The sequence below is a fragment of the Lemur catta genome, chromosome 5 (assembly GCF_020740605.2).
Source record: "Lemur catta isolate mLemCat1 chromosome 5, mLemCat1.pri, whole genome shotgun sequence".
NCBI lineage: Eukaryota > Metazoa > Chordata > Mammalia > Primates > Lemuridae > Lemur > Lemur catta.
Genome location: NC_059132.1, coordinates 1,139,425 through 1,278,788, shown reverse-complemented (window position 1 = coordinate 1,278,788; position 139,364 = coordinate 1,139,425). Strand labels below are relative to the sequence as shown.

The 139,364-nt window shown below is 49.3% G+C and overlaps 6 protein-coding genes across 15 annotated transcripts in view; 3 read left to right on the top strand and 3 right to left on the bottom strand.

The window, feature by feature from the left end:
- Window positions 1-4,933, top strand: part of SHROOM1 (shroom family member 1) — a 10,822-nt gene extending 5,889 nt beyond the window's left edge. For 3 of the 4 annotated variants that reach the window (XM_045550770.1, XM_045550767.1, XM_045550768.1), the window contains exons 2-8: window positions 1,265-2,281; window positions 2,380-2,435; window positions 2,627-2,836; window positions 3,038-3,583; window positions 3,664-3,805; window positions 3,893-4,165; window positions 4,287-4,933. In XM_045550770.1, the coding sequence (XP_045406726.1) occupies window positions 1,307-2,281; window positions 2,380-2,435; window positions 2,627-2,836; window positions 3,038-3,583; window positions 3,664-3,805; window positions 3,893-4,165; window positions 4,287-4,619 (2,535 nt within the window). In that variant the 5' untranslated portion in view covers window positions 1,265-1,306 and the 3' untranslated portion in view covers window positions 4,620-4,933. Of the gene's footprint in view, window positions 1-668; window positions 958-1,264; window positions 2,282-2,379; window positions 2,436-2,626; window positions 2,837-3,037; window positions 3,584-3,663; window positions 3,806-3,892; window positions 4,166-4,286 lie in introns of those variants that run through there. The other variant, XM_045550769.1, reaches the window with a different exon arrangement.
- A 4,335-nt stretch (window positions 4,934-9,268) lies between these two features.
- Window positions 9,269-12,437, bottom strand: SOWAHA (sosondowah ankyrin repeat domain family member A). The gene has a single exon (XM_045550765.1). The coding sequence runs from the start codon at window positions 12,435-12,437 to the stop codon at window positions 10,770-10,772; it is 1,668 nt and encodes a 555-aa protein (XP_045406721.1). The 3' UTR covers window positions 9,269-10,769.
- A 28,004-nt stretch (window positions 12,438-40,441) lies between these two features.
- On the top strand, window positions 40,442-66,727 carry SEPTIN8 (septin 8). Of its 3 annotated transcripts, none has more exons than XM_045550760.1 (10): window positions 40,442-40,707; window positions 52,003-52,123; window positions 53,122-53,317; window positions 53,644-53,830; window positions 54,760-54,921; window positions 55,471-55,567; window positions 55,744-55,912; window positions 56,101-56,233; window positions 56,331-56,521; window positions 65,397-66,727. In XM_045550760.1, the coding sequence occupies exons 1-10, from the start codon at window positions 40,678-40,680 to the stop codon at window positions 65,560-65,562; spliced, it is 1,452 nt and encodes a 483-aa protein (XP_045406716.1). In that variant the 5' UTR covers window positions 40,442-40,677; the 3' UTR covers window positions 65,563-66,727. The 3 variants fall into 3 exon arrangements, with proteins under 3 accessions (XP_045406716.1, XP_045406717.1, XP_045406718.1); XM_045550761.1 differs by having other exon boundaries at window positions 40,455-40,707; window positions 53,650-53,830; XM_045550762.1 differs by lacking the exon at window positions 65,397-66,727 and adding an exon at window positions 58,870-61,634 and having other exon boundaries at window positions 40,620-40,707.
- Window positions 66,728-72,764: 6,037 nt separating this feature from the next.
- KIF3A (kinesin family member 3A) lies at window positions 72,765-121,650 on the top strand. Of its 4 annotated transcripts, none has more exons than XM_045550759.1 (18): window positions 72,765-72,993; window positions 75,553-75,826; window positions 80,857-81,001; window positions 81,149-81,233; window positions 85,432-85,537; window positions 88,816-88,955; window positions 89,405-89,602; window positions 89,914-90,088; window positions 94,011-94,109; window positions 97,974-97,982; window positions 101,074-101,230; window positions 101,641-101,821; window positions 102,041-102,151; window positions 102,822-102,947; window positions 104,188-104,241; window positions 104,621-104,689; window positions 105,265-105,389; window positions 121,377-121,650. In XM_045550759.1, the coding sequence occupies exons 1-18, from the start codon at window positions 72,988-72,990 to the stop codon at window positions 121,381-121,383; spliced, it is 2,067 nt and encodes a 688-aa protein (XP_045406715.1). In that variant the 5' UTR covers window positions 72,765-72,987; the 3' UTR covers window positions 121,384-121,650. The 4 variants fall into 4 exon arrangements, with proteins under 4 accessions (XP_045406715.1, XP_045406714.1, XP_045406712.1 ...); XM_045550758.1 differs by lacking the exon at window positions 121,377-121,650 and adding an exon at window positions 110,407-111,038; XM_045550756.1 differs by lacking the exon at window positions 121,377-121,650 and adding an exon at window positions 107,730-107,822.
- On the bottom strand, window positions 118,312-124,788 carry IL4 (interleukin 4). 2 transcript variants are annotated; one of them, XM_045550763.1, is made up of 4 exons: window positions 124,654-124,788; window positions 124,341-124,388; window positions 120,828-121,004; window positions 118,312-118,413 (listed from the first exon to the last, which is right to left on the bottom strand). In XM_045550763.1, the coding sequence occupies exons 1-4, from the start codon at window positions 124,786-124,788 to the stop codon at window positions 118,312-118,314; spliced, it is 462 nt and encodes a 153-aa protein (XP_045406719.1). The 2 variants fall into 2 exon arrangements, with proteins under 2 accessions (XP_045406719.1, XP_045406720.1); XM_045550764.1 differs by lacking the exon at window positions 124,341-124,388.
- Window positions 124,789-135,592: 10,804 nt separating this feature from the next.
- IL13 (interleukin 13) lies at window positions 135,593-137,803 on the bottom strand. Its single transcript, XM_045552533.1, has 5 exons — window positions 137,762-137,803; window positions 137,364-137,594; window positions 136,339-136,392; window positions 136,012-136,116; window positions 135,593-135,700 (listed from the first exon to the last, which is right to left on the bottom strand). Exons 1-5 carry the CDS (start codon window positions 137,801-137,803, stop codon window positions 135,593-135,595), a joined length of 540 nt encoding a protein of 179 aa, XP_045408489.1.
- Window positions 137,804-139,364: the final 1,561 nt, after the last annotated feature.

Here is a 139,364-nt window from a genome sequence, read left to right as displayed (position 1 = left end):
AGGAGAGAAGGGTGTGCAGAAGCTAAAGAGCCCTCTTCCCTCTCTACCAAGGCGGCCCCTACATCTACTCCCTGCAAGTCTGTTCTTTCCCTTTGCCATTTGACAAATATTTACTTAAGGTTGACTACGTGCCAGGCACTGTGCCAGACTGAGGGCACAGTGATGAGTAAGAGAAGAGCCTGTCCTCAGGAAGCTCAGGGGTGGGACTGGGAGGACAGAATCCCAGGCAAGCCAACCATGACAGTGCAGGGTGATGGGTGTTGTGATGGGGGAAGCTCAGGACCCGCCAGGGATCCCAAAAGGTCAGGAAACCGCTCAGCTGGGCCCTATGGGAGAAACAGGAGTAGCAGGTCAAAGAGGGGGTCAGCAGGTCATTCCTAGACAAAAGGCAAAGTCTCAGAAGCAGGGACCATATTATTCTGGAATGTCAATACAGTGTGGGCAGCTGGGAGCAGCTGTTTCCCACAGTGGCATTTGCGTTTTGTTGGAGGATTCAGGCAGCCGGGGGCGGGGGGCATGGCACACTGGCTTTCAGCAGGGTTTGCTCCTAGGAAATTGATTCTGGCTGCAGTGAGCTTGGAGGCAGGCCCAGATTCCAGGCAGGGCTCCGCCATGTACCAACTGTGTGTCCCTGGGCAAATCATTTTCCCCTCAGAACCAGTGTCCTCATCTGTAAAATGGCAGATAGCAGTTGTGAGGATCAAGATAAACATTTATATAAAGCACCTGGAACATAACAGGCACAGAGAAAGGGAGGAAGGCTGCCAAGCTGCCCCTGCCCTGGGTCTCCCCACTCCTTTCTTGGCTCCGCTGTGATCTCAGATCATTTTTGACCGTTGTTTATCGGGGAAAGGTCACGCAGAGAGGCCAACAGAGCTGCCAGGAAGCAGCCTGGGAGGACCAAGGCTGGGGAGGAAGGAGCATGGGCACGTTCTCGGCTCTGCTGGAGGGACCAGGGTACAAGCTGCTGCTGTGGACTAGGGGCGCCCCAGCAGGGAATCGGGGCCAGTCGCCAGCCAATTCCTTTCTCCTGAGCTGAGGCCCTCAACCTCCAGAGTTGCTCCTTGGGACTGGTCCTACTGGTCCCCATCCCTGACCCCAGGGTGACTCCACCAAAATCTGGGAAAGGGGATGCCAGTGCTAGGGACAGTGTGACCGCAGAGGGGACCTATATGCGCCTAGCTCTCCGCGCTGGAGGGGCCAGCAGGCTGTTCTAACCCTTACCTGGAGTTCCTCACCCACCACTCCGTCTACGTTTTTCCAGGACCCACGGAGCCAGCCAGTCTCAGCACGCATCTGCGCAGCCATGGAGGCCCTGGGTGCTGGGGGCGAACGCGCCTCCCCAGCCTCGCCCACTCGCAGCCTGGACCTGCGGCGGCTGTCCACGCGCGCAGACTCGGCCTACAGCTCTTTCTCCGCGGCCTCTGGCGGTCCTGAGCAGCGCACGCCGTCGCCTGGGACCAACCTCCTTCCTTACCTAGACTGGGACTACGTGCGCGTGGTTTGGGGCGGCCTGGCCCCCGCCAGGCCCGACGCCGTCCCTCGCACGTCCCCGCTGCCCGGGCCCGCGGTCACTACGGGCAGTGGGCCGCAGCCGCCGGGGGTTCAGGGGATCCCGGGGCCGCTAAACAGACAGGCCACCCCGCTGCTTTACGCGCTGGCGGCGGAGGCCGAAGCCGCGGCGCGAGCCGCCGAGCCGCCCAGCCCGCCGGCCTTGAGGGCCGCCTACCGCCAGCGACTGCAGGGCGCGCAGCGGCGCGTGCTCCGGGAGACGTCCTTCCAGCGCAAGGAGCTCCGCATGAGCCTGCCCGCCCGCCTGCGGCCCGCAGCCCCCGCGAGGCCCCCCGCGGTGCACCCGCGCTCGGCCTCGCTGAGCCACCCGGGCGGGGAGGCGGAGCCGGCGTGCTCCCGGACTCCCGCGCCGGGAACCGCCGGCCGGGGTCTCCTGGCCAACCAGCAGCGGAAGTGGTGCTTCTCCGAGCCAGGAAAGCTGGATCGCGTGGGTCGGGGCGGGGGGCTGGCGGGGGAATGCACGGGTGAGGCCTCCTCCAGCTCTGGCCTCACCCGGCCCCAGCCCCAGGAGGTGCAGCATCCGGTGCTGGCCGAGTTAGAATGTCACGAGATCAGATGGCTGCCCAAGACCCAGCCCCGGAGGACAGCCTACCTGCACTCTGGGTCCTCGAAGCTCGCAGATACCTACAGGCCTGGTCGGAGTCGGAGCGCTTCAGGCGAAGTCCTGGGTTCCTGGGGAGGCTCAGGAGGGGCCATGCCCAGTGTCCAGGTATGGAAGACGGGGGATTCAGGCTGGTGGGGAAGTGGGGGAGCATGTGGGAAACTGAAAACTCGAGCCACATTTCAGTTGACTGTTCACCTTTCCAGGCTGTTCCCCAAGGAGCAGAAACCCCCAGATCATTGTTTCAGACCCAACTTTCCAGGTGAGACTCTGTGGAGAGGGCTGGGGGCGGGGACAGGCAGCTTTCATACTCTTGCCCAAGAAAGACGGCCACCTACCTACCCTCAGTCGGACCTTCTGTCTTTTGCACATTGAACACCTTCTGTCTCCTTGGTGCAACACCAAGAGCTTCCGTCCTGGTCACTGTGGTCAGTGTGGGGTCCCTGCCTCCAGGTTCTTGACTCAGAAGGAGACTACAGTGGTGTGTCCTGCAGACGTCCCCCAGAGCGGCTCTGCCGACTGTGAGTCGAGGGTCTCAGAGACCGGCATTGTGTCTGCCCAGCTCCCCTCTGTTTCTGTTGATGAAGTGTTCCTGGAAGAAGCCCCGCCGGTCAGAATGAGATCGCCACCTGACTCCCAGGCCCCCGAAGGGCTCCCAACCAGGTGCATTCCCTCTTGCTGCCAAGCATCATGAGACACCCCCCCCCCCAAATACACATCTACAAAATGCTAGAGGGGCAGGGAACGCTCTCCTAACTGGACCCTGGGAGCCCAGATGGCGGGGGTGGGGGCAGGCAGCCCTTCAAGGCTACCCCTTTTCTATGGCTGGAGCTTTTTTTGTTTCATTATCTCTTCTGCTTCCAGAGTCCATGCCTCTGACCAGCAGTGTGGAACTGATTTGGGCCAAAGGGCTGGCCAGGCTAACATCTCCCCAGAGCACCCCCTCCACGAGTACCCAGGGACTGCAGAGGCAGACGACTGCTGGCAGAGAGTGAATGGTTCTGCAGATGTTTCCAGGCCCACAAGCTGTAGCCCCCCTGGGACTGCAAATGGTGACACCCCAACTATTGACCCCACTGGACAGCTGACCACTGATCCCCTGGCAGCTACAGAGAGTGACCTCCTCAAACTTCTCCCAGTTGCCCCAGGGCCCCCTCACCATACTGCCCTGGCCTGGGCCACTGGCCAGCCTGGTTCCAGGCCAACATGGCCCAGCCAGCGCCTGGAGGAGCTGGTTCAGGAGCTGGCCAGACTGGACCCCTCTCTGTGTGATACTCTTGCTTTCCAGCCCAGCCCAGAGCTACCCCTAGGCCTGCTGGATGGGCTGATTCCTTTGGTGGAGGTCTCAGCTGCGGTGAGCACAGCCTGTGGGGAGGCTGCAGAGGAGGCTGCTGGTGCTTCTGAGCCGGGGTGAGTGAGGGGCACCAGGGACTTCTAAGCACCTGAAGTCTGGGGCAGGACAACCCAAGGAGCTCTGGCTTTGTCCTCAGGTCCTATCAAGTTAGCTTCACCCAGCTCCTGCCAACTTCTCAGGAGGAAACAAGGCTTGAAAACTCTGCCACCCACCCGGTGCCTGATCAGCCATCTACCGAGAGGTTCCCGGCACCAAACAACAGCATCCAGGCCAAGAAAGTAAGTGTGGAGGGGTTGGTGGAGGCTGGGTGGGGCAAGAGCCCAAAATCTGGGCTCAGAAGTCAGGTACCCAGGCCCTCTCTGCAGGTGGAGCTGGCCAGCCTCCTCCAAAAGATGCTGTGGGACCTTCATGCGGAGCAGGAGAGGCTGCGAGGGGCGGCACAAGCGTGGGCCAGAAACCAAGCGGCCCTGGAGGCTGCAGTGAGCCAGGCCTGTACACCCCCGCAGCTGGAGAGGTTCCGCCGGTTCATGGCAGACCTAGAGCGCGTGCTTGGCCTCCTGCTGCTTCTGGCCAGTCGCCTGGCCCGCGTGCGCCGCGCCCTGGCCTGGGCGGGCTCAGAAGGCGACCCTGAGGAGCAGGTAAAAGGGGTTTAGGCTGGGGGCACGCAGGGCGGGGAGGGGCCCGCCGTCTCCGGCTGGAACCTTCCGGGCAGCGCGGTGCCGCCGCCCTGCTCATGGCGCCCTCTCCCTGCGGCTCCAGGCTTCTCTGCGCCAGCGACTCGGGTTCCTGCAGCGGCAGCAGCAGGACGCCCAGCAGCTGAAGGAGCACGTGGCGCGGCGTGAGCGGGGTCTGCGCGAGGTGCTGGCCCGGGCACTGCCGCTGGAGGAGCTGCGCTCCTATGGTGCCCTGCTGGCCGGCAAGGCCGCCGTCCTGGCTCAGCAGCGCAGCCTGGACGAGCGCGTCCGGGTCCTTCAGGACCAGCTGGACGCCATCAGTAGCGACCTTGGACAACATTCCCTGTCTCCCAGGCCGGCCCAGGCCCCAGAGACCTGTCTTCCGGATGAACAGCCCTCACCTCCTCCCCTTACCTAGTTATGGGCGGTGGAGCGCCCCTGACTTTCACCCACATAACCGGGTGATGCTGGTTTATTCGGTGCTTTTCTCTTGAGGGGGACACAGGCCAGACCTTCCCAGGACATTCCTTCAAAGTGTTCTCATGTGGCCTCACCCAAATCTTGAGGGTTATTTGGTAATTAACTTATGGGTCTTAAAAATTGCAGTATTACCCCGTTATGTGATGAAGAGGGGCTGTCAGGGTTGGAGGGAGGAGAGACAAGTCTGAGGAACACTTCAACTGAAAGTGCAAAACAGCCTTTTTTGTTCCTTCAATAAAAATTAGTAAGAAAGTGTGTGTGTCACCTGTAGCATAGCTGGGGACAGGGGAGAGAAGGGTCTTGTTTACAAACTGCAGGCACTGGATTTGTTGGTGGAGTGTGGGTCAAGTCCCGCAATGCAGCAAAGACTGGAGAACCGGGCTTGAAAATGGGAGGGGCCAGGTAGATACTGGGCTGCCAGCTGACTGCTGCCAGTGGTCTGTTCCGGAGACTGCAACACTGCCACAAAAGCCTAGGTCTGATTGGCTGAGTCCAGGGTTCACCCAACCCCCCAACTTCACTAGTGAAAGTGAAGGTCCTCCCTCCCTTCAAGACTCAAGCTACAGGGAATTCCCCCAAATTGAAAATGGGCTCAGATGCTGGCTGCCTAAATATCCTGACAAATGTTCAGGATACGTGGACATTTGGGGACATTCATTCCAAGACCCAGAAAGAACTTTTTTCCTTTTCAATTATGTCATCAAAACTGAGTTTATCCTGCTCTCCTCCAGAGACAGCCAGGCCTGAGCAGAGCAGTCCAAGGTGGGAGCTGAAGGTGAAGAGTGGGGGACCTAGAGACCTTCCACATGGGGGCTGATGACCTGGAGTGGCAGCTGTGGTTGTGTGTCAGCCAGGCTGATCTGGGGGTGGGAGTGGGAAGTCAGGGGCTGGAGTGGTATGACACATACGATAAACTCCTCCATTTGTGCATCAGCCCTGTGTACACAGAAGCAAAGTTAGGTGCTCAGATAGACACGTGAAAATCTGCTACAGCATTTGTAGCTGCACGTCCCAGGGACAAGACTGTTCTGCAAATGTTCAGTGTATTTTTGGAAGCTGGGCACATTAAAAGGCATGTGTATGTGTATTTAAAGCCAACTGACCCCAAAGTGAGAACTCTCTGCTTCTGGGCTTGCTTTCTGATGTGTATTGTCACTAAGTGCAACTTGTTGGGAATTTTAAATGGTCGTATTCATACCAAAAGCATTAGTTATAACAGTTGCGCTATTGAGCATGGAACAATGCTCACATTGTGCTGGTTTATAAAAAACATATGGGACTCCTGCTGAGGTCCTAACGTTATGCTTTGCTTCGCTCCTTTGAACACCGTGGGCAGGGCCTCCGCTCCCAGGTCTTCAGCCAAGCAAGCTGGTCCAGAAGCTACTAATTGCTGCCTTTTTCCCTGCGCGGTCCCCATCGCATTCTCCCATTGTGATATTCTTAGAAACACATTTGACGTCGTCCATCGGGCCAGCGGGAATTGTGTTTCAGACAAAGCACTCCCAACCCTGGCTGGGCGTGGGGGGCGCGGGAGCGGGGATGGGGGGCGTCTGCCATCTTCCCATTAAACTTGGGCTTTGGTTCTGCGCTGAGTTTTTCCACGGGGAAATAAATGTGAGGGCGTCCCTGCCAGGAGAACCCCAAAAGGCCCCACCTCCTGCGCCGGTCCTCCCGTCCTGCCTCTGTCTCCTTCTTGCCTCAGTTCTTCTCCCTTCCATGTTGTTGTTTCTTCAGGGGTCTAGAACTAACGCGCTGCAGACGGTCCGGATGGGTCCGGATGGGCACCCCTGCCAGACGTCGGGCCCAGCAGCCCGGCGGAGCGACCCTCGGGGACGCCGCCAGCAGGGGGGCACCGTTCTCCTTGCCGCTTTGCCTCCCGCAGCCTCCCCGGCTCCCGGCCCTCCCGGGCAGCCGCAGGGACCGGCCTCGCCCGGCCGAGAGGAGCCCCTGTCGGGCCCGAAAGCTGGGGCTGGGCCTTTTGCTTAAAGACACGCGGGCCGGCGGGGGCAGGAGGCCGGCTGGCGTTCCTGGCCGGGGCCTTCGTGGGGAAGTGGCTGGCCGACGAGAAATGGCGGAGGGAAGCCGGGGATGCGGCTCGCGAGCGCGAGTGTCCAACAGGGCCTTGTGCGGCTCCCCAGGGCGGGAAAGGGGGCGACGCGGGTCCCCGTTGGCTTCCCGGCCCGCCTCCCCCAGCCGCCTTCCCGCGCGGCGCCCTCGGGCTGCGGGGGGGAGGGGCGGGCGCCGTTGCCGGGCAACAGGCAGCCGCGCGGCCGCCTCCCCGCTCGCCTCGGCCGCCCCCGCCGCGGCTCCTCGCGCGGGTTTAATCAGTGCGCTTAGCGGCTCGGCGGCGGGCGGGGGCCCTGCGCCGCGCCCCGCACACCCCGCGCCGCCCACCCCGCGCCGCACGCGGCCTGTCTGGAACATCCTGCCCCGCACGGAGCGCGCCTCCGCGGGCGGCCGCCTGGGCCTCGGGGAGCCTCGCAGAACTCGGTGCCGCGCTGCTCGTTCCCGGGGGCCTCCGACGCTCGTGAGGAAACTGAGGTCAACAGTGGCTGGGGGCCTCAGAAAGCGGGACAGGGGCACGTGGGGGCGGGGGAGGCGGTCCCCTCCGGGACCCCGTCGCGCTGCGGCCACGCCTCGGCGCTGCCCAGGTCACAGTGGACTGTTACCTGTCGTCTCTGGTATTTAAATCAGCACCCTCTTTCCAGTGGGAGGATTTTTCTTTCCCCTTTCGGGAAGAGGAGGGCACCTCCCTGTCCCTGTTTCCTCTTCCCTGCAGGCCACCTGGGGCCACCCTGTTTCCTAGGCTGAAGTCCCCGAGGTGTGGCAGCTCCCGACGGCGGGTGAGGCCAGTTGGAGGCCAAAGGCTATCTAGAGAGTAACAGAGAATCTAATTACGAAAACATCTTAAATGATCAAATAATTTCTTCCGGGAAAAGGCCTAAAAAGGGTGAGAATATGGGTCCCGGGGGGCCCAGCCTTCACTGTGTGTCGAGGGTGCTCTCAGCCCAGCTGGCTGGATGGCCGCAGCTTAGGTCTTGGTCGTGGCAGCAGGGACGCCAGGAGTGTGAGTTAGGAAAGGCATTGTTATTTCTGTTTTAACTAAAGTAATATCGTATACAGAACATGGGGTCATTTTCCTTGTGAGAATGCATTTTTCCCAGTAGAGCTGTTTATGTATACAAATGCTAACATGATAAAAGAATGATCCTGTAAAGCAAATCCACAAATCAGAGCTGGTTTGGAGTGCAGCCCTTTACCCCCATGGAACCAGCTTGGCACTCCTGGTAATATCTCAGGTTGGTACTGCAATTCACAAAGAGTCCTACCTACTTATTCCATGTGCTCTTCCTTCCCAACAGCCTGTAGGATAGGAATGGCCAGTCTTCTGTCCCACAGAGAAGGGAGATGGAGGTTGGAGAATTGGGTGACTTGCCCCAGGTCACTAAATGAGTAAAGGGTTGAGATGAGACACCCCGCTTCCTGTGACAGCCTCATGAAAAAGAACACCAGGATGCTATCCCGACTCTGCCACTTACTAGCTTTGGGGCCCAAACAGGTTACTTACAACTTCCCTAGGCTTCAGGTTCCTCACTTTAAAATCAACATACAAATAGTACATACCATGTAAGGTTGTACCTGTTAATACCTGCAGAGTTTAGAACTGTGCCTGGCACTTAAATACAGGGTCTACAGTATAAGCATTACCCTGGATCTCCATTAGGTAAGTGCAACATGCTCAAGAATTACCTACAACCTCCATTAAAGGAAATGTAAAACTTTATTTAAAAGCTTGCTATGCATATGACTCATACATATCTACCTCAACAATTAACTTCTCCCCCATTAAAAGGAATGATTCTCCTTGTGACAATTCTTACTAGCTAAATTGCCTTAACAGTAGAATGCGGTGGGGGGGAAGTGGGGGTAGCTTTGGTCTGCAAGGAAAAAGCAGTGGTTTCTAACACCTGAGCTTTAGAGGTATTGATTCTAAACTCTCACCAAATGTTTTACTTAACATGGAAGGCTGGCAGCACACCTTCTGAAGCACAAAGATTCTCCTGGCAGTTCAAATAACCCTCCTCTAAGTGTGCAGTAAACATTAGTTGTTGTTATTAACACTTTGTTGGTTTAAATTTTGTCTTTCTCAAGGTAGGTCATACCTGTGTCTGTGACCTTTGTTACCTTGTCTTAGTCGGGTCTATTACTATGGAAAATCTCTAATATTTTATTGTCTTCTAGACCTTCAGCTACTAGGATTACTGTAATTGTGCCTCCCACAATTTTTCTGCAGAGGCAGATTTAATTTGCATTTAAAAATAATCAATGCAAATTAGCTACAGTTCCAGGCAAGGAAGACGGGAAGAGTCAGATCAGGGCCTACATTTATCTACAGTTCTTGGCTACCATATCCACGTGTGGTTGACTCCTTTACTTTGCAGAGCAATCCAAACTCTTTCAGGAACAGAATGCTTCAAAGAGGCAGAAGAATAATGAGGGAAAAAGGAAAAAATTAAGTAGATAAGAAAAGGCAAATACAGTAGCAAAAGCTGTAGAATGTTTAAGGGAAGTACATCACCACACAAGCAGGAACAAATGGAGGACTGTTTATTTCATTTCTTAAATCAAAACATTCCATGAAGGACTTAAATAATTTCAAAGCCTTCACTATATATACCAGGGGAAAATGGCCCACTACCCTGTGCCACAAAAACTATTTGATATAACTAATGACATGCAAACACAATTTGAAAAAGTAGAGCATCTCACAATATGATAGAAAAAAGGCTGGTTGAGCAAAGGAATTCCACATCTTTAAAACAGAAAAAAAATGCATTATAATTACACCGTGTTCAACCTGGGAAATCTTGGCAATATCACAACCTCAACTTCCATTTAGGAAAAAAGGATCAGGGAAGTTGAGCCACTCATCCAAGTTCACTGAGCAAAGAGAATCTGCTTTTGCTATTTTGGAATAAGTTGTCTGCTTTCAAGTTTTTTTTAATGGATATCACATGCTTTTTGTTTGCACAGAACTTTCATATAAAGTGGTTGCTCCCTAATTGTATCCATTACTATTTAATCAGATATTTTTCTGGTGTAATGCTATGAAATTTTTTTCTTTGAATATTCACCTATTGCACTGAAAGGCTAAGCTGGATTTGAAAACCACAGACTCAGAAACATGGTACAAAAGTACAATTCACAGATCACAATTTAAAAAAATTATTTGTGCCAAATCAAATGGCCACCTACCAGTGCCAAACACACGTTTATATTTCACTATGAAGACAACCACAAATTTAAAATATTTGCCAAAATGTTTCTTTTCTCTTTGTCACCTTTACTCCAAAGATGCACTTGTTTCCAAATATTTAGCATTCACAGTACAACTTAATTACATTCATAATGGTCACAATAGTTATTCTGCATTCAAGACTCTCTAGAATCTTGATTACCTAAAATGAGGTAGATAAATTTTAAGTTTGTTGGTTGGGACTAATTTTCTTTAGATCTTGATAATCTATTTTTTAAATGGAATTCCAAAATATTTAGCAAAAAATTGAAAATGAGCATTTTGCCTAAGAGTGGAAAAATATAATTTCAAAAGGTTATTATGAAAGTTGCTTTACCTCATTTCAATTTAAAAACAGAATAAAAGCATCAAATTACAAGACCACCACATTATCTTAAAGCTGGCAAACAATCTAAAACCTTCCAACATTTAAAGAGACCCTTGCTCTAGTTCCGGCTTGGGGCCGTGTAGATACCAAGGCTTTCAGGGGCCAGACCAGCTGCTGCCCCTTAACCTTCAACCCTAAATTGCAAGTCTCCTCCAGAATTCAGGCCTGACTTCTGGAGTTCTTCATAAGAGAAGATGCCAGATCTCAGTGAGATGTGGAGTCTCTGGAGACAGGTCAAGCTTTAGGCAGACTCTGGAGGCACAGGCCCATTGGGGTAAAACAGGCCGCAGTGGACGAAGCTGAAAGCAGCATGGGGCTGGCGGTGTCGGGCCCCAGCCTTGGGTAGGCTTAAACTGTAGGGGGGAGGTCCGGTTAGATCAACCAGGCCACAGCCCCGGGGACCGTCAGGTTGTGGGAGGCAGACTGGGCACTAGACCAGCTGAAGGCCCCGGAGCAGGTCGACGGGAGACGTCGGAGAAGGCTGGCAGGCTACCGCGGATCTTTGTCTTTTTACGCGGAGCCATGGGCGAGGCGCTCAAGAACTTGCTGAAGGAGCTGGATTTCTTCAAGCCTCGGGCCAGGTCCTGCAGCATCATGTCGTCGGCCAGGACGCCCAGAAACGCACTCGTCGTGGAACTGAGGATGGTGGCGGCGACTTGCACGGGGCGCCGGGCCGCAAGACTGCCGCCTCCGCCGTCGGTCGCATCGGGCTCCGTGGTGCCCCGCACGCCCGGGTCGCCGAGCAGGCGGCGCAGCGCGTAGGAGGCGCCAGGCGGCAGGTACTGGTAAGCTCGCCGCCCGCTGTGGTCACGCACGTGCACCTGTGCGCCCAGGCGCACCACGAGCAGCACGGCGGCGTCCTCGTGGCCGTGCAGAGCCGCCAGGTGCAGCGGCGTGTAGCCGCCGTGCGAGCGCGCGTTCACGTCGACGGGCGCGCCCCCCCGCCGCGCGACCGCCACCAGCTGCAGCGCCATCTCGCGGTCGCCGCTCTTGGCGGCCCAATGCAGGGCTGTGAAGCCAGACATGAAGTCGCGCTTGGCCGCCAGGCCGCGGTCGCGCAGCAGCAGCCCGTGGAGCTGGTGGCTCCAGCGGCCGTTGGCCGCCCTCACCAGCCACTCGTGCTCGGACGGCTCCAGGGGCACCGCGGACGGCGGCGGCGCGGCGGGCGCCTCCTCGGTGTCCGGGCTCAGCAAACGCGGGCCGGCGCGCGACAGGCGCCTCAGGTGCGGGGAGCGGCCGGGGCCCAGGCTGAGCCCCGGGCCCGACTCCTCCACCGAGAGCCGCCTCAGCAGCAGCGGGGAGCCGCGCGGGCTCGGCTCTTCCGACAGCTGCCGCCGCAGCCCTTGCTCCTCCGCGCGGAGCCGCAGCGCGCTGGGCTTCGGCGGCGGCGCGCGCGGAGCGGGTGGCGGTGGCCCTTGCGCTGCCCCGGGCGCAGCGTCGGGGTCCGGCGGCTCTACCCGGAGTGAGACCGCCTCCGACGGTGCCCTGGACGGCGGGGCCGCGTCTGCCGGGAGCCCCTCCGCGGGCTGGGCGGGCGCCAAGGCGGGCGCCCGGGGGTCGGCGGGGCCCGCTGGCTGCGGGGCCGAGCCCAACAGCAGCTCCCCGGGGCGCTGGGTGGGCTCAGGGGCCGGAGCCGCGGGGGCGTCCTGTGGCTCTGGTGCCCGGGCCGGGTCCCCTGGTGGGTCCACCGCCCGCTGTGCCGAGGCCAAGTCTGGAGCTTGCGGGGCAGAGTTTTCCCCCGGCGAGACGGAGGGGGTGTTCGACAGCGAGCCCGGTACCCCGGGGGTGCCGGCGGGCAGGAGCTCGGGTCCCTCCCGGGGCCGTGGCTTCTTCCGCAGCACCACGAACTTGACGCCGTCGAGCTCCTGCACCACGGCCACGTCGTTGACGTACTGCTTGAAGCGGTCCCTGCGGGCGGCGCGTCCCCGCGGGTCGCCGGCATCCAGCAGCGGCCTGAAGCGGCTCAGCAGCTCGGCGCTGGGCACCCGGCCGCCCCGCTCCCGCAGGAAGCCCAGCACCGCGGCCTGGCTCACCCCGGCGGCAGCGGCGGCCGCGGCGGCAGCGAGCGCCATGGGCGGTCCCCGTCCCTCCCGCCGGCCCCGGTTCGCGCGGGCTGGGACAGGCGACCTTTGCGTCGCCCCTGGGGCCGCGCGGGAGCGGAGGTTCAGACAGTCACGTCAGCCTCGGCCGCGCTCACCTCGATCGCTCGCGCCGCGGCGGGACGGGCATGTGCCCGGGGCTGCGTCTCGGTCACGCCCGGTGTCTGCGGGCCAAGGGCGCCAGGGGCCGCGGCGAGAGCCCCCCGCCCGCGCCCCGCCGGGCCCTCCGCCTTCGCGGTGGGCTCCTGCCGCCGTGTCGCGTCCAGGGGGCGCCGGGCTCCATCCGCCACGGGCGCTGCTCGCCGTACAGGTGACAGCTGCCGCGCAACGCGGAGGGAACGGGAGCGGAAATCCCCCCGCCCGGCCCGGGAATTAAAGGCGCAGCGCTCGGCCCGTTGCTAGGTGGGCGTGTTCCCAGGGATGCGGCCACGACCGCGGAGGGACGGATTTTCATTGCTGAATACCGCTCTAGTTTCCCTTGCGTTTCATACCGGCGACAGAACAGACGCATGAAATTTACAGCAAAACAATCTGCTGTGCGTGGCAACGCTGGAGGCTTAGAGAGACGTTTTAAAAGCAGTTTTCTCATACAATAATACAGTTTTGCTTAGAATTTTGGGAATAAAATCGCTGGAGAACATAAAGAAGGAAAAAACCTGAAACCTGAAAATTACTATTAGCATTTTGAACTATTCCCCCCAAATGTATATATGTTCACGCTTTAAAATAAAGCAACGTCATAGTCATGCTATGTTTTTAAAACTTCATTTATTCCACACATATTTATTGAGCACCTAGTTTGTGCCAGGACCTTTTCAGGCTGCAGGGTATCAGTTAGCAATGCAGATTTAAAAGAAAGAAAGAAAGAAAGAAAAGCACAGCCTGACCTAGTGTAGCTAATATATCGGAGAACAGAAGTAATATAAGTAATATGGAGAATCTGAAAATTATAATGTGTTAGATAAATACTATGGAAAAATACAGCAGGGTAAAACAGATGGCGGCGAGGTTGCAATTGTGAACTGAGTGGTCAGGCCAGGATTCACTGTGAAGGCAACAATTAAACAAGGACTTGTAAGAGATTAGGAGGTTATTATGTAGATGGGGAAGAGTTTTAGCCCAGGGAACCGCTGGGGCAAAGGTGGAATTAGTTTCTTAATTTACAAACACAGTACTACAAATATATGACGGATGTATAACCGGAGGCAGCATCTTGTGGTCATGAAGGAAACGAGCCTCTGGGGTCAAGTGTCCACACTGGAATCCTGGCTCTTGCTTAGGCAGGTGCCTTGGCTTCTCTGTGCTTCAGTTTGCTTCTCTGTAAAGCCAGGATGAAATCGTACTTACCTCCTCAGGTTGTTGTGAGGATTAAGTAAGAAAATAAAGACAAAACGCTTAGCATAATGCTTGGCCTACAGTGATCATTCAAATTATTATTAGTAGTATGGCCACTACTATTAACCATACACTGAAAAGGAAAAGAACAGTCCTTATCCCCAATCCTTATCCCCAGAGGCAATTTCTGAGTCCACCCCCCCTTCTCCTGGATGCATACGATTTTAACTTTTCCCCTCACTTTATATTATATTGTGAGCATCTCCCCCCAGTGACAATAACTATTCTCCAAAGATATATACTTTTTAATGATAGCATCAATTAAATGTAGTATGATACTTTGTTTTCTTATTCTTATTTGTCTATATTGTTTCTAGTTTTTAATTCTTATGAATGGTGCTGCTGTTGTATAAAATTTTATGCACCTTTCTGATTAATTCCTTAGGATAGAATCCTACAAGTAGAATTACTAGGTCAAAGAAAATTATTTGTAAGACTCTTGAAACTTACTGCTAAATTGTTTCCCAGAAAAGTTACAACTCCATGAAAGTACCCTGTCTTTCCCTCACTGGCATTGAGTAGTATCTTTTAATTTGTTAATTCCAAACACAAAAAGTTGTATCTCACTCTAATTTGCATTTATTTTATTATAGCGAAGTCAAACTTTTTCCCTCTTCTGGATTTGTTCTTTTGTGAATTGCCTTTCCCCCATTACTGACTTACTTATAATTTTCTTGTTTATGTGTAGTTATTAACCCTTTATTATATAGGTTATATTTTCCCAGTTTGTCATTTGTCTTTTTATTTTCTGATGAAATTTTCATGTTTAGACAACTGTTTTTGTAGTTGTAAATAATGTATCCTTTTAGGAATGTAAGTGCAAAATAAGAAGGTATATCTCCCATTTAAAGGAGAACTTTTAGGATCAATATACCCTGTAGTGTTAAGCAATCTACATCAGAATGATTACATTGCCCTTGGAAGAAGTCCTTATGTTTTTAACATATGATGATACTGTAATCAGTTACCATTTCTGTCTAAATATTAGTCCTTCTTTAAACCTGCCTCAAGTCCTATCCCTGAAAAGCCTTCCGCACCTGCCCCAGGTGTATCATGCTCCGCACTTCTTCTATAATTTATATCAGCAAATATCTATTGAATATCTCTGGGTGCAAGGCAGTGAGCCAGGTACTCTGGGAGGAACACACAACTGGCATTTGAAGAGCTTACTGCTTAGTGGAGGAGAGAAAACATACAATTAGTTATATGCAGAGCCAAATGAAATGAATGCTCCAGGTGCTCACCAGAGGGTTGATTCTAGGGCTGCGGGGAAGCAGGGGGACCTGGGAAGTCTTCAAGACTCAGGCTAGGAGAACAGGATGGGGAGGCTTGGAAGTGGGACTGTGAAGGCTGAATTCAGGGTAAATAATGTCCAGTGTGTTTGCAGTTAGGGTGTGTGCCAGGGATATGGAAGAAGATAATGTTGGAAAAGTAATCTGGGGTCATGGGTGGAGGGCCTAAAATGCTAGTTTGGACTTTATCCTGTTTGCAGTAGAATGTTATTGAAAGCTTGCTTTCTTCTTTTTAAAAAGTAGCTGTAATTATTTTCTGATTATAAAATTAATAATGATGTTTTTCTAATTGTGTTTCCAAAATATAAAAAGAACGTATCACATGTTAGAGAGCCACTTTTAATACTTTTTGTTTTATGCTGTGAGCGGTTTTTCTCTACACATCCTTAGATACATCCACAGCCATCTGCACCATTCTATACAGATGGGATTAGACCACACATTGCTTCAGAGCCCGGGCTCCTTCACTGGCTGCTGCACCCAAGGCTGGCGTGCCAAGTGGGTAGAAGAGGGGGCCCTGGGAAGGTGATGGCAGGGTCCCTGTGGAAGACAGTGGAGATCATCAAGCTAGGACAGTGGGATGGGTGCCAACGATAGTTCAGAAGCAGAATTTGAATTGCTTTGTTTTCATTTTCAAAGTCCAGAAGCAGAATTTGAATTGCTTTGTTTTCATTTTCAAAGTCACATTCCCTTTGTTGTGATTTTCATTTCAACAGCTTCTCTCTCTCTCTCTCTCTATATATATATATATATATATATTTTTTTTTTTCACTTTTTCTGGGCCCATTGCTGGGTCCCTTGAAAAATCATTTCCATGATCTCAGGTAGTGGAGCCTCAGTTAACCTTGGACTTTTGTTACTGCCCCTCTCTCCAAGGAGAGGATAGGGAGGAAGCCCCTGTTAAAGATCATTATTGATTGATATGGTTCAACTCATTTTGACTATGATCAATAAGCATAGACAGGATTAAATACTGATTGAACAGGAATTGCTGGTACAAGCAAAGCTTATTGACAATGCTTAATAGGCCTCAGGCCCTGAGCTATACAAAGAAACTTGCCCAAGGTCACAGTTAATAATTGGCTGAGCCCAAACTCGAACCCCAGGCTACCTGCCTGTGCTCGGTTACCAAGCAAAGTTAGATCACCAATTATTTAAAATCAATGTTCTGAATGTTTAATGAAGTAGGAAAAAATTCTTCATGAAAATCTAACTTAAACCTTTATGCTTGTGCCTCTGAACATTCTCTGTTTTAATATTTTAAGTGACAAGTTTGTAGTCTGAGCAAACATTAGAGTAAGGATGCCAATGACATCCAGTTCCCCAGGCTGCTTTTAAATTGTGCTGCCCTACTGCCAGGGAGGGCATCGAATCAATTCTTCCAATGACCCAGCAGTTTGCCTGCAAACGTTAGGAAAATCAAAGAGGAAATCTATATTTATAGCAAGGGTAACATTCCATAGCATGTCTTGAACATGCAGAGTGTAATGGGAAGGCTGTTTGTTCTTGTCTCGGGGTCTTCAGTTTATTCGAAGGAGGTCAGGGCAGAAGCCCTCTGTAGTTTGTAAAGCCACATTATTAAATACATATAAAATTAAAAACTCTCCATAGTCATATCTTATATTACATTGCTTATTCCAACACCCACTACCCTCTGAACCCCATGCCCAGCTCCTACTGAGAGCCACAGTGGACACTTTATGTTTGTGGCTGTCTTGTCCCCTGTCATGGCAGTGCAGATCAGCCCCTTCTGTTGGGCTGAGTCCGTGGTGGCCTGCCACCTATGCCCCCTGGTGTCTCCCCAGTGTAGAGAAGAGGACTGTCTCAGGCCCCAGCAGGCAGGAGTTCAGGGACTTGAGGGGGATGGGCTCCCCAGCAGTGGCTATGAGGGGACTTTGCCCAGACATCAAGCTTCTGCGCTCATCGCTTCCGGAACCAATCACACTTTGTTCTTGCCCTCAGCCCGGGGGCAGCAATCGAAGCCTTTCCATTCTCATGCCTGCAGCGCGTTAAGCCCAGTCTTCTCTGAGGTCAAAGGGACTTCATTTCTAAATCTGAGTGACAAATGTCAGATCATATACTTCTGTTGTAAACTGAGTTTTTGTATCTGTGATTCACTTTTTAGGCTGCTTCTCTGATTCCTCAGACTGCTGTTTGGGTGCCAGGCAGGGGGCCAGCAGGCCGGGTCGTTGGAGACCCAGACAGCCGCGCCCTGGCGAGCGAGTCTCGAGCAGTCGCTGCCCCCGCTGCCCTTCCTAAGCCGACTCTGCTCAGCCTCTTTTATGCTCATATATGGGTTTTGATTTAAAAGATTCTACCTGCCTCCTCTCCTGCCCCGAGACATTTCTGGGCTGTTTTTCTCTCCCGTGGGTCAGTATCTGAATTAGGAACGGCCTAGTAGGAGAGGCCTGCGAAGTGCTGTTTAAACCATCTCCTTAGCTGTGGAAAGGCGTCCCTGCTCTGTCAGAGTGGTTGAATCAGCACGTCAGGGGCCAGACTTCCATTCCCCGTGGTCACTCAGATGGGCTTAGAGATTACGGCACCAAATATTTGGAAAACTGAAACCCACCAAGAGCATTCAACCTTGTCCTGGCTTTAAAGACGGACGGGTAGAAATAGCTCAGTTATTTCTTAAACTCTCCTTGTATCAGTAGACCATGTTTAACTTGCCTTCCATTTAGCGACTTGGTTAAAGCAGAAAGAATCCTTAGACTTCAGCTTATCCAGCTCTTAGCCAATGATTCAAGAGCTCATTAACAGCTCAAAATAAAATAATTTGAAGGAAGTTGCAGTAAAAGACTGAAAGGTAGGTGCTGATTGAGGCTCTCCTTTCTGGAGGGGACAGGTTTGGGGTAGGAGTCAAGCTGGGGTGTACGGTGGACGGGGCAGGACATGGGGGGGGTGGGGGTGGGCAGGATATGGGGGGGGAGCACAGCCAAAGGTCTAGTTTCAGGTCGTCAGGAGATCTGTTCACGTGGCTCTTTGAGACCATCAGCTAAGTAAATGTTGAACAATTTTATTAACAGTCCTCAGAGTAATAATTTGTAGCACTGAACAATGAGTAAGAACCAGGAAGATGAACTTGCCCTTTGAGGCTGTGTGTTCTGGGAAAGAAGTCATTAACAAGACAGGGTTTACTTTTCTAACTAAGCACTAATGAAATATTAACAGTGCTAAATGAAAGCAGGGATGAATACAGGTCTCTTTTCAGATACATATTTTCAAATGGCTCAAGCTCCCAAGAATAAGATGCTGTGTCCTCCTTGTCAGTTAGGGTATAGTTCTAAATATTCAATAAATATTGACAGTGATGAAATGGCAACAATTTGTCACATCATAATGACTTTGGGTTTTTTAGAATTGGGTCAGAGGATACTGTCTATATATCTTACATTCACTAACTCTTGATAATGATGAAACAGTAACAATCTGTCACAGGGCAGTGACTCCCATCACTTTGGAAGGCAGCCACACTCACCACCACACGACCAACACCACTCTCATCACTTGGATTTTTCCTCTTGAGAATGGAGTCAGAGGTTACTTTCTACATACCTGAGTTTCATCCTGGGGTGAGAGTCTGTAAACAACTTGGATGTGTTACAGTGGGTTAATGTGGTCTGAGTCCCATCATTTTAGGAGCTAGGAGTGGGGCCATGAAGAGGGATGCCTTTCTGGAACTGTTCTGAACATAAACTTCTGGTTCCCTTCCCAGATGTTGGTCGAATGGAAGTGAGCGTAGCAGAGTTGGCTGCACAAACATCCACACTAACCCTTGGGCAAGGGAGGATTCTCCCCTGGAGACTTCAGAGGGAGTGAGACCCTGCTGACACCTTGATTTTGGACCTGTGGTCTCCAGAACTGTAAGAGAATACATTTCTGGTGTTTTAAGCTACCCAGTTTGCACTAATTTATTATGGCAGCTGCAAGGTTTCAATTCCAGATAGAATGGCTGGAGCACAAGCAAGGAATGAAACAATACAGATGCTACTGGGGCCTCAGGGAGAGGACAGGGCTGCTCCCCCATCCTGCCTCTAAAGCACAAACTCTCGAGGGTCTCTCTCCTATGGAAAGAGGATGGAGGCTGTGTCCTGCTATTCATGGGTGGCACTGTGTTTTTTCCTCTCTTCTTCCTTCTCCAATCTTCCTCTTCATTAGCAATGATGATAGAATTTCCTGGGCAAAATAATCCTTTCTTTTTTCACTGGAAAATTTTGGCAAAATGTCACAATGTTCTAGTGTCCTAAGAGCTCAACTGGGCCTTAGAAACTTTCCAGGAGAGAGACAATAAGACCACAGTCTGCACAGAGCCTTCTGTGTGGCTGTGACAGCAGGGACAAAAACAATCGCGTTAATGTTGTTCATTAGCGTTGGGCTTTTCTGCTGCTGCTTCTTCGTGGCAGTTTTTCACTATTCAGCCTAAATTTTTAAAGAACGTTGTGTCTCCAGTAAGAGAGACTATTTATTATCTCAAAGTTACCAATCCTGTTTTCTGTTTGTTACTTTACATGCAGAAGGTGTAGTGCATTGAATGGTGCCCCCCCCCCCCCCCCCCCGCACCAAAGATATATCTATATTGCAGAACCTGTTAAAAGATGGGACCTTATTTGGAAAAAAGATCTCTGCAGATGTAATTAAATTAAGGATCTCAACATGAAAACATCCTGGATTATTCAGGTGGGCTCTAAATCCCACGACAAATGTCCCTATAAACGGCAGAAGAGAAGACACAGTGGGGAAAAAGGAGAAGGACTTTGATAGCACAGTAAGTGACGATAGTCAGCAATAAGTTATCATACACTTTAAAATGACTAGAAGAGTGGAGTTGGAATGTTCCTAACACAAAGAAATGGCAAATGCTTGAGGTGATGGACACCCCAACTACCCTGATTTGATTAATATACATTGTACACCTGCATCAAAACATCACATGCACTCTATAAATATATACAACTATTCTGTACCCAAAATAATTAAAAATTCAAAAATATAAAAAATAAATAAAATCTAAAAAAAAGGAAAAAAAGAGAAAAGGAGAAGGCCATATGAAGACAGAGGCCGAGACTGGAGTGACGTCTCCCGGGAAGCCCAGGAGGCCTGGAGCCAGCAGCAGCTGGAAGAGGCGAGGAAGGATTCTCCCCTGGAGCCTTCGGAGGGAGGTGACCCTGCTGACACCTTGATTTTGGACTTCTGTCTCCAGAACTGTAAGAGAATACCTTTCTATTATTGTAAGCTACCCTGTTTATGGCACTTTCTTAGGGCAGCTACAGGAAACTTACACAGAAGTTTAGAAGGAAATGGTGGGTTTCTTCAAATCTTGCTGGACGGGAGATTCCATCCTGAAATCTGAGCAGCATTCCCCAGGCCCCTAGAACTCAGACCACCCAAGGCTGTGAAGAGATCTGGCCCAGGTGTGTCTCGGCTAAAAGCCACGGCTTTGTCCACATGTTGAAGAGTCGTGATGTGTGGATCAAATTTTGAGAGCAAAAATTTTCCTCTACAGCGGAAAGGTATCCAGACCCCAAGGCAGGCCGGCAGTGGCATTTTACAGCCCTTGAGCCGGTGTTTCTTGTTAGTTCATTTGATAAACGCCTGGTCCCTGCCTCTCCCTCTACTCACGACACACTTTCACTTGCCCATCACCGCCCCCACCACCCCGTACTGCCTGCATCTTTCTGGAATCCTCTGCAATGTGGCGTTCCAGGAAGTCATCACCAAGCTGATAGAGTTGACAAGCAAGATGAACCATCTTCAGACTTCCAGTCTCAGAGCTAAACATACAAAGGGTAATGAGTGACGATTCCTGTCTTCTGTAAAACTGTCCCCTGGTACAGAAGACAGACGTATAAACAGAGATCTATGGGAGGATGTGCTGCAGGCCAGGCAAGGGTCTCTCGGCCAGCTGGGGCACCAGAGGAGGAGCACTGCTCCTTGGAGAGGCTGAGAAGACCAGACGTTTTAGATGAGGCCAGGAGCTCCACAGGCCTCATCTGAGAAGGGAGAAGCCTTCCTGGGGGAGGCGTCAGCATGAGCAAAGGCGTACGGTGTGTTTGTGCAACGGCAAGCAGTTCAGGGTGACAGAGGGCAGGGGCGAGGGTGGGTGTGAGTGAGAAACAGGTTGGGGAGGGTGTCGGGGTCAGACCATTAGAGGCCTCACGTGTCCTCAGTGACGCAAACTGAATGTGTCCAGCTGAACTGGTCGTCTTCTTCCCGAACCTTCCTGCCCCTCCCCCAGGGTTCTCCAGCTCATAAAAGGAACCGTCACCCACCCAGCTGGCAGAGACCTGGGCACCCAGCATGATTCTTCTTCACCCTCTTTATTATTTCCGGAATCCATCCTGCTCTCTCCATTCTCATGCCCGGACTTTGTCACCCCCAGCCTGACATCTGCCATGGTTGTCCTTCCCTCTTCCCTCTCCCATCCCGCCTGACCTTCTTGCTCCCAGTCTGACTTGCCTCCACTCTGTGCTCTACTTGCAGTCAGAGCTTTTTTTTTTTTTTTTTTTTTTTTTTGAGACAGGGTCTCACTGTATTGTCCAGGCTGGAGTGCAGTGGCATCATCATAGCTCACAGCAGCTTCCAACTCCTGGGCTCATGTGATCTTCCTGCCTCCGCCTTCCGAGCAGCTGGGACTACAGGTGCCACTACCATGTCCGGCTCCATTTAGAAAACAGATCTAATGATATCATTGGCTGTCTGTGTCAAACACCGTGAACTACTTTAAATGGCTCACAAGGCCTCTATGATGAAGCCTGTGATCCAAACAATGCCCGCACAGAGGGCTTAGAAGGGAAGGCGGCAGTGCCCTGACACAGGGCTCCGCATCCCCGGGCCTCCTCCCCACGGGACCTCTCTTGGCCGGGTCCGGGTTTTAGTACTTCGGTGGTTACCTCCATACCCCTGAATATTATGCTTATGCTGAAGTTTCCCAATTTATCAAACTTGGATATCCTGGTGCAATAAATAAGAGTTTAGTTGAATTCTATTAACTTTTGTCTCCCTTCCTCATCCCCAGACAATTTCTAGTTCCTGGTCTCTTCTCACATTTCAAAAATTATACTTAGGCCGGGCGTGGTGGCTCACGCCTGTAATCCTAGCCCTCTGGGAGGCCGAGGTGGGTGGATCGCTAGAGGTCAGGAGTTCAAGACCAGCCTGAGCGAGACCCTGTCTCTACTAAGAATAGAGATAAAAATTATCTGGCCAACTAAAAATATATATAGAAAAAATTAGCCGGGCATGGTGGCGCATGCCTGTAGTCCCAGCTACTTGGGAGGCTGAGGCAAGAGCAACACTTGAGCCCAGGAGATGAAGGCTGCAGTGAGCTATGATTGCACCTTTGCACTCCAGCCTGGGCAACAGAGTGAGACCCTGTCTCAAAAAAAAAATTGGTGTTCACTGTAGCCAACTCTGTGCTGTGTTTCAGTTTGCTTCATATTTGGGTCTGACTTTCTTGCTTTCTTGTCTATTTTTTTTGTTTTTCTGGGAGTGTAATTGCCTTTGTTCTTTCCTTTTTTTTTAAATTTTTTTGCATTCTATGAGCTTGCCAGGCAGTCAGTCATACTATCTACTCTATTGAATGTTCCAACCCTCCCCCGACCTCTCTCCAAGAGCCCTGGAGACAGTTGGGCCTGGTTGCCGTCCCAACTTGCTGCACAACTCTCAGCTGTCTTCCTGGACTTCCCCTAACTGCTCTCGTGTTTCTGAATGCTGTATCTTTCCCTTTTTCCTTGGTAACTTCTGCAGCACGCTATCAAGTAACTTCCTAACAAAAGGAGCTTGGGGTAATTTTTTTTTTTTTTTACCTTTTTGTTATAGAAAACTTCAAACACATATAAAAGGAGAGAAAATAATACTGTAATGAACCCTCATATATCCATCAACCAGCTCCAATAATTATCAGCTCTTGGCCAACCTTATTTCACCCACACTCCTAGCCATTACTCACCACTCCCAGATTATTTTTTCCCCAGATTATTTTGCAGCAAATTCCAGATATCCTATCACCAGAAAATATTTAAATATATATATCTCAAAAAGATAAGGACTCTTTAAAAAATCACTATCCAACTAACACACCTAAAAAACTAACAATAATTTCCTGACATCATCAAATAACTGATCAGAGTTCAAATTTCCCTGATGTATATAAATGTTTGTTTGAATTGGATCTAATTGCAGTAGTTTGATATGTCTCTTGAGTCTCTCTCTCTTTTTTTTTTTTGAGACAGGGTCTCTTTCTGTCACCTGGGCTTCAGTGCAGCGGCATCATCATAGCTCACTATAAACTCCAACTCCTGGTCCAGCAATCCTTCTGCCTGAGCAGCTGGGACTACAGGCATGTGCTACCATGCCCGACTAAGTTTTCTATTTTTTGGTAGAGATGGGGTCTCGCTGTTGCTCTGGACTCAAGGGATCCTTCTCACCTCGGCCTCCCAGAGTGCTAGGATTACAGGTGTGAGCCACCGTACCTGCCCTTGAGTCTCTGTTAATCTATAATTACCTCACTTCTTTTTGTTTAGATTGAAAAATAATAATTATATATATTCATGATGTACATGGTGATGTTTTGATCCATATAATCCATAGTGATCAGATCAGCATAATTAGCATATCCATCATCTCAAACATTTGTCATTTCTTTGTGTAGGGAAGGTCCGATGTCCTCCTTTTACTTATTTGAAACTATATATTATTGCTAATTATAGTAATTCTACATCGGTATAGAACACTAGAATGTATTCCTCCTATCTAGCTGTAATTTTGTATCCTTTAACAAATCTCTCTCTATCCCTCCCTTCCTCCTACCCTTCCCAGCCTCTAGTATCCTCTGTTCTACTTTTTGCTTCTATGAGATCAACTTTTTTTAGCTTCTGCATATGAGTGAGAACATGCAGTGTTTAAATTTCTGTTCTTCATTTGCTTAACATAATCTCCTCCACTTGCAACTATGTTGCCATGAATGATAGGATTTCATGCTTTTTTATGGCTAAGTACTATTTCATTGTGTATATATACCATTCATCTGTTGTTGGACACCTAGGTTGATTCCATATCTTGGCCATTGTGAGTAGTGTTGCAATAAATATGAGGGTGCAGATGTCTCTTTGATATAATGATTTCCTTTCCTCTGGGTAAATTCCCAGTAGTGGGATTGCTGGGTCATATGGTAGTTCTATTTTTAGTTTTTTGAGGAACTTCCATACTGTTCTCCATAGTGGCTGTACTAGTTTACATTTCCACCAACAGTGTATAAGAGTTCCCTTTTCTTCGTATCCTCACCAGCATTTGTTTTTTGTCTTTTATATAATAGCCATCCTAACTGGGGTAAGATGTTACCTCATGGTTTTGATTTGAATTTACCTGATGGTTAGTCATGTTGGCATTTATATGGCAAAAGACCTTCTTTTGAGAAATATCTGTTCAGATCATTTGCCCATTTTTAATTCGGATTTTTTTTTTTTTTTTTGCTGTTGGGATGTTTGAGTTCTTTGTATATTTTGGATATTAATTCCCTGTTGGATGAGTAGTTTGCAAATATTTTCTCCCATGTTGTAGCTTGTCTTTTCACTCTGTTGATTGTTGATTATTTCCTTTGCTGTGCAGAAGCTTTTTAGTTTGATATAATCCCATTTCTTTATTTTTGCTTTTGTTGCCTGTGCTTTTGAGGTCTTATTTACGAAACTTTTTCCCTGACCAATGTCCTGAAGCATTTCCCCTGTTTTCTTCTAGTAGTTTTATTGTTTCAGGTCTTACACTTAGGTCTTTGATCCATTTTGAGTTGATTTTTGTATAGGGTGGAAGGTGGGGGTCTAGTTTCACTCTTCTGCATATGGATATCCAGTTTTCCCTGAACCATTTATTGAAAAGACTGTCCTTTCCCTAAGGAATGTTCTTGGCACCTTTGTCAAAAGTCAGTTAGCTGTAAATATGTGGATTTATTTCTGGGTTCTCTATTCTGTTCCATTTGTCTATGTGTTTGTTTTTATGCAAGTACCATGCTGTTTTGGCTCCTGCAGCTTTGTAGTATATTTTGAAGTCTGGCAGGGTGATACTTCCAGCTTTGTTCTTTTTGCTCAGGATTGCTTTGGGTGTTATTTTGTGGTTCCATATAAATTTTTAGATTTTTTTTCCTATTTCTGTGAAGAATGTCATTGGTATTTTGATAGGGATTGCATTGAATCTATAGATTGCTTTGGATAGTATTGTCATTTTAACAGTATTAATTCTTCCAATTTATGAGCATGGATGCCTTTCCATTGGTTTGTATCCTCTTCAATATCTTTAATCAGTATTTTGTAGTTTCCTTGTAGAGGTCATTCCTGTCCTTGGTTAAATTTGCTCCTAGGTATTTTAATTTTTTTGGAAGCCATTATAAATGGAATTGCCTTCTTGATTTCTTTTTCAGCTAGTTTGTTGTTTATGCTTTTGATTTTTGTATATTAATTTAGTATCCTGCAACTTTACTGAATTTATCAGTTCTAAGAGTGTTTTTGGTAGAGTCTTAAGATTTTACTATATATAAGAGCATATTGTGTACAAACACAGACAATTTTACTTCCTTCTTTCCAATTTGGATGCCCTTTATTTCTTTCTCTTGCCTAATTGCTCTGGCTAGGACTTCCAGTACTGTGTTGAATAAGAGTGGTGAGAGTAGGCATCTTTGTCTTGTTCCCATTCAGCTTTTCCCCATTCAGATGTTACCTGTGGTCCTCACCTATTTTTTCCCCCTTGCAATTTATTTATTGTAAAAATTTTGTTTTTGTTTTGTCTTGTAAAGTTTCCCAGAGTCTGGATTTTGCTGATTGCATTCCTTTTGTGACATTTGACATAGTCCTTTATCCTCTATAGTTCCTGTGAATTAGTAATTAAATCTAGAGTCTTGATCAGATCCAGGTTGGATTATTTTGGGGATACCCTCATAGGTGGTATCGTGTGCTTCCAAAAGGAGGCATGTCATGTCTACTTGTCTCTCTTTTATGATGTGAGTAGGCTCTGATGGTCCTTGTATAGATCGTTATTTTATTAGGGATTACAACATGGTTATATTCTAATTCTATTATCCCTCATTCATTAGCTAGATTTCTATGTTAGAGAGAAATTTCCTCTTCTCTACTATTTAGTTATCTTGTGGTTCCTCTGGGAAAGGTAGGATAAATTCTTGATTTTTTTCCCTGTGTTTACCATTTCTCAAAATAATGAATCCCTAGCATCTTCCAAAAGCAACCTTGAGTTGTAAAAATTTTTTTCTCATGAATTTAAACATAGTTGATGTGTTTCAATTCGTTGTTACAGTTATAATCCTTAGTGATTGCTCACATTATCCCTTCTTTTGCAAGTGGAAACGTCTTTCAGCTGCCTCTGAGCCTATTGCCTTGACTCTACCTTGATGTCTGAAATGGCAGGATGTTCCAGTTCTATCTTTTGTAGTTTCTACCCTAGGCCTGGAATAAACTATTTCTCATTGTTACTTAGTTGATCATTTTCCTAGGCTTTTTAGTGGATAGAGCTAGAAATGCATTTCTTTAAAGATTACCTTTAAAGACACATCATTAATTCATACTAAATCTTCTACATCAAATTGAAAGTTTTTTTACTTAACTTCATGGATCTTATGTCTCCTTTCTCCCACACCCCAAAGAAGTAAGCTTTATACCTTTTGAAATATCCAAACATGTATTTATTCTCCCTTGTCTTAATTGACAGCTTGGCTTGGCATAGAATTCTGGGTTGAAAGTAGTTTTCCCTGGGAACTCTAAAGACATTGCTCTATTTTCTTTTAAGCAACCAATATTGCTAATGAGAAGTCTAATGCCATTCTGAGTTTTGTTTTCCTTGTATGTGGCCTGCTTTTTTAAATTTATTTAAGGGAGATTTTAGGATCTTCTATTTATCCTTGAGGTTCTGAAGTCTCACCATGACATGTCTAGGTCTGGGTCTTCTAAAATTAACCCTTGACCCACACTCGGTTGGGGAGAGGGATGATTGGAAGCATTCGATACGCAAGTGGTCAGTTAGCTTCTGGCTTTAACTCCTCTTCTGATGCCGGGTGTCCCTGGCCTCTGTGATCTCTGAGTTCAGCCTGGAGTGGTCTGAGCAGGTAGATACGGCCCCTCTGTGAGGGTTCTGAGCCTCAACCGTTCTGCTTTGCCCTTGAATACTCATCCTCCCATTTTTTGTCTCCTAGAAATTTGTTGAAATCCTTTATCTGCAGCTGTCTTCTCCTCTTCTTTTCTGCATTGTTGCAAAGGAGATAGACTTTAAAATTTTTCCTTCCACTTATTATCATGAGATCGTAGAAAGAGAGGAGAGGACTGTGAGCTGGGAGGCTCTGGCCCTGTCTCTCACTCTTCCCAGACCCTGGGCTCCTCTCAGTCCCTGGCGTGGGTCTCACCTTCTCTTACTTGGGGGCTTCCTCAAATTCTGTTCCTTCACCTTGGGATATTTCTCCTTCCCCACCTCCCAGCCCACACAGACCCTGTGCCTGGCCGCCTCCTGCTCCCATCCGTGCCCGTTCCTCCTTAAGGTGATCTCTGCTCCTCCCCTGGGTCGGGTCCTCCTCGTGTGCTCCCGTTGCATTCTGTGCCTTCTGCGTCCCCACCTCCCCGGCTGTTGCAGTCCCTCGTTCAGCTCCTTGCTCAGACCATGAGCCCCTGGAAGGCAGGATCTCGCCGTGTTCGGGGTTATACTCCTGCTCCAGAGGAGCTCTGTGTGGTCAGCCAGGAGTCAACGGGCGGCCAGCTCACCGTCCAGGAAGCTCCCTGGTGTCATGGGGGGGTGAGCTGGAGAGCCCTGTGTCGGGGAGGTCAGTCAGGAAGTTACTGCTGGAGTCTGCAGGGGCTGAAAAAGCCCTGGACAAGGGTAGTGCCAGGAGGGCTTGGGAGAGAGGAGAGCCTGGCTGAGGAGGTGTTTCCAAGGGCACAGAGAGGATTTGGTGATCCTTCATATAGAGATGAGAGAAAGGGAATATTCAGAGATGATCCCACTGTTCCTATCTTGTGAGAAGACAGAAACAGTGTTGCTGTCTGCTGATTTAGGTGCAAGTTGACTTTGGACAAGTTGAGTTTTTAGGGTAAGAGGTGTTTGTGGGCACCTGGGAAGAAGCTGCAAATGCGGATCTGGAGCTCAGGAGACACATCTGGGCTGGAGACGAAGTCGTGAGCTTCCGGATGGAGACTCCGTCTGGGGAGAAGGTAGAGCAGGAGCAGGAAGGAACAGGTAGGACCCTGCGGAATCTCAGTCCCAAAGAGGCAGGTGAAGAGCACCCACGGAGGGGAAGAGGAGGGAATGGACAGAGAGGCAGGAGGAGGGTTAGGAAAGCCAAGTGAGGAAAGAGTTTCAAGAGGAGGCAGGCGGAGGGAGGGAGAGACCTAAGATGTAGAGAAAGGAAGGAATAACTGAGACTGTCAAAGTGATGCCCGGGGAAGAGTTGGGGCACTTCTTTCTTGGAGCCCAGAGGGAGGCTGTCTGGGCACCCCTGTGGGACGCACGTCCTAGGGGACTGGGGGGGACACGGGCTTGGAGGTTGCGTGTACCCAGTGCCTGGCGTCACAGCGTAGCTGGCTTGTCCTGTATCGTGTCCGGCTGCAGCTTTCCGACTTCCCACTACGCTGTGAGGGGGCATCCTGGTTTCTCCCCACGGCTCTAGCACACAGTAGGCCTTCAGTGGACGGTTCTTGGCCAAATGAATGGATTTTCTTTGTAAAAAAGGCGGGAAACATCAGGTCAGTGTGAAGGGGGATGGAGTGGGGGAGAGCGATGAATGTTGGGGGCTGCTGCCCTGGGGAGCGGGCGGGCGGTGATGGTGACAGTGACGAGGAGCAAGTGTAGGATTCCCCAGCAGCTCTGAGAGCCCCACAGAGCACGGAGCCATCAGGATGTGGTGCTGTCAGGCAGCAGGGTTTGTGACACTTGTTTTTCCCACGCAGCTCTGGGCGGCTCGGGAGCATGCGGAGAAAGCAGATGGGCTTTCTGTAGTCTGAGCTGACCTGCTGTCGTCCTCTGAGTGGTGGCCCGGAAAGCTGCTGTAGCTCCCCAGGGCCCTGGCTTCATTCCTGGACAGTGTTCTTGCCGTGGGTGGGCTCATCTTTTGTGTGGGAAGCTGCTGCTGACCGGAGCAAATTGGCGTTTAAGCCTCAGCCCAAGTGTCATCTCCAGGGGGGCCTTCTGCCACCCCTCCGTCCCCAGCCCCTCCACATCCCCAGCAGGGGCACCAGGCACCTCCTGATTTGTGCTTGTCCGGGTCCCCCCAGGCCGGCCTGGGCTGGGGGGGCGGCATCTGCCGGGCCGAACATCCCCTGGGAGCAAGAGGCAGGCTGAGCCGTCGCTCGCCCACCAGCAGCCCGGCAGCAGGACCCCCGGGCAGGGGGAGCAAGCACGATGGTGTCAGCCAGGACACCGAGTTCCTGTGTCCTGTCACACTGGGCAGCCCAGGTGAGCGACACAGACAGGGAGCAAGGTAGAGGTGGCAGCGAGACCCTGGAGCAGCTGCCAGCACAAGGTGACTCGGGATCGGGGCTTCCTCATGCTGAGGTTTTTGCTCTTTTACTTTCAACACATTTTGCTTTGCGGAGTGCATTCCTAAAGGGTGGCCAAGTTGGGCTGTATATTGTTATAATGAATAATTTTTATGTTTGCCCTCCCGTTGGACTCTGGACTCTGGCGGGCAGCAGCCGTGCCCCAGCCACCTTCGTGCCCACAGCACACGGTGAGTGCCGGGAACCCGTGCTGGGCGAAGGACATCAGTGGGTCTTCATAGCGGGGCTGGCAGGACCCTGAGAAGCCAGCAAGTCCCTGCCCCCGACCTCCAACAGGGGCTTCACTGATAAGAACAAATTCTAAGGGCCCCAGATTTATAATTTACCAGAAAAACAGACCTTTTTTTTTTTTTTTTTATCTAAAGTGAACTCAGTTACCTGACCTGGAGTCAGACCAGACTAAGTGAGCCCTGTGCCTTCAGGCGCCTACCTAACGGCCATTCTCCCTTCCTTCTTTCTGACAGGGCTCCAGTCTTGTTCAGATAGCGACGTGCCCAGCCCTAGGGGATGAATCATTATCATTTGTCACGAGGGAAATTACCTTGATGCAATGTAACTTCCAAGTACTCTGTCTGGAGGTCACTAACAGAAAAACTTGTAGACTGATTTAAGCTGCTTAAATCACCCAGTGTATTGATTCAGTTTAAAGCTCACAGTGAGAAAGCAGGGGAAAGAGGGGGTGGGTTAACTGGTTAGGGTAAGGTGCAAGCAGGTGGAGGGAGCACACGGCCTGACCGCAGCAGATGTCCCTGTGCTGTCCCTCTCTCCCTCTCCTACCCTGCCCCCTTCTCTCTCTCTCTCTCTCTCTCTCTCTCTCTCTCTCTCTCTCTCTCTCTCTCTCTCTCTGTTTCTCTCGTCATCCGTCCCCACTGACCGTGTGGTTATGAAAACAAGAGCTGAGGCTGAACAAAGGAGCTCAGCAAACAGAAGGTGCCTGGAGCTCACATGCTGTGTCACACGGACAGGGACAGGCACACCCTGCTCTGGCCACAGCGCACCCATTACCTGCCAAGCAGCGGGGGAAGAGTACATGAGGGACCAGAATGGGATCATAGTGGGGGTCTCTCAGGGGACCAACCTGAGGTTGACAGCTGTCAATCTGGAATTAGCATGGTCCCTACCTTATAACTTGAGGTTGTTTTTTTTTTGAGACAGAGTCTCGCTGTGTCACCTCAGCTAGGGTGCAGTGGTGTCATCATAGCTCACTGCAACCTCAAACTCCTGGGCTCAAGTGATCCCTCCAGCCTCAGCCTCCTGCACAGCTGGGACTACAGGCGTGCGCCACCAAACCTGGCTAATTTTTCTGTTTTTAGTAGAGATGGAGTCTTACTCCTGCTCAGCTGGTCTGGAACTCCTGGCCTCAAGCTATCCTCCCACCTCTGCCTCCCAGAGTGCTAGGATTACAGGCGTGAGCCACTGGGCCCAGCCTAACTTGAATTTTCAGTCCCTTTCTATCTCTAAGAAACACTCTTGTGTGTTCTGTCGTTTTTATCTATGCTTGACACCCATATGTTTCATTTAGTCTATGTCTAGCGTGTCTCTCAAGTTACCAACTTACTATCTATTCTTAACGCATCTTATGAATTTTGCCTACTGTTTTCTGTTTTTCTTGCCTTCTATAACTGACTCAAATATTCTCAATGATACAGCCAACCCACATTCCATTAGGCCCAGCCAACCTTTGGCAATCTTTTAACTTCTGTGCGGTCATATGACTCAGTTCTGGTCAATGAGACCCCAGCGGGAGTTTTTACAGGGGGGGGGCATCTGGGAAGGATTTTCTTCTTTGATGAAAGGCAAGAGCAATGCAAGGAAGAAGGCCTTTGTCCCCTTTCCTCTCTTCCTATGTCTTCAGCATCTGAAACAGTGGCTGGCATATAACAGACACTCAACAAACATTTTACTGAGTCAGTGAAGGGTGCTGGTGCCTCCTCTTAACATCTGTGACGTTGAACTTATCCTTTGTCTTCTGATCGAGCTTCATTTCTGCGTCCAGGGTTGGGAAGGTGAAAGCAAGGTGGTTAAAATAAATCTTGTGATGAAAACTTAATAACAATACTACTGATATTAACAGCAGTTAACATTTATTAAAAAGCTTACTCTGTGTCAGAAGTGGCTCTAAGTCTCACAATAACCATATAAAGTGGAAATTATTATTATCCTCGTTTCGCACGCAAGAACACTGAGGCACGGAATGCAAAGTGACTCGTGTGAGGTCGCTCTGCTGGCAGGTGGTGGCCCTGGAGTCAGGATTCAGATTGAGGTCAGAGGGTGCACAGCTAGACCCGCGGCCGTCTGTCTGTGCTGGGTCCCTATTGCTGCTGTAACAAGTTACCACAATGTTAAGGCTTAAAACCGCATAGACTTGTCTCATAGTTCTGGAGGGCAGTGGTCCAACAGGGCTAAAACCGAGGGAGATTCCATAGGGTGGAATCCATCTCCTGGCCTTTCTCAGTTCTAGAACTGCCTGGATTCCTTGACTTCTGGCTGCACCGCTGTTCTCTGCTGTGTCATCACATTCCCTGCTCTGACTCTTCTGTTTCCCTCCCGTAAGGACCCTTGTGATTTTATTGGGTGCACCCTGATAATCCGGGATAATCTGTCCATTTTAAGATCCTTAACTCAGTCACATTTGCAAAATCCACAGGTTCTTGGGATTAGGACATAGATGTCTTTGGGGGACCATTAATATGACCACCACATCATCCTGCCTGCAGGGCCCTATAACCCAGCGGTCCCCAACCTTTCTGACGCCAGGGACCGGTTTCGTGGGAGACAGTTTTTCCATGGCGGGGAGGCGGCGGAGGGCGCGAGGGGGGCTGGTGGGGATGTCGCCGGCTTGGCCCCATCTCAGATCGTCAGGGGTTGGACTCCCACTGGGAGCGCGCCACCCAGATCCCTCGCATGTGCGGTTTACAGTGGGGTCCGCGCTCCTGCGAGGGCCTGACGTCGCGGCTAGTCTAACAGGCTCCCCGGTGGGGAGCGGCCGTGCGCGCAGGTGGGGCCACGGCCGGACTGGTGCTGGTCCCGGCCCAGGAGTTGGGGACCGCAGCTGTGACCCACCCCACACAGCAAAAGAAGTTCTGCCGCACACCAGGGGCTGGAGGAGTGTTCCCTGGAACCTTCTCCCACTTCTCCAAGGCTTCTGCCTTGTTCCTCCTCCTTCACAACCCTCCTCCCCGGCCCAGCAGGTGAGGAGCGCTCGGTAACCCAGCGGGCCGGGCCCCTGTTCCGCGGTTCATGAGACTGGATCCTATGCGTTAATGAGGTCCTCAGCGTTCCCTATTCCATTCCCCAGTGGGATGGCCCCGGCCGTGTGTTATTGCTGATTTGCCATCATTTCTACTTGTCGTTCCAGGTAGAGTCATCTCTCGGCTCCCTTGAACTCTTTCTCGCGGTCTCCCGGCCGACCCCTTCCCACCTGGGGCGCGGGATTGGCCGGGAGACTCACGCAGACCCGGCGGCTTCCCTGGGTCCTCGGCAGCAGGTTTTTCCAGACCCGTTTTGTCTGTCTGAATGAATTTCTTCCAGAGATGTGGTTTTCAGACTTATTTTTAGCTGCAGAAGAACCTTTGTTGAAATGAAAGCCCAACATAAAAAGCAGATGCAGGGAGCTGTCTGGGGAGGGGAGAGCCCACAGCCGGGCTCTCTTCTCTGTCCCCGCCACCTCCTCTGGGCCCAGTTTGGAAACCTGGCTCTGCCGACCCCTCCGTGGTGAGTCCTGCCCGGCCAGCGCCGTCCCCAGTGAGCTGCCTGCTTTCCTGGTGGCTCACGACAGCGCCTCGGGCAGCATGAAGCATTTCTGCCTCTCCGTTTCCCTCGTGCCCTTGAAGGTCACAGTTTTCCACAGAAGCGAAATATTTTAGCGTCTTCATCTCTGCCTAGCAGCGGCACCACCCACGGGGCACCACACGTGGGCTTCCTCTCACCTGCTTGGATCCCACCTGTTCTTTGCCGGGGGATGGAGACCACAATGACGTGGGCTGAGTGGCCTCTCTGCCATGTGAGCACCTTGAAGTCCTCCACTTACGTGGGCTGTAGCTCTTTGGTTATCGGACAGTTGGCATTTTTTTCCAGAGCATTCTTTTTGGTCACAACTACCTTGAAAGAGCAGAATGCTTCCACCTCGGGAAGGCTCAGGTTTCCAGGGTGTCTGCGGGAAGGGGCAGGGCGGGCCATGGGCAGAATCTCTGGAGAAGTTTCATGAAGCCCCTTGTGAAGTGTCGACTCCCCGTCCTCACGCCCTCCAGGCTGGGCTCGGAGTGGGGCTTCCTCCCCAGTGGGCAGTCCTGGACCATGGGGCTGCTTCTCGGACCCCCACCGACTCAGGGACTAGGGACGTGTGGCTGCCTCTGCGGCCCATTTACGGAGGGCACGCTGGACCCCACGAAACCCACGAGGCCGACATGTCCATGCCTTCCACTGGCGTGGGTCCCTTCTAAGTCTTGTTCTTTTCTCATTACTTCCATATCTCACTTTGTCTTTATCACTGTGTATTCTTTTTCTTTTTAAAGAAAGTTTCCAAATTCCATAAGCTTCAGGCTCTACAAAACCTGGATTCATCTCTGGGAACCTTGAACTCAGGGCTCTCTCAGGGAACCCAGAGACCTATGTGCTAGGAGCCTCTTCTGTGAAAAAAGGCGGATTCTCATCTCTAGGGCTTTCCAAGGTGTCCCTGGTACTGTCTCGAGGGCATCCATGACAAGTGCTCTGACGGAAGACGGGGAGATCTCCTGTCCCCAGCTGCAGCCTGTGGGTCCACTGTAGAGCCCCACAGCACAGGACAGCCAGAAACACGTGAGGCAGGGAGGGGCTGCTTCCTGCTGGTTCTTCCTCCTGGGCCACATTGCTGCTGCAGCAGCCTCCGTGCAAACTCTTGCCCATCTTCCTGGCAGAAGGAGTCAGAACACGGTTCCTATCTAAGCCAGCACTCCTGGGCTAGGCCTCAGTACGGCCATGTGACTGTAATTCCTGACTTTTAAGAATCATGTTTTGCAAAATCAGGGGAGTTTGCCTGCCTGGCTGGGACATCTTGGGACTTTTGAACTCTGCTAGGACCCAGCAGGCGCCTCAGGTCTGCTCTTGCTTTGCATTCATTGCTTCGGCCGTTGACACAAGTCAGACCTGCAAGCCAGAGATAACAAAGGCTGCTTTAAAAATGTGTAGTGACACTGCCAGATACAGACAGTTGATTACAGTTTCCCCACAGAACTTCTCTTTCTCAATTCCTAACAAAATAAAAGAAAGTAGATTAAAAACGGGGGTGGGGGAGAGTAAATTTACTATCAGCACCTCATGCAATGCACCTCACGTTTGGCACCGAAGATACAGAGGATTCTGGAGCGACAAGGACTGGTACAGCACATCCCTGCTCCCTACCCTGTCCTCAGCGCCCTCAAATTGACAAAATACTGAACATTCTTCCTACTGATCCTGAGTCTGAAAGGGAGCAGATGTAAGTCGTGTCCTCATGTTCTTCCTCTTCCGAGGGAGCAGTGTGAAACCGTGCTGGGGAAGTGGGAAAGCCGGAGCACGAGCCACTGAGCTGACTCGGCTGGTGGGAATAAAGAACAACACTCCAAGCGAGGAGATTGACCCCGAGTTACCCCCTTCCTTGGAGGAGGTATGTAGTGTCCTCCTTTCCAGCCCCAATCAGGTGACATGAGCCTCCTACAGGACATTAAATAGGACCTTGGGTTAGGAGCATGCCCAGGTATTCCAACAAAGACCGCCGTGTGCCTCAGCTGAGCTCTCCCCGCCTCCCTCCTCCCCTTCACTACCGGTTTAGAGAACCCAAATACCCAGCTTTGCTTTAGCTCAGAGGGAAAAACAGACTGGTCTCAAACAGTGGGGAGACAGTAAGCCCCTCCCCCTGCCAGGTTACAGCAGCACAGGGAAGGTCTGGACAGAGCCACCAAACCAAGATGAACAGGGACGCAAACACATGCAGCAAAAGGTTAATGATAAATAAGGGGGGAAACAGAGGGCAAAAGACAAGGGCTCTTCTTTACCCCTAAAAAAAAAATCTTAAGAGAAGGAACTCCTTACAACTACTTCACATTATAAAATGACATTATATAATGACTTAAAAGGGCTCAAAGATGGGATAATAAAACAAGAGAAAGAAACAAACTGAAAACAAAAACGACATTATTAGAGAACAAATAAATTAGAACTAACATGAAAGAGAATGGGCCCCTTTGAAACTCCAATTACTGAATTGGGGCAGCTAAACTAGGCAGAGATTAAAGCAATTAGAATTAGCAGAAACAGAAGACAGACAAAGATGATCCAATGTAAATTAATTAATATTCCTGAAGAGAAACCAAAAACAGAACCAAAAGAGAATTCCTTTAATGCAGGAAAATAAAAACCTTCAAAACTCATACTGCAGATTGAAAGAACACACTATGTTCTAAAAAACCTTGATTAGAAATGTTTAATACTGAGACAGGTCTTAGTTAAGTTATTGAACTAAAAAAAAAAAAAATGATGAAGAGTGACCTCTTTAGGCATCCAGCAGATAAAATGTCACCCATGAGGAGAAAAATTGAGGCTGGCCTCAGACTTCTTCCCAGAAGAAAAAGGAGTAAAACCTACCACATTACGTGGCAAAGACAGTGAGACCCAAGAATATTACACCCAGTCCAGACAGGGTTCCAGTGCAGAGGCAACAGACATTCTTAACCATCCACAACCCTTCTTGGAAAAACAGCTTAACAATGAAATTCAGTTCATTATGAGATGAATTGAAATAAAGAACTTGCAAATGGAAAAACCTTGGTAAGAGGACCAGTGATGAGCATTGAATTCATTTAAGTTTAGACTGTGTATACTCAGTAACTATGGGATTACAGATACAAAATAGAATATGAGTTTTATAAACCTAGACAAAGTAACGATAATAAGTAACAAAGTTAGGAGATATGGTTGGGGAGATGAAAAGAATCATGAGAGCTAATTTTTCAAAGCAATGCACACACACACTTATATATAATTGAAGTGTGTAGTTTAAGAAAATGACTCTAACCTCTTAATTTTTTCACAATTTTTGTTTAACCTCAGAGGTATCTTTTAGGAAGTAATATCGCCTGTGGTCAAGAAACATTTTTTGAAGGTCAGCTCTTCCTTCAGTTTCACTTCAACTTCTTTTTCTTCTTTTAAATTCAAGTAAAATTAAATTTAATACCTTTTATTTAAATTGCATCAGTATTATGGACTAAATTTTTATATAATATCTCTATGATCTTTCCTCCTGTCGGCAAATATGCATAGAAGGCTTTCTGGAATGATGTAATGGAATGTTCATGATGGTCATTCCTGGGTGGTGGGATTGGGATAATTTAAACTTTTTTGTAGTATTTGAATTATTTAAAGTGTATATATACCATTTTTTCTAAAATTATGTGATTTTTCTTTTTCTTTTTCTTTTTTTTGAGGCAGAGTCTCACTCTATTGCCTGGGCTAGAGTGCCGTGGCGTCAGCCTAGCTCACAGCAACCTCAAACTCCTGGGCTTAAGCAATCCTTCTGCTTCAGCCTCCCGAGTAGCTGGGACTACAGGCATGTGCCACCATGCCCGGCTAATTTTTTCTATATATTTTTAGTTGTCCAGCTAATTTCTTTCTATTTTTTTTTTAGTAGAGATGGGGTCTCGCTCTTGCTCAGGCTGGTCTCGAACTCCTGAGCTCAAACGATCCGCCCGCCCCGGCCTCCCAAGTGCTAGGATTACAGACGTGACCCACCGCGCCCAGCTTATGCGATTTTTCTAAAAAGCAGGTGGATAGGCTAGGAAATTATCTGTGGTTGATTCTGAATGGTGGTGAATGCTGATTATTTTCTTGCTTGTCATTTTTTACATTTTAATTTTCCAATAAATAAACAAAAAATTTAAATTATTGAAAAAAACTTTCTAGACATCTCACTGGAATAGAATAGTCTGGAAACAGACTTGGCAGAGCTGGTTTTTCTCTCCCAACATCTCCTCTAACAGTTTATGGAATTTTCAGCTGCGCACATTATGGCCAGAATAAAGACCCCAGTTCGCAGCTCTGGCCAATAGTATATAAGCGGAACTGCCATACGGCAGCTTCTGGAATCATTTGAGAGTTTGCTCATTTGCCCTGTATTAGCATCATCCATTCTTGCTCTCTGGGATGCAGCTGTCACCACATTGACCATGAAGACGGGACCATTCAAGGACAAGGAACAAGACGGAGGTGTGTGTAGAGATTCGCATAAGTCCTAGACTACCTACCTGGACAACATAAGAAAAGAAGAAACTTCTATCTTGTTGAAGCAACTGACCCTAATCCTAACTGATACACAACTTACACACACGTATAGAAAGTTAATCTATGATACAATTTGCATGATACATCAGTGGAGAAAGATGAAACAACTGGTTTGGCATACACACACACAAACCACCTAAATGTGACAAAAATTCTTTTAAAGTTTTATAAGAAAATACAAAGAGAATAGCTTTATGAACTTAGGGAAGAGTCTTTACTTATAGAAGCAAAGGTGAAAACATAAAATAACAAGTAAATTTGACAATATCAAAGATGTAAACTTCTATATGACGAAAGAAACTATAAACAAAAGTAAAGGAGGAACAAGAGAACTGGAGGCAGAACTCCAGTTTCTGGGCGTGGGGTCCGTCACATTCACACTCAGGGTGGTGCTGGGTGTGCATGGTGGGGGCAACGTTGGGCGACAGCTGCGTGTTCCACATTCTGCTCAAACAGGGACCATGCACACGGGCTGAGCAAAACCTCTGAGGGCTTCTGCAGAAAGCTTTTCCTGTATGGAGGTCCGTATTCCCACAGTTATTTGGCCGTGGGACCCATCTTTCCTTATTGTATTCTAACATCTATGAATGTCCCTGGGTGTGTACAGACCACTCCCAAGTGCTGCCATGAGAAATAACACTTTGCCATGTGCGAAATGATTGCTATGTTCACCTTTTAAGTCTTCACCGGTAATTCTCACTCCTTCATAAGTTCGGACCAGCAGCAGCATAAAAAGAGGAAGAAATCTGGGCCTTGGGAAATGGGAGTAAATTCTCCTAGTAGAGTGAACATACCCCAAGAGAAGGAAGTCAGCCGTAATCTGGGCTTTTCCTTCTCGTGACTACTGGCTGGGGCTGCCAGAAGTAGATGTTTTGAAATATGCCCAACTGGAGATAAAAGACCATTTTAAAGATAATTTAGGGCAAATTCCAGAGAGTTGTGATGCAGAAGATGGCAGTTAGGAGTGCTTTCTTGTCAGTTATTGGACAAGGAAACAGCAGTTACAGAAAAAGGAAACAGCCAATACAGTCTAGGATGATCAATTCAACATTGATTACACACTCTCTGGGCTCTGACATTGAGGTTCTTGTAGTCTAGAGAGGGAGACTTTATTTAACACTATATGTTAAGTACAGTTTAAAGTCCGTGTTTTATCTCATTTAATCCTGTGAGATATCTATGTACCACATATCTCATTCGGGGGATGAGGAAAGGGAGGCACAGTTGAGTAACTTGCCTAAGGTTAAAAAGCTGGCGGGATTCCAACCAGGAAGTTTCGCCATAGATCCCGTCCCCTGGCCAGAGGTCTGCCCTGTTTCTCCCAGATGCTGTAACTACGTGGGAAACCGCATGATGGAGAGAGGACCAAAGTGAAAACACTGTCAGGAAGGTCCAGCAGGGTGTCAGTTCACCTTGGTGAGGAGCTACGGTTTGCCTGGGAAAGGAAGGAGGGGAAAGCCACCGCAGGGTGAGAAGGCCAACAGTGTCATAAGGGCTCCTCTCAAGCCAGGTGTGCCAGGTTCAAACTTGGTCTTCAGGAGCCTGGAGCAGCACAGGTTTCTGAGCAGGCCAGGCCAGGTCGTTTCTCAGGGAGATACGGGGTGGGGTGTCGGGGGTGTGTGTGGAGGGTGGACCAACCCGGGATGAGGCCAGCAAGGGGCAGGGGGCAAACCTTGCCATGTCCCCAGAGAGCAGACAGAAAGGCAGAGGGGGCAGGGAAAGAAAAGGAGGGTTCTGGAGGATTTGGGGGCTGGCTTTTGTACGGGTAGTCAGTGAGAAGGATTCGGAACCCCGAGGCCTCCGGCTTGGGCACAGACGTTAACTTGCCGAGTTTTGTGCCCGTTTTGAGCAGTGAGCTTGGCAGAGGGATGTGCACGCGTTGGGGGCGGTCGTCGTCTGCACAGGAGAGGAAGCCACCCGGACGTTGTCCCAAGCCCTCGGAGCAGGCAGTGTGACGGTCACTCGTAGCGCGATGCCTGGACCGTCGAACCCCGCTTTTCTCTTGCACGAACCGCACCCGAGCTGCGCATCCTGCTCGTCGGTTGCGCAAGGCGCTGGCGGCTGGTCCCGCGCCCGGGAAGGCCGCCTGGCCGGACGCGCGGGTCCCGCCCGGTTCCCGCCCCGGCTCCGGCGGGAGCATCAGGTGGGGCCCGCGGCGCCGCGTGACCAGGCCGAGGCGGCCTCGCCCAGACCCGACGGGCCGCCCGCTGCTCACGCACACTCCGGCCGGGGGTCCCGGCGCGTTTGCGGGCCCCGCGGGCGAAGGCAGCCGGTGGGGACGTCCCCCGAGGCGCCCCCAGCGCCCGCGTCTCCCCACCGCGCCCCGGGACACCCCCGCCAGCTCGGCCCCCGGCTCCCGGGGACACGCGGCGGGTCCCCCGACACCGCCGCCCGCCCCCCGCTCGCGGACTACAAGTCCCGGCAGCCCGCGCAGCCGGCGTCCCCCGCGCCGCAGGGACCCCGCCGTCCGCGCGGCGGGCTCGGCTGCGCTCTGGGCCGGGCCGGGCGGGGGACCGGTCCCGCGGGCGGGGGCGGGGGCGGCTCCGCGGCTTCTCCCGCCGCCGCGGCCGAGGGGCGTTTCCAGGAAGTGGCCATTTTGGATCCATTCAGCCGCAGCCGCCGCGCGGAGCGCGCCCCGCAGCCGCCCGGCCGCTCCGGCCCCGCGCTCGCCCGGCCCGCGCGCCCGATGCGGAGCTCGCCATGGCGGCCGCGGACCTGGAACGCGTCTCGGTGAGGCCCGGGGCGCGGGGTGGGGGCCGCCCTGCCGTGGCCGGGGGCGCGCGGGCCTCGACGCCGCCCGGGGCCGGGACAGCGGGGACAGCGGGGACACCGGGGCCGGGACGGCGGGGCCGGGACAGCGGGGTCGGGACACTGGGGCCGGCCGTCGGCCGCGCTCGCGGCGGGGGGACCGCGGCGTCGCACGGGGCGCCTTGCGGGGCGGCCGGCCGGGGTCGCCCCCGCGGGCGCAGACAGGGCAGACCCCGTTCGCGGGAAGGAGCAAAGACCCGCTCGGCTCCGGGCAGGTGCGAAGACAGACGGGGCCCCGGGAGCCGCAGGGGAGGATCCGGATGCTCCCGACCCCACCGCCCGGGGCGTTTGTTTCCGCACCGCCGGGGAGATTCCTGGCCGCGCAGGTGTGTCGATGGGTGCCGCCGCGAGGATGAAGCCCTGGGGGTCCGAGGGAGCCCCCCCCAGCTCAGGGCAGCTGCAGACTTGAGTCCCGAAGACCCTGGCCCTGCTTTTCCTCGCTGCCCTGCTCCCCCCGCCCCGCTCCGCGCGATCCGGTGCGACCCCGGCCGGTCGGGCCTCAGCGGTCGCGGCTGCGGCAGCCATTCCCGGGAACCGGAGCGAGCCCAGACTCAGCCCTGTGGGCGTTTGTTGGGGGCCCGGTCCGGGTCCGCCTCCTGCAGGGGTGACGTCCCGGTGGTCCCTGCAGGGGTCTCTCTGGACCTGAGCCTGCCAACTTACTAAAGGTTTTCATAATTCACCCTGGGAGGGAGGCCTTTTGGGGTTGTGTCTGCACGTCCCCTGGTGTCTGAGGCTGGATCTGGGTGTGTCTGGAGGCTGTGACAGTGAGGGAAGCTGTGTCCTCTTGCCAGCATGTGAGGCCCTGGGCGGCTGGAAGGGGGAGGAGAGAGCAGGGGAGGAGGGGAGCAGGCCCAGGCTGTCGGGAGGAGGGGGGAATTCTGGATATGTGGACGATAACGACTTGGTTCTGGGGCTAAATAAGGCAGCGAGGTCTTACGTAATTAATGCTATAAATACTGTCATCTGAATTTATATATGTAAATTTTCCCTTTAATCTGGAAATACATTGTTGGTCTACTTTGGAAATATGCATAATTAAAGCAAGCGCTCTTGGTTTCGTAATTTCTAGACTCTAGGGTGTTGTATTCCCATTGGGAAGGGGGGGCTGTGCGTCAGTTAAGGAAGTTTACATACAGGAGGAGCAGATTCAGAGGTTGAGCCACTCAGAGATTCACGTCACCCCTGTGCTGTCAACTGGAATTTATGTCCCCAAGGTGGGCAGCACCTGAATCCTGACAGACCTGCTGGTTAGCTGGAGGCCAGGAGACCTGTGTGTGCTTGAGTGTCTCTGTGCGTTTTCCGTGCCCGGCTGACCGGAAAGTTATGTCTGGGTCTTGTCTGTGGCCAGAGGTTGCTCTAGCAGTTGATCTTGCAGGTGGGAGTGGTATGTAGACTAACCAGAATCAGACAGCCTGATGGAAAGCCTAGATGCTGCTTGCTGGCCACGTGACCTTGGCAAGTTGTTTAACCCTTCATGTTCTCATCTGTATAATGGGATAAAAATAGCTACCTCCTTCACAGCGTTATTTTGAGGATTCAATGAGAGAATCCAGGTGAGGTACTGAGAGCTGTGTCTGGCATGTGGTAAGGACACAGTAAATAATCCATGATACCTAGTGTCCACACGGACATGAAGACGAGCCCTCTGTGTGGGAAGGCAGCGGAGAGCGTGTTTGCCTGTTACACGGCACTCTCTGTAGGGACTGGCGTCACTGTACCTCCAGGGGTTGGTGGAGAGACCTGCCCTGCCCGGCTGTGGGCTGGACGTCTCCCTGTACCTCCTCAAGTTTGCTCTTGGACCGGTTCTGGGAGGAGTTGGGGTGTTACCCCCATGGTGGGCCGAGGCACAGAGAAGGGACTGACTCAGGGAGGGTGTAGAGCCTGAGCTCAGGGACTTGGTTGCTGTACCGGGTTGAGCCAGAGTCTCCACACCCTCCACGCTTCGGGCTGTCAGCCTCTTGGGAGGACTTAGGGTTTTGCATTTGGGTGGAGACCTTGGGTGAAGCTTGGCCTGAATTTAGGAGTCTGGACTCAATTCTCCCCTCTTGGCTTGTTGTCTTGGGAAAATCGTTTCTTCCTTTATCTTGCTGTAAAACGGGCCCAGCCATACCGATTGAAGAATTCATGGATGGTCAATTGCAGTCCGTGGCATGTTGGAAACGTGCTAAGGCATCTTGCCAGCTCCGGGATCGGCGGCCGTGACATCCCGACTGGGTCCTGCTCAACCCTGTTTCAGCCACGGGGTCAAGATCAGTGTCTCCTGTCTGTGCACGTGTGAGACAGAACCTCTGGGGAGTCTGTTGCCTTTTGCCCCCCTTGGGCAGCCAGACTTCCCGTCCACTCTCGCTTTGCCTCTCTTTCCTGGGGCTCTGACCCTGGAGCTCGTCCCTTCCTGCCCCGAGGGCGAGCTCCTGTGTTTCCCTTGTCACAGTCCCTGGGGGGCAGGTCAGGCTCCATGGTGAGGATCCTCCAGGGCCCGGGAAAGCGAAGCTGGAGGAGGCGAGGGAAGAAACGTGCGGCTCACGCTGGCCGTCTTCCCAGCCAGTCTCACCCCCGTCTGCTTCATCCCCAGCACCACCTGCCACTTCCGTTGTCACCCTTGTAATCTTGACACTTCCCCAGAGCAGGCGACCCAGGGAGTGCCTCTTCCCCCCTGAAGCAAGACCTGGTGGGAAGGGACGTGGGAGGCGGCCCTGCCACCTAAGTGGGGCTGGTGGCCTCTGTCACAGAGTGGTGTGGTGTCTCCCTGTCCTGTGAAAATGGCCAGCAGCCTCCTTGCCGAGCCCGTCTGCCGGAGGAACAAGAGCGGAGCAAGGGACGCCTGTGCCGCTCTCACTGCCTGGTGGTGTTGAGGGTCCCACGTGAGCACCCCTGCAAGGACGCAGCTCTGCCCCCTTGTCCCGGGAGGTGGGTCTGCCTTGCCCTCCCTCCCTCATGGGCCTCGTGTCCTGTCCTGGTGGCTGAGCAGGAAGGTCGGCTCAGGATTGTGACTGGAATGGGTCAGAGCTGTGGGGCTGGAGGGAAGGCACTGGTGACCCCGGGAAGCACACGATAAGGGACCGACCAGGATGGGAACAGAGAAGGTGGCAAGAAGGAGGCTGGTCACAGTGCCAAGGCAGAGGGAGAACGGATGGTGGCTGGGAACCCAGGGTGACTCTTGTCAAAAGCTTTGGGCGGCAGGGAGGTCACCGGCTGTTTTGTGCCATTATCTTGATGGCAGCAGGCTGAGGTCGGGTGAGAATGCAGACTTTGGTCATTGGCCAGTAAAGGGTGGGCCCGAGACCCCAACCCCGGCACCCGAGTACCCCTGGAGATGATGGAGGGGTGAAGTCCTCTGAGATCGGAGCCCGAGGGTAGGCTGGGTGGAGGTGTCATTTGGGGCTGTAACCGCCATGACTGTCTCTCTGTGGCTCGAGTCCAGCCACCAGAAGCCAGCGGCTGCAGGATGAGAGAGCAGAGGGCCTGTGGGCCAACCAGGCCGAGTCCCTTGCAGCCTCCGCAGCCTCCGGGCTCTGTGCTGCCAGCCGGGGTCTCGGGACCCGCAGGCACGGCCCCCAAGGCACAGGCCGTGCCAGGCAACCAGACGTGGAGCTGCGCAGGCAGGCGGGAGACACATCTGCCTGGGAAAGGGCCACCCCCAAGGTTGGCGTGCCCGCGTGGCAGAGCTGGGCCCTCTCTGCTGGCTCCCTGTGGCTCTCTCTGTGTCGTCAGAGCCCGCGTAGGGAACTGTGGCAGGGAGCGGGCAGGGGAGGACAGGGCAAGGGGCATCTTGGCTCCCGCAGTTGCCCTTGGTGTTCTTGGGGCAAGTGAGATGTTCTCTCAGAACACGTGGCCTCACGTGGTTCTCGCCCCCCATCCTAGTGGCCACGTGAGAGGGGCAGAACCTGGGTGGAGGGAATAAGGCCCCGTTTCAGATCCCAGTGGCTGGCTGTTCTCTGAGGGGCCTGCTGGGCCGGGGCTGGGGTTGGACCCAGGTCCCCTCGCCAGACCTGGCTGTGGGGCCGGGGTGTGAGCCTGACAGCCTGCCTGGTGCTGGCGTGGGAAGGCCAGCGGGGCCCTGTGGGCCTCTGCCAGGTGCCGTGCTTTCCTCCGCCCCTCCCGGCGCCCGCATCCATCCTGGCGGGGAGGGAGGCAGGGGCGCCTTTCTGCCCACGTCCGCCTTCCCAGGCTGGGGTCTCGCTGGCTGTGCAGCGGAGGCTGCCTCCTCCTTCCGGTGACGTCCAGACCACCCGTGGCTTCCCTGTAGCGGGGCAGTGGTGGCTGCTGTGGAGTCCCCGAGCCAAGTGAGGAAACAAGAGCACCGGGGGTTCCAGTACCTTCTGTGGCCCTGAGCGCCCACCCCGTCTGCTCTGTGGCGGGCTGGACCACTTCCTCTCAGGCAGTGCAGCAAAGCCACGAAGGTGTCTGCGTCCTGGGCCTGGGGGCGAGGGCGGTGAGTGTGGCCCACAACCAGCGACTGACTCTGAGCTGCCGGGAAATGGGATTTTGACAAGACAAGTGTGAAACAAACCGTCTCAAATTAATACGCTGCAGCCTGGCTGTCCGCGTGCAGGAGAGGAAGAGAGTGCCTCTTGGCGGGACAGGGGGGCAGAGAGAACGGGGTGCTGGGGTCAGGCGAAGGGTGGCCTCGGGCTCCTGGGGAGAGTTTTGCTGCCAAAGGTTCCGTCTCTTCCCAGGGCGGGATGGGGCAGGACTGGCCTTGTGAGGGTGACCGGCGGCCCCACTGCAGCCTCACTGGGACTGTCTTGCTGGCATCATGAGGGTCGATCCTGCTTGAGTCTTCTCCCAAGTTTTCTGTTGCCGCCGTAGGAGAGACGCTCGGTTCCCAGGTGTCCTCAGGTGCATCCTGCTGGTGTTCTTCCTCCCGGGACCAGGGTGGCAGCATCCCCACCCCCACCCTCCCACATGTGTCCCTGTGGTTGTTTCCCGTAACCTCTGACCTGGGCTTAGAGACTTGCTATGGAATCCTGGGACCAGAGCCTAAGCCTTTCCTGGGAAAATTCCTAGGATTCCTCCTGGGCTCAAGGACAGTTGTGCTTAGGACCATGGCTTCTGGCCCGCGGCCTCTGCTCCGGCTATTTCAGGCCACGCTGCTGGGAGTGTCTGGAGCTGGGGGTGGGGTGCTTTGTGCCAGGAACACGGGTGGAGAAGGCTCCCGGTGGCGCAGTGACTCCTGGGTTCATTGCTCGGTGACTTAGTAGGGCCAGCCCAGAGCTGGAGCTGTCTTGGGGAGTGGGGCTCCTGTGTGCCTGGCCGAGTGCTCCGGTGGGTGGGTGCTAGGCAGGGGACCCAGGCGGGGAAGCGTGTCCGAAGTCCAGGCCACCAGAGAACTCCATGGAAGACCTGAGGTCAGGAAGCTGCTCTCCCCCGTGGTGGGGCTGCCTCTGCTCCCACCCCAGCAGCCGGTCTGGTTTGAGAGGTTTGATCTCAGGGCTGTTGATTCACCCGCAGCTTTCCTGGCTCTGTCGGTTAGGACACTCAGCAGATCCCAGTTCCTTCTGGATAAAAAGCCTGTGTTCCGTGTGTGGGCAGCCGGCGAGACACGGTCTGCCCAGATCCCACCTTGCTTCTTGGTAAAAGGGGCCAGTGGCCAGGGCTGTTTCGAAGGCTCAGAGCGCGCGCTTCCCGATCGGGAAAAGGGCGTCCTAGTTATCCGCTGGGCCGCGTAACAAAGTGCTGTTCTCTGTTCTGTTCTGGACGGCCAGGCACGGAGGCACGCAGCGGCCGGAGCAGTTATTATTTTGGTTGTTGTCTTTGATGTGCCAGAGAAACGATGACACAGAAGCCTGGGGCCTGGCTCAGGAGCCGAGAGCTTGTTAGTGATTAGAGACGGGATAGTGGCCCCACGGAGTTTCTCACTGTGCGAGCAGAGCTTAGAGCTGCCAACCCTCTCTCTGTTCTGGGGCTTTAAGACATTTAGAGCCCCCTGGGTGAGCCCCCCGGGAGCTGGGTGTGTGGACAGGGCCGGAGGCTGTAGCATCCCCCTCCCACCAGCCTCCAAGTTGAGTTGTCGGCCTGAAGGCTCCTCACCGTGGCACAGTGTCCCGTGGGCCTCGGTGACCCAAGAATGGAGACCGGGCTCGTCCCTCCCGCCCACTCTTCTGCCAGGCCTGGCTGCACTGCCAGGCCTTTGGCCCAGACCAGCCCCCGACCTGCTGTGTCGGGCCCTCATGGCATTCTCAGTGTGTATGGATTGTCAACCTTTGAAAACTGGAGGATTTCGCATAAAAATCTGGATTTCTGGATTTTCTTGAAAAATTGAAAGATTTAGCAACGCTCGCCCTGCTTCATTCCCACAGCTGGGAGTTGCGGAGCTGCAGCCGCCGTGGACTGAGCGGAGCGCGGGCTCTGCCATCCCCGCCGTGCCCACCCTCCCGCCGTGCCCACCTCCCACCGTGCCCACCTCTCCCGCCGTGCCCACCTCCCGCCGTGCCCACCTCTCCCACCGTGCCCACCTCCTGCCATGCCCACCCTCCCGCCGTGCCCACCTCCTGCCGTGCCCACCTCTCCCGCCGTGCCCACCTCCCACCGTGCCCACCTCCTGCCATGCCCACCTCTCCTGCCGTGCCCACCTCTCCCGCCGTGCCCACTGCTCGGCTGCACCAGCGACTGCCTTGCGTCCAGCATGCAGCAGAGCCACATGGCCAGAAGTGTGGGTTTCGAGGTCCTGCCATCTCCACCCACATCCTGGCTTCGCTTTCCTGGGCAGCGTGGTCTTGGGCAGGTTATAGGACCTTTTGCTGCCTCGGTTGTGTCATCTGTACGGTGGAAATCCTATCACCGCCTACACCGCAGGGCCGGTGGGTGGACTGGATGAGATTGAATTAGAGTTGCACCCAGCGAGCACTTGATAAATGTTGTCATTGTTCTGTAGGCATCTGTGTTTGACCTGAGCCCCTGAGGTCGAGGCTGTGGTGCCCTCACCCCTTCGGCTGTCCCGATGCCTGGCACACAGCAGGGTGTCCAGGGTGCAGGTGGGGCGAGGGGGGGTCGGCCGCCTGCTGCGAATAGGGGGGTAATGCAGCAGAGTGGTTTGGGCTTGGCCGTCACATCCCTGCTCTGCCTGGCCTGGAGCCCCAGCTTCTGTGTGAAATGGGGGTAATCGTGACATCTGCCCCCCACGGTGGGAAAGAACTAAGAGACCGTGTGACCTCCTGGGCTTCATTTGCACACGGTGGTCCTCATCTGTGACGTGCGTTCCTCCCCTTGGTTGTCAGCCCTGAGACGTTTTACCGTCCACACCGTCCTGCCCTCGTCCTGCCCTCTGCTGGCTCTCCTGGCTTCCTCCCTGTTTCTCTGCAGCCAGACAGTGTCACTGTGAGGACTGTGGCAGTCAGGACGCTTCGAGTTGCAAGTGACAGATGCCTCCACTCGACTGGCTTAGGCAGTGAAGGGGGTATGGCCGGGGGCAAAGGGAAAGCCCAGGTGTTGGGCAGACACTGGCTTGCTCTCTCTGCTCTGTGACGTCCTTGGCTCTGTCGTCCTCTGTGAGGGACTTAAGCCTCAGGCTCGCTCCCCCAATGGTCACACCTGGGCCACTTGCCTGTTCCTACGCCCACGGTCGGGCGTCGGATCGTCGGAGCTGTGGCAAACTGCTGACGTTATTTCTGCATCGTGGTAGCTGGGTCGTGTGGGAGATGCTTGGAGACTGCCGGCTCCTCCCCGGCTGTGGGCCCACTCGGCCTAGTAGGCGGCGGGGGCAGGACCCGGGGCAGGCAGTGCAGCTTAGATCACATGTTGTTGATGCCAAGTGTATGCACTAATGAGCGTCACCCCTCAGTGGAGGTGGGAGGTCAGATCAGCCTCCTGAGACCAGGGAAAACAGCACCATCTCCCTCGGGGCCAGTAGCCGTTCTGCGTGTGTATGTGTGTGTCACGTGCCCCGTAAGCTGACACCCACTGGTCCCTGCTGCTCCTGAGCAGACATGGCCCGGGGTCTGCAGCCCCTGGAATGATGGCTGCACTCCAGGTACAGCTTGGGGGTGACGACCTCCCTGAACTCCCCGCACTTCCCCCGAGAGAGCTGAGCTGTGTGAGTTGCTGAGTGTGGATAGGTAGGCTTCTGTGAGACCCCCGGTGCTGTTCCTAGCCTCTGGTGGCTGGAACTATGAGAAAGTGGGGAAACTGAGGAACGGGATAGCCTCTGTTTCTCAGTAAGTACTCACGGCAGAGTGTGTGTGACTGTGTCTGAGTGTGTGTGACTGTGTGTGACTGTGTCTGAGTGTGTGTGACTGTGTGTGTGTGTGTGAGTGACTGTGAGTGTGTGCGTGTGTGTGTGTGACTGTGTCTGAGTGTGTGTGTGACTGTGTGAGTGTGTGTGTGCATGTGTGTGACTGTGTGACTGTGTGACTGTGTGAGTGTGTGTGTGTGACTGTGTGTGTCTGTGAGTGTGCGTGTGTGTGTGTGTGTGTGACTGTGTGTGTCTGTGAGTGTGTGCGTGTGTGTGACTGTGTGAGTGTGTGTGTGTGTGACTGTGTGTGTCTGAGTGTGTGCGTGTGTGTGTGTGACTGTGTCTGAGTGTGTGCGTGTGTGTGACTGTGTGACTGTGTGACTGTGTGAGTGTGTGTGTCTGTGTGTGTGTGACTGTGTGTGTCTGTGAGTGTGCGTGTGCGTGTGTGAGTGTGCGTGTGTGTGAGTGTGACTGTGCGTGTGTGTGGTTTCCAGACGCAGCTGACTCGGTGGGTTTTGGTGGCAGGCTGCAGGATGTTGGATTGCATCCTGATTGTGTCACCCTTGGAAGAAGAGCATGAATAAACACACAGCCTTCCTGCAAGCACAGCACGCCTTAAATTTTGGAGATTTTCAGTCTCGCCTGAAAAGAAAAAAGCTCAAGACTGACTGTTCTGTCCTCCATTCGATCCTCAGACGCTGTGAGCAGGTGGGAAGGAGACAGAACAGCGAAGCCCCGTGTACGGCGGCCCACGCGGGTGCCACGGCTTCAAGGACAATGTCCAGTGACTTGTACGTTCTGGTGGCGTCCAGCGCGCTGGGCATGGCCACGGAGCGGGGGGAGAACGGCAAACCTGACCTCCCCCAGTCAACTTCGAGAAGCTTATGGAATAGGTGGAGAAACAGGATGTATAAAAATAGGATAACCAATAGTACAAGGAAGTGGGATCCCTGCCAGGCGAGGGGTCTGGAATGTGCGTACCCAGTGGTCAGGTGAGAGCAGGTGTCAGGGAGGAGGGAGGTGAGCTCTAGAGCCCAGGCAAGGCCCAGAGTTTGAAAAGTGCATTCGGGCCGGGCGCGGTGGCTCACGCCTGTAATCCTAGCTCTGGGAGGCCGAGGCGGGTGGATCGCTCAAGGTCAGGAGTTCGAGACCAGCCTGAGCAAGAGCGAGACCCCGTCTCTACTAAAAATAGAAAGAAATTATCTGGCCAACTAAAAATATATATACAAAAAAAATTAGCCGGGCATGGTGGCTCATGCCTGTAGTCCCAGCTACTCGGGAGGCTGAGGCAGTAGGATCGCTTAAGCCCAGGAGTCTGAGGTTGCTGTGAGCTAGGCTGATGCCACGGCACTCACTCTAGCCCGGGCAACAAAGTGAGACTCTGTCTCAAAAAAAAAAAAAGAAAAGTGCATTCGGCGTCACCAGCTGGGCTGGGGCTGAGCCTGAAGAAGGCCTGGGGCCCCACGCCAAGGGCTTTGGACCGAGGCGTCCTAGGCTCTGTTTCCTGTTCCTGACGTGGGTGAGAGAGCTGCCTCTGGGGCCCCGTTGTCGGGTTATGTTTGCAGCCCTGAAGGGACCTGGGCCTGAGTGGAGAGACTGGGACGAGGTGCCCTGGGGACAGGTGACGGGGAGAAAAGGTTGGCTGTAGCACAGGGCTCCCCGAGGAGAACAGGGTTAGGGGTAACCCTGACGTGTTTGTGGGGCTGGTGCAGCCGCCCAGGAGGCTGCCTGCACGTGCACTTCAGAGTCACCGATCCCGGCCGCGGTGCCGGAGGGCTGAAGTGCCGGAGGGCTCCGGTCGGAGGGAGGAGTGGCTGGAGGGTCAGGCCGAGGCGGTGTGCTGCCTACGGCTGCAGACGTCAGGCGCTCGGCTCCGGGGCCGAGGAGGCCGTCTGCAGGGCAGGAGCCAGGGCCTCTGTCCCGTCCTGAGCCCCCGGCCTGTGTCTGCCCCTGCACAAGGGCCACCACGGCCCCGATGAGCAGCTCAGGCTGTCTCAGCTGCGCCTGCGTCCTCCCTTCTGGAGCCGTGGGCATGTGGCAGGTGACGCTCTGAACTCCTGCCTCTCCCGTCCTTCCTCTTCCTAGCTGACGGTCAGGGCAGGGGGAGGGGGGCCCAGGCCTGTTTCTGCCCAGCGTGGAGCTGTCCGGGGCCTGGGAACACTCTGCCCCATCCCCAGGGAAGCCGGGGAACCGTTCACACAGATTGGAGCCCGGCAGTGGCCGTCTGCTTTGGGTCCTCGTGTTTTCGTGCTGTGGTGCCGTGGGCCGACTCCAGTGGCCCCGGCTCACGTGGGGCCTGCTGCCATCTCTCTGCGAGGGCCAGGCCCCCACATCCTCACCCAGAACCCTCTGTCCAAACAGCCGGGGCTGGGGTGGGCTGGGAGTAGGAGCGGGGCAGGAGCAGGAACCCAGGGGTCTCCAGAGAATACCACTGAGGCAGGAGGGAGGAAGCCTCAGAGAGTCACATCACCGTCCCTTCAGAGACTGCCCCTGAGCCCCCGCGGTGGGCCGTCTGCGTGAGGGCCGGCTTCTGTATCCGTGACTTCCTCGCTTGGTTGCGTGAGGAGCGGGTGTGACCGTGGAGGGCCATGAGCCCAGCCTGGTCAGGAAGACCTCTCTGACGGAGGTGAGGGGTCGGGCCGGACCTGCGTCCGCTTGAATCCTGCTTCAGCAGGAGGGTCTGGGAGGCCCGGGGGGTGCAGCAGCATCACCCCATCCTCAGAGCTGGCTGCAGGAACAAGCTCTCTTCCTGGGCCCTGGGGCCACCTGAGCCAGGAGGGGTAGAGCCCCAGGCATCCCTGCCCATCCCAGGTAGCGCAGAGCCTTTTCCCAGGGCGAAAGGCCTTTTCCAAGGTGGGACTCTGGGGCCCTGAGGGTCACTGGGCTCTGGAGTCCGGGAGTCAGGGCTCTGGGGTGCTCAAGGCACGTCCTGAGATTTGCTGAGAATCCCGTCGGGGGGCAGGGCTGGCTTAACTCAGGCTCAGCCTCCCCCAGCTTGGCCTTTCACCCCGGAGGCTGAGCGCCTGGCCCGATTCCTGTCTCCGCAGAGCGCAGAGCCGGAGCCACGGAGCCTCTCGCTGGGCGGCCATGTGGGCTTCGACAGCCTCCCCGACCAGCTGGTCAGCAAGTCGGTCACTCAGGGCTTCAGCTTCAACATCCTCTGCGTGGGTGAGTGTCACGGCCTGGCCGCGGTGGCCTCGGGCGAGGCTGGATGGAACCACCTGGGAGACGGGATGTCCTTGCCCTGGGCTCCTAGAGAGCTGTAGGGTAGGGTTTCGGGGAGTCAGGACGGGGGTCTGGTTGGTGTCTGTGCCAGAGTGGAAGACAGATTGGGAGCTGGGACCTGACAGTTGTCATGCAGCGTAAATAGCGATTGGGCTCATGAAAGCGCTTTGTAAACTGTGGTTGTTTATCACAGAGATTTAGATTCATTTATCCATTTGTTTGCTTAAAAACCATTTGCTCATTCACTTGTCCCTACTGTGTGTCAAGGACACTATGGCAAACAGGCCTGTGCACCCCTCGCAGTGTCACCTAGTGGGTGCTCCAGCACCCGTCGGAACCAGCACAGCCCAGGCGGGGGCTCTGGGAGGCTCCTGCACCTCAAGGCCTGGGACTCCCGGGGGGCCCAAAGTGCTCTGCCAGACCCTCTGCTCGTGCCCCCTGGGGGGCAGCCTGTCCAGAGCCCCCCGCCCCCGCCAGCCAGTGAAAGTCACGTGGAGCTGGAGCTGCCCGGGGCACATGGACTGAGCCCCTGGTGGCCTCAGACGCTGGCCCTGCTGCCCCGTGGCCGTCCTGGGCTGGGTGGGGTGGGCAGAGCAGGCTGTGTGTTAGGGGGCCGGGTCCCACGGAGGCCAGTGGGGCCGACGTAGCTGCCCACTCCGCTTCTGCCCCAGTTCCCCAGGAAACGGGTCACACGTCCCACAGGGCTGTGCCTTGTGTCCAGGTCCACCTTTTAGGCTCTTTCTTCCACATGGTATTTCTGAGGCCACTGAGGAAGGGAGAGCTCCTGGGGATGAGGACAGCGAGGGACGGGTGTGGGGCCTGCCCCCCTCTCTCCCGTGGGGCTGTGGGTGCCTGGCCCCGCCTGGCCTCGCCACCAGCCAGGGGCAGCCTGGTTCCAGCCTTCGATGCCCACTCCTCCCACTCCTGTCCCCAATCCCCAGGGGAGACCGGCATCGGCAAATCCACTCTGATGAACACGCTCTTCAACACGACCTTCGAGGCCGAGGAAGCCAGTCACCACGAGGCCTGCGTGCGGCTGCGGCCCCAGACCTACGACCTCCAGGAGAGCAACGTGCAGCTCAAGCTGACCATCGTGGACGCTGTGGGCTTCGGGGACCAGATCAACAAGGATGAGAGGCAAGAGGCGGGAAGGGCGGCCCCAGCCGGCTCCCCCCATTTCAGCCGCCTTGACCACGGCTCTAAAACTCTGCCCGAGCCCCTCACTCCCCACCGCCCGCTACGAGTAGCCGAGCCCCTCACTCCAGGGGCCCAGGGAGGCCTCTGGGGCGACCGCTGAGGCCTGGTGGCAGCTAATTGACCAGTGACTCCTCGGAGGCTCAGGAGAGGCGGCCCCCGACATGTGCCCAGACGGGTCCCCTGGAGAAGCTGTTTGTCCCCGGGGAGGAGGCCCGTGGGTGGCCTGGCTCCGCCGCCTGCCTCCTGGGTGACGGAGCCGTCTGTAGTTACAGGCCCATAGTTGACTACATCGACGCGCAGTTTGAGAACTACCTGCAGGAGGAGCTGAAGATCCGCCGCTCGCTCTTCGACTACCACGACACGAGGATCCACGCCTGCCTCTACTTCATCACGCCCACGGGCCACTCCCTCAAGTCCCTGGATCTGGTGACTATGAAGAAACTGGACAGCAAGGTGTGTCCCCCCAGCCCCTCCTTGTTCCGTGTCTCCCACTGGGACGGACGAGGCTGCGGTGGGACGACCCTCCGTGGTCCCCGGGACTGGTGGGGGCTTACAGACAGCCCCCTGGCCTGGGCCTCGCAGTGTCTGTCTTGCGTCTGTCCCTGCTGCCCCAGGGACCCCCACTGCTCTGGGCTCCTCCTCCGGCGCCCCGTGCCCCGGGTCTGGCCCTGAGCCCCCTCCTTCCGGCTGAATCCGTCTTCATTCCCAGCCTGCTCTCTCCACCTCCCTGGGACCCCTTCCCCAGGCATCCCCTTCCCATCTCAGCCTCTGCTCACTTCTCTCCCTCCATTCCTAACTCTAGTTCCTGCCTTCACCTCCCTTTTCCTCCCCGACACGGGTTTTCCTTGGTTCCTTCTGAGCCCACCAGGGAGAGGGGGGCTAAGCCCCAGAACTGGGATGTGAATGAGGAGTGGGTAGGCGCTCATGGCCCTGCCCTCTGCAGCTCAGGTGTGAGTTTTTGTTGTGAAAAACGGGATCCCCTTGGCCGGGGAGACTCTGAGATCTTCCTGTGGCCACTGTGGCCGACAGGTCGTCCTGCCTGTGGGGCGCTCAGCCCCTCCCCCCGCCGTGCCAGGCCCAGGCCAGTTAGGAGCTTCAGAGCGTCTGGGTCAAAGCTGGGTATGCCGCTGGGGCCAGCTTGGGCCTGGATGGTGGCTTTGGGGAGCCAGGGCAGCAAGAAACACTGCAGCCAATTGCTGTAACCCGTTAGAATGGCCACAGGTGGCTGGGTCTGGGTCAGGCCTGCCCACGGGAGTAGCTTCCTCTCTCTGGCTTCCTGCCCCGCTGCCCAGGGACGTGGCCTGGGCGTGGCTGTCCACAGTCAGGGAGCCACTGCTCGAAACAGCCGGCCAACCCGCTGTCCCCACCCCTGACCTGGGCAGGTGAACATCATCCCCATCATTGCCAAGGCTGACACCATCTCCAAGAGCGAGCTCCACAAGTTCAAGATCAAGATCATGGGCGAGCTGGTCAGCAACGGCGTCCAGATCTACCAGTTTCCCACAGATGACGAGGCCGTGGCCGAGATTAACGCCGTGATGAACGTGAGCGTTGGGCTCCGGGGCCACACAGAGCTCAGACAGCCCCAGGGGACTCGCTCCCCAGAATGCCGGTCGTAGCTTCTCCAGGACAGGGCTGGGCGTTTGGAGCCGGCTGGGCCTGGGTCTTGTGGGCAGGGACAGGAGGAATCTGCCATTGGGTTTGTGCCAGGGGTCCCCCCAGGTTTGAGTGTCACAAGATCCAGACTCAGGGTAGGAACCTGAAACCTGCAGGCGTGGGCAGGCCTGAGGCCAGGGTTTGGGCACCTGGGAGGGAGCCAGGCCCGCAGGTCCGTCCAGCGAGCTCTGACAGCCGCTGGAGAGCCCGAGGGCTGAAGGAACAGCCCAGAGAGTCGGGAGCACCAGGGAGGGGCTTGAGGGTTCAGCCCCCTCCCGTTTGGAGTTCTAGAACATTTCTCCGGAAGAGAGCTGGGAAGTGAGCATCCGGCCCTGGGGCCTCTGTTCAGCCCGGCAGCTCCTCCCTGGGCCGGGGCGGTGAGGGCATCTCTGTCAGCCGCGCCAGCTCACGCTCGGCTCGCTTGGGCCCCTTTCCAGGCACACCTGCCCTTCGCCGTGGTGGGCAGCACCGAGGAGGTGAAGGTGGGCAACAAGCTGGTCCGAGCGCGGCAGTACCCCTGGGGAGTGGTGCAGGGTGAGTGTGGCCGGGAGGGCCCGTCCCCGTCCCGCCCTGCTGCTGTCGCACGTGTCCCCCGGGTCCCTGCCCTGGCTCTGCGGAGTCGGCCTGTAGCGGCCTGACTGCTGTCCCCTGCACTGTCCCCCCCTGCCCACCTGGGTGCTGCCGACCCCCCGCGTGGCCTCTGCCCTCAGTGGAGAACGAGAACCACTGCGACTTCGTGAAGCTGCGGGAGATGCTGATCCGGGTGAACATGGAGGACCTGCGCGAGCAGACGCACAGCCGGCACTACGAGCTCTACCGGCGCTGCAAGTTGGAGGAGATGGGCTTCCAGGACAGCGACGGTGACAGCCAGCCCTTCAGGTGACAGCCCAAGCAGGGAGCGAGCCCGTCGTCACCGTCACAGCCAGACTGGCATCTGTGCCCTGGGGTCTTGGGAGCCGGGCGGAGGCTGCTGGGCCCCCAGCGGCCTAGTGCCGCGTGGCTCTGCCCCCCTGGCTCTGCCCGCCCTCCCTCCGTAACCCCACCCCTGCTTTCCTGCCCCTCCGCAGCCTGCAGGAGACGTACGAGGCCAAGAGGAAGGAGTTCCTGAGTGAGCTGCAGAGGAAGGAGGAGGAGATGAGGCAGATGTTTGTCAACAAAGTGAAGGAGACGGAGCTGGAGCTGAAGGAGAAGGAGCGGGAGGTGGGTGCTGGGCCTGGGGCCGGGGTGAGCAGGAGGAAGGCGGGCAGGGCGGCCGGGTGCAGCCCCTGCTCGGGCTGACGCCCCGCTCTGCTCCCAGCTCCACGAGAAGTTTGAGCACCTGAAGCGGCTCCACCAGGAGGAGAAGCGCAAGGTGGAGGAGAAGCGGCGGGAGCTGGAGGAGGAGACCAACGCCTTCAACCGCAGGAAGGCCGCCGTGGAGGCCCTGCAGGCACAGGCCCTGCACGCCACCTCGCAGCAGCCCCTGAGGAAGGACAAGGACAAGAAGAAGTAGGTGGCGGGCACGGCTGCTGTCCCCTGCGCTCTCTCCTGCTGCGGGCCCCGTGCGCCTGCCCTCATTCCTGCTCCTCCTCCTCCCTGTCCCTTGCTCCCTTGCTCATTTCCCGCTTTGCTCTTTCTCACCTGCGCCGCTGTGCCACCTCCTTCTTGCTCACCTGTCTCTCTCTCTCACTAGTGACCTGACATCCCGCAGTCCGGATCACGCTCTGTCCTGCCTTCTCCCCCCTCCCCTCTGTCCCCCACCCCTGCCGTCACGGGTGCCGGGTTCTCACTGGCATTTGCTCTCCTGCAGCCCCCGCAGCCCCCCTGCTGCCACACAGGCTGGGGGTGGGGGGGAGCTGTAGGGTCTCGGGGAAGGTCCTCAGGGCAGGAGAGGGACACGGCCTGGGAATATCAGCATTTCCAGCCGGATTCCAGAAGCTCCTGCGGTTTCTGCCTGGACGTCCCTGGCACGTCCCTCCTGAGTCTCTGAAGTCGTGGGTGTGGCCCCGTGTCACTGGCAGGAGGGACTCAGGCCCAGCTGCACTGACCCCCCCAGACACTTGGATCAGTGCACAGTTGTCTTAAAGGGCACGTGGGACTGAAGGGGGACAGTGTCTCCCTGCAGGGGCTCTGCGGGGTCTGCGGGGGAGGCCAGGAGGCTTTTCCCAGCACCAGGAGTGCAGTCAGCCTAGTGGCCAGGTGGGGGCAGCTCTGAGTCGCGTTCTTCCGCCTGTTTCCACACCCGTAGCTGGGGTACAGGTGTCCTGGCTCCTGGGGACCCCCCTCTCCCTGCCATGCATGGTCCCCTGCCAGCTCACACCGTCGGGGTCTCGTCCATCTCTGCATCTCCCTGCCCTGGTATCAGGTGCCGACTTTCTCTTGCCAGCGCGGGAACTCGGCAGCTGTACCCATCCTGGCCCTCGTTCTCGGGGTCTGTTTCCTCCTGGAATGTTTGGGGATGTTTGTGCCCAGGCGCCTCCTTCCCTGGTGGCAGTGGAGCCTGGCGGCTGTGGCCCTGGGGTGCTGCTTCTGGCATTAGCACTGCCCCCCTTCCACCCCCAATGTTGCATTTCCTGACACGCACAAGCAGCACATGCACACACACACACACGTGCACACACGCTGCCTCAGTCTCCCCCATGCCCCAGCACACAGGCTCAGGCACACGTCTCCCAGCGCACAGAACTTGCACAGAGCACAGACGCCTGCTGAGGAAAAGACAATTAAAGGGCTTCTCCCTGGGGGAGCCTGGGGTGGCGAGGGACGCAGAGCTAGGCATGTAGGAGCTGGATGCCAACTCTCCTTCCTAAGGTCTGTCCTCTGCTTTGGGACAAACCCTCTTGCTCTGCGTAATCTCCCCCGTCACGATACCCGGGGCCCCTCCCTGGCTGCTGACAGTGCCGGGACGGATGAGCCCCTGCCTGGCCCCAGGGAGGACCCCAGCCCGTGCTCCCTCAGCCACGTGACTTTCCCCTCTGCCTGGCGTTTGCTTCTGGCCCTGGCCCCGTGTCCAGCTCTTGGCGTGGTGGGCGTGGAGGCTTCGTGGGTTGGAGCCTGTGTGGGTTTCAAGCCGGCAGCTCAGAAATCTGGTTTCTCCTGGGGCAGGGGGCGGAGGTGGGCGGAGGTCTGTGACCCAGGGGCTGGCACCCAAGGTGGCTTTGCCCTACTTCCCGGCAGCGTGGCCCAGGCCATCCTGTGAAAGAAAAGGCAGGCAGGGTCCTCTAGGAGAGAAGCTGCGGGGAAGCCACTCAGAAACGGAAGACAAGGACCTGTGGCCGGGTCAGGGTGTGAGGCCAGGGAGGTGGGGTGCAGGCAGGGGCTCGTCCCTAATGTCTGGTCTCCCTGCTTTCCCCATGTGGCCTGGGCTCCTTGGTTTGTCCCCAGGCCTGGGCCTGGAAGACAGGTCTTTTCTGTTTGCTGGACATGCCAGAAAGCTCCAGTCAGTTTGGCCTCTGGGAGCGAGAACTCTCCTCCTGTGCCGCCTTCCGGAGGCCCGGAGTGGGCCGGGCGGGGTGGCCAGGAGCACCCCTCCCTCCTGCCCCGGTCAAGGGGACAGGGCGAGTCGGGAGGGGTGGGGGGGGCGTGTTTTTTTGTGACCGTTTATTTAAATGGTTTTGATCGATTATGCTTAGTCTTCAGATTGTAATCCATTTTTGCAAAATTACCTCCCAATCAGATCTTGACCCTCAGCCGGGGACGCCACACACGGAAGCGAGTTCTCTGCTTTGCTCGAGGCAGTGCCAAACTGACTGCTCCTTCCCAGTGTCCGTCTTACTGTCTTTTGCTTCCGTTTGATTTGGTCTGCGTATCTTTTAATGTGTCTGTTTTGTTTTGTTTGTTTTATTTTTATTTTTCAGTTAATGCACGCACAGACTTACATGTCAAGAGCGGACTTTAGACTTTCATGTGTTAAGTTGCTTGAGTTACACCCTGTGACCCTTCTCCCGTAACACGGTGTGAGGACGGCCTGGGAGCCGGTACAGACTCCAGTGTTTACAGCCTCGCTTGGCCCGACCCGGGCCGCCCCTCTGTGCAAACACGCAAAAGCCATGAATGCTGGAATCCAAAACTGACAAGGTTTATTTTTTTCAGAGCCAGTGGCTGGTCTTCCATTTACAGTGTCACTATCCCTTGACGGAGCAGTCATGTGCGGCTCTAGCGAAGGCCCGGCCGGCCTTGCCCGGCCAACGCTGGGCCTGGCCGTTCGGCGTCGAGACGGCAGCTCCCCGGGCGCCCCGGGCGCAGCCCCGTGGTCTGGTACACCTGCCGCAAAATTCGCCCGACTCCCCTTTGTTTTAATTTTTCTAACCTAGAGCTTAATTTTAATAATAACTTTAAAACACTCCTAAATTTTTATTTTGGCACCAGCGTAAAGACAAATAATATCCTCTCCCATTATTTTCATAAATAACACAGATTCTCCGGTTTTTAAAAACTAAAAATATCTCTAAACCTTTCTTATGTATGAAAGCACCCCTATAATATACAGGGAGAGGTGGGCAATAAACTTCCTGTAATGACAGTGTTTGGAATTTCTTTACGGATGAAAGAGGAACACGAGTAAGACCACGTCCAGTGTGTCTACCGTGAATGTAAATGGAACAGCAGCCCAAGCCATTGTCTCTGTGCCAGCGGTGCTACCCGTGAGCGGGGACCGACTCCGTGTATGTGTGTGTGTGTGTGTGTGTGTGTGTGTGTGTGTGTGTGTGTGTGTGTGTGTGTGTGTGTTAAGTGTTTGACTCCGGTTCAACCCACCCCTGCCCCAATCCTGCGTGTTCTAAATGCAAAGAGTGCTCAGAGGGAAACGGTTGTTACCCCAAGGTCATTGTTTCTTCTTTCCTGGCTGAGTCACAGGGTGGAGAGATGACGGTGTCTGATGTGCACGGACAGTTTAGGGACGGACTGGCAGACAAGGAGCTTTTCCCTTCAGCTGTGCTCCGTAGGGCAGCATTTTAAGAAGGTGCTAGCAGCGTTGGTTCTCCTGTGCTCCTGCTGGTTTCCAAGCCACTGGGAGTGTCAAGGCTGAGGACAGGGCCCGGTACAAGGGGAAATGGAAATGAATAGGTGACAGGAGGGACATCCTTTGGTGCTGGGCGCGGGCGCTGCCGGGCGAGAAGCCTCAGGAGGCCGCGCCCGCTCACTGCTGAGTTGCTGGTTTGCGTTCCGTGCCTGCTGTCCCCCCCAGCCATCGCCGCTTCCCCCTTCCTGCCTGGCCCGCTTTATTGACTTCCGGGACCAAGTCCTGGCTTCCTCCGCCCTTCCGGAAAGATGTTCCACGGGGAGGGGGAGGGGCGCGTTGTCTGGGTCCACCGAGGCACGGCCAGGAAGAGGCAGTTCCCGTGGGGGCCGCTCCGCCTGCCCGGCGTGGAGCGGGCTCTGCAGATGCTCAGAGTGAACGTTCTCCACTCGCTGTGCCAGGACCAGGGGGGATCTGGATTTTGCGGGGCTGGAAGCTGGAGTACGTAGGAAGACTTCTGTAAGAAAAAGCACACGAAAATAAAATTAGGTGCAGGCCTTGGAGGGGCCCTGAAGATTAAGCTTCATGAGCTTCAGCAGATCCACCTCGGGTTGTGACTGAAAAGTGCTGCTTCCATCCACATGGGAACCGTCTGCAACGGGAGCCAGCGCGGGAGGGCAGAGGTGGCCTGCGAGGGGCCCATTTTTAGGGCCATGATGTCAGATGTGTGTTCAGTCGGGTCAAAGTACGACCTTTAAGATGGCTTCTCTCGGCTCATGTTTTTCTGAAGATGAGGCCTGGTGACCCAGCAGGGACAGTGGTTATATAGGAGGTGACAGCGTCTGGTTCGTGGGCCCGCCCTGGGCATACAGGAGGGGCATAACTGTGGCTGGGGGCTTGCCTGTGGGCCCAAGGCTTCCTGCATCTCCGGGGAGACCCGACAGACGTGGGTTTTCGGGGTCTGAGCTGCCTCCACGGGTCCCGTCAGCTCTTAGCAAGTCACTGCTCCTGTCCCCTGCTGTCGTGTTTGGAGTTTTGTCATCTTTAGCTGAGACCAAATCAATCCTTGGTGCACAAGGTGATCTTAAAACTTGCCATTATTTAACAAGCTACCCCTCGTGGCATGTGACCGTGTCTTCAGGATCTAATTTATCCCTTTTTTTTTTTTCTCGTTGTCATCTGTTTGCATTATTACGGTTGTCACGTAGGATCGTGTTGGCATTTACTATCTATCATGTCTTTCATAAACCCTGTTGGTTTGGGGTAGAAGAGAATAGTTTAGGGTCCAAACTGGGCCTTCTGAGAGAGAGAGGGGTTGTTATTAACAAGTACGCCAGGTCAGCAGACGTAAACCAGGACTGTCCCAGGCAACCTGGGCTATGTGGTCTCCCTGGTTATGGGAACCTGGCACGGGTGGTTTGTAGCTGTGCGGGCTGACTACATGTATGTTCGTGTATGTCTGCGTGTGGACTCCTTGTTAAGTGGGGCGCATGTTACAGGCTAAGGCCTGGGAAGTGCTGCTTGCTAGTCTGTTACGTTAACGTGCTTTTCTGAAACTGCTTCACTTGTTAATTCATTTACTCCTTCATTCATTGACTGTTTTTGTTCCTTTCCATTCACTTTGTACTCGTTTTTTTTCCCCATTAAATTTTGCATTTATTTTGAGTTTTTGTGGTGTCTTTTTTGGGCAGTAGCTTTTCTGATTTAACAAGTTTCCTGAGCCTATTAATCTGCTATAACTGGTAAAATACGGCTTGTGTTTTCTGTGAACTTTGGTGGAGGCTGCTCTACGTCTGCAGGAATTACGTTTTAACAGGGGATCCTCTATCCATCTGAGAAAGGCTCTCGGATGAGCGTGGGGTGGAGGACGCAGGCACAGTTAGGACAGGGAAGGTGTAGCCTGTGGTCCACGTGTCTGGGCGCTGGACACATGGCAGGAGAGCGGGCGCACGCTGCCCTCGAGGAGCCGACGACCTTGTCAGAGGCTTGACGTGGGACAGCTGACGTTCGAATGCTGAGGTGGCGGGATCTCTCTGAATTGCATCACGTGTTAACTCCTCTAATCCTCATCGTAATCCCGTGATTAGTGCCAAATCCCCCATTTCATAGGCGAGGCGTAGGGACCTTAAGTGATCACCCAGGGTCACACAGCAAGTAACTGGAGGAGCCGAGATCCGAACGCTGGTGCTCTGTGCCCTTAATTCCTGAGCGGGCGCCGCTCCTTGGCATCCCAGTGAAGTGATGGGAGAAGAGTGGGAACAGTGTTAGAGTGTCCAGTCAGCGGTGGGGGCTGGGGGACCTGAAGTGGCTTTGCAGAGGTGGGGTGCCCCGGGGCATAGGCAGAGGTCTGGCTGAGGAAGGACAGACTGGTGGTTAAAGGAAGTGATACTGAATACATGTGTTTATTTGTTGAGGAACTTTCTCTGTTGGGTCCCAGGTAGACTGGGAAAACCAAAATGAGCAGACGGGGGCAGAGGCTGGAGAGGCTGGCAGGGAGGCTGGCAGGGAGGCTGGCAGGGACGCTGGCACGCAGACATCCCTGACGAAGCTCTGCCCACGGGAGGGCAGGCGGCCGGGGGGCAGAGTCTTCACTGAGCTTTGAAGGACAGAGACTCCCAGAAGCCGGGGAGAAGGGCCTCCTTGGTCGAGGGAACCTGGCAGTGCAACCCCTCACCCATTTGGGGGAGGTGCTGTCGGACCAGTTTAAGAAAGGCCCATGAGCCCCTCGCCCCTGTGCCTCCCACAGCCCACCTGCCTTTCCCCCACCGCGGCCTCCGAGCTTCCCCATCTCCACGTTCTGCGGCCGCACCCGTCGCCACCCTGCTGCGTGCAGGGACCGTAGGAGACGGGGGTGTCATGTTCTCCCACAGCAGTGATTCCCGTCTCTGCGCTGAGGTGGCATGTGAGCCTCTAATGTCAGAGGAGGATTTCAGAGGGGAGGAGGATGAGGCCAGGGACCAAGCCAAGCCTGAACAGCACACAGGACTTTTTAGAGCTCACAAGTGGAACTTCGGCAATACGAAGTTAGCTTCTCTAAAGGAGAGTTAGGTCACTTATCAAAAGGCAAAGCAACACGGTTGTCTCATATCCCAGTGGGGCTCCCAGCTCTGCGTTCTCCAGGAGACGGAGCATTGGGCCAGCTCTGGGGACTCAGCTCATGTCCAGAGCCACCTAGGTGGAGACCCAGATGCCTCCCAGCCGTGCCCCAGACTCTGAGACAGCCTGAGCTGGTGTGGCCCTCGTGATGCGCTTCCGCCACCGCAGTGCCAGCCCACGCTGGAAGGAAGGAAGCGGAGGGTGGTCACGGCTTCCACTGGACGCTGTGACCATGAGCAGTGTGGCCTCAGCATCTCCATCTGAAAAATGGGTATAGGACTATAGAACAATTCTTGATAGGACCTAGGAAAGAGTGTTCCAAGATGCTAGCAAACTAAGCACAGTATCCCATAAATGCAAAATGAGATTCAGACAGGATTGGAAGCAATTAAAGTTTATTTTTTTACAAAAGCTCCAACAAGCAAATTTGTTTCAAGAAAAGGTAGAGATGTATACTCACTTTATGAGACATAATTATAGTGTATCTGGCCCTTGACCACTCTGCACCGAGTAGCAGATTGTCCCCACCCCCACCCCATGGCTTAGCATATTTACAAAAAAACCGTTTACGGTGGAAAGACTTCACAAACCACCTTTGAATGTGTGGCTCAGTCACTCACGTCCCCAACACTGTTTACACAGCTCCAGCTGGTATCTTTGTCAGCTGGACTCCCCTGCTTGGAGAACGGCTCTATAGTAGCACAGTGGCTCTATAGTAGCACAGCGTCACAGAGATGCTGGCTTCGCTGCAGAGCCGCGCTAGTACCCCCTCCTCTTCCCGGCAGTACAGTGGTTGGAGCAGGCTCGACCTCAGAACCTTCATCCCAGCAAAAGGCTCCTAGAGCGATGACCCCCCCCATCACAGGTATTAGCCTGTGATACCCATGCGTTAGTGTAAAATTCCTCTAAACTAATGACCTAAACTACTTAAAGAGTAACAAAGGAAAAGTATGCCTAAAGCCTGCTCGAGTTACTGTACATTCAACAAAGCACACTTTATAATCCAGTCCTTGTGAAGGGAAGACATACGTCATGGCCATGGCAGGGTCACCGTGTCTGGAGAGACTGCCCCGTGTTTGGGGTGGCAGACAGGGTAGCTGGGACTAGAAGCACTGCACATATGTCTGGGATAAGCCTGGGAAACTGGAAGGATCTGGCCAGCTCCGGCGGGTAGAGCAGCAAGGACTGTTCGGTCAGAACCAGCCCTGGTCCTTCAGCCCTGTGCAAGGACCGCCTCCCGGCCTCATATTCCAGCTCTCAGGGGCCGACGCTAAGGCTTGCTGGAGAAGGAAGGAAAAACATGGGGCGGTTTGAGTATTCATTTATTCTCCCTGATTCCAGGCCCAGGGGGGAGAGGGAAGGCAGGATCACGGTCTATCAGACCACCCTGACCTCTACCAACCTGCCGCCCCCCAACCCCCTTATTTTCTAAGGACTCAGGAACCTTTTTCTCAATTGTTCTTCCAGGCGCTTCTTCCATTCTTGTTACAGGATTCATAAAGCCAAAGAATTCACGGGAGTCTAAGCAAGGAGCCTTCCCAGGCCCAGGGGTAGGGGCAGAAGGGCTGGTTGGCAGGTGAAACACGCTGTTTTCTGTCCAGGAGGAGGACTGAAAACTTCTCAGCTGCTGCTCGACAAGTTCCTTGCAGCGGCTGCTCTGCTCCAGACTGACCTGTTTGATACAAAGTGGCCATCCTGGAGGCCATCCTGGAGGCAGAAGCATCTCACATTCTGAGGAGCAGGCAGTTGAGTGCCAAAATGTTGGCGTGAAGTGACTGCGGAAAGGTCCAACCACCCAACTAAAGAGCATTAATCCTACCATCTCAGGGACATTCCTCTCCAGCCTTAGTAAAGCTGTCATTAGTCTAACTACGCATTGCCATCCTAACCTATCTGTTCTGACACACCCGCTCCCAGTGCCGGCCTCATGGTACCCCAGTACCTGGCACCTCACACACAGAGGGCGAGGGGTCTGGAATCTCTGCTGCCCGGTATTAAGCTCAGGGTTGCTTCTTCCTGAGCCGGACACGTCCCTGCCCTGCACTTCTCTTGGCTGCAAGGATTGCCACTGAGAGAAAATTTCTCTGTCAGAGAAACCCACCACCTCTGGTCCAGTGGAGGGAACGTGTGTGCCGTACTCAGGTCCACAGAGCACAGCCAGGTGTGGAAACTTAGCCCTTAGGCAGCCTCTTCCCAGAGTTATGGCCGGAACATCCTCCGGAGCCCACAAGGGCCAAGGGTACCCTTCTGGGGGCAGTGTGCATCAGCTAAAGGGGCAAAACACAGAGCCTGGTCTGGGGCAAAGCTGATGTCTACCTGTGCTTTCTTTAGCAGATCAGATGTAGGAGTACAGCAGTCGGGCATGAGCCTCTCCAACTCTAAGGTGATGATGACCAAGGCCAGTGTGGAGCCCTTGAACTGCAGCAGCTGGTGGCCCGCCATCCAGTGCTGCAGCTGCCTGGTCAGGGATGCGACGTGGAGGGAAGGATTCCTCTGAGGCAGCAGCTCCAGCACACGGGGCCAGCTCAGGACCACCAGGGCATGGAACTGGAGACCATGGTTTTTAATGTTAGAACAGAAAACCCCATACTTTTCGTATATCGATGACCAAAAGTGCAAACAATTTAAATTTCCATCAGGGAGCATCAGATGTTGCTCAACCCTTTTCATTCCTATCCATGGCTCCACAAGGGGCTTGCGGCTTAATGCCAATTCTGTGTCCAAGCTGAGCTTCAACTCTGGAGAGAAAAGACAGTCAGCTTTGTGACATGGTCATTTTGAGCCTAAAGTACTTGGATGACAATGTTTCAATTCCAAAAAATAGAAACATACTCAAGATTAAGGTAGCAGAGAAGTTACTTGTATCCATCTGCTTGACATCAGAAACTCTGCAAGTTGGCAACAGTGGCAGTTTTCATAATGAAACAGCCCTTAGTGATTTAATCTTCATGCTTCGTAACAGACCAAAACCCCATGACATTTCCATATTGCATAATTTTGCCTTACTAACAGAATCATATCCTTAAGGATGACCATCATTCCCCAACTAAAACAAATACAAACTAATGTATGATATTTTTTTAAGTGCCAGATCAGTATGGTCTAAAGCCTCAATAAGGATTGTGTGTAGGTGATTAAAGACAGCTAAGTGAATGTGTGTAAAGTGTAGCAAAAGCAGACAGCTATTTATGTACAGTATTCATAGAATGGAAAGCTAAATATTTTTGCAGTGTGTATTTAAAAGAGAAACTCACCATAATAGTGCCATCTAAAAAGCTTTGTAAAGTTAATTTAATGTCCCTTGGAGGTGGGAGTCTGGTGGAACTGTGTTGGGCTGAAGATACGTTGTCACTCTTCCGTGTGTCGTGAGCCTTGTGGGTCACCTCACTGTGGTGCGTGTGCAAGGACGTGTGCACGCCCGTGCTTCGCTGTCCTGCGTGTGAACGGCTGTTCCAAAGGCACCAGTGAGTCCAGGGTGGACTCCGCAAACTCCTACTTACCATAGTCCAGAGATGCAGTGGCGTCCCGATACAGAGTCTGTCCAGAGTAGCCAGCTCCATCCGCAGCAGCTCGTTTGGGGTACAGCCAGAGCCACAGTGCTTTATGAAGTCTTTTACATGTGGAATTAACTGTAAAAAGAAAATAAAGAGGCACAAGCCCTACGTCATGTCACAGTAGCTTTTGTTTTCTTATCCACGGGGACTGGGCATCCGAGACCTTAGTGGAGTTGTTTCCTAGTGGCCTGTCACAGGAGATTCTTCAGAAAGAAAAACTAAACCAGATCTTCACTATCTGTCAAACCCTCAGGTAGTTGTGTAGTGAACATCGCACGGTCACCCTCTGCAGATAGGTCTTGATCCTCCCAACTGCGTCCCAGCTCATACCCAAAGGTGCTCTGGAGGCTGGGGCTGGGCCATTTCTCCTGTTCAGCTGCAATAACTTGCCCAGAGTTTTCCGGGAGCCATGGATCCTGCCCATGCCTGTTCCTGCCCCCTGCCACGGTGATTTGTCAAGCAGAGAAAAAGCTGTGCTTTTGAGCTTCCTGGTCTGCACCAGACAGGCCCATTGACAAAACCTCCTTTGGTTTTCTCAGTATCACAACTGCAAACACCTTTCCTTCACCCGCGACGGAAGGTGGTTTGGTTCTAGAAAAACTCTGACTTTCCTCCAGAGGGACCAAAGGCTTGTCTGTGAGTAAACATTCAAGTACCAAGTGCATTAAAGACCTCGTCGTACATTTTTAGATAAATGAAGTATTCCTATAACCTCCAGGAATACTTCTTTTAAGGGTCATTTACTTTTTTTTTTTTTTTTGAGACAGAGTCTCACTCTGTTGCCCGGGCTAGAGTGAGTGCCATGGCATCAGCCTAGCTCACAGCAACCTCAAACTCCTGGGCTTAAGCGATCCTCCTGCCTCAGCCTCCCGAGTAGCTGGGACTACAGGCATGCGCCACCATGCCCAGCTAATTTTTTTTCTATATGTATTTTTAGTTGGCCAGATAATTTCTTTCTATTTTTAGTAGAGATGGGGGTCTCACTCAGGCTGGTCTCGAACTCCTGACCTCGAGTGATCCACCTGCCTCGGCCTCCCATAGGGCTAGGATTACAGGCGTGAGCCACCGCGCCCGGCCGTCATTTACTTTTTAGTTGGACAAAAGCAGCCTTTTGGGGACACAAATTATATTCTAATAAAAAAGGCTCCAGGAGCGGTGGCTCACACCTGTAATCCTACAACTCTGGGAGGCCAAGGCAGGAGGACTGCTTGAGGTCAAGAGTTCGAAACCAACCTGAGTGAGAGCCCGTCTCTAACAAAAATAGAAGAAATTAGCTGGGCGTGGTGGTGTGCGCCTGCAGTCCCAGCTACTCGGGAGGCTGAGGCAGGATTGCTTGAGCCCAGGAGTTCAAGGTTGCAGTGAGCTGATGACGCCACTGTACTCTACCCAGGGCGACAGAGTGAGACACTGTCCCCCCCCCAAAAAAGGTTAAAAACATTTTTATTGAAGGTTCGAAACTGGACACACAACTTTTTCCCTGCCAGACGAGCCCAGGAAGACCCCATGGGGATGGCAGTGGTTCCGCCACCCCAGAAGTGGGGGAGGTCGGGCGGAGGTGAGGAGGTCTGGGAAGGGCGTCAGGAGACAGTCTGGCCCTGAACAGAAGCCACAGCGAACTCGGAAGTCCCAGTGAGCCCCGGGCACTCACGGGGCTTCTCCCTTACCCCCAGCACACGGTCCTCCTGCCCCTCTCTGAGAAGGGTCCCAGAGTTCCCAAGGACCAGTTGCATGGACACAGGCAAGTCCTTAAGTCTCAAGCAGCTTTCTTAGACGAGTTTCTGGGAGTGGACATTAAGCCACATGGTTTGGGAGACCGTTTACCCAGCTCAACGGCAGATGCCGCGGCCGGGGTCGCCGGAACGCGTGCGGGGGGCGCGGGGGGGTCCCCGTCCTCCCGCCCCACCCCCAAGCGCGAAGTCCCTGCTCCACGTGCCCAGTCGCCAGCCCGGATGGGGCGGCCGGTGACAAGGACACCCGGCCACAGAAGCTGCACCCCACCTGGCACTGCAGACTCGGGGACACGAGGCCGGGTAGAGGAGCGTCCAGAGTCCCCTCCGGATGGAATCCAGACTCGCCGCGTGACCTTGTGCACGCGTGGACCCCTCAGACGCTCGGGTACCTCTTCTTTAAAAAAGTGATAACGCTTCCTTCACCACGTGTTCATTCCCACGCGCATTCATTCATTCAGCAGTTGTTTACTGAAGGCCTGCTATGCGCCGGGCGCTAGAACATAGTGAACAAAACAGGCGTGGAACTTACATTCCAGTGAGGAGAGGAAGGCAATAAACATGAGTAGAATATATGGAAATCCCAGGGATTTCGCTCTGAGGTATATGCCCCAAAAGAAAAGCCTATGTGTGCACCAAAAGACACCTACATCATGTTTGGAGCAACGCTATTTGTAATAGCCCCAAACTGGATACAACTCTAATGTCTGTGAAAAGTTGAATGGCATAAATAAGTTGCGTTATATTCACACAATGGAATCCTACACCCTACTGAAAAAGAATGAACTGCCAACAGTTGTATACCCAACAACACAGAATTATTTCACAAATATAATATTGAGTGTAAGGGAACAGATACAAGAGTTCATACTGTGTGATTCCATTTATATAAAGTATTTTAAAAAGGAAAACTAATCTATAATGTTAGAGTCAAGATAGTGGTTACCCTTGCAGGTGGGTGGATAATGACTGAAAAAGGAACACAAGGAGCTTGTAGGTGGCTGGTAATGTTGTTTTCTTACCTAGATGCTGATTACATAGGTGAATTCACCTTGTGAAAATCGATCAAAGTGTATACTTACAATTTATACACTTTTCTTTATGTAAGAGAGAGTGTGTGTGTGTATATATATATATATATATTTTTTTTTTTTTTTTAAATTTTAGGGATGAGGTCTTGCTATGTTGCCAGGCTAGAGTGCAGTAGCTATTCTCAGATGTGATCATAGCACACAGCCTTGAACTCCTGGTCTTAAGCAACCCTCCCACCTGAGCCTCTAGAGTAGCTGGGACTTATAAGTGAATGCCACTATGCCTGGCTCCTCAGTTAAATTTTATTTAAAAATTTCATTACATTAAATTTACATTTAAAATATATGGGAATACCAGAAGAAGGAGAAGAATAGAAGAAATATCTGAAACAATAATGACTGAGAATGTCCCCAAATTAATGTCAAACATCAAACTACGGATCTAGGAAGCTAAGACCAAGTAGGATATATGCCAAAAAACTACAACTAAACATTCCCATTAAAACTGCAGAAAAGGCCAGGCATGGTAGTTTATGCCTGTAATTCCAGCTACTTGGGAGGCTGAAGAGGGAGGATGGTTTGAGGCTAGGAGGTTGAGATCAGCCTGGACAACATAGTGAGACCCCCATCTCTAAAAAATAGCCAGGTACAATGGCACATGGCTGTAGTCCCAGTTATTCCGGAGGCTGAGGCGGGAGGGTCACTTGAGCCCAGCAGCTCGAGGCTGCAGTGAGCTATGATTGCACCACTGCACTTCAGCCTGGGCCACAGAGTGAGACCATGTCTCACTCTGACCTCCCCTCCCCCCCACCAAAAAAAAACCTGCAGAAAATAAAAAGTAAAGACAAAAATCTTGAAAGAAAGAAGCTGAGGGTAGGAGAGAATATTAGCTATAGAGAGGCAAGGCTAAGTAAAAATCACAATGGACTTACCCTCAGAAATCATCAGTAAGCAACAAGAGTGGAGTGAAATATTTAAAGTGTTGAGAGAAAAAGACCTAGCAACCTAGAATTCTATGTTCAATGAAATTATCCTTCAAAAGTGAAAGAAAAATAAAGACCTTCTCAGACAAAGAAAAATTGAGTGAGCTTCTCACCAGTAGACCTGCTTTGCAAGAAATGTTAAAAGAAGTTTTTCAGAGAGAAGAAAAATGATATAGGTCATAAACTTAGATCTATGTAAAGAAAAGAAGAACATTAAGAAAGAGTAAGTGAAAGTAAAATAAAAATTTTGTTTTTCTTATTCCTAATCTATCTAACAACAGTTTATTCAAAATAATAATGTATTTGATGATTATAGGTTATGGATAAATGAAATGAATGACAACAATGATACAAGGCATGGGAGGGAAGAATTAGGAATACTTTGTTTCAAGGTACTTATACTACCTGTGAAGCAACATAATGTTATTTGAAAGTAGACCTGCATTAGTTGTATATTGCAAAGGGCAACCACTAAAAAAAGGTGGTTTTTTTTTAAAAAGGAAGAATAATTCATATGCTAAGAAAGAAGAGAAAATGGAATCATATAAAATGTTAATAACACCAGATGGTAACTTGAATGCACAGGAAAAAAAAAAAAAGAAGAGATCCAGAAATAGTATATAAGAAGGTTCATATAACAAACTCTATAAATATAAGCTTGGCTCTCCTTCTCTGTGCTTCTTTAAAAGATTTAAAAGACATGTGGCTGGGTGTGGTGGCTCACACCTGTAATCCTAGCACTTTGGGAGGCCAAGGTGTGAGAATCATTTGAGGCCAAGAGTTCAGAACCAGCTTGAGTGACATAGCTAGATACCATCTCCTAAAAAAGAAAGAAAGAAAGAAAGAAAATTAGCTAGGCATGGTGGGGCATGCCTGTAGTCCCAGCTACTTGGGAGGCTGAGGAAGGAGAGTCACTTGAGCCCAGGAGTTTGAGGTTACAGTGAGATCATGACGCCACTGCACTCTAGCCCCAGCAACAGAGCAAGACCCTGTCTCAGAAGAACAAACAAACACACACAACAGCAAATAGTCTTTTCAGACAAGATCAGGTATCAGGTGCATTCAGGGTAGACAAGAATAGTCTTTTCAGCAAACGGTGCTAGGACAGCTGGATATTCACATGCAGAAGAATGAAGTTGGATCCCTCCATCACACCATATACAAAAATAAATTAGATTATAGACCTGAATGTAAGTGCTAAAAACTCTTCCAAGAGTAAGTCTTCATGACCTTGGGTTAGAAAATGGTTTCTTACATATGCACAACAAAGCACAGCAACAAAAGAAAAAATATAGATTTGACTTCATCAAAATTAAAAACTTTTGTGCTTCCAAGGACACTATCAGGAAGGTAAAAAGAAAACCCACAGAATAGGGGAGATATTTGCATATTATATATTTGAAAAGGGATTTGCATTTATAATATATAAAGAACTCTTACAACTTAATGACAAAGAGACAAAATGAGTAAAGGATTTGAATAGACATTTCTCCAAAGAAGTCATACAAATTGTCAATAAGCACACAAAAAGATGCTCAACATCACTATTCATCAGGTAAATGAAAATAAAAAAATCACAATGAGATACTATTTTACACAAAAGCTAGTGTTGGTGAGGATGTGGAGAAATCATAAACCTTATACATTGCTGGTGGGAATTAAAAATGGTGCAGTCATTGTGGGAAACAATTCAGCAGTTCCTTAAAATGTTAAACATTAGAGTTGCCAAATGACCCAGCAATTCTACCTTTAGGTGTATACCCGAGAGAAATGAAAGCACACGTTCACACAAAAACTTGTAGCAGCATTATTCATGATAGCCCAAATGGTAGAAACAACCTAAATATCCTTCAAAGACAATTAGGTAAAAACTGTACATTATTAATCCATAAAAAGTGATGAATTGCTGACACACGCTACAGTAGGGATGAAGCTTGAAAGCATTATTGTAAGTGAAAGAAGTCATTCAAAAAAGGCCACATATTGTATAATTTCATTTATGGGAAATGTGCAGAATAGGCAAATCTAGAGAGACAGAAAGCAGACTGGTGTTTGGGATGTTGGGGGGGGGCAGGGAGAAGGGGGGAGTGACTGCTTTGAGGACAGAATGTCTTTTCGGAAGGAGCCCCCAGGCTCCCCAGGGGCGCGCCTCTGCCGGCAAACCGGGTCGCGAACGAGTCAGCAGTCAAGCCAGACAATGCACGTAAGGACTCGGATGGGACAGAATGTACAATCGCCGTTCGGGCCAGAGATGCGCCTTGCAGTTTATGGGCGCCTCCGCCACCCCAGAGCTGCCAGGCGTCCCCGCCTCGGCGCGGGTCGGCGCTCCAGCGCCTCGGGCCGGCGGCACTGCGCAGGCGCAGCCTCAGTCCGGCGTCCTAGGAGATGGGCGCTCAAGGCCTCCGCGCAGGCGCGATTCCGGAGGCCGAGCAGCGGGCGGCGGGGCGGGGCGGGGCGGGGCGGGCACGGAGTGAGTCTGCGCACTGCGCGCTCTCGCCCGCGGAGCCGCAGTCTCGGGAGCGCCGCGGAGGTGTTTCGGGCGTCTCTGGCGAGCCTTTGCCGCGAACCGGCTGTCGCTGGGCTGCGCCCCGAGCGGGGACGTCCGCCGGGCGCGGGTGCGGGCCACGATGCCGGTGAGGAGAGTCGCTCAGCCGCGGTGGGGTTTCTTCCATCCCAGCGGCCTGGCCGGGGGCGCGGCCGTTGCCATGGAGGCGCGGAGCGGGCGGCCGCGGCGGGGCGGGGCCCGCTGGGCCTGGGCGGTTGGGGAGCCCGGGCGGGTCGGCCGCGGGGCCGCGGGGGTCCCGCCGTGCTGCCTGCGTCGCGGCTGCGACCCGCGGGGCCTGCGCCGCCGGACGGAAAGGCGCTGTGCGGAGGATGCGCTCCGGCGCCCGGCGCCACCTGCCGGGCGGGGCTTCTGGGAGCGGCCGCGGAGGGTCCGTCTGGACGCCCCGCACCCCGCGCCGCGGAGCCCAGCTCCGGGAGGCTGCGGGGCGGAGGCCGCCTGCCCCGGTCCGGGCCCCTGACTCAGGCTCTCCCGGGCTCGAGCTGTCATCCCTCTTGGGGCGCTTTGGCTCCCAGTGCAGAGTGTAGCCTGTAGGTGTCTTTGTGTGTGCGCGATGGTGGCGGTGGTGTGTCATCTTCCACGGTTTCGCAGATGACTGTTGTGCACTTAGTGAGGGGACATTGTAAGCCCAATGAAGGGTCATGGAGGAAACTTGAGCCATGGCCGGTTATTTGCTGCTTGTGAGTCCCCAGACAATTATTTAATCTGTCTGGGCCCTTAGTTCCCACGTAATTAAGCTTTTCCTCATGGCGTTGCTATCAGGGTGAAATAAGATACTGCATAGGAGACTTGAAGGACAGCGCTTGATGTTTAGCGTTAAATGCTCTGTAGTTGTTCTTGTTCATTGCTTCCAAGTTATTCATTTAATAAACGTTGTGCACCAACCACATGCTGGGCACTGGAGATACGATATTGAGCAAAACCAGGCAGGTTCTAGAACTAGGAAAGAGAGAAGCGTGCCTTATTGGGCACAGGTGAAAACCGTACACATTTACAGAGCTAAGATAACGTAACCTTAATGAATGGCGTGGGTGGGCGTGCTGTAATAGATGGAAATAGATTCTGGTGAACTGGAAAGTGTTGCCATGTAGGAATGATGGCCTGCAGATATCAGATCATCTGTTTTTTTCTAGAGACTTTAGAAATCGTTGTTTTGTGAAATTTCTCAATTTTAGCAACTAATTCGGAAGATTTTCAAATACTATGAGTCTAACAAAAGAAATTTGTGGGCTGAATTCAGCCCCTTGACTACCTGTTTGCAACTCCTGATGTAGACAGAGAAAGACAGACGTTAATCAAATAAGGAACAGACAGAAGTAAAATTGTGTCCATGAAGGGGAGTGCAGGATGCTCTGAGAGCCCATAAAAACATTTGACCTAGTCAGGGCATTCTTCACAGATGAAGTGGCTGTTGAGACTGAAGGATAAATAGATGTGAACTAAACGAAGAGGATATTGAGGAATGTTCTAGGTGGAAGGAACAGCACATGGAAAGGCCAGTGGGGAAAAACAGCATCGTGACTAGAAAAGGCCAAGACGCCCAGCGTGGCTGTGGCAGAATGAGCCAGGCAAAGTGTCTTTTGAAATAAGCCCAGGGAAGTACACGTGGGCAGGAGTCAGGTTTTACAGACCATCTTAAGGATTTTGATTTTTATCCTAAGATCTATGGGAAACCTTTGAAGAATTTTAAGTAGGAGAGTGGCATGATTTGTGTTGACACTGACTGTCATGTGGAGAACAGACTGTGGGGCAGTCGTCTAATTAGATGCAGGAGTACAGTTAAGAGGCTGTAGTCCAGGACCGAGACGGTGAAGACCTGGATTAGGGTGATGAAGGCAGAGATGGAGAGAAGGATATTGTATTGATACAGTCTGTTACTTGTCGGTGGCAGTGGCTTGTATTTCTCTTTAATGCTTAGAAGAGTGTCTGAGACAGTAGGAATTTAACAAGTATCTGTTCAACTAAACTGTTGAAGTTTTTCACCTCAGTAATAGAATTGTGTTTTATTATAGATTCTTAATCATAAAATTTCAGAAATTGAAACTTTACATATACAAATATTCATAAGGTTAGGTCATACTAAGACATTTTTCTCTGCCATAAGATTTTCTTTTCTGTCTTTAACCTATTGTCTTCTGTAGAGAAGATAAGCCATATATGGATTTTTACATGATAAAAAACATTTTACTAATGCATTATAAGAAATAAAACCAGAAGTCTCAAGGAAACAAAGGATCTACTATATTCTTGAGTTAAATTTGTTAACCATATTCATATGTGTTTTCCTACAGGCAGGAAACTCAGAGAGGATGTCAGGGAGTTTTGTGCAGAAAGACAATCTGTAATATACTGGTTCATTTTCTGCTTGTACAGCATTTACTACCAATGTAAATTAGATATTTTTCTCCCCTCTTCTGTGTAAAAGAAACTGTTTTCCTCATTGTATCTTTTAATAAGCTTTTTGTATATATGTGTAAGATCTTTAATCGCATTTAACAAATGTTTATGAAGTCCTTAATTTGTGCAAGGCACTGAGATGGCAAAGTGGCCTTTTTCAAATTATAGATTTGATCTGTTGAGGGTAAAAGTAAATGTTCTTTTCATTATTTGTAAATATTGTCTCCACCAGATCAATAAATCAGAGAAGCCAGAAAGCTGCGATAATGTGAAGGTGGTTGTTAGGTGTCGGCCCCTCAATGAGCGAGAGAAGTCAATGTGCTACAGACAGGCTGTCAGTGTGGACGAGATGAGGGGAACCATCACTGTGCATAAGACTGACTCTTCCAATGAGCCTCCAAAGACATTTACTTTTGATACTGTTTTTGGACCAGAGAGTAAACAACTTGATGTTTATAACTTAACTGCAAGACCTATTATTGATTCTGTTCTTGAAGGCTACAATGGTAAGTGAATATATAGTTTACTTTTTTGAAAACATCTTTATTGAGGCATAATTTATGCACCATAAATTCACTTATTGTAACTATACAGTTTGACGAGTTGTGGTAAATATATACAGTTGTGAAAACATCACCACAGTCCAGTTTAGAGCACTCCCATCATCCCCAAAAGCTCCTGTATGTCTGTGTCCAGCCCCACTCCCAGGCAGCCATAGATCTGCATTCTGTCACTGTAGTTTTGCCTTTTCTTTACTTTTCACCTAAGTCATATCATATGCCATTTTTAAATGTTTTCTTTCACTTAGCGTAATGTTTTTGAAATTCATCCATCTTTACAATATATCAGTAGTTTGTACTTGTTTATTGCTGAATTGTATTCCATTGTATGAGTATACCACATTTTGTATTTGCATTCACTGGCTGATGGAAATCTGGATTGTTTCCAGTCTTTGGCTACTATAAATAATGCTGCTGTGAACCTTCCTATATATGTGTTTGTGCAGACATTTTATTTTATTTTATTTTTTTTGACACAGAGTGTCACTTTGTTGCCCGGGCTAGAGTGAGTGCCATGGCGTCTGCCTAGTTCACAGCAACCTCAAACTCCTGGGCTTAAGAGATCCTACTGCCTCAGCCTCCCGAGTAGCTGGGACTACAGGCATGCGCCACAATGCCCAGCTAATTTTTTTTTTCTATATATATTTTTAGTTGTCCAGATAATTTCTTTCTATTTTTAGTAGAGACGGGGTCTCGCTCAGGCTGGTCTCGAACTCCTGACCTCGAGCGATCCACCCGCCTCAGCCTCCCAGAGGGCTGGGATTACAGGCGTGAGCCACCGCGCCCGGCTTGTGCAGACATTTTAAAGTGTCTCTTGGATAGATACTTAGGAATGAAATTGTGGCGTCGAATCAATAAATGTCCATTTTCCAAAGTGGTGACTATACTACTTTTTTTCCCCCACCAGTACTTTATGAGGGTTCCAGTTTCCTTACATCTTGACAACACTGTGATTGTAAAGTTTTTAAATTATAGCCATTCTAAAGGATCTGTAGTGATATCTCATTGTGTTTGAACTTGTGTTTACCTAATGACTAATGATGTCGAGTATCCATTGCTGTAATTGTTAGTCATTTGAATGTCTTGTTTGGTGAAATGTCTCTTAAAATATTTTGCATATTTTAAAAATTTTGTGGGCTATCTTCTTGTTCTTTGTATTTTCTAGATTGAAATATTTTATCAGATAATGTGATTTGCAAATATTTTCTCCCAGTCTATGGCTTGTCTTTTGGCAGAATTCATCAGTGAAGCCACCTGGCCTTGGAATTTTCTTTTTTTGTGGGAAGGTTTTTAACTATAGATTCAATTTCTTTAATAGGTACAGGACTATTCAGGTTATCTGTTTTTTCTTTAATTTAATTTTTTTTTTTTTTTTTTTTTAGACAGAGTCTCACTCTGTTGCCCAGGCTAGAGTGAGTGCCGTGGCGTCAGCCTAGCTCACAGCAACCTCAAACTCCTGGTCTCGAGCAATCCTCCTGCCTCAGCCTCCCAAGTAGCTGGGACTATAGGCATGTACCACCATGCCCAGCCAATTTTTTCTATATATATATGTTTTTAGCTATCCATATAATTTCTTTTCTATTTTTAGTAGAGACAGGGTCTTGCTCTTGCTCAGGCTGGTCTCGAACTCCTGAGCTCAAACAATCTGCCCGCCTCAGCCTCCCAGAGTGCTAAGATTACAGGTGTGAGCCACCGCGCCTGGCCTAATTTAAATTTAATTTCATTTAATGCTATAAATTAACCCCTGAGTAGTGTTTTAGTGGCATCCTACAGATTTTGACACACTGTGTTTTCATTTTCTCTACAAAAAATTAACCAGGCGTGGTGGCATGTGCCTGTAGTCCCAGCTACTCAGGAGGCTGAGGCAGAAGGATCACTTGAGCCCAGGAGTTTGAGGTTGCAGTGAGCTATGATGATGCCACTGCACTCTAGCCCTGGCAACAGAGTGAGACCTTGCCTCAAAAAAAAAAAATCTTAAAAAGCAACCAAAGAAAGAAAGACATGTTTATGTATAGAAGACCAACGATAAGCATGAAAGCAGATTTCTAGTTAGAAATAATGCAAGTGAGAAGAGAGTAACATAATATCTTTAAAGTATAGAAAGAAGAAACTATCAGCCTACAATCCTATATCCAGTGAAAATATCTTTCAAAAACAAAGGTTAAATAAATGCTTTTTTAGACTATAAAAACTGGAAAAATTCATCACCAGTAGACCTGTACTATAAGAAATATTAAAGGAAGTTTTTCAGGTGGAAGGAAAATGGTATTAGGTGGTGTTAGATGGAAATATGGATCTATATATAGGAAAGAAAAGATAGTAAACTTGAAAATAAACAAGTAGAAACAATTCGGAGAGAAAATAGAAAATGAAAACAAGGCCAGTACCTTACTCCCAGCACTTCGGGAGGCCAAGGCAGGAGGATTGCTTGAGGACAGGAGTTTGAGACCAGCCTGGGCAATATAGTGAGACCTCATTTGAGCAAAAAATAAAAAAATTAGCCAAATGTGGTGACTTGCACCTGTGTGTAGTCCTACCCACTTGGGAGGCTGAGGTGGGAGGATTGCTTGAGTCCAGGAGTTTGAGGTTACAGTGAGCTATGACCATGTCACTGCACTGCAGCACTCCAGCCTGGGCAACAGAGCAAAACCCTGTCTCTAATTAAAAAAAAAAATAAAATGAAAAACAAAATTTAACAGAGCATCAGTGAGCTGTGGGACAGTTTTAGACAGCCTAATATACATGACATTGAGCAAGTTACTTAACCTCTCAAACCTTCTGTTTCCCTAAATAAACTATAGGAATACAAATAGTGCCTATCTTTTAGGATTGCCATAAAAATGAAATAAAAATGCACGTAAAGTACTTGGCCTAGCACATAGCAAATGATTAGTAAATGGTAGCTGTTATCCTTCTAAAGCTTATTTTTTACTTAATAATTCAGTTTGTCTGTTCTGAAATTCAGTCTATAAGTTCATGATATTTTCAGCCTTTGAATGCAGTAAGTTACATTCCTGATGGCAAGAGTTTGAAACATTTAGTCAGTTTGAAAAAAAAAAAATGAGACTTTTTTATTTCCATGTGTAAAAAACAGCTTCTGGTATGATTATTTTCACAAAAAGGTCTGAAAAGGCTGGTGTGATTAATTTGTCTTCACAAAAAAAAGTTGAGGTTAACTGAATAGAGTAGTAATAGTTGAGGAACCTTTTTCATTTATGCTCTCACACCGTAGGCTGTCTTCTCACTCTACACTGTGTCCTGGCCAGCTACTGCAGCCTCTGTTTATGCCACATCTGCCCTTGCTTTCTTCTAATTCTTCGTTCATGTATAGCCAGAGTGATCATGGTGTCACTCCTCTGACTGAAAAATCATTCTCTGGTTTCACGTTGCTTTTAGGATTAGGTCTAAAAACTATAATGTGGTCTTCATGACCCTGTGTGATTAAGACCCTGCTAGTTTCTCTAGCTCTGTCTGCATCCACTTTTCTTTTCCATCTCTGTTTTTTCCATTCTCGTCTCATTTCCTCAAAATTTCCATTCTCCCTCTTGCCTCTTGCTGTCCACTCTGTTCTTATTCGATTCCTATTTGCATTTCAGATCTAAAGGTCACTTTGTTTTGGAAGGCCTTCGCTGATCTCCCCTGCCCCTTCCTCCCTCTTTAATTCCTCTGCTTAGTTTGTGTCCTTTACTCCTGTGGTCCCCAGTGCCCGGGCTGTGGGCCGGGACCAGTCCATGGCCTGTTCGGAACCAGGCCACACAGCAGGAGGTGAGCGCTGGGTGAGCGAGTGAAGCTTCGTCTGTATGCACAGTCGCTGCCGTCACTCGCATCATACCTGAGCTCCAACTCCTGTCAGATCAGTGGCGACAATGGATTCTGCATTATGGAGAGCTATGTAATTATTTTATTAGACATTACAATGTAATAATAATAGAAATAAAATACACAGTAAATGTAATGCGCTTGAATCATCCTGAAACCACCCCGCACCCCCAGGCCATGGAAACATTGTCTTCCATGAAACCAGTCCCTGGTGCCATAAAGGGGTCGGGGACCACTGCTTTACTCCCATCCAGAACTCTGTGTTTCTCGCTCTCAACACTCACCATGCTTATAATTATTCCACCAATATCCCCTCCCAGGATCATACGCAGCATAAGATTGAGGATGTGTTTGTTTTGCCACTCTGTCTCTGGTGCCTGCCAAAGTGCCAACCTCAGGTATATAGTAAATATTTGTTGAATAAGTGAATTTAGGTATTTAGAAAGTTTAAATTGCATCTGCAGTTACTTGCGGTAATGGTATTTCACCTTTTTGTTAACATCCCCTTTTTCTTATAGCTGTTACATTAAAACAGTTTTTCAAAAAATAATGTACTTATTTTAGGACTAAGAGGAAAAAAGCTGTCGTTTACTGGTACTGTCTGCCAGGCATCATGTTGGTCACTTGAAGTAAATGGTTTCATTTGGTTCTTACTATCAGTGTAGAGTTGTAATTCTTATCTCCATTTTACCACAGCGAAGACAGTCTCAGGGTAGGTAACGTGTCCAAGGTCAAGTGGCTACACTGTGGCCAGTGTGGATTCAGAATGCGGTTTTTCTGCTGTAGAGCCTGTATTCTTTTGCTGTACTTATGCTGCCTTCTCCAATTTAATGTCCACAATAAGTAATTAATGTATACATTATGAGAAATTTCTTATAATTAGCTGTACTGTAATATTTTTACGTTTTACATTTAAGGCTTGGGATTTTTTCATTAATAATTTGGAATGTCTTATTGAGTCTGGTGCCTTAACAGTGCTTTGTTCATATGGCACAGAGTACTTATTGTAATTGTTGATAGTAAAGGTGAACCGTGTGCTAGAATAAATTTTGAATCCAGGGAAGAAATTATATCAGTGTCAAAGGTATTGATCTTAAGAGCTGTTTTTCTGTAGCATTAGACTCTAAAAAGTGACTGATTCTCTTCGTCATTTTCAGGGACTATTTTTGCATATGGACAAACTGGAACAGGCAAAACTTTTACAATGGAAGGTGTTCGAGCTGTTCCTGAACTTAGAGGAATAATTCCCAATTCATTTGCTCACATATTTGGTCATATTGCAAAAGCAGAGGGTGATACCAGGTAAAAGAGAATTCTTTTGTTTTCTAACATTGAGAAGTACAAACACAAGAAAGGCATCTAGGTATAAATTTTATAAACATATTTTAAAACTGTTCTTATAAATGTCTTACTATCTTTTATGTTTTAAAAATGATATTTTATTTATAGATTTTTGGTTCGAGTGTCTTATTTGGAAATATATAATGAAGAAGTTCGTGACCTTTTGGGCAAGGATCAGACACAAAGGTTAGAGGTAAGGATGATTGAAATTGGAATACTTTCCAAAGCAATGGAATATTTACTATATTAAGGTCCTGTTTGTACAAAAGGTGCTTTTAACATTTTAAGTAACCTTGTACATATACTAATATAATTTCATACATTTGCAGACATATCTGCGGGTAAATAAGTGAAGCAGGATTGCTGAGTTAGGTGGTAAATGGTAAATTTGATAGAGATTGCCAAATATTTTAGTATTTTAAGATATGAGAAAGAACAAGAAAAGGTTCGCCTTTAAAATATTAATATTGGAATTTTGGTTGGCATTGCATGGCCAGTAAAACAACTGGAGAATAATATATGTAAAATAACAGCTACCATTGTAGAATGGTATGGAATATATATATTAATAGAACAACAGCAGCCATCATTACTGAACTCATACAGTGTGGTGTAGGCATTCAGAGCAGTACCTGGGAGTTGGTGGTCGTACTACATACTTTATTTCATTTACTCTTCCCAGTAGTTCAATTTTACTGATACAGAAATTGAAATTTAGAGGAGTTTCATGACTTGCTCAAGATCACATAGCAGGCTGGGTGCCGTGGCTCATGTCTGTGATCCAAGCACTCTGGGAGGCCTAGGCGGGAGGATTACTTGAGCTCAGGCATTTGAGACCAGTCTGACCAAGAGCGAGACCCTGTCTCTGCTAAAAATAGAAAAGTTAGGCAGGCGTTGTGGCGTGCACCTGTAATCCCAGGTACTGGGGAGGCTGGGGCAGGAGGATCACTTGAGCCCAGGAGTTTGAGGTTGCTGTGAGCTAGGCTGACGCCACGGCACTCTGCCTGGGGTGACAGAGCAAGGCTGTCTCAAAAAAAGAAAGAAAAAAAAAAAAGATCACATAGCAAGTGAATGATGGTATCATCTATGATTACCAAGGTGGTTTCTGGGCCTTACTCTTAGCTGAATTCTGGCTCTGATCTTGCGCCAGCCACTTAACCTCTGTAAGCCTTAGTTTTGTCATTTGAAAATGGAAATAATAATGGTATGTAAAAAATAATAATGGTCTTTACTTTATAGGATTATTGCCAACATTAACAAATTAAAGGAAAGTTTTTAAATCAATAAATGTTAGTTTTTTCTTTTTAAGTTTACTATATAAACTGAGTTTTTGGAGCCGTAAATTACAGTGTTAGGGATTGTTTGTGGTTGTTGGACCCTAATAAAGGCTTATTCTGTAATGATAACCTGTATACAGCAAATGTAGAAACAGATTTCTTTGTCACTAGTTGTCATCTTTAGTTTTGATGGATACTTTGTTAATTCTATACTTTTGTCTCCTAAAAGTTTATTGTTTTATGATGCAAATTCTAGGGAAAAAATCATTTGGAAAGAATATTTCCATTTCTGTGCCAGTAATTATAGATCAGATTTATCTTCAGGCATATTCTTGTCATTAGTTCTTAACTCTGACAAACCCAATGTGCCCCCTGCCCCTTCTTGTTTTTGAGATATGGTCTTTCTCTGTCACCCAGGCTGGAGTGCAGTGGTGCAGTTGTAGCTCACTGCAGCCTCAAACTTCTAGGCTCAAGCCATCCTTCTGCCTCAGTCTCCTGAGTAGCTGAGACTACAGGTACACGCCACTATGCCTGGCTAATTTTTCTATTTTTTACAGAGATGAGGGTTTCGCTATGTTGCTCAGGTCGGTCTCGAACTCCTGGCCTCAAGTGATCTTCCTGTTTTAGCTTCCCAAAGTGCTAGGATTATAGGTGTGAGCCGCTGTGCCTGGACTTTTTTTCATTTTTTTCAGTCTTGGTCTGTTGCCCAGGCTAGAGTGCTGTGGCTTGATCATAGCTCACTGTAGCCTTGAACTTCTGGACTCAAGCGATCCTCTCACCTCAGCCTCCCAAAAGGGTGTGATTACAGGCATGAGCTGCTGTGCCTGGCCTCAGTGCCCCTTTTTATAACATATGTTTTGTAATGCTCTTCTGACTGTCATGAAATAAAATTCATAAATGATGAAATCTGCCTATATACATAATTTTTAAAAAATCGGTATACTGCCCTCCTGTAATATAAGGGAGAATAAAACTGATAAAAAATACTAATATTTCAGTATGTAAATGCTTATATGTGACCACACTCAATGACATAATGAAATAGATAGAGGCCCATAGAATCACCATAACTACAAGAGCAACAGATGTGGAGAGTCAAGATATGTTGTCTTGATGATCTGAATACCTTGATTGGTGTTATTGTCAATGATATGGTCTTTTAAAATAGGGACTAGCTCTTCGTAGAGTTCTGAGCAAAATAAAGTACAATTCTTTCCTTGGTTTTCCTGTATTTCTATATTATGTTATTGCTATTGTTACTGTTACCGTGGAAACCTAGATAATTATAAATAGTTTTTTCACCCATGTGAATATCTGGAAGGACTTTCAAAATGGTGAGGGACAGTCCTTCACTGGGTAAGGCTGTCCCACGCGTTTCAGGAATGTTAGCAGCCCTGGGCCCTCCCTGTGTACTAACAATGTCCTCAAGTGAACTAGAAACTCCCCCACACATTCCTGAACATTGTGGGGAAGAGGAGTAACTGCCCCCTTTGAAATCCACTGTTATAAACTGTGTTCATCGTAGAAATTAAATTCCTATGTTTATGATAAAAATTCTTTGCTAGCACTACCATCCCTTTTTTTAACTTTCACAAATTTGGAATCATATTTTGTTTCTTCATCTTTCATATCTAATCAGTTATCTACACTTATTAACTGAATTTTGACTTATATTGTGATTGGAAAAGACGTTAGAGTTCATAAAGACCAGTAGTTCGCAGACTGATGTGTTTGAGGAATGTTTGTTTCCAGTCTGTAGCGAGATGAGCACAGAAAGTGAGAGGAGGAACGTAAAGCTTTCATAGCAGTTGGATGTTGCCCTGGCATCCAAGTGCATGATTTTTGTGTTTTACAAAATTGTCAGATTGGGAATACACACATTGTCCTTTATCATTTTTTAGAAGCATTGATTTGGAGCAATAATTTTTAAACCTTTTAAAAGGTATACATAAAGCATTTAAACTAACTTTCATCAAACTAAACCCATGTGGAAGCTCAGGGTGCAAATTTCATGAAAGTGAAGCTCTCTTTAGAATTTTTCTGGGCCTGAAGACCCCAAACTTCTACAGTGGCCCCCTCAATGCCACTGTGGATTCTAGGGCTTTTCAGAGCGTGGTCTTAAACCCACAGTTTATAGAGACCAACACATTCCTTTTACTGCTAATAAAATAGGGGCTTAATTTATATTCTGTGACATAAAGGATAATTTTTCCTAATTTGTAAATGTATCTTATAAATTTTTATAGAAGACACATACACACACTCCAACTAGACTGAAAATAAACATGAGGAATGTAATGTCTATCTGCTCTTGTAAGTTTTGTCTCTGGAATTGTTTTCAAATTTCTGTTTGTCTTCATTGTCTGTGGGGTCTTACTGCCTGTGGGGTCTTTACTGCCCGTGGAATGGCTTCCCCACTGGCAGCCACAGGCTTCTGCCTCATTTCACTTTATTCTGTGGGCTTGTGGAGGTGACTTGTTGGGTACTCCAAAGTGAATTTTGTATATACAGCACCACCTGTGTTTTAGGTAAATCCAATCCATCCTAAATACATACTTTAAATTTAGTAAAAGTTCTCATAAGGGAACTCACAAAAAGGTAATACTTTTACGTGGATACCATAGAGCTGATTATTTCACTTAGCTTCTTGAAATTCTCCAAATTACTGTTAGCGTAAAGACCAGTAACCATTCTTGAATGTCTCTGCCTGTCTGTGTGACCAGATTTCCCGCCTGTCTCCCTCTATTTCCTGCTCTCTCCAGCTACACTATCTTTTTTGTGTTTTATTCTTCAAGTGCCCAGTTTTTTCTAATTTCAGGGTCCTTGCACATATTCTCCTGCCACAGACAGCCCAGACTGTCTGCCTCATGTTTCTTCTTCAAGTTTTAGCTTAAACATCATCTTGGGGAAACTTAGCTTGTCCCTTCACTAGCTTAGTGTTCTTTGATATATTCCCACACCTTCCCGTAGTTTTCCTTCATGGCATCATCACAATTGAAATAAAATAATTTTTTGTGTGTAATTATTCATTTGTATGTTTGCAATATGCTCAATAAATAATTTTGGAAGAATTATTGATATAAATGTAAAGTTTTGTTTTTTTTTTTTTTTTAGGTTAAAGAAAGACCCGATGTGGGAGTTTATATCAAAGATTTATCAGCTTATGTGGTAAATAATGCTGATGACATGGATAGAATTATGACACTAGGCCACAAAAATCGTAAGTGTCATGCTTCATTGTGAGTAAACATCTGTGTGTCGAGGCTGGTTTAGAGCAAAAGTGGTTTCTTGAAAGTCATTTCCTTTGATTATTTACTGTCAATATATAGCAGGCACATGTGAATGAAGGATATCGCAGATCGTTTTCCATGTTGACTGAAATTTTCTTTTTAATAGTGCTAATCCTTGAAACTCTCACATAGCTGTCTCTTGTTAGCTATAATAATATTGTAAAATTTATTGAGCACTTAGTAACTGGGAAGTGCTTGTGCTAAGTGCTTTATAAGGGTGATTTCTTTTAATCTTCACAATAGGCCATGATGCTATTAAATTCTTCCCTTATGAATGAGGAAACTGAGACTTAGTTTAAGTAACTTGTCCAAGGTAGTATAACTAGTAAGTAGGAATAATAGAATGAGTGTTCAAACCTAGGCCATTAGTCTGCATTAACCAGGGACTGTACTGCCTCCCTTTTGTTGACAAGAAAAGTAAAATAAAATAAAATTTTAAAAATTGCATTCCTTGTAGTAAATTTAAGTTTTTAATCTAAAGAATAAGAAACTTAAGCAATATTTAATATCTAGATGTCCTAGGCCTAGTACTAGTGATGCTGATAGTAATTAGAAATTAAAAGTAGAAGAAATAGGAAATGAAAAATTTTTATAAGGTTTTATGACTTGACTATAGATCTGTCAAACTCAAGGAAATTAAACAGAAAATTTAAAAAATCAATTGCATTCTTATAAATCAAATACTACAAAGAAAAAGACTAACAAGAAAAAGACCAAATCTTAGAAATATTAGCAAAAGATATGGATATTATTCACAGAAGATATACGTCCTGATATAGTCTGTGTGTGCGTAGGCATGTGTGTGTTTATATTTTTAGAGAGAGAGTACTTGTCCTCTTTAAGTCAGATAATAGCATACTTTATTCACTCAATAATATTAGCTTGGAGATCATTTCACAGGAACACACATATTAGCACATATATAGACATTTAAAAATAACTACATAGTATTTCATTGGATAAATGTACCATAATCTATTTACTCAGCCTTTTACTGATGGACTTTTGGGTTTTCAATCTTGCTATTATGAGCAGTACTGCAGTAAATATTCTTGCATATATATGATTTTATACACACACAGGCTTATTTACAGGATAAATTTTTTCATACCCTTTGAAAAACATAAAAATTTAATTTTCTTATTTCAAAATATTGTGACAAAAAATAAAGTAGTAAAGGTGTTTTTTGTTTTGTTTTTATTTCCGTTATGTGATTTGTCAGTACGTTGGTGTATTGAGTCTACTTGATTGCTGTTAGCTGTTCCCCCCTAGGTATTGTAAAGTTCAACATAAGTTACTTTTAACAGCGTATCTGTTGCATTGCTTTATTTTTATAACTAGAAATAAAGAAAAATCACAATCATAAAAAGCATACCTACCTTGCAAAAACAACAGGTATTAAAATGTTAAGTATGATTTTTTCAAGATACAAGTTCTCTCCCACCTCAAATTGAAAAACACTGGCACAGTGTTTGATAATCAACATAGCTGTGAAACTGTTTATACCCTTTGACCTGGTAATTCCAGTTTGGAAGATATATTCCATGGAAATAACCCCAATAAGAAAGAAGAGATCTATTTAAAGATGTTCACGTTAGCATCACTTATGAGGGCCTAAAATAGCAAACAGTCTCAAATGTTCTGTAGTAAGGGGGTAGCAAAAATAATTTTAGTAAAATTTTCAAGTTGTTTTAACATGGAAATACACATAGGAAATAATGTTAAGTGGAAAAAAACATAAGATAAATTAAGACCTAATACTCTGTGAAAACATGTATGTGTATTGCTACTGATTAGATGATTTGAAGCGATATCAAATTTAATAGCTCTCTATATTTTTGGAAAAAAGTAATTTGATTTAAAAGAAAATAGAAAAGTATACATGGAATCACAAATCCTTAGGTTTTCTTTCACTAATTTTTCATTTATATCATCAGGCTTTTCTTTATCAATACAATTTACATTCTAGTTATCTGACTTTTAATATAGTTATATACTAATAAAGAATATCGTTTTAATGTTTAACTTCTAAAATCAAAGCTTGCATAGAGAAGTCCTGCATCAGTATATAGTATGAAGATAATTTTGGCATTGGGTAAAATTAACAATGCTTTTAAATTACTTTGGAATTTAAGGGAAAAAACAAATACATGCCTATTGTAAAAAACAAAACAGATATTTTTCTTTGTTTACATAGTTTATTCACGTAAAATATTTATACACGTACAAATACTTAGTATATTTTGAATGGATGTTTTTATTTTACTGAAATGGGATCATACTATGTATGCCTTTCTAACTTTTTAAAAAATTCGTGTGTTAAAAATTCCATGTCAATGGATAGAACTCTACCTTATTTTTTTAAACAACTGCTTAGGTATCCATAATATGGCTATTCTGTAGTTGACTAACCATCATCCTCCTGGTTGTCTCTGGTCTTTCACTATTGCAAAATGCTGCACGGAATCTTTTTATGTGATCTAATGCATATATGCAAGTATTTATGAGGTTTAGAGGCCCAGAACATAATTCTCTTTATTTTTTATTATTATTATTTTTTTTTGAGACAAACACTCGCTTTGTTGCCTGGGCTAGATTGAGTGCCGTGGCGTCAGCCTAGCTCACAGCAACCTCAAACTCCTGGGCTCAAGCCATTCTACTGCCTCAGCCTCCTGAGTAGCTGGGACTACAGGCATGTGCCACCATGCCTGGCTAATTTTTTCTATATATATTTTAGTTGGCCAGATAATTTCTTTCTATTTTTAGTAGAGATGGGGTCTTGCTCTTCCTCAGGCTGGTCTCGAACTCCAGACCTCGAGCAATCCACCCGCCTCGGCCTCTCAGAGTGCTAGGATTTACAGGCGTGAGCCACCGCGCCCGGCCCCATAATTCTCTTTAGATATAGCTGAATCAACAGTAATTTTTCCAATTTTTGACAATGTATTTTTTGGTATAAATTAGTTATCTTTTTAGGCAGTAATCCTTGGGATTGAAATTAGTTACTTAGTGCTAAAATCATGTCTTTAATATAAGAAACATTACTAATTCTTTTGTTATCAACATAAAGTATAAGATGTTTCATATAATGGCTAATTATACACTTGTGCTTTTGTGGTTAAGTATTTTAAACTGTTCTATATATTTAATTATAATATTTTTAAAGACTTTCTATGTACCACTTTTAAAGAGTTTCCTTTCTTTATTAAAGGTTCTGTTGGTGCAACTAATATGAATGAACATAGTTCCCGTTCTCATGCCATCTTCACAATCACCATAGAGTGCAGTGAAAAGGGTGTTGATGGAAACATGCATGTCAGGATGGGGAAGCTCCATCTTGTAGATCTTGCTGTAAGTAATAGGATACTACTTAAGGAATACTCTTTCTTGTATTTTATAAATGAGTAAGAATTACAGTGAAAAGGAATGATTTTTTTAGTTGTTACTTGTGTGTGTTTTTAACTTAGTATCTATTATGGAACATTTCAAAGGTATACAAAAGTAGATAGAATAGTATAATGATCCCCCATGTACCCATCACCCAACTTTAACAATTATTAGCTCATGGCTAATCTTTTTTCATCTACTCTTTACCTACTTCTTACCTTCCTGTATTATTTTAAAGTAAGTTCTAGACACTGTATCCGATTTTTTACTGTTAAATTATTTTTTTTTAAAGGCAAAAGATTTATACAATCTGAAGAGAAACCAGAGTATGAAAATTACTTTTTTTAAAACCTTGGGTAGAGTATTCTGTACTTTTTAATTTTAGCTTTACGTTTGTCTCTGTTTATTTCTAGGGTTCAGAAAGACAAGCGAAAACTGGAGCTACTGGACAGCGCCTAAAGGAAGCTACAAAGATCAATCTTTCTCTTTCCACCCTTGGTAATGTAATTTCTGCCTTGGTTGATGGAAAAAGCACTCACGTACCTTATCGTAACTCTAAATTGACACGTCTTCTCCAGGATTCCTTAGGAGGAAATTCAAAAACCATGATGGTAAGACTATGTTGGTGATATAGTTAACATCAGACAGATTTAAGATTCCAATTTATGGCAGTAATTGACATATATAACATTTTAAATACTATTATTTTACTTTTGAAAATTTGCAGTTATCTTTTCTAAAGTACCCCGTATGCATCAGCCCACAGCAGTGTTGTTTGGAAACCCATGTGGTTGATGGGTCTTTTTTTCAAGAAGGCCAAGGTGCATATGTGCTTCAAAAATTTTTTTTTCATGTATTTGTAATGGGAGTATTAATTTTACTGTGTCAAGTGTAAAATGTTTTTTTTTTCTTAATTCAACAGTGTGCAAATATTGGGCCAGCAGATTACAATTATGATGAAACTATCAGTACGTTACGGTATGCCAACCGTGCTAAGAATATTAAAAATAAAGCTAGAATTAATGAAGATCCAAAGGATGCTTTGCTTCGTCAGTTTCAGAAAGAAATAGAAGAACTGAAAAAGAAGCTTGAAGAAGGTAATTTCTCAAAATATTAATCTTTATGTTGACTGCGAGTATGTTGTTTAACCCCTAGATGTCCTAACAAAAACCACCTATTAAATGTGTTTTTGCACCTCTAACATCAATAGTTAAAAGAGTATTTCTGGAAAGTAACTTGGTGCTTATGTACTTAGCATTTTCATAATAAGCTTAAGTTAAATTACATAATATTGGTGTATGTGGTTTTTTGAAAATTAATTTAACTTAAACTGCTATCCTTTTCTCCATGACCTTTTGTACATTTCATATGACTGCTTGTTAAAAAATTAATTTTTGTTTGTCTATGAGAGCAAATTCTACCATGTATGTGTTTAGGTGAAAATGACCAGAGTTCTGGTTTTATGATTAATATCAGTTCACTATTTGATGTAAAGAAAGATATCAAACAGTCATGGGTAAACCAAGTTTTCTGTAAGGAAAAATGCATTTTGCAGCCTTAAAAATATGCTTTCATACTTAAATTTGAACATGGGACTCTATTTTGGAAATTCTTTTCTAACAGCAGCATGCTAGAAAGTTAGGAAGTTTGAATATCCTATTCATGAGGGTGAGAAACTCCCAGTTGTCATTAAGTGCTCAGTGACTCCCTGCACCTTCATGCTAAGGACAGATGCTTTCTGATGGGTGTAGAGCTCTTTTGCTCTATTACCCTGGGAACAGAGAGGGCTTTGAAACTGCACCTTTGCAGTTTGTGAGGAAACTGATTAGGTTAGAGGGGAAGTCCAGAGACGCCAACATGACAACTGTTTGGAGAAGGTGCTAATTCAGTAAACTTGGTTAAGATTATTGAGGAAAAGTAGTAAGTGAACTCTTAGATAATGAAATTTCGTGTTTTAAATGTGACCACTAGGTGGTATTTATAGCCAGTATGTTTTAAAGATTTTTAATTTCTTAGCTAATGCTAATGTTGAGTGCATACCTTTATTTTGCTGACTTTTTTTACATTTTTAATGTAAAATATACATCAAATTTACCAGTGTAACCATTTTTAAGTGTGCAATCTGTTGGCATTAAGTACTCATGTTGTGCAGCTGTCACCATTATTCATCTCCAGAGCTTTTTCATCATCCCAAACAGAAGCTCCGTACCCTTTAAATACTAACTTCCCATTCTCTTCCCCGCTATTTCCTGGTAACCACTCTTTTACTTTCTGTCTCTATGAATTTGACTATTTAGGTACCCTGTGTAAGTAAAACCATAGTGTTAGTCCTTTTGCGTCTGGCTTATTTCACTTAGCCTAAGTCTTCAAGGTTCATCCGTGTTGCAGCATGTATCAAGATTTCTTTCATTTTTAGAAAATTATGGTAAAATATACATAACATAAAATTTACCACTTTCACCATTTTTTAAATGTACAGTTCTGTGACATTAACTGTGTTCACAGTGTTCTGCAACCATCCATATTCAAAACTTTTTCATCTTGCAAAACTGAAACTTTGTACCCATTTAACAGTATCTCCTCATTCCTCACTTCCCCTGGTTCCTGGAAACAACCATTCTACTTTCTGTCAGTGAATTTGGCTACTCTCAGTGTTTACATAAGTGGAATCATACAGCGTTTATCCTTCTGCAACTGGCTTATGTCACTTAGCGTACTGCCTTCAAGGTTCCGCCATGTTGTAGCATGTGTCAGAATTTCTTTCCTTTTTAAGCCTGAATGATATTCCAGTGTATGTGTATATTATATTTTGTTTATCCATTCATCCACTGATAGATATTTGGGGTGCTTCCACCTTTTGGCTATTGTGAATAATGCTTCAGTGAATATGGGTGTACACATACCTGTTCGAGTCCTTGCTTTAAATTCTTTTGGATATATACCCAGAAAAGGAATTGTTGGATCCTATGGTAATACTATTTTTTTAACACATTTCATTTATGTTCTTATGACATTTATTTTTATAATCTAGTTAATAGAGTTGATCATATAAACAATAAGAAAGTAAGCAATAGCATTAAAATAATTATTTTTAAAGTTTTTATTTTCAAATGATTTTAGACTTGTGAAACACTTGGAAAGATAACTATGGAGAGTTCCTGTCTACCCTTCCCCTGGCTTCCCCTGCTATTAACATCTTACATAATCATAGTACAATTACTGAAACCAGGACATTTAAATTTATGCAGTCTTATTAACTAATTTACAGACCTTGTTAGAACTTTGCAAGTTTTCCTTTCAGTGCTTTTTTTTCTGGTCCAGGATCCAATCCAGGATCACACATTGCATTTATTTGTCTTGCCTTCTGAATGACACCTTACAGCAGACTTCTCCTCCGCTCTGCTATAGGTCCTCAGTCTCGCATTGTCTTTCATGATCTTGACACTTCTGAAGTGCAGTGGGTCATGTATTTTGTAGAATGTTCCTTAATTTGGGTTTGTCTACAGTTCTCTTTTTTTTTTTTTTTTTTTTGAGACAGAGTCTCACCCTGTTGCTCGGGCTAGAGTGCCGTGGCGTCAGCCTAGCTCACAGCAACCTCAAACTCCTGGGCTTCAGCAATCCTTCTGCCTCAGCCTCCTGAGTAGCTAGGACTACAGGCATGTGCCACCATGCCTGGCTATTTTTTCTATATATATATTTTTAGCTGTCCATATAATTTCTTTCTATCTTTAGTAAAGACGCAGTCTCACTCTTGCTCGGGCTGGTCTCAAACTCCTGACCTCAAGCGATCCTCCTGCCTTGGCCTTCCAGAGTGCTAGGATTACAGGTGTGAGCCAGTGCGCCTGACCTCAATGATGATTTTCCGTCCTCATCATTTCTTTTACGTTTAGTCTATAGAATCCTGTTGTAAGGTAGAACAGTCCCTTTATCTCCATTTATTTATTTATTTATTTATTCAACTATGTTTCTTACTTAGGTTGTGGATTATAATCTATCATTACTTATTTTGTTGCTCAGATTGTCCCAGCTTCGGCCATTAGGGGCTCCTTTATAGTAATTCCTGTAGCCTTTCAGCATGCTCCTGTCAGTGGTTTTAGCTCTCCCTTACTTTCTGCCACTACAAGATGTGTTAGGTTCATCTTGTGTCTTCCCTGCTTAACCTTAGAATCGTCTGTTTCTCCATGGTTCCTTTGGAGAATAGTATTTAGAAACCAAGATTTGGGCACTAGGTGTGCTCATTGCCACCAAGATGTCATTGTTTCTAAGCCCAAGAACAAAATATTTTTAGTGAATTCCTTCTCCCAATACTCTGTGTTCTCTTTTCATCCTTTATTTACAAGTACAATTATTACCTGGTTGTGGTTAGTGTATATTTAATTTTTTTCCTCAAATATCCTTTGTTTCCTTAGACATTTCATATATAGATATGGTATTTTAAAATAATTCAAAGATAATATAGTGATGATCTGTATTAATATTGGTTTAATCATTCCATTTTATTGGATTTTTGTCTTAATATGTAGTTAACATCATCTGCATACAAATAAGCCCTTCTTCTTTTGAAATATATCTTGTGATATGGTCCTAAAAGTGGGATCACTGTGTTAGATGACAGTTTTATGGCTCTTTAAAAAAATATAGATTGAATGAATTATTTAAAATCTTAAATAGGAAACTGGAGAGAAATTGCTCCCCAAAGTGATCACATTTTTTAAAGACTGAATTAATAACTATCACGTAGTTTATATATATATTTAGAACTTAAACTAATGATTTGAAATTTTAAATGGGTCAGAATTTAACTTGTCTTTAGGGACATTAAAAATAAAATCTCAGTATATGGTCTTATCTATTTCTGGGATTAGCATATCTGATATACTGGCTAGGAACATTTGAATAGAATTTAAATGTGTTACTTGAGCAACAAAAATTTAATTAAAAAAAGTTGATATAGGAATTTCCTAAATAGCCAGTGACTTGGTGCAGAATAAAAATCATTGTATTAAATTTCTATTCAAGGGGAAGAAATATCAGGCTCTGATATCAGTGGGTCAGAAGAAGATGATGATGAAGAGGGTGAGATTGGAGAAGATGGAGAGAAAAGGAAAAAAAGAAGGGGTAAGTTCTGTTTAGTATTCTAATTTGTAGAAATTAGCTAGAATTACTACCTAATGGTGGTTTCTCATTACCAAGGCAGTAGAATGCATGCCCTTTGTTTTGCCAGTTTTAGTTATGGTAGCAGTGAGAACAGAGGATGTGTGCCATATACCTGGTTAACTTTGCATTTTTTTCTCCTACATTGATCTCCTGTATATAGCTGACTCAGAATACCATATCTTCTGTTTTTTTTAAGAATTTAGAATTATAAATCTCTGTGATGGTGGTTTATACCATTTTAAAATTTCATGTAGGGTTTTAATTTTATAGAGGGATTTCATCAGTGTTAGGAACCTGAGTTGTTAGGAAATTAGGATAATGTGAAATTTTCCCTCAAACAAGGTTAGTCTTTAGGAGTCACTGAATTTTTAAATAATAATTTTGTCTGAAGATTCTATTTTTTAATTTTTTCTTTATAAAATGTACTCTCATTCTCACGCTGTCGTGGGACATTTGTTGCTGAGTATGAAATAAGACTGTGTTTGCTGTGATAAGAATGTAGATAACATGCAAAAGAGACAGACATATTACAATGGCCTACATTTCAAGCCTTTTTACTGTAAATATTTATTTCAGAACTCTCTTCCATTAATGTAGTCTTTGTTTTCAAGCTGGTGCATATTTTGCTTGTCTTATTAAAATGATATTGCTGAAAATAAACCCATCACTGCTCGATTAGGAGTCCCAAATTTAAAAACCATAAAGATTCTGTAACTTCAAAAGGCAGGGAAAAGCATGATTTAGGGCAAGAGTTGGCAAAGTACAATCCACTAGCCAAATTAAATTTTAATGAAAACAGCCATGCTCACTTGTTTACATATGGTCTATGGCTGCTTTCACGTGAAACTGTGTGGCCCACAGAGCCGAAAACGCTTATTCTCTGCCCTTCTGCAGAAAATGTTTGCCAACCCCTGATTGAGAGAGATGGCTTTTTAATCATACCTAGTTTTTCACAGAGTAGATTATTCTTTTCAGTGCTAAAGCAGACAATAGATTTGTTAAAAGTAAAATTTTAAATAGAAAAAAAGCCACTGTTTAGTATATTAAAATATTTAATTGTTATAGACTTTCCTTCCAGACTTAGGAATTTAAAAATTTTCAGTGAGCCTTTTGAAAGTTATGACGTTAAACGTAAATTGTTTGATAATTTCGTGTTTTGGAGGGGAGAGAGTGCAAGTGGAGACAGACCAATCTGGGTGTAATGAAGGAATGATGTAATTTTTCATTCCCCAAATTAATTGTGTATGACTTTAAGTTTTACAACTCCATTTCTTTAAGTTATCAACCTAAAGAATTTAAACAGACTTAAATGTCACCAAGTTACTTATTTGTTTTTTATTCTAGTCATCTTAACCTTCTGAATTACTATGTTTTAGGTGACTAAATGGGATTTTTCCCACAGTAGTTGCTTAATGGAATAGTTTCTAATTCCCCTATATGGCTTTGTAAGGTAGAGAATATTGGATAAATTACCAAGACTGGTTTGATGGGAAAGTAAGTTTTGGTTCTTTAATGCAAAGCTTGATTGTCATTTAAAATTCTTTCTGTGGAACTGAATTTTCCTCTGTGTATGTGTTCATTTTCTTGTTTCCTCTTTGTTTGGTTCCCGTTGGGCTCATTTCTTTGTCTTCCAGGCAGTAGCAGCAGCAGTAGTTCAGACTCCACATGTTCTGTCATAGAGAAACCTCTGGATAAGTTCTTGCCTAGTGAGTCGTAGCTCTTAAATTCTCTAACAGAGCTTTGGCTTTTCCATAACCCATGGGCTTCATTTGAGAAATGCTGTACTGATCCCTGTCATTTCTGGAAGAATACGTGTTGGGCTTCTCAGGAGACAAAGCATGTGATGATTCCCTCCACCCATTCATTGCTTCCAGTTAACCATGATTGTTAAAACATATGCTCTAGCTTATGTTTGAGACAATGGAAGAGAGATTCATGCTTTTGCAATTGAGATAATGTAAAGAGAGCTAGTAAGCTGTATAAAAGAATAAGTCTTATGGTTCTTTTTTAGATTTCATGACAAATTTCTAATCCTGCTCACTGTAAGAGACATGTAATATCAAATCCTAAATTTCTAAAAATACAATTATATTTGGAAGTACCCCAGTGCCCGTTGTAACATGCCATCCAGTTATGAGCATTTTACACGTTGGTGCCCTTAGGAGTGACTCAAGGTTAAAGGCTCTCAAATAAAGAGAAATGTAAAGTTTGAAGCAAGTGAAGATAAATTGAATAGTATTGTATTTCAAATGGACATTTATCCCTATTTCTAAATTATCTGATAGATTTTAAGAAATTTTCTAAGATGTAATTAGAGAATTCAGAATCACAAGAAGTTGTTCATGCAGGATCTAGACTTATTTCAAACTTAAAGGCTTTATCTTAAACTTATGTTGAAAAGTATTATTTAATTTTATCTATTTATATTTTATTTTCAGAAGAAAAGGAGGTGATGCTTTCTTGTACCAGCTTGCAGCTTACTGTCTTTTAAAGCATTATCTATATACTGACCCTTTCCAAAATTAATAACAAAAATATTGCTTATTATTCTCATGCTTTTAGCTTCCTAGAGGAAGAATTCCAAGAATATTAGAAACTTTTTCTCTATTTACAATTCTTAGGCAAGTTACCAAAACAATTAATTTCAGAAGATAATTTGTAAAATACATGAAATTGCTTTAGAGACCATATAGAGGTATTATTTTGTATTATAAATAGTAGGATGTGAGAAAATATCTGAGTGGGAGGCATTGTAATTTAATTTTCTGTTTTAAAACTTATCTTCATTCTTAAAGAGTAGTTATATGAAGTATGTTATGAAATGAGTTGTCTTTTATTCAATTCAAAAAGTTTTAATTACTATTTGCGTACCTAGCACATGTTTCTGTTGTGATGTGGGCGTGTTGGTGAAGGAAGAGATGGTTGTCCCAGCATGTGGTGGCTGTACCTTGTATGTACCTTCCCTTTTAAACATACGAGTGGCCTTCTTTTAGGTGTCCCTTGCTTGAGTCATCAATTAGCATTTACTTCTATAGAAACATTATTGTAATTACCCCTAACAGTCTACTAATAGATGAAATGTATTTTAAGTTTGTTATTATACAGGTGTACTTCATTTTATGTAATAAATGTTTTTTTCTGAAAAAACTGTCTACAAATCAGGTTTGAAAATCAAATGTATTAGGAGAACTTGCTGTCTTTAAAAATTCTTCACGGAATCTTTTTGTTAATCAAATAATTAGTGTAAATTACTAATAATCTAATTTATCTGTTTAGTTGGTTCATGTTTTTGTGTTGGATTGTCTTAAAGTGAGGCACACCTGTAACGGATCCTTACACTGGAAGAAACATTGAATTGGGAAATTTTGGAAACGGACAATATGAATTCTATTATTTTTAACTTATTAATTTTTAAAATTGGTGTAATTTTCTGTTTTGCCCTGTTGGATGACTTCTTAGGTCTTAGCAGGTTCCCAATTCCATGCCTACCATCAGCATAACCACCTGGTGTGGAACTCTTACGTTTGCAGGAGTTTGGAAATCAGTGTGAGCTCTTGAGATTGATTTGAATTGTAATCTTAGACAAAATTAATCTTAATATTCTTGCTTAAATTACATCTCTTATTGTGTTGAATATGCTTTCTTTTTATATGGGCTCTTTCAGTTTTGATAATGATTAGATTTATTTCTATACTTACACTATAAATAAATGCTATTATACATTTTTCTTTGTTTTACAAAAGAAATAATGTTTTCCTTTTTTTCCTCCTCATCTCTGTGCATATGCTTCCTGTCTACGATTTGCTTACTACTTCTTATTGCAAGATCAAGCAGGTTGGTGTGATTGATTTGCACTCCACGTGGTACAATTTATTTATCATATAAAGAACTTTGTTATTTAAATATATTAAATTTTAAAAATTTAATGATTTTTTTTACAAGGTAAGTATCCATCTTTTGTATTTTAAAAAAAATCTATCAATTTTAGCCTTTTAAAAAAAAGTCCTTTTTTTCTAAGTTCTTAAAGACCCATTAAGACAAATATTGGAAATATAAATAATTTCACATTCAAACATCCCCTTCCCCTTTTTTTAAGCCAGTAATCAAATGCCTGGTTACCCATGCCTGTGGGTGCTCATGTAATAAAATTGAAATTAATTCAAGTAGCACTTCCCTGAAGTTCTTCTCTTTAACTTTGTCAGTTCACCTTCAGTTTTGGTGAAGGGCAATTAAAAATGTTACTGCTTAGGTTTGGCTAAATTAAAACTCTATAAGGGCTGGGTGCCTGGCTCATGCCTGTAATCCTAGCACTCTGGGAGGCAGAGACGGGAGGATCGCTTGAGCAAGAGCAAGACCTAGTCTCTACAAAAAGTAGAAAAATTAGCTGCGTGTGGTGGCACTTGCCTGTAGTCCCAGCTACTAGGGAGGCAGGAGGATGTCTTCGGCCTAGGAGTGTGAGGTTGCAGTGAGCTATGATGATGCCCAGGGCAGCAGAACGAGACTCTGTCTCAAAAACAAAACCAACAAACAAACAAACAGTCTATATGGCATTAACTTTTTTTTAGACTTACTTGCTTTAAATTTTGTGCTGAATTTTACTGTGCAGTATTAGGAAAAGGTTTTGTTTGTTCAATTGGTTTGTTTGATAGGATTTTTTTAAAAAAATATCTTTTAAAAATATTTGTAAAAGTGACTTTTAGTGTTGTCACTTTTAAAATGCCTGGTTAAGAGAGTTGGTACATAGTTACGTTTCGCTTACAATATTATTTGGAAAGAAATATAATGATTTGTCAGAATGATTCTGGCTAAAGTAATGTTACTTAAATATGAGATTTTTGAAACTAACCCTAGCTATGCATGCATAGTCATCTTTGTGAAAATGTTACAAGAGCACAAGATTTTTGTATTAAAGTGTCAGTTTGAAAAAATTACCTGAAAGGTTTTGAATTACTAATGTAATAATTCATCAGTGGTCATGTGTTTTTATATTTCTACGTATAAAATCTTTTTATTTTGCCTCTTAGTGGGTTTTGAAACTGTTTTTAACTGTTAACAAAACAACTACAAGCCTAGAAGCCTAAAGTAATCTAATGTTTGTGTGTTGATCAGATTGTTTCCTCTACACTGTTAGTATCCATGTCTTCATACATTTATTTTTGTCTTAACATATTTCCCATTTTTTCTTTAAATATTTATAATTCTGAGGTGGAAAGCAAGTTACAGGTTTTTTTAATGCATGCACTTACTATATACCTGAACTTATACTTTTCTCCTTTAAATTTCTAAGAAATAGTATAACTGATGGGAAACAATTCCTAGGAATTCATTGGGAATAGGGATTAAATTATTTTTAAAAGTTATTTTTTAACAGCTAATTCAGAAGGTTCAATATAGGTGACTGTGCCAGACAAGCCAGCAGAATCCGATCTAAATCCTGAATTTTGGAATGCAATGAATCACACCACACCAAAGCATGGATTTGAATCAGTGCTTTTATTTACTCTTTTATTTAATTTGTTTTATGGCTTACATTTGCTTTGGACTTACAGTTCTATAGAAATGAAGGGTAATATAGTTTTAAACCCTTGAGTTTTTGATATAATTTTGCCCTAAGGAATTAAAGCCTATGCATGATTCTTCATCTCATGGTTCCTGAAAGAATGTATTCAGATATGTATCTCCATAATCATTTTTCAGTTCTTTTTCCTTGCTAGCCGGAAGGGTTAGCTTTTGGGTGGAGACATTAACAATTTATAAACTCTTCTGTTTTCACTCTTCTTCTGTGGTCCTTTGGGAAGGAAGTTAAGAATGACAGAAAACTTCCAGGAGAGGTTTAGACCAATTCTACGAAAAGTTTGATTGGTTTTCTGAAGGAATGTGTGTTTCTAAGAAATTGTATTACCAGAAATGAATTGTTTTTGATTCAGTTTCTTAACCCATTTAGTATTAGCTAGTTTTTATTTTGTCTTTTTCATTTGGATTTAATGATTTTGAAATTCAGTAAACTTTCATTGAATACCTATTATATGTATATAAAATACTTTATTAGACATTATAATCAAAATAATCAATTGGAAGCCCTATTCCTTTTCTTTTCTTTTTTTTCTTTTGTTCTTTTTTTGCCTATTCCTTTTTGAAATATGGAAGCCCTATGCCAACTTTATTATTTGGTAGTATTTCCACTTATATTTGACAGTTGGCATGTTTAATCTGACTTAGGGAGATTTAGGGTCCTGAGTTTGACATAATAACAAGCTATTTTAGTTGTTAATTTAGAGTATGATGATATGATAGCTCAGCAGCTATATAATTCCATAGGGTAGAATTTGTTCCTTTATAAGTACACTAACAAATAAAATACTTTCAAGTAATTTTAATGAATAAAAATTTTAGAAAAACTCTGAAAAATATATTAAAAACTACTTGGTATAAATTCTGCCTGATATTTTTATCTGTGCATTTAATACCTATCTGTGACTTTTATTCATTTATTTTATGTGATTTTGGGGAGCCACTTGATTTTGTACTTGGTTATCAGGAAAAAGTAACTGAAGAATCATTTTGCTTTTTTTTAACTTATATGTGTTATTTGGGAACACACAAATCTTTGCTTTTTTATTTGGCTTTCCTGTTAATCTTTCTTTCCCTATTTTTCGGCTCATTTATTTTGCTTCTCATTCACTTACTTTTGTTCTCAGTTATCTTTGCACAGTTGGACAGCAGTTTGAGTTTAGAAATTAGTTAAACAGTTCTTCTAGGAACATAGTAAATAGAAATGAAGGATATTATTGGTTTGCCTTCCTTAAAATATTGATATTTGGTTTTGTATTATTGAAGAGCATATGCAGTTCTGTTTTGAAGGTGATTTGTATGTCTAAAACATTGCCTCATTTTAGTGATTGTTGCAATTAAATGACTCAAATAGGTAAAAAGAAAGTTTCTCCAGATAAAATGGTTGAAATGCAAGCAAAAATTGATGAGGAGAGAAAAGCACTTGAAACAAAGCTTGACATGGAAGAAGAAGAAAGAAACAAGGCTAGAGCTGAATTAGAGAAACGGGAAAAAGATCTACTTAAAGCCCAGTAAGTATTATTGAATTGAGATGGATTCATGATTTAAATGTTTAATATTTTTCATAGGATGTATGAGTAGGAAAATTGAATAGTTAATTAAAAGCTTGGTTTTTGTCTCCAGTGTAGCTGTTTTTGGATAGAAGAGCACCAGTGTATGTATTTTTAAAAATCAGATCTGTTTTGATTATTTCATCTTTGTATGGGAGGAAAAAATAATGTTAAAAATGGTGAGTTTGAATTAGTTATAGATTAAATCATTAATTAATACTACACAGTGGTATAGTCTGGTAGAGATGTTAAACGTAATTATATTTCTATTTTGAAATTGTACATTGGAGCTCTTGTTAAATTTGGGGAAATGATATTAGTAGAAGAGTAGATGATCGGTGAATATAAGGTATTCTCATTTTAATTAACAGACAAGAACATCAGTCTTTGCTAGAAAAATTATCTGCCCTGGAGAAGAAGGTAATTGTTGGTGGTGTTGATTTGTTGGCCAAAGCTGAGGAACAAGAGAAACTTCTTGAAGAATCTAATATGGAACTGGAAGAAAGAAGGAAAAGAGCAGAGCAACTTCGCAGAGAACTTGAGGAAAAAGAAGTAATGTGACTTTTTGTTTTTAGTTTAATATTTTGCCTAAGATATTTAACTTTTCTAGGGAAAAGCTAAGTATCTATAATCTTGATGAAATTTTAAAGCAGATTTATGGATTGCTTTGAAGATAAGTTGCTACACTTATGTGTTATATCATGTGTTAAATAATTAAATTTGTGATTTAATGAAGAAAATTATTCTGAAGTTTACTAATTTTCATCATAGCAAGAACGCTTAGATATTGAAGAAAAATATACCAGTTTGCAAGAGGAGGCACAGGGAAAGACGAAGAAATTAAAGAAAGTTTGGACTATGCTTATGGCTGCCAAGTCAGAGGTTGGTCTTTTAAAAATTATATACTAATGTAATTCTGAATTTTTTAAAAAGGAGTTCCTTTGATTAAGATTGATTAATACTGGCGGGGCACAGTGGCTGATGTCTATAATCCCAGCACTCTGGGAGGCCGAGGCAGGAGGATCCCTTGAGCTCAGGACCTCAAGACCAGCCTAAGCAAGAGCGAGATTCATCTCTGCTAAAAATAGACAAAATTAGCCAGTTGTTGTTGTGAGCACCTGTAGTCCCAGCTACTTGGGACGCTGTGACAGGAGGATCACTTGACCCCAGGAGTTTGAGGTTGCAGTGAGCTACGATGATGCAGAGATGCTCACTGCACTCTACCCAGGGGGACAGAGCAAGATTCTGTCTCCAAAAAAAAAAAAAAAAAATTAATTAACAATCCATACTAATGTGTGTGCTTGTAATTTTAAAGAAATAACGTTTCTCTTTTATGTACAATTTTTAATTTTATCTCTTGGCTAACTCATTTCTTTCCAACCTTAGCTAATAACGTGGACTAGATGGTGATAGTGTCACTCTGTCCATTATTTTGGTGAAAGAACTGGGCAAGCTCTCACAAGGCCTCTTAGACCAGTGCCCTGTGTGAGATGGAGCCGTTTTGTGTGTAAAACCTTTTTTGTTCATAGTGTTTTCGTGGATTTTCTGGTAGATGGCTGATCTCCAGCAAGAACATCAGAGGGAAATCGAAGGCCTTCTGGAGAACATTCGGCAACTTAGCCGGGAGCTTCGGCTTCAGATGCTTATTATCGACAACTTTATACCTCAGGATTATCAGGTGAGTGGTGAGTTCTCTGGCCTAGTTATCAGGTCACTTGACTATGATTATAGAACAAAGAAATATAATTTCCAATGTAATTGATGGTAAATACTTACATTTCAGTTATTGAGTAAAACTTTTTCTTGAATGAATGCTATCACATTTCACTTTAGTCATTAACTTTTCTTAATACATAATTCTCTGTTTGAGTATCTGAGTATCTAAAGAAGAATTTTTCTGCTCTTTGGAGGAACTCAGATTCATGTAAATGCAACCAGAATCAAGGTATAGGTCCTGTTCCTTCATTCAACATGCTTTATCATGTACGTAGAATAAACAGAACCACTGTGCTTTTTCTCCCTGCATATGGATGCTAATTCTTTTTGGGGGGGGGTACATGGTAAAATATATATAATATGAAATTTACCGTTTTTAACCTTTTTGTTTTTTGAGATGAAGTCTCACTATATTGCCCAGGCTGGCCTCAAACTCCTGGGCTCAAGGGATCCTCCTGCCTTAGCCTCCGGTATAGATTTTAACTATTTTTAAGTGTACACTTCAGTGACGTTAAATACATTTACATTGTTGTGCAACCGTCACCATTATCCATCTCCAGATGGATGCGAATTCTTAGTACTAGTATAATTTAAAAATCTCACCTTCAAATTTTTTAACTCAAAATTTCTGTCTTTTCAATATGTCTCAGTAAAGTTTAACATCTTGATTTTTTAAAAAATCTATTTTGAATCTCAATACAGCTTTAAGAAGTTTGTCTGAAAATAAATCTTAGTATCTTTTTTCCCACTGGATCTCAAGTGCACAGCATTAATCCTAGGTTCATGGTATACTCTCCTTATTGCTCTTGGATGGCCTGCTTTTATTTACTTACTTTGTAGCTGACTCATCACCTAAGACAAAAGCTAGGACCTCGACAGCAACCTGCTTCTAACCAAATGGTTTCCCCCTCCCCTATTCCATGCCTTTGCCTCTTCTAACCCAAGGGAACCATAATCCTGATTCCTGCATTCTTCATTTTTTTGCTTTTTATTTTTAGGTAGTTTAATTGTATTTACATGCATTCCTAAGAAATATATATTTTAAAATTTATAAAAAGGGTATCATGCAGTAGTATATAATGTTTTAAGACTTAAAACTTTTTTCACTTAACATTGTTGAGATTTTTAGTTATGTGAATACTTTTCTATATTATAAATGTTATTAAATACTAAAAATAGACTATCATTGACTCTTTTAAAAGGAAATGATTGAAAACTATGTGCATTGGAACGAAGACATAGGAGAATGGCAGCTAGTAAGTATTACATTCATCTTTTCACGAAATAGTTACAGAGTACTTCTGTGGACTAGAAATTATACGGGCCATAATGGGGAGGAAAGTGGTCCAAAGGATGAATTAGAGGAGAATCCAGTAGAGCAGAGAAGATATTTTCCTAATTAGCTGTATTATATTTTATAATAACGAGTAAACCATAACACACAGATGATGGTCTAGGTGGGAGTGGTCAACGTCAGGGGCTACATGGGACTGAGCAAGCTCTGGGGCCTGTCTGCTGCGGCTTCAGATCATGTTCTTCAAGTGCAACATGAGGTTATCTCACAGTGATTTGCCTAATGCATGGTATTAATTACTAATGGAGACACTTCTGTCTCCCTCCTTTTCTTTTTTTGAGAAATGTGTTGCATATACAGGAAACAACATGAGGAAGCAAACCCCAGTACCTGATAAAAAGGAGAAAGATGTAAGAGTCCTTTTTTTTTTCTTTTTTAAGCTGCAGTTGTTTCTTTCTAGCAATATGAGCAATTAAATCGTGTTGTCACCCTGGTATCTGTTAATTGGCTCTGATGAAAAATGGACTCATCTTTTGGGAAATAAAGGCTCTGGGGTGGAGTGATGATGGAGACAGTCCTGCTTGCCGCGGTGGCAGGCTTGTCACTCTCTACGAGCGGCTTGGAGTCACTGGAGTCTTTTCACTACCTCTCTGCATCATGGGATGTGGTTAGAGACTGGAATGTGTCCGTCTGCCCTTTCAAAGTTAGTTCTAGTTCTAGGTAAACTAGGAGAGGGAGCAGCTTTAGGGAAAATGGCAAGAAATTTTCTTTATGTCTAAGGAAATCTATAGTGTGTTAGGGATTCTTATTTACCAACCTTTGGTGAATGCATTTTAGATACTGGGATTAGATGTCTTTAGACATTTGTTTGGTTTTGTCTCCTGTGGCTTTTTTTCCAGGAGTTTATTCAGTATTTTAAGTCATCCCCCAAATCTGATTCAACTTCCCCGTGTACGAGTGCCTTGTGTGTGTTTCTTTTACTTAGCCGTTTGAAGTGGACCTTTCCCATGTGTATCTCGCTTATACTGAGGAGAGTCTGCGTCAGTCTTTGATGAAATTAGAGAGGCCACGGACTTCAAAGGGGAAAGCGAGGCCAAAGACAGGGAGAAGGTAAGGACTGCCCTTCAGTCCCATGTAATGAAAGTAGTGAGGTATTCTAATTAGACACATTTAAAGGAAATAAAAATTTATTTAGTTAACATAATGGATATGTGGCTGATACATTAAAAGTCAAATCTCTTATGTAGTTAGTATTTGAGTAAACTAAATCTGGCTAAAGAATTAAGGTCTTTCAACTTCCTTAGCCCTCCCGGGTAGTGGAATTTATTTTTAATTCACTTTGTTCTTTCCAAGGGTATAATGGATAACCTACTATCTTGTTTAATTCCCTAGTTCTTCCATTAATTCTTCTAGTGAGATGCTAATTAATTTGCCTGGTTTTTCTATCATAAACATGGCCCCAAGATCCTTGATTTCCTCAGTTACCAGTTAAGGAAAACTTCTCTGGACATGTTTTCCTCTCCTGTGGGTGCTCGTTTGCACTGCTGGGTGGTCTCCGTGTGTCGTCACATAAGCCCAGGGAAACCAGGGTGCAGGAGCCCCGTGCTGGAGCCTCTTGTTTCTCTCCCTTTTCTGCATCAAGTACTGTTCAGCTTAGTTAAACTGATTGTAAAACTTTGGGGCTCCTGAAATTGTAGAAAATAATAAGCTGGTTTTTTCTCTACTTCAAGTGCATGGACTTCTGAGTTACATGCAGAATGAGGTTGTATAGTTCTAATATTTTTGTGTTACGTAATCTCACAGACAATACTGAAAGTGTTAATTTATAACTTAACACTTATAAATTTGGGATAGTTGAACTTGTGGTGGGGGAATCAGTTGCATATTTAAAGTGTATAGATTTTTACATTCTTTAGCATTTAAGTGAGGAGTTCAAAACTTTCAGATGCCAACAGAAGCCACACATATTAATGAATGAAGCAAATCATTCTGAGAAAATGAGTCCCTTTAGATGTATTTTTTTACTTTTCCACTTTTGTTTTATTTTATTCTATTTTATTTTTTTAGACAGAGTCTCACTCTGTTGCCCGGGCTAGAGTGCCATGGCAACACCATAGCTCACAGCAACCTCAAACTCCTGGGCTTAAGTGATCCTTCTGCCTCAGCCTCCCAAGTAGCTGGGACTACAGGGATGCGCCACCATGCCCGGCTAATTTTTTCTATATATATTTTTAGCTGTCCACCTAATTTGTTTCTATTTTTAATAGAGACGGGGTCTCGCTCTTGCTCAGGCTGGTCTCGAACTCCTGACCTTGAGTGATCCTCCCGCCTCGGCTTCCCAGAGTGCTAGGATTACAGGCGTGAGCCACCATGCCCGGCCTACTTTGCCACTTTTAATAGAGATATTTTCCTCTTAACTCTACAGTTAGTAGGAAAAATGACAATGCAAGTGTGATGATAAATGGTAAGACATTTGGCCTCAGTGTAGGAGAAAAATGGACAGTGAGGGGGACTGGGGCAAACTGGACAGCAGTTATATCTAGTGAGTGGCTGCTGTTCTCTTCCTAGTTGGTTGTGGGAATAGAGGGCTCATTTCTGAGTCTTTTCTAAGAAGCTAGAAAACTGGGTTATTTATGAGAGCTCTCACTTTTAGTTACCTGGTTTTTTTTTTTACTATGTGGACTTAAACAAATAATTTTGTATGATATTTGAATACAGTTTGCCAGAATGCTTATTTTAAAATACGCACTTTTTTTAGTTTAACCTAAGAAAAAAATGTATGGACCAACACTATGTGAGCTAAATCCAGCATCTCTATGTACTAGAATTAGCCTTCTGTATCGTGAAAGCCCTAAGAAAATGATAGCCGCAAACATGGGCAAATATATACAATAAATGGCTTACTGATTATGTTACATCACATTACATGACATGTTCAATGTGACAGTCCTCATTAGGAAGACACAGTTGAATGTGCTGGGCAACATTGCGGTAGCCACGGTGCATCAACGTAGCGTTCCCGTCAGTTCCCTGCACACGCACCTGTGAGGTGCTGCCTCGGGTGATTTGTGTCTCTGCTTTTCTCTGAGTCCACCTGCATCTTCCGCGTACTGCAGAAGAGAGAATCGTGGGATTCAGATCTGGCAAGCAGGCGGCCCACGGGGCCTGGCCACATGGTCTAGTTCAGTTTTGGAAATGACCATCCGCCCAGTGCCTCATTACTCTGGCATAGTGGGGTGGGGTTTCATCCTCTTGTGCTCACTCTAGATGGCCTTTGCCTTGCCTGAAAAGGTGGAAGTTAGTCGATCACTTAACCTGGTCAAACAAGTCAAAACTGGCCTGTTTCCAGACTCTGTAGCCACCTTGTATTTTCTAGTACGTAATGTGAAGTGTTTGCATTTCATTCTTCTAGGAAAGCATTCATGCTTGCTTTTTCTCTTCTCCAAACAGAAAGCGTTCTGCAAAGCCCGAAACTGTTATTGACTCTTTACTTCAGTAAATGTTACAGACTTAAAGTCCCAATAAAAATTAGTGATATTCTCATGCTTGGACAAAATCTTTAATTAAAACACTGAAGACTTCTGTGTAACTTCACATAATGAAGCTGTAAATGATGGAGTAAGACTGGATATGATAATTTGCCTAATAACTTTTAGTCTCTATATATTAATGTAACATTAAAATTGTACAACTGGTGACTGTGCACGTTGCCGTACTGCTCTTCAGTTGTGCTCTGCAGGGAAGTTGCGGAAGCAGTTCGTGCCGTAGAGAGCGTAGTGTAGATGTGCATGCAGATCAGCTAGCTGTTCACCCAACTGCTGTATCTCTAGACAACCAGAATTTCAAAATAGAAAAAAAAAAGTATGTCTTGTTTTGCACACAGAAAGTAGCACATCAGATTGTCCTGTGTTGCTCTGTTACATAGGAATGTTTTGGCTGCACCTCTAAGAAATGCCTCTGTCCTAACCCCTAACCCACTCATCCTGTTTAAACATATTCTGATTGTCCAGCATTCATTGCATTTGAAGTATGAGATGACTGATCTTATTGATCTGCTGTAGAAAATTTTATAATTCAACAATCTTTGCAAGTATACATGTTTTTAAAAAGGTGAAAATGTGTTTCATCCAGACCTCTCATGACCTTTTTGGCTACTTTGAGTCAAATCAAATATACTTTTTTTTTTGTTCTGGTTTCATGTTCTCTTGAAATGTTGAATTGTACCTAAGTATAAAGGAGCTACACTCGCAGAAAATTAAAAAGCTAATTACTGGTCATTTATCTTTGCCTGTATGTATATTTTTAAATATTTACTTTGAAGTGTGACTTATGGATGCTTTTCTTTGAGTTCAAAATTTTGATGGAAATTACTCTGTATCTCCCAATTAAGGGTCTCCATTTCCAGAAAATGCAGCTAAGCAAGAAAAATATCTTTTAGTCCTTGCCTTTAAAACATTGTGTTTTTCTTCATATTTTATAAAAAAAACGCTTCCCTGAATTTCTACTATTGATTAATCCAGTTAGACCATATTCCTCTATAAATAAAATTTATGTTCATTTTAGAGTGAAATAAGTTGTAATAGAATTATTTGTTTTTTTGTGGCTGCTTACAAAATTTTTATTTTTTTTGGAAGTTGCTCTACTCCTAAACCACTTAATATATGTTTTACAGGTTTTAAAATTATGTAATCAGCCCTGAAACACATTGGTTGCAAAGGTTTTGGGACTTCATAAGTTTAGTATTTATTAAATTACAAAGCTGTGTACAGAGTATAGGGGTGAGTGGTGGTAAAAACGTGTCCATAAGTTTAAAGTACATTCCAGAGGTGGAGTACTAAATGTCCTGTGTATGGTGAATATTTTTGAGGTAATTAGAATTGCATTTCACTGGGAGCATTTTCTTTGTAGGGTGCAAGATAGTTAGAAGTTTATAACTTTACTCTTTGGGGCATTGTTAAGGTTCTGTGAAGAGTTGAGGTAAATACATGTCTCGTAAAAGCTTTGTGTGAGCAGAATATTTTGGTAATTGTAAAATGTTTTTGATGATGCACACTTAACTCTGTTAGTAATTACTGTACAGAAATCTTAATTTTGCTAGTAGAAAAAAAAAGATCCACGTATCTTTTTAAAAGTCCATGTTTCTAGGCTTTAACAATTCAGTAAATAGGAAATGAATAACGCTTGAATTAAGCTTTAAAACATCATAGAAATTTAAGCCAGTATGTCAGATATTTTTTCTATCTCATCCCACCACAATAACAAAAACAAATCTTTAAAAAGTTAAAATAGGCCAGGCTCAATGGCTCACACCTGTAATCCTAGAACTTTGGGAGGCAGAGGTGGGAGGATCACTGAGGCCAGAAGTTTGGACCAGACTGAGCAAGCAACATAGTAAGACCCCATCTCTACAAAATACTAAAAAAAAAAATTAGCTGAGCATTGGTGGCATGTGCCAGCCACTTGGGAAACTGAGGCAGGAGGAATCACTTGAGCCCAGGAGGTTGAGTTTGCATGAGCTATGATCATGCCACTGCACTCTAGCTGGGGCAAGAGAGTGAAACCGTGTCTCAAAAAAAAAAGTCAAAAAGTCAATCTATCAAAAGACAGCTGAGAAATTCTTAAAGCAGGCTACCATAGCAATTTTTTTTTTTTTACGAAACATTATGTACTGATTATACCAAGTGAACATTAAATATCCATCTTATGAAATACCAAAATTTGAACTCAAGCCAGGCCTGAGTTTCCATATGAGAATGCGGGACACTGGCTTCAGAGCTGTTCGCTTAGCTCCAGTTGTAGCAGGTCTGTGATTTCCTCATACTTACTGTGTCTTGTCCAAGGATGAAATATTTTACAACTTCAGTGTCAATTTCATGAAAGGATATAGATGAACAAATTTGCTTATTATTTGAAATAAATATGCAGATTTAAAGTGAGTGGCACATATATATAAATAGGTTATTGATGAATAGGTATTCTTTTTTCCCTTTAACTTAAAAAGTAATATTTATTTATTAAAAGGAGTCCTAGTAGAGTTGTTGGTTTGTAATATGTTCTTTAATCAACCTTATAATTATATATTCTAATAGGATATTAAAATATAATAGCACTCTCCATTTTTGTTCAGATTCATGTAAAGTATCAGGGTGGTCAAGGAGAGATTCTGCGTCAACATGCTTGTCCCACAAGTGGAAGCCATTTGACAAGCTTTTCACTTACTTTCTGGAGAAAGGGGACATTTTTTTGCAGCAGGAAATTTAAGGTTACTTTGGGGGAGAGGGTGGTGGTACTTCATCTGTAACATGTTTTTAAAATTATGATTATGGTTTTTGGGTGTTTTTTTGTTTTGTTTCTTTTTAAGTCTATTTTTAATAGACTCTTAAGGAAGGTCCCTCTCCTTCCTACAGAGCTGTGAATTAAGGAATGGGTAGAGTTTACATTTAAGTATGCCAGTGTCTGCCCAATTTCTTAATGTATACGTTGTTTTCCTTTAATTATTCTTTGTTCTTAAAATACTAGAAGAAAACATAGATCTTTCTAGTGCCTTTGAACTTATACTGTAGTCTCATTAATTTAAATCATTAATAACTTGTATACTGGCCAAAATTACAAATTATACAGTAAGTTTGTTGCATCAATCTCAAAAGCCACACTTTCATTGTATTTTATGTATAAATTGTATTTGTTCAAGTTGTATATATAGATATTGTATGTATACATGCAGCATGGCTAAATAGGAATAAAAATCTTTTCCCTACTGCCTGTAGTGATGGTTGCCTTCTTTTCTTTGTGTTTATTTCCATCCTCATGTTAAGGAGCAGGTTCTTTGTGCTGGGCATCTTAATTTTGTATGGTTAAGAGAGGCTTGTGTAATTTCACACCCAGAAACTCTTAATGTTGTGGGTCTTTTAAACAGAATTCATCATAAAACAGAAATTTATGGCTGGGCGAAGTGGCTCATGCCTGTAATCCTAGCACTTTGGGAGGCTAAGGCCGTAGGATCGCTTGAGGTCAGGACTTCGAGATTAGCCTGAGCAAGAGCAAGAGCAAGACCTCGTGTCTACTAAAAATAGAAAAAAATTAGCCGGGCGTGGTGGCACATGCCTGTAGTCCCGGCTACTCGGGAGGCTGAGGCAGGAAGATCACTTGAGCCCACGAGTTTGAGGTTGCAGTGAGCTAGGCTGACGCCACGGCACTCTAGCCCAGGTGACAGAGCCAGACTATGTGTCAGGAAAAAAAAAAAAAAAAACCCAAATTTGTGAGAGACATTTTTAAATGTGCTCCTTCTCATTGATAAAATTTATTTTTCAGCAAAAATATTTTTGTCCAAGTTTTGTTATCCTTTTTGTTAGGTGTTTGAAAACAGAAACCAGTTCTCAGGTCATAATTTAGTGTGTATGCAGAATGTATCCCGCTACAAGGTTAGAGGAAACACTGGTTAGTGGTAACAATACCATGATCTTATTCAGAAACTCTTCATAAACTTAAAGTATCTCCAAAACAATAACATTGCTTAAATTCTTGTTAATCACATGTTCTTTTGGCAAACATTGATTACCAGACACTGTACTGGGTAGCCTTAAGAAATTCAACGTGGGCCGGGCACGGTGGCTCACGCCTGTAATCCTAGCACTCTGGGAGGCCGAGGCGGGTGGATTGTTTGAGCTCAGGAGTTCGAGACCAGCCTGGGCAAGAGCGAGACCCCGTCTCTACTAAAAATAGAAAGAAATTATCTGGCCAACTAAAATATATATATAGAAAAAATTAGCCGGGCATGGTGGCGCATGCCTGTAGTCCCAGCTACTGGGGAGGCTGAGGCAGTAGGATCGCTTAAGCCCAGGAGTTTGAGGTTGCTGTGAGCTAGGCTGATGCCACGGCACTCACTGTAGCCCGGGCAACAAAGCGAGACTCTATCTCAAAAAAAAAAAAAAAAAAAAAAAAAAAGAAATTCAACGTGGACATTGAGAAATTTTGATTTAACAAGTTTCAAATTTTATTTTTTTTAATTTTATTGTACCCTTTTTTTTTTTTGAAACAGGATCTCGCTCTGTCTCCCAGGCTGGAGTTCAGTGGCCTGATCATAGCTCACTGCAGTCTCAAACTCCTGGGCTCAAGCGATCCTCCTGCCTCAGCCTCCCAAGTAGCTGGGACTACAAGCCTGTGTTGCCACGCCCAGCTAATTTTAAAATTTTTTGGTAGAGATGGGGTCTTGCTATTGCCCAGGCTGGTCTTGAACTCCTGGCCTCAAGCATTCCTCCTGCCTTGGCCTCCCAAAGTGCTAGGATTACAAGTGTGAGCCACCATGCCCAGCCTCAAAAATTATTTTTTAATTGACACATAATTATATATATTTATAGGGTAGATAGTGATGTTTCAATACATGCAATGTATAGAGATCAGATGAGGATAATTAGCATATCCATCTTCTCAAACATTTATCATTTCTTTGTGGTAGTAACATTCAGTATCCTCTCTTCTAGCTATTCGAAAATATATATTATTGTTAACTATAGTCGTCCTATAGTGGTATAAAACACTAGAACTTATTCCTCCTATTTAGCTGTCATTTTGTGTCTTAAAGGACTGTTTTTTGCATAGGAGGGGCAACTCCTCTGGTCGTTCCAGACCTTGCTCTCTCCCTGTTCACAGCTTCCAGCTTATGGAAAACTCTCCTACATGTTTGTAGGGCATGGAGAGAAGAAATAGTGCTGCCTCTGCGCCCCCTGTCCCTCCTCCCCAGCTGGGTGTTGGGGCTGTAGTGTGTTTGCTTTGATGGATCGTGCCACTAAGGCACTCCTGTAGGAAACCTGTCGCGGCCTGTGTTGGCAGGACCCTGCCCAGGACATCGTCCATCTTAGCATCTGGTGAAGACCCTCAAGAGAAATCTCTTTTAGAGCTAAACAGGCCTGATGGGCTGTTTCACCCCTCGAGTGTCGCAGAGTTGGGTAAAACCGTGTGCTTTTCATCCTGCTTTGGCTGATGGACGGGAAAGTCTGATGCTGCTCACTGACAGTCTGTTCCTCGGTGGGTCACCATTTCCTAGTTCCTTTCTTCTTTGGTCCCAAATCATATTGTTGTTATTTTCTGTCTTAATCTTTTCTAGTACATCACTTTGACTCTGTTTTTAAAACAAGGTAGTATCCAGATAAATAGGGACCTCGGGTAGCCTGAGCCTGACAGGGGCAGTTCACTGAGCTCGGAAGCCACAGCCCCAACCTAGAGCAGGCGGGGACACACTGTCACTATCTCAATCTCTGGTTCTTAAGCTGTTCCATTTGCAAAGCAAATCAGGCTTCAGTCCTCCTTCGGAAGCTGAACAAATGTGTGGGAAAATGATTATGAAGAGGCTACTTCAAAAAGAACCTGTTTCCTCTCAGCATTTATCTTGGGCTTCCTGTGACCCAACCTTCAAGTTACTTTTATCAGCGTTATCAGAACATCAGATTGTCTTAACCAAACAGGTTTATGGCTGTGACTAAAGAATGTGACAGATCAGAGGTTCTTCTGCATCTGTTTCCCTCCCCCATCCCTTTTCGGAGGGCTGGGGAAATTTTAGTTTTTAATCAAAGGCTTTATTTCTCCAGTGGTACAAAGCAATTTATCTGGGACTTTACAACTGAATACAATATTTCTCAGAGTTGATACCAATCTTAGCAAGAGGATATTGCCTAACCCAACCCTGACAATAGCAGAGTCATTACAGAAATACTGTGTTGGCCTTGATTTCTCTTCCACCATGGGTTATGCTGCTCAGTCATCCGTCATCCCGCCGTGAGCGTGTCTCTCCCGAGCCTGGAGCCGCTCACGCTGCATGTGTGCGTCTCTTCTGTGTTTGCTGCGTACCTGTGCCGTGCTGGGTGGAGTGTCCTTGCGGAACTCGGCCTCCTTCTAGAAGGAGAGGCGGCCGTGTACATGGAGAGTGACCGCAGCATGCCGAGGGCTGCGGTCAAGGCAGGTGCGTGGTGAGCTGCCACATGGCATTCCGCCCTTGCGGCCAGCGTGGCACCTGGCCCGCGTCTGCCTGCCCAGACGTTCAGAAAAGGCTGCTTCCGACGGGAAGTGCTGCGGGGTGAGGTCTCAAAGCAGTTCAGCAAGCGGGGACGGAGCAATGTTGTGTGTGCACGCCGTGTGCATGCCGTGTGCACGCCGTGTGCATTGGTGGTTGGCTGGAGCGGGCAAAAGGGTGGAGCCGTACGAGCCTGAAAGGGACAGGGGTGGGCCAGAACCCTCTCGTGGAAGAGTTTTCTGGAAGCAGCGAGAAGCCATGGAAGCATTTTAAGTGGGTCACTCGATGTTTGTGTTTCATAAGAACAACTGCTGGGAAGATTGCGAAGGACCGGAGGGGAGGGAGCAAGCCCTGGCGGCTGCGAGAGCCGGTGACGTACACGCCTGTGTCCTGGGGGCTGAGACGGTCGTCCGCCCTCCCGGCCGGTTCTCTGGCTCGCGGTGGCTGGACTGAGGGGGCAAACGTGTCTCGCCTTCTCTTCACTCCCGTCGCCTAGGAGGTACCTAGGTGTGCAGTGAAGACACAAAACATGAAAACACAGTGTCTGGTTCAGCCCTGGCTGACAGGAAGTAAGAGGCAGCAGACAGCTTGGGGACTGAGTTGGACTGGGAAGAAGTTGACAGGAAGGCCGTGTCACTTGAGAGAGCCAAGGAGAGAATGTCCGGTGCTTACGGGCAAAAAGCCGATCTAGGAGATGCTGGGCGTGGCAGCTGGCTGGGGGTGTTAGGGGTCCACCTGGGAATGGAACTCCCACTGGAGCTGATAAACCGAACCTAGAGATCAGCCCCATGAGTGGACAAAGCGCCCGCCTGGCCCTGAGCAGCAGCTGGGAGGGGTCGGGAGGCCAGGCCGGGCCTTGCTCCGGGAGAAGGGCGTTCGCTGTGCTTAATGGAGAGGCTCCCCGTGCTCAGGTGAGCTGGCCGCCCTGAGGAGCCGACTGAGGACACGTGCAGGAGAGTAAAGAAAAGCAGACGCAGGCCCCAGGGCGCGGCCAGACCCCCCCGGCAGCAGGGGCCTCTGTGGCATTTCTGTCAGGGGCAGCTTTTCTAGCTGTGGCCCAGGGACGGCTCAGTAAGAGACACAGCCATGGATTTGGGCCGAATGGGGCTTTTCCCCATTCATTTGCCCAGTAAATATTCCCCACCAGGGGCCAGTTAGGGGTGGAGGTAGCTGACAGCCAGGAGGGTGCGGTTGGCCTTTGCTGTCAATGTCACTGTCCCATGTGCAGAGAAGAGGCCTGTCCCCTGGAGCTGTGGCTGAGTCTCCTAAATGAGTGTGCTTAAATGACAACACTTTAACTTTCACTTAATCCTGAAGGTTTTTACTCACTCTCGTGTATCCTCCTTGATTCGTGCTCTCGCATTCTTTCGGCAAATTCGAAGGCTTATTGTTGGATCTTTCCATCTAGAGCCCAGAACTACCTATCGGGGACCAAATGGGAATGTCGGTTGCACCCCGACCAGCCAAGCTTACCCCGTGACAAACCCACCTAGAGCCTGCACCTGTCCTTTCTACAGCCTGGTCCACGTCTTGCTCCTGACAGCCTTTCTGTGGCCATCCTGGCCTCCTGCACAAACTGGGACCCACCTGTCACATCCTGTCACAGACGGAGGCTCACATTAGCCGTCGAATGCAAATGAGTCTCGATCAAAGAAGAAAGGAAATTAAAATTTTCAGAGCACATCTTCTCCGATTGGCCTCAGAAGCCTCCATGACTCTCTTAGTTCCTTAGTGCCCTGGGCATGCTGGTATTTCATGTGGGCAGGGTGAAACTGGCTGTGGTCAGGGTGAGACTTTAAGCTTTTGATTTATTCCCTTATTTTGAAAGGGTTAAAAAGATGTTACATATTTTGGTGTAATTTTAGTACCAGTATTAATTTTTGTCACCTGCAAGTAAGTGATGATGAAAAGGGTGCTTGCTCAGTCACGGTCACGAGACCCATGTTCCTGCAGAGAATGTCTTCAAAAGGCAAGTTTCGATGACCTGACACTTGGTTTTGGTTTGTTCCTTCTTAAATTTCTTTAAAAGCTTTATTGAGATAGAATCCACATACTATAAAATTCATCTTTTAAGGTGTACAATTCAGTGGTTTTTAGTGTTTTCATAGAACTGTGTGTTCATCACCACTGTCTGGTGTCAGAACATTGTCATCTCCCCCAAGAGAAACCCCGTCCCCTCCACCAGTCGCCGCCTGTTGCTCCCAACCCCCAGCCTCTAGCAACCGATGTTCTGTTTTTGCCTTTCTGGAAGCTTCTGTTCTGGATGTTTCCTGTGAGCAGAATCACACCCTCTGTGAGCGGCTGTGTCTGGCTTCTCTCGATTACATGATATTTCCAAGGTTCATCCGTGTTGTGGTGTGTGTCACGCTTCCTTTCTTTTTATTGCCACATGATATTCCACCATGTGGGTGTGCCACGTTTCGTTTATCCATCCATTCATCACTTTGGACATTTGGGTCGTGTCTGCTTGTTTGCTATTGTGAATAATGTTGCGATGAACATGTGCATGTGGAGGTTTTTGTGTGGACGTGTGTTTTCAGTTCCCTGGGGCACACACCTAGGATTGGGGTTTCTGGGTCATAAACTACGTTTCACTTTTTGAGGAACTGCCAAGCCGTTCTCCACGGTGGCCGTGCCGTTTCCCAACCACACTAGCAATGGACGAGGATTCCAGTTTTTCCACATCTTCACCAACAATTACTGTCCTTCTAAGTTTATTCTTTAATTTTAAGAAACACTTTCATGCACGTGGTGACACAGCGACGCAGCCGTCGGAAGCCCAGTCTCCGGCCCACCTCCTCTGCCCGAGCTCCATTCCTGGCAAACTGTCTTCCCTTCCTCGTCTGCGATTTTTCCAGTGGCTACCATCATAATTCCAAAGGTTTCTGAATTCATTCATTATTAGTTTTTTCCTTCACTTTTTGTTACAAAACTGTCAAATATGTATAAAAGTAGAATAGTACAGTCAACCCCCAGGTACCTGTCCCCAGCTACAACAATCAGTTCATGAGCACTATTCCTACCTGTATTTTGATTTATCAACTTTAAATATTATATATTGGTTTCCCTATTGAAAAATGAGAGTTTATGTAATTTACACTACTGCTTCCAAGTTATTTATTTATTTTTATTTTTAATTTAATTTAGGTTTTAGAGACAAGGTCTTGCTCTGTCACCGAGGCTGGAGGGCAGTGGCACAATCATAGCTCACTGCAGCCTCGAACTCCTGGCCTCAAGTGAGCCTCCTGCCTCGGCCTCCCAAGTAGCTGGGAAAACAAGTACGAGCCACAGTGCCCAGCTTCTAAATTTTTTATAGCAAATTATTTTTAGTTCTATTACCAGTACAATTTTGAGTAAATACTTAGATTTCTTGTTCTTGTTGCATGAACCTTAGTATTGTTTAACTGACGCCTTCTCCGTGTGGGCTGCGGGTGTCGGTGCCTTGCTCTCCTTCTCTACCTCTGTTTTACCTCCCAGCCGTTGCCAGCCGCACCTTTCGTGGTGTCAGGCCAATGGCACTGCCAGTCTGTTCTCCGACCATAATTAAGTCTTCTGTGCTTTGTCTGTTGGTTGGTTCTAGCACTAATCAAGGGAATTTACACTGCAGAACCATGCAGTGTGCGAGGGTTATTTTTTCTGCAGATGCAATGTAGCAATCCTTGTGTCAATGGGAGAAGAATGTTGTAAGCATCCAGGTGATACCTTTTCTATTCAGAAATACACAGGAGGGTTGGGAGGACTCAGGAACCCGAACCCTCTTACTTATCGTTTACGTCTTGTGCGTCACGTCCCCGACTGGAGAGGGAAGTTCTTTCCCGTTATGCTCCTACCGCATTTATAGTCTCTCAGTGAATTGAATTGGTTTCCCTGAAAGTTGCAAACCATAACTTCATTTGTCAAGTAAACATAGCCGATACCATTAAATGCCATTGCTGTTCGAGTCTACATATACTTTATTTTATGATGAATTATAAATATATAAATATTTTTAAAATAAAGCTATTAAAAACTCATAAATTAAAATATTCAGCTCCGACACTTTGCATATTTCTCTTTCATGATGGTCTTTAGCCTTTCCAAGAAGTCTTTCAGGGTACTCTGCTTGGCTCCAGGCACAGGACAGAGGCTCTGCAAGAGAAACATTGCGTCAGCGTGCACGGGTCAGCGTGTGAGCTTCGCCGTCATGCCCGTCTGCTCGAGCGAGCCTGCGCTGGCACCTGCCACCCGAACAACTGTCATTCAGGGCCTCCAGTCTAGCTTGACGGGGAGTGTGACGCTGCCGCAAGGCCGGCAGGATTTGCCTGTTTTTGCTACACACTACTTACGCTTCTAGAAACGGTCACTGCACCACCATTGCCAGTCTGCCTGCAGGGGTCACAGCCGGGTGCTGCTCAGAGCGGGGACACGAGGTGCAGGCTCAGCCCTGCCGTGTGGCCGCCTGGGCTGCTGTGTGATTGTGTGTGTCGCCCTCCTGCCCATACGCAGCAGCCCCACCGCCCGGGGCCCTGACGGTGGACACATGCCAGACCCTGACCTCCAGGTCTCAGCACAGGGCTCATCAATTGCATTGCTTGGGGCAAACTGCTTAATTGATAAAAGCTTCAATTTCTTCCTCTGTGAGTGGGGACGGTCGTTTGCCTCTTTGCCTACTTCACACTATGAGAGGATTAGCGGGGGGAGCGTGTGTCGAGTCCGGTCCCTGTTCTTACCTCACCTTGTAAGTGAGACAGTGGCCCAGCAGGGGTGGATGTCCTCGCTTTCCACCAAAGCCGTTTCCTCCACTCAGTGTCAGACAGCGTCACCTGGCTGCAGGGACGTCTGCCCTCTAACGAGCCTCTTTCCTGTATGGTGAGTTCTCCCTTCTCTGCAAGGTCACCCCGCTGGTTGGTGACATGCGGGGTGTGTGTCCACCTTCAGAGAACGGCCCTCGCCCACAGCTGCCCGGCAGCTGCGCGGTTTCTCCACAGTCTCACAGCGACACACCACAAGGGTTTTCTGTTCTCGCTGGACAAGTCCCCTGTCCCCACCTGGCCTCTAGTGAGTGCTGGGCTCGGCTTTGTTCCCTGCCCCCGATGCCACCAGCGTCTCCCACGACTTCTGTCATGCTGAGCCCAGTGGCCCTACTCAGTCTTTGCCTCTCCTGACCTTGCAGGACGTTGGACACAGGCGGTCACTTCCTGCTCAAGAGTGTCTTCCCTGCTCTGGGGCACCACACGCCCTCCAGTGCCAGCGACGTCCCCGGCTGCTACTTCTCAGCCTCCTTGGTGGACCCTCCCCTTCCTGACTTGCATGGTTGCAGGGCCCCTAGGCTCAGGCCTTGGTCTTGCCCTTTCTCTGTCATTGAGACTTTAAATAGCATCTGTCTGCGGACTCTCCGTTCCCTACTGCACGTTCTGACCTCTCCCCTGAGACCCAGGCTTTTCTAGCACCTTCTAGGCATCTCCACTTGGCTGTGCGGCAGGCACCCCACGCTCACTGTGGGCAGAACCGAACCTGGATCTCCTGCTCAGCCCCCAGCCCGGTCTGTGTCTGTGAACCGTGCGACCACCCCACAGGGGTTTGGGCAGGAACCAAGAGGTCACCTTTTACTCCTCTGTCTCTCCCCCCTCACAACCAATCTGTCTGCAGATCCTTCTGTCCCTATTTCTAGTTATGTCCCAAGTCTCACCATCTCCACAGCCCCCACGCTGCCCGGGCCCCGCCGTCTCCAGCCCAGTGAGCTGTGGGAGCCGCCCGGCAGGACACCTGGCCTCTGTGCTTCCGTGCAGCCTGTCGGCCTGGCAGCGGCCAGAGCGATCATTTCACATCACCGACATCATGTCCTAGTCTTGGCCCTGCCAAAGCTCTGCAGGCGTTTCCCGCCATGCTTGGGGCGGAATCCAAAGCCTCATGTGACCCGATCTCCTAGGAAAACCCCCCTCTGCTCACTCTGGTCCAGCCCCCGGGCTTCCTGCTGAGCTCTGGACACATGAGCTCATTCCACCTCAGGGCCTTGGTCAGCTGTTCCTTCTGTCTGGAATGTTCTTTCCCCAGTTGGTCATTGGCTTCTCCCTCAATTCAAATACCCGCTCAGATAATGTCACCAACTCCTAAGTCAGCCCCCTCCCCTGTGACCTTTACGTTCTTCCTATGGTTTTCTTCCTAGCACTTACTGCCACGGGACATCAGACTGCATGCGTGTTTTCCTAACTCCCCCAGTGGAATGTTCCACAAGAGCATTCCACTCCGCCTGCCTGTCCCCAGCGCTTGGCACTTGTAGAGCTTCAGCCAGTGCTTGTTGAATGAATGTGTTGATTAATCAAGGGTACGACAGCTCATGAGGAGGAATTTTTTCTTTTGAGAGACAAGATCTCACTCTGTCACCCAGGCTGGAGTGCCGCATGTGATCATATCTCACTGCAGCCTCAAAATCCTGGCCTCAAGCGATCCTCCCACCTCAGCCTCCCAAAGTGCTGGGATGACGGGTGTGAGCCGCGGCGCCCGGCCGAGGAGGAACGTTCAGAAGCGAGGCTGCCGTGTGTGAGGATGGGCTGTCGGCTTACCGCGTGTGCCATGCTGCAGAGGTTCCTGTCCAGTCCTTTCAGGAGTCTGACCACGTGCTGGTGGCTGTGGAACCGCTGTGGTGCGGCTGCGCCCCTGCAGACCTCGTTCTGGTGGTGGCCGTAGAATTGCCGCAGCGCCGTGGCGGCCCTGCAGAGGATTTCGTTCTCAGATGTGTTCTAGAAAGAGAAATGCCACAGATAGCCACGTGCTCACTCTACTCTAGACGAAGGAGGACAAACGGAGAAGGCGAGTTTGCCCAGGTGTCCCACGGAGGAGGGTGCCGGTCACAGCCGCTGAGCTCTGCACACAGCTCCCGCTCACCTGCAAACGCAGCAGCCTCTCCCCAGAGCCGCCCCGTCCCTTCCCCTGGGAGGGCTGTGCTGAAAGGGGCCCTGAAGGAGGTGACCCCACTAGGTAAGCGGCAGAGTGGGGACGTGCAGGACCATCTGTCCCTGCAGCCCATGTCTTTGTCTTTACTCCACCTGGGCTGTTCTTTCATGGCAGGTGCCCACCCCAGCTTACTCGGATTCTGCTTTCATTCCTACAAGGCTGTAAAACCCAGGATTCCCTGGAAATCCCTCATGCTTCGGCCTGAACACCACTGCCGTGGGCACACTCGCCGCCCGGCCCTCCCATGGGAGAGAGCGGCGTGTGCAGAGGTCACGGTGCACGTGAGAAGACAAGGCATTTCCCCACACGGCAAGAGGTAGGTGCTGGGTCAGGGCAGGCATTCCCAGAGTCCGGCCTGGGGAGATCAGGGCAGGCTTCTGGGAGAGGGTGCCGTGGAGCGGGGCCTTGGAGAGGGCCCTTTGGCCTCGAGTGTGCGCAGGCAGAGCCTCCTTGAATGCTCGCAGCTCGGATGTGGGCTGGCCACGTGGCTCTTCCTAGGAGTGCTGGCCTTAGCAGGGGGCATGCCCAAGCGGGGAGACGGCTCTTGTTGGGGACTAGGCCCCCTCCTGTTCCACTGAAGCACAGAGGCAGAAGCTGGAGGGCGGGCTCAGCTTGAGGCGGCTCTTTATCCAGTTCAGATAAAGAAAGCTGCCTCCAGCCTCTGCCAGGACACGCGCTAGGCCCCTGCTGCACGGTGGCACCGTGACTTATCAATCCCCTGGCGGCGAGTTTTGCTTCTGTAAATAATGTGGCTTTTAGTAATCTGTGTAAATCTCTGTGCTCATCTCTTATGTATGCAGGCTAGATTCTAGAAGGGCACTTCATATTTAAGGTTTTTCTGGGAAGATCTAGACTGAGGCACCCGAATCCCAGCCCACAGGAACCTCCCCCTTCCCCCTGCGGGGCTCGATGTCCCCAGGGCAGAGCCGGTGGAAGGACGTTTACTTAATGAACTGCCGAGAGTCACTCGTGGGCCCTGATTTCAGTTGGAAATTGAAGAGCAGCGTCAGCATCTCTGGGCTCTGGCTGTCAAGAAACCTCCCACCCATCACCGCACCCCCCTGGGCTCTGGCTGAGTCCAGGTCGGGGGGCAGGGGCGGTCAGCAGGCCGCAGCCACCCCTGAGTCGGAGGTGGGCAGAACCAGGATGCTGTAGAGGAACAGTGAGGCCAGGAAGGTCCAGAGAGGAGCCTCTTTGCTTATCTTCCCACCAAAACCGAGTGAGACTTTCTGAAGCGTTCGGTTGGAGCATAGAAATTAGACTGCCTCTTAGTTTTGACCAGTATGTGGCCACATAGGAAAAGCCAGCTAAAGATATTAGTCAAAGGACTTTCCAAAGGTAATTAGGATAAAACAGGAATTGAAAAGAGTTGGCATCTAATGGAAAAACTTTAAAAGAACTAATTCTAAAGGCAGTTTTAGTTAAAGGCCTTCAACTCTTAGTTCCACTGTTATCACAGCAAAGGGATGCCCCTCCGTCCCACCAGCTTCCTGCCCGGCTGCTTCCCTCGCCTGTCTGGCCTCTGCTGCCGGGAGTGTCTGGCAGTGGCCCTGGCCGAGCCCGGCTCAGAGCCGCGCGGGGACCTAGCACGGCTGCCCCAGCTGGGACAGCGCCAGCAGGACTGGCTGCTCACGGTCCTGAACGCGGCTGGCCAAGAACCGGCCAGACTCTGGCACAGTCCCTGCCGCAGAAGGGATCTCCCAAGTAGCCCCTTCTGGACACTCCCGCGAGGGACAGACCTCCTGGTGTGGCCTCTGATCAGCGCTGTGACATCTGACAGTAACACTTTCCACTGACGCCAGAGCTGGTTCCAGTCGCCCTTCACATCACCTTCTAATCACTGTCCTGTCTTCCAGTGTGGAAACTGGGGTGCGAAGGGGCATGAGGACTCGCCAAAGGCCACAGCCAGTTAACAGCGGGACTGGGGCTGACGTCGTGGGCAGCCCCACTTCCAGCCCTGGCGCCTCCTCCAGGGCAGGTCCTGGCGGCTGGTCCCCTCCCTCGGCTTTGTCAGAGCCCAGAGCAGCCCAGGGCTCGGCTTCTGGCAGGAACCGCCTGGGCTGGAAGGGCTTGGAGGTGTTGTGTGTGTGTATATATATGAATTGTACATGCGTGTGCATGTGTGTGCGTGTGCATGTACTTGTCCTTCAGAACCTCTCCCTGTGTCAGACTCCTGGGACGATCGCCAATGCAATGAGACAATGCAGATGGAGGCCTGGAGCAGGGAGGGCCCTGGTGGAGTGCGACCTGCCCGACCCACGGGGCCCCGCTCCCGGCCCGGGCAGCCCCTCTAGCTCGCGTGGAAAGCGGGTAGTTAGGAGACCACTGGTGACTGAGGCTTTGGGGCTTTCATTCTCAGTCGTGTGTTTCCATGAAAACAGGAACTGAAGTGCACAGAGCTATCGACATGGCTGCAGTCATGTGTTTGTCAGAGAAAACGCACTATCAGCTGTCACATCTATCTCCTCCCACTGCAGGTGGGGGTGGGGCACGGGAGCAGAAAGGCAGATGCCCAGGCAGCCGGGGGTGGGGGTGTCGGCCGCTGTCCCGTGGGGCAGCTCTGGACCCAGCGGGAGGGGAGTTGGGTGGGACAGAGCAAGCCAGGGGTCTCCCGACCGACCGCCAGGCCTGGAGCCCATGAGCCGTTAGGTGACCAGGCTGTGGGAGAGGAGGGGCTCTGGCGACACCTTTTCTGTTGCCGTGGGAAGTCTCTTAGACAAAATGAAAGCTCCTACAACCTGTAATCTCAATATCTGCTTTTGTGAGAGTATTTGCTTTTTCAGAAATGTATGGGCCAGAAAGATTCTCTGATTCAACAGGCACCTGTTGACTGTCTCCTACATGCCAGGCGCTATGCCAGACGCTGGGCAGAACCCTGGAGGGCTTTTCTTCACCCGGGATCTGCATTAGGATCACAAAGTCTAAGCTTTCTATTACACATCTTCTAATCAAGTGAAACCAGAAACATCACATCATGCTTAGGAATAAAGATCAGAATCCTCATGCTTTGAAAACATTTAACGTATCATAGTCCATTTGTGCTTGTTTCCCATTAAACAAGTCTCATGGCTGTCCCCTCCCGCGTCACCCATCGCCCACCAGGCCACCGGATGGCTTCTTACCTTGGGGGCAGCAAAGACGTCTGCCACGGTCAGGTTGGTGCACGGAGTCTGGGCCCAGGCAGGAACAGGAGAGCAAGAGACAGAGTGAACCTCTCGCTGGACACACGGACCCTCCATGGGCCTCTCTCTCTCCCTCCCACTGAGGAGCCTCCCGCACTCCCTGGGGAAGGGGCGTCGGGAGCAGTCACTGCGCTGCCGCCAGCGGCCGGTACCAACTCCAGCTTCCCTAGCTGCTTGATGCTCTTCTCACGGTCTAGACAAACCCGCAGCACCCCCAGATCGTCTGGAGAGATGGTGCCAGATAGGGGCTCACCTTGCTCTCTGTGAGGATGTTGGCAGCCTTGATGCTCTCGGTTAGGACGACGCCGCATCTGTGTCCCCGGACCAAGTTGGTGGCACATGCTAGTAGGCAGAACAGAGGAGGGATCACTTGGGAGGTGAGACCCATTAATAGATCCCTGTTTGCAGTGACAACCTGAGACAATTAGTTTATCAGGAGAGGCTAACAATGCAATTCTGACAAAGATATCTCTATATATAGATTTAAAATTGCTGAAACCAAAGGAAAATGAGTTTACATTGGAAATTTTCATTACCCCAGATTGTCAGCTGTTTGGGGCCAATCAGCACCTCGCTTCCAGGAGAAAAAGTGCCTCACAGAAACAGGTAAAATGTTCCTGTGAAATCAGACCAATAGGAAAATGAAACCTTTTTTTAAAATTAACTACAAAGTTTCAGCATAGGAAATTACACCATAATTTGCTCTTCAGATTAATCTTATCAGCTCGGGGGTTGCTGCTGGCTTTTGCTCTGCATAGAAGAAAGAGGCCTCAGGTGTCCGAATCTGTTCTTGCTCAGGCCTCCCGGGGAAAGACAGAGTAATATCAAGAAAGTTCGACTTGAATGGTATTTTAACCTGGCTTCTCCCAAGTGCGCGTGGCATCTCGGCACCTCTCCTGTCGTGGATGACTGTCTCCTGTCCTGGCACTGGGACGTGACGTTCTTGCCAGTTGAGGTCTCTGGGGAAAGACAGATGACATCAGGTCGGGCCTAGTTGGGGTCCCAGCAGGTTCATGTGGTCTTTACCCTTTTCCCAGGAGGCCCTCGGCCAGGTGTGTCTGTGCTGGGGTTTCAGGAATGGCCACTTTTTATCCACTGCGCCCCCGGCCCTCTAGGAATGACCACTTTTTAAAATGGAACCTAAGGCCGGGCACGGCGGCTCACGCCTGTAATCCCAGCACTCCGGGAGGCTGAGGTGGGAGGATCGCTTGAGGCCAGGATTTCAAGCCCAGCTTGAGCAAGAGTGAGACCCTGTCTTTCTGAAAAATAGAAAACTTAGCCCAGCGTGGTGGTGTGCACCTGTAGCCAATTGCTTGAGCCCAGGAGTTTGAGGTTGCAGTGAGCTATGATGACGCCACGGCACTCTAGCCCCGACAACAAAGCAAGACTCTGTCTCAAAAAAAAAAAAAGAACCTAAACGTATCCTCAGCTAATTAGGAAAAAGAGCCACAGTCTTACCGGTTCTCTTGTCAATGCCCCGTCACCCACCCTGGGTTTTCGTCTGGTGCGTGTGGACCCGGTGAGGGGCTCCTTGCCGCACCCCAGCAGTGGCCGTGAGGACCCCACCCCCCACGCAGACGCCGGGCCCCCGTGCACACACCCCCGCCCTCCAGAGGACGGCCCCGCGTGCCCTCCGCCCTCCTCTGCTGGTCCCTCCCTTGGTTCTCAGCCTCCTCTCCCTGCTGACTTCCTCTGGAAGATCATCTAGACCTGTGTGTGGCTAAGGTGGTTCACCCTTTCGGATCTATCTTCTTATCCAGATTTTTTTTTTTTTTTTTTTTTTTTTTTTTTTTTTTGAGACAGAGTCTCACTTTGTTGCCCGGGCTACAGTGAGTGCCGTGGCATCAGCCTAGCTCACAGCAACCTCAAACTCCTGGGCTTAAGCGATCCTACTGCCTCAGCCTCCCGAGTAGCTGGGACTACAGGCATGAGCCACCATGCCCGGCTAATTTTTTTTGTATATATATTTTTAGTTGGCCAGATAATTTCTTTCTATTTTTAGTAGAGACGGGGTCTCACTCTTGCTCAGGCTGGTCTCGAACTCCTGACCTCGAGCGATCCACCCGCCTCGGCCTCCCAGAGTGCTAGGATTACAGGCGTGAGCCACCGCGCCCGGCCTCCAGATTATTTTAATTGGTGAATAAAAATTGTGTATATTTATGGCATATGACATATTTTGAAATACGTATACATTGTGGAATCGCTAAATCAAGCAAATTAACATATACAGTCCCTCACATATTCACCGTTTCTTTGTGATGAGAACGCTTAAAATCTACTCAGTGACTGTTGAGTGTACAATCCATTGTTACCAACTGTCGTCACCACGTTGCACGATAGGTCTCTAGTGCTCACTCCTCCCGTCTCACTGACCTTTCGAGCGCTGTGACCAACATCCCCCAGCTGCACCTCTCAGCCCCGGCGAGCGGCTGCTCCTGTCTCCTCTGTGCGTCCGACTGTCTCGATGCCACGTGGGAGTGAGATCGGGCAGCTTGGTTGTTTTCACTTAGCAGCGTCTTCCAGGCTCATCGAAGTTGCTGCAAATGGCACGAGTTCCTTCTCTTTCAAGGCTGAGTGGCATTCCATTGTGTGTAGACAGCTTTGGGTCTTAGAACAGTGTCTCAGAGTCTGTGAGGGAGGGAGTCCGGGCCACTGCGTCAGGAAGGTCCGTAGACCGTGTTTATGATCCTTCCACGGGGACTGTGCGGTGGGGCCACCAAACTCCGCGTCGTGATTCCTGACACCGAACTGCCTGGCGCCGAGCCAGACCTCATGAGTCAGGGGCACAGTGTCCCGCAAGACACAAGACGGCCCTCACTTCAGACACCAGCCACCATTCCAGCGGTCCCCGGTCCGCCATCACTTCTGACCAACTGGCTACAAACTTGGGAGTTTCCACTACCCCTTAGGTTCAGTAATTCACTAGGATGACTCACGGAACTCAGGAAAGTACTATATGTGAGGTCACAGTTGTATCATAGCAAAGGATACAAATCTGAACTGCCAAAGACGAGACACCGGGGGTCCCAGACACTCTTTAGGACCCTCCATGGTCTTGTCCCTGTGGGTCACCCTCTCAAACCAGGGAGACCCCCCAAGCTTTGGTGTTCAGAGATTTTAATTGTAGTTTCATCTGTAGGCACAGTTGGTTGGTCACTCGGTTGAACTCTTCTTCCAGACCCCCTTCCTGGAGGCCAGGCTGATGTCACAGTAACTCAGGGGCAGGGCCAGCCCCCACCCGGGGTCATCGTGTTAGCAGAAACTGTCTAGGGCCCAGCCCAGCACGAATCCCTTCTCGGGCATAAACCATCAGGGCCCACCACGACTAACAAAGGATTTGGGGGCTGCCTCCTAGGAGCCCGTGACAAAGACCAGCCACATTCTTTATTTCAAAGGTTGGCGGCTGGCTGGGCCTCCCAAGAGCCAGGACAGAGGCCAGACCTGCCTTTGGGTAAAGTGGCTTCTTCGCTCCAGGGACTGGGAGAGATTTATGAGAGGAGCAGACAGTTCCTTCCGGGACAGGTTGAGGACTCGGATCTGGACTGACTGTCACGTGGAGGAAAGCGGAGCAGAGGGACACGGGAGTGAGCTTGTCGGGAGCGCGGGTGGCTGGAGGATTCTCGGCCCGTGGGGGATGCGGGAGAGGGGAGGGGAGGGGCAGGTTCCTCAGGTCTCCGGGCGGAACAGCCGTCCGTGGATTCGGGACGTGTTTTTCTGAGCACTCGCCAAGGGCCAGGCCCTGGGCCTGAGGCTCCGGGGGCAAAGACGATGAGTCAGGACAGGAATGTTGTGTGGGAACCTTCAGCTCAGAAGCAGAATACAGCTTGTATCATTTGTCTCGATGTTGAGTGAGGCCAAGGAAAAAAGGATAAACTTTCTAGAACATCAGAGAGTGACCAGAACGACTCCTCAGAGGGCAGAAGGAGAAGACAGGCTGTCCTACCTCGCAGGGACCGCACCAGGGCAGCGGTGCGTGTGGCTGGCGGGGCAGACATCAGGCAGGTGCCTGCACTGCTAGGGACAGAGGGGGAAGGCAGCAGCCACCGTCACAGCCACCTGAAGGGGCCTCCGAGCCTGCAGGAGTCACGAACGGTGTCTGGGTGGGTTGAGGCCGGCACCACAGTTTAGGGGGGAGCTGAAGACTCCGCCAGGCCCTGGCTGTGTCTGTCCCAGACCCCTCCTTTGCCCCTGCCCCTCCCTGGCTCAGGAGCTTTTCATTCAGGCCCAGGAACATGGCGGCTGTGAGCACTGGGCTTTGGAGTCCAGCAAACAAGCCACTGGCCAGCTCTGTGACCGTGGGCAGATCCCTGACTCTCTCTGGTCTCAGTTTCCTCATCTGTGAAATGGGAGTGATGTGGCTCTTCCTTGATGGAAATCCTGTAGGGAGCAAGTGAGAGATTCTGGAAAGTGCTTGGCACACCCCCCACAAAAGATGTCTGTCACGAGAGGCTGCACAGCACGGGGTGGCCGGAGATGGGACTGGGGGCCCAGGCCGAGTCAGGCTGCTCTGCGTCCTTGCTGTGTCTCCTGGGCCGGCCCTCAGCCTGATCCGCAACATGGGGGTGGTGGCTGTGCCTGTCTCACGAGGTTGTCCTGAGGGATAGGTAAGTTTCAGTTTTATCTAGGGAGTGCCCTGGAAGTGACAGCACTGTCACCGTTATTAATACTAGTTATATCTGTGGTTCATCGAGTGCCTGTGATCCTTAATCCATAGGCAAAGCCCAGTCTGGGCGGGGCGGTGGCGGCTGTGCCGGGTGGGTTCCCCGCGTGTCCCTGCTGGACGTGTCCTTTCAGCCTTCGCGCTGCTGCCCTTGTTTCGGGCGAGTCACCAACCCTCCTCCGTGTGTCTGGATTCGCGGCAGGGAACAGGCCGCGGGGGGAGCCGCAGTCAGAGGGTTTCACGCAGGAGACGAGGGTGGGGTCAGGCCCCCGACTCGCCCGGGACTCTGAGAGCCGCCCCAGTCTGCAGTGCGGGGACCCCCAGGTGCTGCCCCCGCTGCCAGCGCCGCGAGGGAACCCGGGCCCCCGCCCTGCACAGCTCCCGGCCCGCGGCCCCTTGCAGAAGCTGGAGTCCCTCTCTGAGCGTCAGAAACGCGGATGTTCCTGCCTGCAGCGTCGGGGGCCCAGAGAAAGGGGTGGAGGCGGCAGCCGGACGAGCCCCGTGGCCTCTGGGCCTGAGCCAGGGGGATGAGGGCAGGCGCGCGTCCCTGGACTGAGCTACGAGCACCCGGTGACATTGGGCGGCGGCCTCCGAGGGCAGTGGGGGCAGGTGCCAGGCGGAGGGGCCGGCGAGGTGGGGCCGGTTTGGGGGCAGCTGCCGGGCGGGGCTGGTCGCTGCACTCGGGCTCGGGGTCCGCGGCTCGGCCTTCAGGCGCTCCCACGCGCGTGACCCCGCACGCCCCAGACCCCCGCCCGCAGCCGCGGCCGTCCGTGTCTGGTCTCTCGGTGCGAAGCCTCGTGCGGGCGGAGCGAGACGGAGTCGGCCCTGAGCTGCTGGTTGCTGAGTCTGAGCGGCGGATGCCTGCGAGTCATTCTTGTGTATGTTTGACATTTTCCGTAACTAAAGATCTAAAAAACTGAAGTGCACAGCGAATTTAAGTATATTTAATATTTATATAATACCCGTGCTTGCATAATATAGTTCTATTTATCATCTGCGTGTTGCATGACAGTTATGTGACATGTACACTGAGTGTGCACCGAGACACACGCATCACGCACGCGCCGGTGGCATCTGGCCCCACCCCGCCCTGCACTGTCGTGCGCGTCGCCCCCCCCATTTCCGCAGGAGCCGCGGAGCCGCTCCCCCCTCGCGAACGTGACTCGGGTCAGGTCGCTCGTCCCACGCGGAGTGAATCCCGTCCGCCCCGCCAGGCTCCCCCCGCAGCGCCCCCCGCCCGGTTTCCCTCTCGGCACCAACACCGGCACCCCGTGCGCTGCGTGTTCCCGTTGGTTCCGCGTCCCCCCCAGAAGCGCCCTTGCTCTGCTTAGCGGGTCCCCAGCAGCCAGAACAGGGCCTGGCACCTAGTAAAGGCCTCGATCGATGCTGATGAGCGAGTGGAGCTCCCGGTCGCAGAGGGGCGAGGGGACTTGGCCTGAGTGACCACGGCAGAAGTCGGGGACACAGCCCAGGCTCGAAGCCAGGGCTGCTGTTCCCCAGCCCGGACAGGGCCGGGAGGGCCCAGCGCAGGCTCCGCGGGGCGGAGGGAGCCTCGGCGGGCAGGTGGGTGTGGACTGCGGCTTCTCCGAGCTTATGTGGGCTGCCGGCTTTTCGTGCCTTCGAGAAACCGGTGGAAGGTCCCTCTCCCAAGACAGGCAGACCTGCCGGGGCATCTGCAGGAATTCTCCGCCTGTCCCCAGGCATTGGTGTCACTTAAACCTCAGAGACAGGCTGGCAGCCCAGTCCTTCCCGTCTCAGGCCCACCCGTATCCCTGCCCGGCCTGCAGGCCCGGCTAGGTGAAGCCCCCCAGGAATGGGGAGCCTGCCCTCCCCTCTGGCCGTGCAGGTTCTGATCAGCCCAAGTGGGCCCAGCCCGGGGGAGGGGGTGCTGGACCTCCCGCCCAGGCCCCCCCTGTTCCCTAACTGCTCCCCCCAGAGAGCTGGCCCCCCGGGGAGGACGTGGGCCAAGCGGAGGGTGCTGGCGCTGCCCACCCTGGGGGCACTGCAGGGCCCATCCCCCGCCCCAGCCTTGCAGCTCTCCCCACGCACCAGACATGGATTCCATGGGGTTTTTTTTGCTTCTTTAAAATTAAATTTGTCTTTGTCCCCTGTTGGAAAATGAATGTGTGCCCGTCATAGGAAGTGTGGGGGACAGATCAGAAGAGGAGAGTGGACGAGTGAGAAATCGCTCTCTCAGACATGCCACCAGCCCAGCAGGGCACCGCGGACCCTCGGGCCAGCAGTGTGGTCCAGGCCGCCGGGCTGCGTCTGCAGGGGGTGCCGTGGCCGGCTCAGGCCTTCCTCCCCCAAGGGCTTCAGGAAGGGTGTCCAGGCCCGAGCACTTGTCCACGGTGATGCAGAGAGCACAGCTGACAGAAGTCCCTACGTTTAATTTCGGTGCCTGCGTCACCTCTGACCACACAGCAACGTCTGCCCGGCGCAGGGGCTGGGGGCGTTTCTGAAGGAGCCTGTGAGGTCACTTTCCATGAGAGAAGGCGCCGTGGAGGGGAAGGGAGAGAGCGCAACAGAAAGTGAGGTCGTAAGTAGAAAATTGCTTCTGGGATTTCAACTGGCTTCGTCATGGGGCCCTCCCTTGCTGCCGAGAAATCAGTTGATCTGGGAAAGTTCGTTGCAAACCATGGCCCTGCTGCTCTGGGGTGGAGCCGAGAACGCATGAAGATAATGGGCTGAGTGGGCGTGGGTGGGAGAGTGACTGGCTCCAGCCGCGGGTCCTGCAGCAGGGGGCTCTGCAGCACCCTCCGCCCGCTCGGCCAGGCCTCCTGGGGGCAGCAGCAGCGGGAGGGAGGGGTGGTTTGGTCTGCTGCAATGGACCAGCCAGATGAAGGTCGTGGAAGACACCTCCCGTGACCATAATGCGAAGTGCCGGGCTGACGTGGGCGAGTGCCGGCCCTGAGCTGTGCCACGGTCACAGGGAGTGAGGTGTGAGCTCGTCCTGGGCCTGCTCCTTCCCGGGGGCCTTGGAGAAACCCCTGAAGTGGCCTGAAGTGTGTGCTGACTCCTCTTCTCAGCAGCACACTGAGGTGTTTGGTGCCAGGCTCACCGGAAACTCTCGGGTCTCGCTTCTCGGTTGAGCTCAGCCCCTCTTCCAGCGAAACCTGCCGGCCGGGGTTCCCGGGGCCGAGGGGCTCCCCGCGGGCCACACCAGCCTCTCCTCCCACTCAGCGCAGGCCTGTTGCCTCCGAGCCCTCCCCTCCGGCCTGCTCAGGCTGCCTGTGTAGGAAGGAAGGTGGGCCCTGTGGTCAGAGAAAACCCCCGGCAAATACCCTGGGGGTCCGTCCCCAGGGCGGCTCCGGCAGCAGCAGCTGACACCCCTGTTTGCCGGCTGCTTCTCTTCCTTTCTCTCTTTCCTGGCTGGGCCCCCTCCCCGTCAGAAGCTGGGCCCCCTCCCCACAGAAGCTGATCTGGCTTCTGTGGCTCTGCAGGGTGTCTCCTGGCCCTGGGGGCCCTGTCCTCTCCCACTCACCACACAGCGACCACAGGGCCCCGCCGGGGGCAGTCTCAGAGGTGCAAGGAACAGGGGCTGCAGGCTGAGGACGTGGGGAGCTGTGGACACCTAGTGGCTGCACCTGCACCTGCCATTGGGCTGTCCTGAATGCATCCTGGGGACAATCCTGAGGGACCCTCCCCACACCAGCCTCTATTCTGGGCTTTGTCCTGGGAGATTCATGCAGAATTCCACTGGGAAAGTTTCTGTCTTCTTTTTGGATAGACGGGCCAATTCTTTTGCTGGGTGGAGGGGACATGGGTCAAAGATGACGCTACCAGAGGATGGATCTGCTTTTTAAATTCTGCTTTAAAAAATCATTACTCATCCATGAATGTCCTCCTGGCCATAAAATCCTAGACCCTGGATGGAGAGGATGCTGAGGCCCTGACTCCCACCCTGCTCTCCCACCCTCCCAGGAAGCCATTCTGGGGTCACCTGCAGAGGGGAGGACAGCAGCCCCCCCACAGCACCCCCCATAGCGTAACGAGTCCTTTCCGGGGCTCGCCTTGCGTGCAGGTGGTATCCTGGTCGTCACTAGCCCAGGTGGCCAGTGCAGGGCCGGGCCACAGGTGGTCCTTAGCCAACATAGCAGGACTTAACAGGTCTGCCACCCCCTCGCCACCACGGAGAGCCAGTCCTGTCCCCTGCCCTGGACGGCCCGTGGGAGACTCAGCTGCTGTCCCCTCGCCCCTCGGTCTTCCCTTCTCTGGGCCGAGCATTCCCATGCCCTGGGCCGTCTGTCGGGTGCCTCCGCCCTTGCCTCTCCCTGGCTGGAAGAGGGCAGGAGCCGACCCAGGTCCTGAGCAGCCGGCAGGGTCATCAGCCCCCGGCCGTGTCTCTGCTGCTGTCTGGGTGACACACCGCTGTGAGCTCTTGCTCACATGGGCAGCTGGCTTCATTGACTTCTGAGTGTCACCCGGGATGCTCCCGCAGAGCTCTGGGCTCCCCCGGGAGGGCAGCCCACGCCGACCCACCACCCACTGCAAAGGCGTCCTGTCCTCTGGAGCCACCTCTACTCTGGGCACCTCCCGAAGAGTCACAGTGGAGCCACTGCTGACGGGTATGCGAGGGCCTGCCAGGCCTGGCGGCCAGCTGCTGGCCGGGGCCAGGGTGAAGCTACAAGACCTGCTCTGAGGAGCCAGGGTCCAGCTGGGTCCAGCCAGGGTCCAGCCGGGTTCAGCCAGGGTCCAGCCATGGCCCACCAGGGTCCAGCAGGGTCCCACCAAGGTCCAGCGAGGGTCCAGCTGGGTTGAGCCAGGGTCCAGCCATGGCCCACCAGGGTCCAGCAGGGTCCAGCCGGGTTCAGCCATGTCCCACCAGGGTCCAGCAGGGTCCAGCCATGTCCCACCAGGGTCCAGCCATGGCCCACCAGGGTCCAGCAGGGTCCAGCCATGTCCCACCAGGGTCCACCAGGGTCCAGCAGGGTCCAGCCATGTCCCACCAGGGTCCAGCCATGGCCCACCAGGGTCCAGCTGGGTCCAGCCATGTCTCACCAGGGTCCAGCAGGGTCCAGCCATGGCCCACCATGGTCCACCAGGGTCCAGCAGGGTTCAGCCATGTCCCACCAGGGTCCAGCCATGTCCCACCAGGGTCCAGCAGGGTCCAGCCATGGCCCACCAGGGTCCAGCCGGGTTCAGCAGGGCCATTTGGCCTCTGCTCTCCACTCCAGATTCTCCACAGTCTAGAGGCCCCAGGCAGTGACATCCCTTTGTCCACAGAGGGGGTGACAAGCACTCCCTGAAGATGAGCCATGTCCAGAAGTGGACTGGGCTGTCCCAGAAAGTAGGAGTTGAGCTCCCTGTTGGGGTTGGGGGCTGCCCAGGTTGGTGACAGTCTCAGAAATCATGTGTCCAGGCCAGATGACATTTGGACAGAAAGAGGCAGGGAGGTTGAGTGTGCGGGCTCTGGAACTGGAGTGAGTTTTGGGTCCAAACCCTGGCCTCACTCCTAACCAGTGACCTGGGCAAGGCACCTGTGTGCTCTGAGCCCGAGTCCCCACCTGCCCGCCGGGCTGTGAGGGAGCCACGCAAGTGTGGTGGCGCCAGGCACAACCGCCCAACCCTCCGAGCTGCCGCCATGAGACCACTTCTTAGGTCTCCGCCCACTCCAGACGCCCTCCCCGAACCCCGACACCCAGGCCCCAGCTTCCCTCCTCGCTGGGTGGCGGGCAGGGGGCTTCCTCCAGCTCACTGCCCACCCCGGGGGCTTGCTGCCTCTCGGCCCAGGTCTTGTCCCTCCCCGCCCCTCCTCCGACCCGCATGCCCCCCGCATGCCCCCCGCAGAGCTCCCCAGACGGAGACCACAGACCTGTGTCCCCAAAGGCCCAAGGAAAAGGCAAACACGATCAGGCTTGTTTGTCACCGTCTTTATTTCTGGCTTCAGTTTGACACAGTGAAACAGTTTGTTCAATGACCACACACACCAGTGTTGTAGGATGCCTTCTATATATTATTAACTCTCTGCTAAGATATTTAATACTTAACTTTAAATACAAAGGAAAATAATAAATTACTCCTTGGCTGGGGGCTGGCTGCCGGCTGGCAGACAGGAGGGGCTGCTCTGGCCCCCTCTCCTGTCCTCTGCCTCGGGGGAGGCCCCAGGGCCCGTGAGGTAGCAGAACTTTGTGCACAGTACTTATTCCAGGGAGCCCTAGTGCCACCGCGGTAGTGCTGGGCTCCGAGTGCCGGCAGCAGCAGCCTCCCCGTGCCTGACACTGACAAACACGCATTTAAATAACACACAATAATAAATAACCACGAGGACACGTGCCTGGGCTGCTCCCGCCGCGGTGGCCCGTGTGACGCGGGTGCCCGGCGAGGGCGGCACCTGCCGTAATGCTAGCGCGTCCCAGGTCCCGGGCAGCGCGGGTGCGGGGCACGTCCTCCACCCGCCGCAGGCTGAGGTCCCAGCTAAGACACTCTCCCCTCCCTGCCCCTCCTCCCACCTCCCCCAGAAGGTCCGGACACCTGAAAGAAAAGTCAATCTACAAGCTAAGTCGTCAGGGCCGGCCCTGCTTTTCAGCTTTCAGTTGAACTTGCCACGGTGAAAAAGTTTCCTTAAATGTCTGAGCAGGTCCTTCACGAACTGGGCCACTTCAATCTTGGTGTCTCGGGTGTACGAGCCGGGGACCTGCTGCAGGACAGAGAGGCCGACACGTCAGGGGACGCCAGAGGCGAGGACGACCGCACCTGCCAGGGGCTTCCCAGGGACTGTCTCACGGAATCCTCCCCAAGTCCCCAGGAGGGGGGTACTTGTATTTTACAGATGTGGAAACTGAGGCTCGGGTAGGAGGCGGGGGCTCTCGAGCCCAGGTCCTGCAAATCCCAAAGGCCACGTCCCTGCTGCCGCAGTGGCCCCAGCCCTGGTGCACACACACCTCGGGAGCCCCTGGGGGAGCCCAGGGCGGCAGGAGCGGACTGGGGGCATTTTGGGGGGAGCCTCACCCCAGCCGAGGGCTTGTGCGTGCAGAGGCCTCTCAGCATCCGCTGGGTCTTCTGGATGGCGCCACAGCCAGACACGTTCGTCAGGGACTCCAGGGCCCCACAGTACTGCGGAGGGACCAGCGAGCGTCAGCCCTGCGCTGGCAGCTCCCGTCAGTGAGTTTACGGGAAGGCCGGCACAGGTGGTCCGGGGACTTGGGGAGGCCCAGATTGTGAGGGGCTGGGGGGAGCCCTTGAAGCTTTCTTGGAACCCCCAGATGTGCGAGGCAAGATCAGAGGAGCCCAAGGCCCACAGCCTCTGCCGCCCCCTGCCCCGCCCCCGGCCCTTACCACTCCCGAGGTCAGGTTGAGGCTCCACACCATGCTGCCGTTGCAGAGGGGCGTCTGCGGGGGCAGAGGGACAGTGAGCAGGGGGCCCGCGAGGGCCGCAGCCTGCCCAGCCGGCCCAGGCCCCACAGGCCTCCCGGGCTAGCTTAGTGGCAGGCCTGGCCGCCCCCACCACTCCGGAGCGTCATGCCCGGCTCTGCACAGCAGGGGAGGAGTGGGGACCCCCTGTACGGGGTCTGGGAGCTGAGAGAGAAACTGAGTGACACCACAGGGAAGGGTGAGCCTCGTGTGCGCCTTGCCTTGGCCAGGGCAGGAGGACGGGGCCCCGCGGGAAGGGCCAGGGCGGGGTGGTCTGGGCTGCCGTTGACCAGGACGGATCAGATGGGCCGTGGGGGGGCTGGCATGCTAAAGGCCCTGCCTTCTGCAGGGGGACACTGCGGCTAGGAGCGGGGACACCCTGGGTCAGCCAGGTCCGGTTTGAATCTGGCCTCTATTGGTGACTCTCCCTGAACCTTAGTCAGCAGAGTGGGGTCATCGTCGCTGCCTCGGGAGGGGTGGGCAGTGATGAAGTGACAGGTAAGCACCCAGCACCCGGGTGGCACATGCTCAGTGCTGGGGAAGCGTGAGCTGCTACCAGTGGGGGGAGGAGCTGGCTTGACCGAGTCCTGCCGTAAGAACGGGCTTAACTAAGATGCTGTTACTGTGTTCAGAATCCAGTTGACAGGTGCCACGTGGTTCTAGGAGGGTGCCGGCCTTTCCCTGCTTTCCTCTGTTCGCCAGTGGCTGAGCAGCCCCAGGCAGTGACAGGCAGGGCCAGACCGGGCAGCAGGTGCCCCTGGGGGCTCTGCCAACCCCTCTGTAGGTCCCTCTCTATTGCGGCACCCCCGCCCGGCTCCTCTCCCTCGTGGGTGGGCCTGGCCCCCAGTCCGTGGGGTTTCTTTCTGACCCACAGGCAGGGGTCCCTTAGGAGCTGAGAGTCACCCGCCCTGGCACCCTCGGAGCCGGGACCCTGGCCAGCTGACACTCACCTTCTGGTTCTGAGTGATGTTGACCAGCTCCTCGATGAGCTCCCTGAGGTTCGTGGAGGGAGGCACGGGGCCTGGGGAGGCGAGGCCGCCAAGGCAGGTGAGAGCGATGACCATGGTCAACCACAGCGCCATGGGGCCCGGAGCCAGCACAGGAGGGTAGAGGAGCAGACGCGTAGGCCGGCCTGAGCTGAGCGGCTTGTGGCCTTGGCCTCTTGCGGCAGCTTTTATAGGCTGAGTGGTGACGCCTGACACCCTGGTCTCTGCTTTTTCGGGCACTATCTAGAAACCACATCTTTACTCATCTTGATTTTACTTTGTGGAAAATCCAGCGTCGCGCAAAGGAAGAGTTTGATTTCTTGTGGACGTGTTGACAAGGGTCTGGGGCCGAGTTTCCAGACCTGGATGGGCTTAGTTAGTCGCAGGGGCAGCCCGGAGGGCATCCCGGCATCAGCAGTTGCCGGTCTGAGCGCCAGCAGCTGTGCCTGGTGATCACCTGGACGGCTGAGCTCCTGTCCTCAGGTCCCTTTGGGTCACTGCAGTGCTGGGCGAAGTCTCACTGGCACTGCGGCTGTGACCATAGTCTACCAGCTGTGGGAATTTGGGGGTTTTATTTTTTCCATGAACTGGCCTCTTAAATTACCATCGTAATACTTGCTTTGGATACAAAATTCAAACAAGATAAAAGGAGAAGCGTAAGGTTCACTTTTGGCCTAATTCCTCCTCGCCCCCGCCGTGGGAGGGAGTATGAAAGCTCAGATGCCCACGTCTCCACTGAAAGATCCAGCCATGTTCACAGACCCTCCCGGGAACTTTATTTATTTATTTATTTATTTATTTATTTACTTTAAGAGATGAGGTCTCAATATGTTGTCCAGGCTGGCCTCCAACTCCTGGGCTCAAGCGATCCTCCTGCCTCGGCCTCCTGAGTAGCTGGGACTACAGGCACATGCCACCGTGCCTGACCCCTTTCATTTTTAAAACTGTCTTGATGGTACCTGTGCGGATGGGCAGCCTGGACACCAGGCCCTCAGCCACGAGCCATCCTGCTGGGAGCCCGTACCCGGCCAGGACAGCGGCCTGAGCCCAGGTTGGAGGATGTAACTGTTCCGGTGCCACTGGGACTTGGGACCATCACCTTTGCCCACCAGTCTCGGTGGGACAAAGCCCCGCTCTCTGGGGGCCTCGAGTTCGCCCCTGGAATGAGGGGTGTGGAGAGCAGCTGCTGCCCCTGCAAGCAGCCCCCCCGCCGCAGAACCCGGCGTCCCGTTTCCCTCGAAGTCCTCCCGAAACCCCCAAGCAGAGGCCGGCGTTTGCCTGCGGGGCGCTGACACCTCTTCCTTGGCCACTTCCTCCCCCGAGCCAGCCCCTTCGCCCAGGCCCCCCTCGCCAGCTCAGGCTCCCGGGCCGGGTCGTCTCCCTCGTGGGGCTCCGCGGGGAGCACAATTCCCATCCCCTCTCCTGTCCACACCCGCTGCTTCCCAGCCCACCTGCAGACCCCGAGCCCCGGGAGCCAGCCCTGCCCCCGGTGGACCCGCGCCTGCGCTCGGCTGCGTGACCCTCTGCGGGCCTCAGTTTCCTCCTCTGTACACCAGGACCCATGGCCTCCCCCGTAGGGTCCCCGTGATGGGGGAGGGGCGGGGAAACCACCCGGCCGTGCGAGTCCCAGAGCCCCGCCCGCGTGAGTCAGGCGACCCGCGGGAGCCGCGCGGGGGACGGCGCGGTCGGCGATGGCCCCGCAGATAGGCGCGGCCTTATGTAACGACCGTCCGGATGCGGGGGCCGCGCGGGCGAGGGGGCGGCCGGACACCTCCCGCGGCACCGACCCCGCCCCGCGGCCCCCGCGCCCCCCACGCGGCCCGTTCCTCCCCGGGGGCGGGGCCCGCGCACAGGTGTGACCCGCGCGAACTGCGGCAGGTGCGCGGCCCGCACACGTGGCCCCCCGCGCAGGTGCGACCCGGCCCGCGGGGTCGGAGGCCCCGCCACGCTCGGCCCCGCGCTGGG

Excerpts from the sequence above, each read along its gene's own strand:
- SOWAHA (XM_045550765.1), bottom strand. The coding sequence starts at position 12,437 with ATGGCGCTCGCTGCCGCCGCGGCCGCCGCTGCCGCCGGGGTGAGCCAG.
- SEPTIN8 (XM_045550760.1), top strand. The coding sequence starts at position 40,678 with ATGGCGGCCGCGGACCTGGAACGCGTCTCG. Across the intron at positions 52,124-53,121 it reads CTTCAACATCCTCTGCGTGG|GGGAGACCGGCATCGGCAAA; the intron begins GTGAGTGTCACG and ends CCCAATCCCCAG. Across the intron at positions 56,234-56,330 it reads TGAAGGAGAAGGAGCGGGAG|CTCCACGAGAAGTTTGAGCA; the intron begins GTGGGTGCTGGG and ends CTCTGCTCCCAG.
- KIF3A (XM_045550756.1), top strand. Across the intron at positions 85,538-88,815 it reads GACACTAGGCCACAAAAATC|GTTCTGTTGGTGCAACTAAT; the intron begins GTAAGTGTCATG and ends TCTTTATTAAAG. Across the intron at positions 102,948-104,187 it reads TTATACCTCAGGATTATCAG|GAAATGATTGAAAACTATGT; the intron begins GTGAGTGGTGAG and ends CTCTTTTAAAAG.
- IL4 (XM_045550763.1), bottom strand. The coding sequence starts at position 124,788 with ATGGGTCTCACCTCCCAAGTGATCCCTCCTCTGTTCTGCCTACTAGCA. Across the intron at positions 124,389-124,653 it reads ACATCCTCACAGAGAGCAAG|ACTCCGTGCACCAACCTGAC; the intron begins GTGAGCCCCTAT and ends GCCTGGGCCCAG. Across the intron at positions 121,005-124,340 it reads ACGTCTTTGCTGCCCCCAAG|AACACATCTGAGAACGAAAT; the intron begins GTAAGAAGCCAT and ends TTCTCTTTCTAG.
- IL13 (XM_045552533.1), bottom strand. The coding sequence starts at position 137,803 with ATGCCCTCCGGGCTGCCCCTGCGACTAACTAAGCCCATCCAG. Across the intron at positions 137,595-137,761 it reads GACTAACTAAGCCCATCCAG|CCTATAAAAGCTGCCGCAAG; the intron begins GTCTGGAAACTC and ends GTCACCACTCAG. Across the intron at positions 135,701-136,011 it reads CGCACAAGCCCTCGGCTGGG|CAGGTCCCCGGCTCGTACAC; the intron begins GTGAGGCTCCCC and ends TCTGTCCTGCAG.